Source organism: Carcharhinus amblyrhynchos, chromosome 3, assembly GCF_965287045.1.
Source record: "Carcharhinus amblyrhynchos chromosome 3, sCarAmb.v2.hapA, whole genome shotgun sequence".
NCBI classification, from domain to species: domain Eukaryota; kingdom Metazoa; phylum Chordata; class Chondrichthyes; order Carcharhiniformes; family Carcharhinidae; genus Carcharhinus; species Carcharhinus amblyrhynchos.
The window spans coordinates 120,587,293-120,709,188 of record NC_137326.1 but is presented as its reverse complement, the minus strand read 5'-3'; the positions used below and the strand labels follow the sequence as shown (position 1 = coordinate 120,709,188).

The window sequence follows — 121,896 nt, the reverse complement described above, 5'->3', positions numbered from 1 at the left end:
GAAGAATAACATTACTTTATCTCTCTTTTTCTTCTCCAAGTACAAAAGCCAAATGGTTATAAAATGTTGGTTATATTACAAACTCATTTTAAAGCTCTGAGATCCAAGTAGCTTCAATTGAAACAAAAAACATTTCTAAATCAGGAAACTTGGCAATGCCTCTGTAATTATCCTGCTCAGATGTGGTCAAAGAAGGAAACTCTCTGACTGTTGTGCTCTAGCTCCAGTTGAGTTTGGATCAGTTTCATTCAAACTGTTCTTTTTCCTGACCCACACTTGCAAGTTCCATCAATGAATACACATTGTGTTTATTGAATGCAAGTGTAATAATCAAAAAGTTAGAAGGATTCATAAGACACACATCATATACCATTAAAAGGATAATTAGAGGACTTTTCCTAACCACATGAAAGGTTGCTTTGAAAAAAATAAAATCTATTGGTTTCTAGAGATTGTAACCAGATCTAAAGCTTGTTATGATTCATATTTTCAAAACCGATTTCAAACTCGAATAAGGAGTAGCAGTAAGAAAAATCAAATCATTTAGAGCCAAGTCTTCTGTGTTGTTTTGATATGATGTATGGAGCTAATCGTGTATCATACAATTGTGGTGGTAAGTGTGTTTTTAAAATTAGCTGCTTTCCAACAATATAACAAGTCACACACCATTCCATTCACCTTGACCTGTTCTATAATGATGAATATACAATTCATTTGATTTGGGTATTGACATGAAGTCTCAAAAGTGGTTGATATTTTGAGCAGCTCCCATTTGTTCAAAGGAAGTAACTATCTAAGTTCAGTTTTTGTTTGTCCAATTCACAGTAACTATCATTCGTGGACAGCTTTCCTCTCTTCCATTACTTTTTTTAAGCACTAAATTGCTTGAAAACGTAAATTGTTGGAGATTATTTTTGAATTTCCTTGTAATGCTCCTCACTCCTTCCCCTCCACTATCAACAGAATGTCAATTTGATGCCCTGCCTCATCAATCATCCATCGAAAACAAAAGGAAAAAACAAATTCTTTATAATTCATACTAAATGCAATAGAGTTACACAGGTCACTGTAAACAACAGACTGCTATAGTTTGAATTTTCACAAAATGAAACATCTAACTGCACTCCTGGCTTTAACTATTTGGTATGTATTACTTTTGTTGGACTTACAATTGTAGGTGGTGTGGATTCATTTCCTGCGTCTTCTAGATTAACTATAAAATTGTCAAAATGTAAATGTTGCTATCTTAAAAATTGAAAGATATATTGCAGCATGTACAATGCTGCAACATCATTAAATTCCAAATAAAGACAAATAAAACCATACATTAGAAGAATAAATTTTATTTTTTTAACCATTGAAAACTTTCAATTCCTTTTCTCTCCAATTTAACTGAACAGTTCAGCAATGGACTACAAAATAACTATTGCACTTAAGTAATATAGTATGTCTCAAGACATTGTTGAGAGAATTAGCAAATGTGCTATACTAGGTTTCTCATTACTCTCCAGGCTGAAAAGATGCATTAGAAATTCCACCATCCTGTGCTTCCAGCAGATAGCTATGTGTTGGAGCATCAGTATACAGCCCTAACCATGTCCCTCACTCTTGGAGTGTGACTTCCCAGCTGTAGTGCAAGATTGTTTCTGGCATTCCCAACTGTGTTACCTTTGAGTACCAATGCCATTCCGGAAGCAGCTTCCCAATTGCATCCAATTGTTTAAGTGGAGCCCGAATTTTCACTTCTACCAGCTAGCTTGGCAATTCATTCCAAGTTTTAAAGCCATTCGAGATGCATTATTTTGGTACAGAAAGGTTTTCTTCCATCCCGCAGAGAAAACCAGAATGACTTAAAGCACATTTAATTGAACGCACAGGTTAGTTAAGACTATGATTTCATACTTGCCCTGCTGGTCAACATCCCACCAGTTTCAACATCACGGATGGAATTTTTGAAGAAATTTTTAAAAAAACTTGTCTGATGTTTGAATCAAGGTCATGCAATAATAAAGCAGATATCTGTATGCTTGTTTACAAAAAGAAAAATGGATTTTATATGAAGAAGGTGCAAAAACAGTGCAAACAGTAACACTGGGTAACTGATAAAGGCATAGCAGTCAGCAACACAGTAAGGAAGGAGTGTCTATCATCATTTGGCAAATCGATAAATTCTTTTCTGCCTCATTTCCTCTTCACTCAACCATCCTGGTCTCCCAAAGGTATCTGATCTTCTGTGATTACTATGGGTCCCTAAAGACACAAGATGAAAGCTGGTATTAGGACAGATTTACGCTCAAAACATGGAATATTTACTTTAAAAGCACCCAGAGCAGAAGGGATATCTACCATTGTACTAGCTTCCATTATTGGTGGTAGAGTCAGCAACTGATTATTTTGCTCAATTAAAATGCTAAAAATTTACTTTTTAAAGTGACAGTGCATTAGGGAAACAAGTTACATGCGCATAACCTATAATTATAGACACAAAACACAAATTTTGAAACGAGACATTATATTTGCTAATTATGAAAAAGTTTCACGTTCAAAATCCACAACTCCCAGTACGCAACTTTACACTTCAAAAATAAAGACAAATAATATGTTTTAATTTTGAGCAGCAAACAATCCTTCAACTCAGTGGTATCGAGAAAGAGACAATCCACCCATACAGATCTCAACCTTAAATCAGTAAACAGAAAGTCAATTTCCCACATAAAGCAGAAAGATGAACACCAGCAGTGAGAAATGAAGGGAAACAAGATCAGGACAATGGGATCACTTCAGATTGCTTAAAGTCTAGTTAGAATCATAGAATCCCTACAATGCAGAAGGAGGCCTTCCTGCCCATTGAGTTTGCACTAACCCTCTGACAGAACATTCTGTGCAGGCCCATCACCCTGCCCTATTCCTTTAACCCCACATATTTAGTCTGCTGATCCTACTAAGCTACACATCTTGGGACACTAAGGGGCAATTTAGCATAGCCAATCCACCTAACCTGTACATCTTTGGACAGTGGGAGGAAACTGGAGCACCCGGAGGAAACCCATGCAGGCACAGGGAGAACATGCAAACTCCACACAGTCACCCAAGGGTGGAATTGAACCCGGGTCCCTGGCGCTGTGAGGCAGCAGTGCTAACCACTGTACCACCGTGCCACGCTTGTAGACAGGAGACAAGTACAGGATTAAAAATATACAGAATGGTCCATTTAAATTAATTCTCCCAACTCCATAAGATCAGAAAGAATTTATAGTACAGAAAGCGGCAATTTGGAACATAATGGGCAGTAATTAATGCTTGTGATGGCAGGCCCATTCATTGGCTGATGATCTGATGGGAACCCCACTCTGGCCATTCTGTACTTCTCCTGACCCGAATTGGTGTTCAAGAGGCACTTACCCGGCTGGCAAGAAGGTCCTGGATATTTTCAGGGTGAATAGCCCATGCACAGAGACTGCTGGTCAAAATGTTTCAGGCCAAAGGAACTCCATCACACGAGTGGCCCATGTTGCCATGAGACTGATTTCCATTCTCTCCCAACCACCACTCACCTCCAGACTGAATTGTTTGTGGGTGGAGAGAGACAGGGGTCTCCACCCACCTGCCTAACTAAACAGTTCCTCTGCTGGACTGTGGTGGGGCAGGGGTGGGGGTATTAAATTTTGCCCCATGTGTACGCAGCCCCATAGATTCTGATGTGGATGAACAATCGCAGGCTGCACAGTGCAGGAAGTTAAATTGTAGTTGGTAATATCCTTGAAGCTGTTCGCACTTCACCACTTCTGCAGTGGAAATCCCATTTATATGTGCAAATTCTCACCCCTCATAAATGCTCCTTTATCTTCAAAGGTCAAAGCAAGAAATCACAGGTTTTCCATGCACGTTAGTATGCAACTAAGTGGTTGCAATCCACAGACAACATTGCCATAAGTTCAATCGGAAACAAACCATATTATTTCACATCATCTGTATCCATTGCCTTGCTATTGAACCAGATTTCTGGGAACAAGCCAACTGTATAGACATTAAAAAAAACGGAGCATTCTTCTCAAAAATTATGTTTAAAAGCAACATCTGTCAATTTTGTCCGATAGAAACCACTGACTAGTCATGTGGGCGGCACAGTGGTTAGCACTGCTGCTTCACAGCGCCAGAGGCCTGGGTTTAATTCCTGGCTTGGGTCACTGTCTGTGCAGAGTCTATATGTTCTCCCTGTGTCTGCATGGGTTTCCTCTGAGTGCTCCAGTTTCTTCCCACAATCTGAAAGACATGCTGGTTGGGTGCATTGGCCATGCTAAATTCTCCCTCAGTGTGCCTAAACAGGCAGAGTGTGGCGACTTGGGGATTTTCACACTTCATTGCAGTTAGTGTAAGCCTACTTGTGACACTAATAAATAAACTTTAACCACAATGAGATTATTTTATACACATGCATTAATTTTAGTGGAAAATGCCTCACTGTACTCACAAGACAGGTAAATATACTTCATATATATTCTTATTTAACATCTTCCACAATTCAGAAACCATAGAAGTGATGCATTCACAAATACACACACACACGGCTTTTAGTCTTAGCAGTTTACTAGTAAGTATACAAAGTTAAGATCACAAGTATGCGTAGACTGCACAAGTGAGTATTGTGATCATATGCTCAATGACTTGGGTCTTTGACTCATTTTTAATTTACTGATCAGATCTGTAATTAGCCAAACGTGGATTGCTAATTAACCATGTGTCCAGTGGATAATGTATTGGAGAACATGAGTCTATCACATGCACGCTCAAGGCCAAAAGGAATGGCTTTAAAAACACTGAAGAGCAAATCAAAGGCTTGCTTCTCCAATGAGTGCAGAGCTTGTAGAAACCATGTAGGCACCCAATCAAAAGCAGTGTGCATGCATGATCCAGTTACTCTTCAGTTCTTCCTATAATGCAGGAATCTATCTGAGTGCCTTGATTACACCAAATAATTCTACAAGGGATGAATTTCCAAAGCAGATTCACATAGTAAACTGATACCAATTCCACAGTTGCAATTCCAGTGAGTTACTACATATTAACTCAGAGTTTTGCACTACAGGCAATTTATTATATATCCAGAATAAGTACAACATGCCCCACTAAATGAAGAAATGACAAGATATTTATAAATCAGGATGGTCATTCAATCCATTTTATTAGACCAAAATAGAAAGACGCTCTAATCATACTATAAAATAGTTTCTCAAAACGATTCCTGGATTTCTGACTTTGCCTCTCTGTCTATTTGTTCTTTTTGCGTAAAGAACTTTTTGATCCCAGTCCTGAAAGTATCTCCTACTGGACTGAACTCGTGTCCTCTTCTTCTATTTTCAGTTTAATTTAAAGTAGCATTCTAAATTTCTTTTCCATTCCCTTCACTGTTCCAGCACAGACACATCACTGGCATCTACCAGACAACGTGAAAAACTGTCCAGGTACATTCTGTACACAAAAAGCAGGACAAATCCAACCTAGCTAATCACCGCCCATCAGTCTACTTTCAAACATCAATAAAGTGAAGGAAGGGCCACAGCTTGGTATGGCTCCTGTTCTGCCCAAGATCTCAGGAAAGGTTGTGAATGCAGCCCAATCTATCATGCAAACCAGCTCCCATCCATTTACTTTGGCTACACTTCCTGCTGCCTCTGCAAAGCAGCCAGCATAATTAAAGGACCCCACACATTCTCTCTTCCACCTTCTTTCATCAGGAAACATACCAACCAACTCAAAAACAGCTTCTTCCCTGCTGCCATCAGACTTCTGAATGGACCTACCTCGCACTAAGTTGATCTTTCTCTACACCTTAGCTATCACTACATTCCGCGTCCTCTCCTTTCTTTCTCTATGAATGGTATGTTTTGTCTGTATAGTGCGCAAGAAACAATACTTTTCACTTTATGCTAATTCATGTGACAATAATAAATCAAATCAAAGTGTGGAATCAGTGAAATCAATGGGAATCAGGAAGAAAACTTTCTGCTGGTTGGATTCATACCTAGCACAAAGGAAAATGGTTGTGGTTACTGGAGGTCAGTATTCTCAGCTCCACAACATCACTGCAGAAGTTCCTCAGGATTGTGTCCTCGGCCCAACAATCGTCAGCTGCTTCATCGGTGACCTTTCTCCCACCATACAAAGTTAAGATCACAAGTATGCATAGACTGCACAAGTGAGTATTGTGATCATATGCTCAATGACTTGGGTCTTTGACTCATTTTTAAAAATGGGGATGTTCACTGATGATTGCACAATGTTCAGCACTATTTTCAACTCCTCAGATACTGAAGCAGTCCATATCCAAATGCAACATGACCCAGACGATATTCAGCCTTCGGTTCACAAGTGGTAAGTAACATTCATGCCAATCTAGTATCAGGCAATGACCATCTCCAACAAGAGAATCTAACTATCATCCTTTGACATTCAATTGCATTACCATTGCTGAATCCCCCCACTATCAACATCCTAGGTGTTACCATTGATCAGAAACAGAACTGGACTAGCCATATATCGTGTGGCTACCAGAGCAGGTGGGAGGCTAGAAATCCTGTAGTGAGTAACTTACTTCCTGACTTCCCAAAGCCCGTCCACCATCTACAAAGGCACAAGTCAGGAGTGTGAAGGAATACTCTCCCCGTGCCTGGATGAGTGCAGCTCTGCAAACACTCAAAAAGCTCGGCCTCATCCAGGACAAAGCAGCCAGGTTGATCAGCAACCTTCCACAGTCAGTCTCTCCATGACTGAGGTACACTGCGTACCATCTACAAGATGCACTGTAGGAACTCACCAAGGCTCCTTAGACAGCATCTTGCAAAACCCATGGCCACTACCATCTAGAAGGACAAGGCAGCAGAAGCCTGGGAGCACCTCTACTGAGAAGATCCCCTCCAAATCATTCACCATCTTGACTTGAAAATATAATCGCCATTCCTTCACAGTCACAGGGTCAAAGTCCTGATACTCTATCCCTAACAGCACCGTCGGTGTACCTATACCACATGGACTGCAGCAGCGTAAAAAGGCAGCTCACCACCACCTTCTCAAAGGCAATAAGGGATGGGCAATGAATGCTGGCCCAGTCAGTAAAGCCCACACCCTTTGAATAAATAAACAGAACTACTTCATATATCATCACAAAGGCAGTGTCTCAGGCACTTCCTAACCAGGTCCAAAAGCACCTCCAGTCTTTCCTCGTGAATCAGAGTCCTGACATTACAGGTGAGCCTCAGTACCAAGTTTACAAAAAATGTGAACTGTGAAAATAACTGACAGCAGCTCCTCCCACAACACATTCCAACAATAAACTTCCTGCATAAGAATCAAAGCCTTCTGAATTTGGATCCCACATCGTTAAAGTAACTTCAGAGCCCAGGAAGCAACATTGCTACACAGATAAACGCAGCGTCCAATCTGGCTATGTTATTAAGCCATGCTTGAAACTTATTATGGCTTCTTGTCTTTCTTCCTTTACACAAATCTGTCTGACTGCAGCTCCAATTACATTCTCATCCCACAAAAGATCGCATTCATCCTAAGTGATTACTGCCACTGCCCTGAACTGAAATTTACACAGAGAAACATCCTCCATCTCTCCACCCTTTCTGCACACCTGCCGACAAGCAACTCGATTCCTGACATGCAGCTGGAGACTCAGACCCAAATGCTAACCACCTGCTCCCAGTGTCAGACAGCACCTAGCAGGGGGGAGGAGGATCTCGACTAAGCAACCCAAAAGCAATGATTTTCCTCCCTCTCTCACTTACCCCCCCCACTCCCCCGCCCCCCACTTAAGACTTGCCCAGTTTCTGCAATTTAACAGCAATACTACAATAAATGAAACAGCCTGCAGCAAACACGACTGTTGAAGTGGTTAAGATTTGGAGACCAATTTCCACATGACTCAAGTTTGTGGACAACCAGCATGGAGTAACCTAGCAACAGGAATGTGATGCCAACTAACTTTAAGAAAATTCAAATGGTCTGCTGATCTAGGCTGCAATTCAACAGTCTGGAATGATAGACTATCAATTCAGCTTCTACCTTTTTGAGTTTGAACATTTAGACGGGTGAAATGAGGGTCAGATTACCATCCATCCCACTTCCCTTGAAGTCACTATCTCTTTCTCAGAAATCACCAGACAGACAACCCTGTCAAAGATTCAATCCTCTCCATTTCCCAGAAAGACTGATCAGCCCTTCAAAACAAACAGGACAAACTGCAATACACCCTTACTCCCTCTAAATGCACCCATTTTGCTTGTCACAGACTGGATTCACCCTTCTCACACTCAATCAGCCACTATAGGGATGGTCATCAACCCAAGGTGTTTCATTAATTATTGAATCCCTACAGTGCAGAAGGAGGCTGCTTTGGCCCAATGAGTCTGCACCGACTCTCTGACAGAGTATCTTACCTAGGGCCTCTCTCCCTCCCTATCCCCATAACCCTGTACATTTACCACGGCTAATCCATTGAACCAGAACATCTCTAGACATGAAGGGGCAATTTAGCACCTAACCTGTACATCATTGGACTATGGGAGGAAACCGGAGCGCCCAGAGGAAACCCACGCAGACACAGGGAGAAAGTGCAAACTCCACACAGACAGTGACCCAAGGTCGGTTATGAACCTGGATCTCTAGCGCTGAGAGGCAGCAGTGCTGGCCACTCTGCCAATTTGCAGAAGATGGCCATTTGGCCCATTCTCTGGTACAGCATCTCACCCTGGCCCACTCTTTCCCTATCCTCATAGTCACCCACATTGATCCCGCTAATTCCCCTAACCTAGACACCTTTGGACATTAAGAAGCAATTTACCATGACTGATTCCCCTAATCTGTACATTTTTTTGACACTAAGGAACAATTTAGCATGGCCAATCCACTTAACCTGCACATCTTGGGACTGTGGAGGAAACCGGAGCACCTGGCGAAAACCCATGCAGACACGTGAAGAACGTGCAAACTCCACACAATCACCCCAGACTGGAATTGAACCCAGGTCCCTGGCACTGAGGTAGGAGCGCTAACCACTGTGCCACCTTGCCATCAGATAATCTGTATGTAAATCAATTCAGCTCTTTCTTGTGAATGGGAATCATAACAAACAATTTGACCATAAATTTGCATTTACAACAATTTAGTAACATTGAGAAAGTCTTTTTTATAAACAGAAATGTTGGATTAAAATAGTGTTAAGTTTTTCTCCATCTCGGCACCCCTCAATCCCTGGATTACAGTAAGGGAGCAGGCAGGTGATCTGTTCTCAGGCTTTTACTGTATCCCACAATAAAAAATGCGGGCAGATGAAGATGCCTTTTCCCTGGACTTTCTTTTCTCTTTCCTCCACAATCCAACTCCTGAAAGCAGTACTGCTCCATTTGGGGATAGGCCACAAAAGGGAACCATAAATATTAACCTGCAAACCCCTTGCTTAATTCTATCCCATCCACTATAACAAAGGCGATCCTGATTGTTAGCATTCTCCTACAGCCAAGCATCAACGCATTCTTGGGTTAGAGGAGCACAAACAACTGAAATAATCTGTATTGGAAGAGTTAAAATCCCTGTAACTATTGCACATTCCTAGGTTAGGATAATCTGGATTTCATCTGAATGGATATGGAATTCCTAAAGCATTGCGAGTGACTGAACAGTATGCATTGCAGAATCTCCAGTGGAGGCCCTGGGCTTTGTGTGCAGTGATTAGATCCAGATGTTTTCTAGCTTCTTAATTAATGGGAATATATTCCCATCTGCCAAGACGGAGAGAAAAAAAACCATTACCAAACACTGGTCACACTCAAATTATGTTCCTCTTCGCCGGAGAACTCACATAATACATGAAATTTAAAAATCTAAGAGAAAGTTAACATTGGATGCACTTCATGTCAAAGCACAAATATCTTCCATAAATAATAATAGTGGTCCTCCAACAGGTAGGAATATAACTTTCTTTTATTCATTCGTGGGACATGGGTGTCACTGGCAGGCCAGCATTTATTGCCCATCCCTAGTTCCACCCTTTAAGGTGGTGGTGAGCTGCCTTCTTGAATCTCTGCAGTCCATGTTCTGTCGGTTGACCCACAATGCCATTAGGGAGGGAATTCCAGAATATATTGTTATACTTTAAATAACGTTGCAGATTAGCAGCTATCAACAACCCTGTCCAGATTGTTCCAGGAACCTTGTCCCATTTCAGGACCCAATCAATTTTTCTTCTCCCAAATCACAAACCTATATCCCATTTTTATATTGCTTCCTGAATTAGAAATTCATCTGGCCGTCTTCTAAACACTTTGCGTCATTGGCTGTTGTTGTAGCTAAGCGTACAATCCAGCACTGTGCAGTGCAGCATCCTCCAAATACAATACAGCCTAACCCCACTGAACATATGAATCATAAAATGCATTATACAGCTCATTATGCTGAAGTCCAACCCACAGTTATGGCACTCACACACATTGCACCATCATTAAAAACTACTTCCCAGAGGAGCAGAACTTATTCAAGTGCAATACCATTTAAGATCATAAGGAATAACTGTAGAAGTAGACCATCTAGCCCCTCAAGCTGCTACACCATTCAGTAAGATCATGGTTAATCTTCTACCTTGACTCTTCTTTCTTGCCCAATCTCCATATCATACAGAAAGTTATCAAAAAGTCATTTACTGACCAACCTTCCCGGAGCACCCCATCATTCACAACTTTCTAGGGTAGAGTTCCAAAGATCAAGAACTCTTCAAATGAAGGACGCTCTCCACATCTCAGTCCTAAATGACTGATCCTCTTTATTGAGGCTGTGATTCGTAGTTCTCGGTTTTGCAGCCAGGGAAATAAGTCTCTCAACACTGTAAAACCCTCAAAAGATGTTAAATGTTTGTAAGAGAGCACCTCTCATTTTTCTGAACTCCATATTACTTAATTTCTCTTCATCAGTTGGCCCTCTCATCCCAGGAATAATTTTCGTGAATCTTTGTTACACTCTCTCTAAAGTAAGCACATCCTTCCCTATCCATGGAAACCAAAACTATACACATTCTAGGTATGGTCTCACTTAAGCTCTACTAACAGCAAGAAGATTGTGTTACTGTTATACTTCAAGCCCCATTGCGATAAAGGATAACTTACCATCTGTCTAATTGCTCTGGGTTCCTTCGTGTTAACTTTGTGATTCTTGTACAGGATATCCAAATCTAAATCCCTCGGCATACCAACATTTATTCATACTCCACCAGTCACCTTTCTGCCAATTTACAACCTGCCTATATCGCTTTACGGCCTTTTTGGACTTTCTCACAGCTTACTTTCTAGCTAGCTTCAGATCATCAGCAAATTTAGATACATGATACTCAATACCCTCATTTAAATTATTTTAAATGTAAGATTGTAAACAGCTGAGGTCCAAGTACTCCAGATTGGGCCTGCATTTATTAATGTTCAGAAGGATGACAGGAGATCTGATTGAAATGCTTGAGCAGACCGGAGAAACATGAGCCTGTAATGGGAGTCACAACCAGCATCCGGCTGATTGCAAATCTCCCAGGCAATGTTTTTGGACATTATTGCTGGAAATCTGCGTGAAGCTGATTACCATATTGAAGTCGTAATAGCAAGCCCAGGGTGATACTTGCTGGACTCACTAGCGTGCCTTCATCCCCCCCATCCCTCCACCGGTCCACCCGAGAGAGTTCACACCAGTGGGGATCAAAGCTAGTCCCCATCAAAGAAGACCAGGCGTGATCATCCTGCTGGTGGGGAAATCAGGGCTTCACATGGGGCTTGTGGTGGGGCGGGGGGATTGGGTTGGATAGGCCAGGCGAGCCAGCAGGAGAAGAGGACCTGTAAAGAAATCGGGAGGCCAGCAATGGTGATGGAGTGTTTAGGGAGGCCGTTGGGAATCCAGTGATGGGGTGGCCAGAGCACTTGCGCCAATCTTCCCACTGACAGATCAGCGCATGTGCAGTTGCCCGCTCAGCACACTAATTTCTGGCCTCTCCCACTTACAGGCATGAATCTCCCTGCTGTTTTTTTGGGCGGACTTAGTTTCATGAACCTCCGGCACTCTGTGGTCCACAAAGTGCCTCCCACCTGTTGGGCACTTCATTTTTTGAGGGAGAATTGCCCCCATAAAATTCTAAGAAGGCTGGACAGGCTAGCTGCAGGGGGGATGATTTCCCTGATTGGGCTAGAATCAGGGGCACAGTTTCAGGATATGGAGTGGGCCATTTACGAATGAGATGAGGAAAGAATTCTTTGTTCAAAAGGGTAGTGAACCTGTGGATTTCTCTAGCACAGAAAGCTGTGGAGCCAAGTCACTGAATATATTCAAGCGATAGAACAATTTTTAGATTTTAATGGCATCAAATGTTATGGGAAGAAAGCAGAAATATGGCATTGAGATTGAGGATCAGCCATGAATGGTGGTGCAGGCTCAAAGGGCTGAATGGCCTTCTCCTACTCCTAGTTCTATGTAATCCCTATGGCAGCCCTACTAGTCACACCCTGTCATCGTGAAAATGACCTATTTATTCCAATTCTCTACTTTCTGTCCATTAACCAATCCGCAATGCAAGATATTAGCTCCAATCCAATGAGCTCTAATCTTGTGCAACAACTTCTTATGTGGCAGCTACAGATGCCTTTACAAATACAAATATATTATTTTCATTGATTCTCCCGTATCTACCCTGGTAATTATATCCTCAAGTTTGCCAAATACGATTTCCCTTTTTTAAAGCAGTGCTGACTTGCCTAATTATATGACTTTCCAAGTGTCTTGTTACTATGTTCCTTACAATAGATTCCAGCATTTTCCCTACTATAGGGTAAATATTCAATAGTTCCTCGATTTCACTCTCCCTCCTTACCAGAATAGCAGGCTTATTTTTGCTACCTTCCAAGCCATGGGAAACATACCAGAACAAATTTTGGAAGGTCAACACCATTGCTGTCACCTCAGCATGATGCAGGCCATCTGGTCCAGGGGATTTGTTAGATTTCTGCACCATCATGTATGTGAGTAATTCTTCTTTACTAAAATTATTTACTTTAAGTCCCTCAGTCTGATGAGTCCCTTAGTTCCCTACAATTTCAAGCATGTTCTTTGTGCATTCTAAAATGAAGACAGGCACAAAATAGTTAGAATTTTAGTGGAGAGAGGTGGGCGGGTGATGAAAACATCACTGCCAGCCAGTTTCCCTTTGCTGTTCCCACCATTGGTCAAATTTCATCAGTCTAGGGATGGGTGGGACTGAGAACCCACCAGATCTGTTGCTAAATACAATTAAGGTCATCAGAGCTCACTGAGGAGTGAGTTGAGACTTTGCTGAGGACACACAGACTGCACATTAGGTCACAGCAGACTGGATGCTTTGGAGGCTCAATTCAGCATGAGCTAATTAAGGCCGCCCCAGAGAATTAGGCAGGCATGAAAGGAGAACAGCCCAGTGGGGGGGAGGGGGGTGTGGGGTCTAAGCACAAGGGGCTATCGGCCATGTGCAGGTTGTGGGGGAAAATGTTCTGCGTGCGCCTGGGGAATATGGGGTGGGGATGGCATCTCCCTCGTGCCATCATGGAGGCATAAAAGGTTGGTGTTGGGGGGTGGGGGGGGGGGGGGGGGGGGGGGTGGGGGGAGCAAGGCTTCCCTCCACAATTGGTGGCCACCTGAGCATAAAGAAGGCAGCAACCAGCAAGGGGATTGTGACTCACAGATTATTCAGTGGCAATGAGAGGCATCACATCCCCTCCAGGAAAGCAGAGCCCCATGCATCAGGGGAGCAGTAGAGGAGGAAGATAGATAGAAAGGCAACAAAGGCCTCTGCACAGGATTCGCCAGCAAAGACAAAGCCACCTGGACATGTCCAAAAAACAAAGTGCTACAGGAGCCTGTGACTGAACCAGACAGATGGTCAAAGATTTGCACCCTAGACAGAGAAGACATCACACCTCAGTTATTGAATCATAGAGTCATAGTCAGAGAAGATGTCACACTTCATAGCACTGTTCACCCTTCCTCGTCAGTAAACATCCAAGTCACTGTGGCCTAGCAATTCTTTGCTTCCGGCTCCTTCCAAGGGTCAGCCGTGGGCCTTGCCGGTGGTTCAATAACAGCTGCAGACACTGCACCTCATTAGGTCACTGATGCCCTTTTTCCCCAGAGCTGGGTAGTACATTTAATTCTGAACAGATGGTGTCCTGCAGGCAAAAATGACAATGACTTTTACTTCCATTGTTGGATTCCCCCAGGTGCAAGGCATCCTTGATTGTGCCAATGTGGCCATTAAGGCACCTAGTGTTGCCCAATTGATTCACCGGGAAACTTCCACTCCATCAACGTCCACCTGAACCATATTAGGAGTTTCCTGCGTGTGTGTATTTGCTCTTCTGGCAGCCCTCAGTCCTGGTGCATTTGGAGGTGGTGGAGGCAAGATGTTCACTTCTCCCGCCTGTAGCTGAAATGCATGTGATAGTCGTCTCCTCGTAGGAGCCAAGTGGGGCAGTCTAGAGGCTGCTGCACCAGCATCAATGCAGGAGCATCCTCCATCGATGGGCCCTGTTGTGCAGATGTTCCCTTAGTGAGGGGTCAAGGAGGCCATTGATGATGGTGCCCCCATAAAGAGTGGCACCTGGTACCTCATCCTCCTTGGTGACTGTCTCAGCACTTGGCTGGCACACAAGATTGCTCAAGGCAAATACGAATTGACGCGCAACTGACATCCTTCCAACCATCTCTACGCCATCAGCACCACTGGCCAGTCTGCATTATGATATGCATTCTATCAGTGCACATTTTCTACAGGTCCTCCAACCTGCTATATATGGCTCTCCTTGAAGGTGGCTATGTGAACCATGGTGGTTCACATGAGCTGAATGGGCTCCTTCATGCTCTGCTCATAACTGCACACCTGAGGTGGGGGGACCAGCCACAGCTACCTCTGCCACCTCTTGGACATTCAAGATGTGCTCACCATCCAGCGTCACTCTCTCTCTGTGTACGAGGACCCATCAAGGTGCCTGGCTGGGGCAGATACATGTGTAAAGTGTGACACTATTTGTGGAGGTCTGTTCTGGCAGGGTTTGGGCTGGTTATGGTAAAGTTAGTTTTTGAGCCTCAGTCAGGACTTGTGGGAGACAAAAACAAATCAAGAAAACTAGCCTTGGAGACCAGAACCCCCTGCAATGCTGAGACTTCTCAATTCAGCTGTGTCTTTGGCAGGCTGCAAGACAGGGTAAAGTGCAATACACCCAGTTCGTTTACAGATTCCAATTACTGTCCACCTTCTCCACCAGGGCTGCCTATCTCACCTTCTCCTGGTGGTCAGCAACGCTTACAATCTCCAGTGCTTTCTCTTCTATGGCAGTGACAATGTGAAGGATGGGGATTCCTCCGCTAAGTTGGTTCTTTTCAGAGGGAAAGACAAAAGATTCCAAAATATTGCTGACTTTACAGCCAGCGCTAAGGGCTCATATACAGAAGAAGTTGCATGTATTGGCAAGTCCTCAACAGCACTAGGGCCTCGGAGTGTTGCTGAGGGCCTGGGTACACACTCCTTCTATGTTTATGAGCAGCATGTGCCCTCAGGTACCTCAGTCAGAGTGACTACTGGAGACTGAATGCCCAAGAGACCTACACTGGCAATGCTCTCACCTTCCCAGAGTGAATAAGGTCGTTAAATCTCTTTCTGCACTGGACTCCTCTAGACCACATTTTGCCAGCTTACTGCCTTCGCCTCTTCTTGCACTGGACTCCTCTGGACCACACTCCACTTACTCACTGCCTCCACCTCCTCATTCCAGGTCTGCTTGTTCTGGGGCAGGTCAGGATCTCTTCCTCGCTCTGCAGATGTTGCCAGGCCTGCTGAGTTATTCCAGCATTTTCTTTGGTTATTACTATCCAGTTTGAGAGGGTAGCCTTTTCCCATCACCCTGCAGAAAGTGGATCTCCTTCTGTCTCGAGGAGGATCTCCTGGTCAGACCAGCGAGGGGCAGCCTGCACTGGGTTCCAACCCTCTTTATCCAGCAGCAGGTCTTTCGGTCTAATTTCTCACTCTACCTTGGCTAATTCACCCCTCACACCTGCATAATTGGATTTATTTAAATTTAAAACCCAATTTTCATCATCATTCTCAAACTCAACATGGAATTTCATCCCATTGTCTATGCTTCTACAGCACTTGGGCAAATGGGATCAAAGATTATGGGGAGAAAGCAGGATTAGGCTAATGAATTGACGATCAGCCATGAGCGTGATGAATGGCAGAGCAGGCTCAAAGGGCCGAATGGCCTCTTCCAGCTTCTATCTTCCATGTTTGTATTCTGATCCCTTCTTCAGAGAATCCTTTAATGCAAGATTGCTAATGAACCCTGTCTCGTGATACAAGATCTAAAATAGCTTGTTATTTCTAATGCAGTGCTTTCCAAGCTAATACAACATGTTCCGATTTAACAGTATTGCTGAATAGAACATTGTTTAACTCAGCGTACTGTTGTCAAAGGCAAAGCCATTGAACAGCCATTTGCAACTGCCTTAACCAAGCCTAAAGCAACCAGCAAACTGAAAGGAGCTGGATACCTAGGTGAGTATACACACACACACACACAACACACAAACACATCCAGACACACTACTTCTTTATACAGTTAATTCCCACACATTTATTTTTCCAGGTAGTAAAGACCATCACCTCGGCCAGAGACATGAAAGCAGATATGCTGCTCTTAAGCTAAAACAGCAGGTCATGATATACAAGTAGCAAAGGCTAGTCCCTTTTTTGTGACGAACCTGTCTGCCCGGCTTGCTCTACACATTCCAAGATCACAGTGGAAGTGAAACTGTGGAAACAGGCACGCAAAATCTGGCATCAGAAAGAGTCTTAATTTGCCAACAGGTGGCAGTATAGACAAACTTTAGGGGAGAGAGAGTTAAAATCTGAGACAATAAATGAGTCAACAAAACCTTCCTGCACAATAAGCAGATTTTGTTATTGTTCAAGAAATGCATTAAAAAACACTAGCGAGAAGCCAAGGCAATGTGCACGAGCAATCGCAGCATTGTCGAGCTGGATTAGCAAACGAGGCAAGGATTAACAGCCCACTGCCTACAGTCTCTTTGCTTGTTTGTTCATCAGAATGTTTTGTGGAATGAATAACCCGTGGAATTCCTAATAATCCTGAATGAATTGCAGAATTCAAACTTGCTGAAGTGCACTAAATTGTAAAAATAAAAAAAGTGGAACATAGGCACATTCTGGGATGATGACTAACTAAGAACAAATCTACTTTGAAAAATCTCTTTGAACAATATGTACTTGGCAAAAACACTTTTCTATTTTATTTAGGCGCATTTAACAGGAATCTCTTTTCCCTGTTACCTCTGTAAAGAAACTGAGAAAAAAAACCTGTATATCGCTGCTGTGTTTTATAGAGAAGCCAGGAGACTGATTATGCCACAATCAAACACTTTGAAGGGATAATGTCTGCTTTTAAATTATAGCTGTCCTCTCACCTTTTTCTTTCCAACTGTTGGATATAGTCGTCAGTTAGAGACATAAGGATAGGAACAGATGTAACAAGTAGGTGGAAGACAGTTAGTTCCTGTCAATATGGTTTTTGCTCATGTTCTTTTCCCCAACCCACATTGTGCAGTGAGAAGCTTGGAATACACATTATAGTATCATCCTCACAGTCACAGACAGAAAAAGACCAACACAGCACTTCATATTAAATAAATAATCCTTCAGGCTGTTAGCCACTTCTGTTTGATAGTCACTTCAGTTTAAAATGCAACTTCCCATTTAAGTTTTGTTTAAGTTTTAAGTTTATTTATTAAGTGTCACAAGTCAGCTTACATGAACACTGCAATGAGGTTACTGTAAAAATCCCCCAGTCGCCATGCTCTGGAGCCTGTTTGGGTACACAGAGAGAATTTAGCATGACCATTGCACCTAACCAGCACGTCTTTCGGACTTCAGGAGGAAACCGGTGCACCCAGAGGAAACCCATGCAGACACGGGGAGAATGTGCAAACTTCATACAGTCACCTGAGGCTAGAACTGAATCCGGGACTGTGGCGCTGTAGGCAGCGGTGCCCACCATTGTGTCATCATGCCGTTTCTCTACAACCAGCAGTGAAAAATACAACCTTGTTCCTTTGTTTGTGATGACATTTCGTTCCACCCCTCATTCCCTCCACTCTTGAAAAGAAAAGAGAAAACAGAATATTGACAAGTGACCGAATTGGAGTCAAGATGTTAAAATGGTTTGATAGCATAGGTACAAGACAAGATATTTCCTCTTGCAGGCAAGGCCAGAATTAGGAGTCATAAACACAAAACACTCAATGATAAATTCAATAGGAAATTCAACAGGGACAGTGGCTGGAATGTGAAACTCGCTACCGCAAGTTAAGGCAAACAACACAAATGCATTTAAAAAGGGGAAGGGAGATGTGATAGATCCAAAGGAGAACTGTGATAGCAAAGATCAACTTTGTCAGAATCAAGGATGTGTTAACATCAAAGAAACTGAACCTGAATCTTAGTAAAAGAATGCCAAGATGCTACATTTTGTCATGTAGGATATATATCTTGGAAACATGGGTCAAACAAAGGGACTATTGATAAGCTGAACTCGTTCAAGATATGGATATATAGAATATTCTGCATACCCTTCATAGACAAGGAATAATGAATGCTGAAAATGGATGGAGAAAAGAACATAAGAACATAAGAAATAGGAGCAGGAGTAGGCCATCTAGCCCTTCGAGCCTGCCCCGCCATTCAATAAGATCATGGCTGATCTGTCGCTGCTCAGTTCCACTTTCCCGCCCTCTCCCCATAACCCTTAATCCCCTCTCTTATCAAAAACCCATCAACCCGCTTCTTAAAAATATTTAGCGAGGCAGCCTCCACCACTTCAACGGGCAGAGAATTCCAGAGATTCACCACCCTTTGAGTGAAGAAGTTCCTCCTCAACTCCGTTCTAAACTGCCCCCCTTTTATCTTGAGGCTGTGCCCCCTAGTCCTACTGTCTTTTTTGAGCGGGAAGAGTCTCTCCACCTCTATCCTATCCATCCCATTCATCATCTTATACGTCTCAATGAGATCTCCCCTCATTCTTCTAAACTCTAACGAGTACAAGCCCAGTTTATTCAGCCTCTCCTCATAGCTCAACCCCCTCAACTCCGGTATCAGCCTAGTAAACCTACTCTGCACTCCCTCCAAGGCCAAAATATCTTTGCGCAGGTGCGGCGCCCAAAACTGCACACAGTACTCCAGCTGCGGCCTCACCAATGCCCTATACAGCTGCAGCAAGACCTCCCTACTTTTATATTCAATCCCCTTCGCTATGAAGGCCAGCATCCCATTCGCCTTCCTGACCATCTGCTGCACCTGCAAGCTGGGTTTTTGCGACTCATGCACAAGGACCCCGAGGTCCCTCTGCACCGTCGCCTGCTGCAGTTTTTCGCCCCGTAAGTAATAGTCCTTCCTACCATTCTTCCTACCAAAGTGGACCACCTCACACTTGCCAACATTAAATTCCATTTGCCATTTCCTGGCCCATTCGCCCAGCCTATCTAGATCCTTCTGCAGACTCTCCACACCCTCCGCACAATTTGCCGTTCCCCCAATCTTGGTGTCATCAGCAAATTTCGACACCCTACACTCGGTTCCCTCCTCCAGATCATCTATATAAATGGTAAAAAGCTGAGGCCCCAGCACCGACCCCTGGGGCACTCCACTAGTCACTAGTCCACTAGTTAATTCCATTGCAATTGGGAATGGGTCAGAAAACTCAACATAATCCTGAACATACAAGAACATGCCATCATAGAAGTTGAAATGATTGATGAACTTCTCAGATCAACTTCTGCCATTATTTTTCGAAAGCTTTCACGGCTGACTCTGTTGAAGGAATTGGTCATGTGAACAAACATGGTGTCAAGGTCCATTTTCCATTAGTGGCATTTTTCCTGGAGTTGACAAAATGTGAACACCATAGCAGTAGCTTCTCCCTCAACCTTTTCTGAAATTGCACTGACTCAGGCAGCAGATCCTGGCAATAAGCGGTTTAAGGATTTTAGCAATGGTTTTGCCAGGATGGGAGAGGAGTGAGAGTCCTCTATGATTACTGAAAGATTGGTGAATTCCTTTCCACTTGTATGCGTGGATAATGGGGATTTTGTATTCTTGCAGGTTGACTGGAAGTCTATACGGCTATAGTCCTACCTACTCTGCTCCATGCATGAGACATGATCTTTGTACCAGTGCTGTGTGCCAAGAAGCTCAGTGACTTTCAATTGATCCGCCTTCAGAAGCTTCTGGTGATGAGATGGCAAAACAAAATACCAGACTGAGGTGCTCACCAGAGTTAGCATGCCAAGCATGGCATCATATTAAGACAATCACAACAGGATTGTCTGGTTATGTAGCCATCTCACTTACCAAAGCATATCTGATATGGAGAGATGAGTCATGAATGCATTCTTACAGATGTCAAAGACAGAGTTACAGCACACTCTTACTGAGGCGTTACGGCACTGATGCCGAGTCCTGGAAGAAGTTCACCCAGGACTTCTGCAACTAAGTCCAACTAAAGAGGTGCAGCCTCCTCCAAAATCAAGAAAACACAAAAAAGAGAGGAAATCCCAAACTAGCAGCTCATCCAAAATGCAATTGTCTGCAACATTCTGTCCTAAATGTATCAGAACCTTCCAGACGCAGACTGCCTTAGCAATCAACCACATACTGACCGGGACCCTATCAAACAGCTCAGGTACGGACATGATCATTTTCACCTCCAAGGATGAATAACATATTTGGCACATGCAGTGCAAGTATTAAGTATTAAATGGTAATAATGGTTAGGATGCTTGCTTATTGTAATAGATCGTTCTGGGGTGATGCATTGCACTGTGCCATTATATTTTGATTCTAGTACTGATGCCAGAGAAAGGTCATCAAGCTACTAAATTGACAACTACCACTTGCTGCCGAAATTGAGCTGTTTCAGTGTCTGACAAACTAAAATCCAAATACGGCAGATCCACCTTAGTGGATTGGACAATGAGGAGACAGAGTACAGGAATGAGATAGAGAATCTGGTGAACTGGTGCAATGACAATAATGTCTCCCTCAATGTCAACAAAATGAAGGAGATAATCGGCTTCAGGAAGCGTAGTGGAGAACATACCCCTGTCTACATCAATGGGGACAAAGTAGAAAGGGTTGATGCCTTCAGGTTTTTAGGTGTCCAGATCACCAACTGTCCTGGTCCCCCAGTGCTGACACTATAGTTAAGAAAGCCTACCAATGCCACTACTTTCTTGTAAGACTAAGAAAATTTGGCATGTCAGCTACAACTCTCACCAACATTTATAGATGCACTATAGAAAGCATTCTTTCTGGTTATATCACAACATGGTATGGCTCCTGATCTGCACAAAACCACAAGAAACTACAAAGAGTTGTGAATGAAGCCCAGTCCATCAAGCAAACCAGCTTCCCACCCATTCACTCTGTCTACACTTCCTGCTGCCCCGGAAAAGCAGTCAGCATAATTAAGGATCCTACGCACCCTGGACATACTCTCTTCCACCTTCTTCCATCAGGAAAAAGATACAAAAGTAGAGGTCACATACCAACCGACTCAAGAACAACTTCTTCCCTGTTGCCATCAGACTTTTGAATGGACCTACCTCGCATTAAATTGATCTTTCTCTACCCTAACTTTGACTGTAACACTACATTCTACACTCTCTCCTTTCCTTCTCTATAAATGGTGTGCTTTGTCTGTACAGCATGCAAGAAACAATATTTTTCACTGTCTGCTAATACATGTGACAATAAATCAAATCAAAAATCCTTGTTGGCTTCATGGCGGAACAGTCACTGATGGAGGCTAGCAGGCAATGAGGAAAGCTAATGGCATGCTGACCTTCATAGCAAGAGGATTTGAATATAAGATTAAGGATGCCTTGCTGCAGTTATACAGGGCCTTGATGAGACCACACTGAGAGTATTGTATGCAGTTTTGGTCTCCTAGTCTGAAGAAGGGCATTCTTGCTATTGAGGGAGTCCAGCAAAGGTTCGCCAGACTGATTCCTGGACTGACATGAGAACAGACTGGATTGAATAGGTTTGTACTCACTGGAATTTAGAAGAATGGGAACAGATCTCATAGGAACATATAAAATTCTGATGGGACTGGACAGCTTAGATGTTGGAATAATGTTGACGATGTTGGGGAAGTGCAGGACCAGGCATCACTGTCTAAGAATAAGGGTAAGCCATTCAGGACAGAGATGAGGAAGAACTTTTCCACTTGACAGTTGTGAACGTGGAATTCTCTACAACAGAAAGCTGTTGGGGCCAGTTCGTTAGATATGTTCAAGAGGGAGCTGGATGTGGCCTTTGTGGCTAAAGGGATCAAGGGATATGGACAGAAAGTGGGAGTGGGATACTGAAAGTGCATGATCATATTGAATGGTGGTGCAGCTCAAAGGGCCGAATGGCCTATTCCTGCATTTATTTGCTTCTATCATTGTTTGAGATCCAACCAACTACGGTGGGGTCATCAGAAACTTGAAAATGGAGTTGGAGTGTATAAGGAGTATAGTAAGGGACTGAGGACACAGACTTGCAGGGCCCCGGTGTTGAGGACAATCATGGCAGAGATGTCGTTGCCTATCCTTACTGATTGCAGTCTGTGGGTAAAGAAGTCTAGGATCCAATCGCAGAGAGAGGAGCCAAGCCCTAGGCCACGGAATTGGAGTTTGGCAATGAGTTTCATAGGGATAATGGTGTTGAACCGCAGTCAATAAATAGGAGTCCGACGTTAAGTGTCTTGTTATTCAGGTGTTTCAGGGTTGAGTGCAGGGCCAGGGAGCTGGCGTATACTGTGGACCTGTAGTGGCAATAGGTGAACTGTAGTGGATCCAGGCAATCTGGAAGGTCAGAACTGATACATGCCATGACTAATCTTTCAAAGCACTTTGTAATGATGGATGTCAGAGTCACCGGGCAGCAGTCACTAACACACGCTGCCTGGCTTTTCTTTGATACAGGGATGATGGTCATCTTCTAGAAGCAGGTAGGGACCTCAGATTGGTGTAAGGAGAGGTTAAGGATGTCTGCAACTACCCCTGCCAGCTGATCTGTAAAGGATTTCAGTGTTCCTCCAGGTACCCAGCCAGGACAGTCACTTTGAGGGTTAACTTTCAAGAAGGCTGATTTGACGTCTTCGATGGTGACCTCAGATATCAGTTTGGTTGAGGCTTCTGGGGTAGAACTCGGCTTCTCACTGACCTCCTGTGCAAAATGAGGACAGAATGCGTTGAGCTCAAGGTGGAATATGCATTGTTGCCGGCGATTCTACACAACTTCACCTTGTTATGTCATGCAGACTTTGCAATAGTCGGTGGGTGTTTCTGTGCAATATGATAATCACAGGTAGTGTGTGAGATTTTGATTGCAGGGTAAAAGCTGGCCTGGACACTGGGGATAACTCCTCTGCTCTTCCTATGAAATAATTTCAACGGGATATTTTTCATTCATTTGACAGGACGGCTAGGGCCTCACTTTAATGTGTCATCTGAAAAACAGCACCACCAATAGTGTGGTATGCCCTCAGCTCTAGACAAAATGCCACATTTTGTGCTCAAGTCCTGGAGTGGGACTTCGACCCATTATCTTATTTATTCATTCACGGCACTGGGTATCACTAGTTAAGCAAGCATTTATTGTCCGTGTGAAGTTGGCGGTTGAAGTGAAGTGAGCTTCCTTCTTGAACTACTGCATTCCACATGATATAGGTACATCCACAGCTCTGTTAGGAAGGGAGTTCCAGGATTTTGACCCAGTGATAGTGAAGGGACAGCGATACATATCCAAATCTGGATCGAGAGCCGCTTGGAGTGGAACTTGCAGATGGTGGCATCCTCATGGATGTTGCCCTTGACCTTCTAGGTGGCAGAGGTTGAGGGTTTGGCAGGTTACTGTTGAAGATGCCTTGGTGAGTGGCTGCAGTACATCTTATAAATGGTACACACTGCTGCCACTGTGTATCAGTGGTGAAAGGAGTGAATTTAAAAGGTAGGAGGTACCAATTGAATACAGCTGAAAAATAGGGGGAAACGGAGTTTAAGTTAAATTTATTTATTAGTGTCACAAGTAGGCTTACATTAACACTGCAATGAAGTTACTGTGAAAATCCCTAGTCGTCACACTCCGGCACCTGCTCAGGTACACAGAGGGAGAATTTAGCATGGCCATTGCACCCAACCCGCACATCTTTCAGACTGTAAGAGGAAACCGGAGCACCCAGATGAAGCCCACGCAGACATGGAGAGAAGACTCTGCACAGACAGTGACCCAAGGCAGGAATGGAACCCGGATCCCTGACACTGAGATGCAGCAGTGCTAACATGAGCTCAGAAAGAAAGAAATATAGAAATTTATTTTTAAAAATTTACCACACGCAAGAGTTAGGCTCACCAGTTTTGATCACTTTATTTCTGGTCTGGTGAGGTCGAATGGCATTGCAGGAACATAAATCCTGCTATTAAAAGGGTCCTTATGTTGTTAGTACCAGCTCCAACATTCTGCACTGAGCTTAATTTACATTTGCTGCATAAAAGCAGAAATTTCTTGAAGTTAACAAGATAGTTGACAGCGAGCTGCTGTTTTCACAAGGATGGTGGCAGGATGCCACCAATCATCTGGCAATTTGCCAATATTTGCAACTCATGGGGGTATATCTTTCTATCACAAATTGCATGCACATTAAACTTCTGTTTTTCCCCCGAGGGAATTCTGGCCATTATTTCAAGGCAATTTCTAAAGTGGTTATCATAAAGACACTTTCCATTGATGTTTTGTTTCTTCACTCGTGGCATGTGGACTTCACTGGCTATGCCAGCATTTATTGCCCAACCCCAACTGCTCGAGGTGGTGGTGAGCTACCTTCTTGGAAACCTGCAGTCCATGCAGCGTAGGTACACCCACTGTGCTGCTAGGGAGTTCCAGGGTTTTGACCCAGCGACAGTGAAGGAGTGGCGATATATTTCCGAGTCAAGATGGTGAATGGCTTGGAAGGGAACTTCCAGGTGACGGTGTTCCTATGTGTCTGCTGCTTCTTCCCTTTAGATGGCAGATCTTGAGGGTTTGAAAGTGCTGTTTAAGGAGTCTTGTTGAGTTCCTGCCGTGCATCTTGCAGATGGTACACACTGCTGCCACTGTGCGTCACTGGTGGAGGGAATGAATATTTGTGAATGGAGTAACAATCAGGTGGGCTGCTTTGCCCTGGATGTTGTCATCAAGCAACCCTAACTCTAACCCCCAGGATGTTGAAAATTCAGTGATGGTGTTGCCATTGAAAGTCAAGGGGAGATGATTAGATTCTCTCTTGTTGGAGATGGTTATTGACTGGCACGAATGTTACTTGCCACTTGCCAATCCAGGCCTGGATATTGTCGAGGTCTTGCTGCATTTGACGTGATGCTACTCATGGCACTTGTACTTTATGCAATAGCCAAATTGTCATGAGGCTGCTCATATGACAGAACAGTAAATATTTAAAATTGTTCAAATTGACTGCTCCTTCAAATTCTCTACCATAGTGCCAGCCACTTCCATGTCATTGCATCAGTCTGTGCCGCAGTTATTCTCTGGAAACATTTGTAACTTTGCAGGTTTATGTTTCCATAATAGTCATTGGAATTGGGCCATTATAATTCTGGGAGACTACTTGAAATACAAGACATATATTTAGAAAATAAGGTGAGTGAAAATTCTGTGTAACTGTGCCATTCAACTGCAAGTTAGTAAAACCTACACCCAGTTTTATATCACAGAACCCCAAGTATGTCTATCTGTACACTCTACAGTGCAAAAGACAGTGTGAGCCCAGTGAAATGATAAAAAGCAAGAGAGACAGAGTGGTGCAGGGTAGTAGCTCTCCTTAAACTGCTGTAAATAGGTAATGCAAAAATATTAACATGGAAACGAGTATATTCCTGCTTTAAAAGATTGAGGGAGGTAGCACAGATATGGAGCACCTCAAACCTGTGGCAGTGATGTGGGAAAACAGCATAGAGAAGAAATGCATTTACTCTTTATCTGGCAGAACTTCCATTCCAAATACTTAGACACAAAACAAACAAATGTGTTTCTTATCCACGCTGTAGCTCCTGAGTGAAACACATCAAAAGGAATTCCAAGTGAAAGAAGCAACAGCAGGCCTTCAATAATTTAAAAAGGACGGTAATTCCACTCTATGTATTTTGGCTTCTCTTTGAGAAAATAGATAAATAAATAAACAAAAGGGAAGGACATTTGAAAGACTTTCAGCAGTAAATTGTGCTGACACATGTACCTGTCAAACTGCATTCACCAAAACAGAGGGGAAAATATTCAAGTGAAAATTCCCATGTTTTGTTGAAACCAAGGAGAGACAATTGCAATTCAGAGAGTTTACTATATCATAAAAACCTTACAGTGCATAAAGAGGCCATTTGGTCCATCGCATCTGCCCTGACAACAGCTCCATCTAGGCCCTATCCCTCATAGCCCTACATATCTATCCCTAAAGTAGCCTCTAACCTATACATCCTGGGATACTCAGGGGCAATTTAACATGGCTAATGCATCTATCCTGCACATCTTTGGACTGCGGGAGGAAACTGGAGCATCTGGAGGAAACCCACACAGACACAGGAAGAACATGCAAACTCCACACAGACAGCAACCCAAGTTGGGAATTGAACCCAGGTCTCTGGAGCTGTGAGGCAGCAGTGCTAACCATTGTGCCACCATGCTGCCCATATACAAGAGAATATAGTGTAACTTATCCACATTATTTCAAACTATTAACTGTTAGAATTACAGGTTCATAAATTTGCAAAATGCACATTATGAATTGCTTATAGTTGACAGCATAAACTCAAGTGCTTAAGACAAAGCTGTTAAAACAATAAAAAGCTAACAAAGATGAATTGAATTCGGGACATTAAGCAACTTCTTCAAACATTAAACTGGGAACCATACATAGAATCATACAGTGCAGAAAAGGCCTTTTGGCCCATCATTTAGAAGTATTTGGGAATCTCCTCTAAAGGGACACAAGGATGGCTGGTGGGAAAAAAAAGGGTTGGCATAAAGCACTGGAAAATGGAGGAAAGCACACTGCTTTACCTCTAACTTGTGCTGACTGAGACATGCTTGACGCTGGGGCTAAATATGAAAAAAGTGTGAAACAAGTGTTCTATTTGTCCCTCACATTGATAAGCAAGTGATTGCCAAGAAATGTAAAAAAGTGCGCGGATACACACTTCACTCTAATGGAACGATCAATAAACTGCAGCATCAAATAAAACCATCAGTTGTTTTAACTCTCTCTCCTTCCAGCCAATACCAGAATTTTTAAGCAAACACTCTGCCACCTCAGACTCAGAAGTACACAGATGGTACTTAATGGTATTGAATTGGCCCAATGCAAAGAGATCAAAGAAAATAGTGTCAATTATAATCAGATTATTTTATTTTTGATTAGTATCTGTTACTGAGATTCTACCAGTTAAATTTTATAATGTCAAAGCGAATATTTTTAAATTAGTGCCAGAGGATGTGCTTTAAACAAAATGCACTGAAGTCATAACTCTACAATTTTGTAAAATTGTGGAGAACCCAGAAAAAGCTACAGTAAAAAACAAATAAATTAAAAATAAAAAGCAAATACTGTCATATATTGCTATATACTTTTATGGATTTGGCCTGGTACACAACTTTCAGAGAATGAACTCAAAAGACTACTTCCATTTACATTGTTAATATAAGTGCTTCTGAAGTACTGAAGATGTACATGGTGCACTATATTTTATATATTTGTTAAAGTTGATAAGACTGTTTCAGTATTTATTTATTTCAGTTCTCCTGAAACAATGACTACAACAATCACCACAAGGTTCAGATATTGTATGCACAGATGTAGGAATCATCAAATTACCTGCAAATTATGGGCTGAATTCTTGCTCCAGGGTTGGAAGAGCAGAATTAGGAAAATTCCAACTTGGAAGGTAATGTAGTGGATAATCAGATTTTTGTTCTAGAAGGTTGGGGGTTGGGGGGTGGGGGGGGGGGGGGGAGGGAGTTTGCTGCTGCAAGTCAGGTCTGCTGTTCCTGAAACACAGTGCAGAGGCAGCCATGGGGCTCGTGCGTATCAAGGTAGGTTGTTTAAAAACCCATTTTGATGCTCTGGGACTTTACTCCAGTTGTAGAAAATACAACAAAACCAAAAACAGCCTTCTGGCCCTTAATCCCATACATCCCCCAGACCTCATCTATACCAAATCTGCCATTTCATGCCTCCCACCCTCTCTCCAACTCCTCAAACCAACATATCTTTTTCTAGCCCCATACCAATTTAGTGCCAACTCATGTCAATCCATGACACCACCATCTCCTCACTCACCAGCCTTTGTCCTTACACCCTACATGCCAATTCATCCAGATTCACAAAGAAAGACGCCAGTGGTCACGCAGAGGTGAAATAAAATAAAGTTTTCATGTCTGTTGACGAGTTTTGAAAAAACCTCATTCATAAAAAAAACTCATTCAATATATTTAAATAGCTTCAACTACTTAATCCCTTCTGAAAACAAACATTGTGGCTGCATTTCTCCCATCTAATTTTTTAGCGCAGTGGACCAGAAGAATCCTGCAGTGGCTGATTTGCAGCTACTGCACACACATTTGTGCCCCATTGTGCCTCCCAGCACCGGAATTTCAACAGTGCCTGCTGTGTGTCGGAAATCAGGGGGGAGACATACACACCATTAAAATAGTCATTTCCCCACAATTTACAGAAATTAGCAGGCCCGGGACTGAATTCTCCTGCTAGCCTCTCCCAGCCCGACAGAGTGTTTCACTCCAGTGGGGATTACGCTAGCTACTCACTTTTGGGGAACAAGGGGCCTGAACCCGGTGGAGTGAAGGGGGGATTATTGGGACCCCAGGGGGAGGAGTATTGCCCCATGGTCATGAGAATCTGGCAGTCCCAGTTTGTGCCCCCAGCACTGCACAAGGGACAAAGTGGCAATGCTCAGAGGCACTATGGCACTGCCCATCGGGCATCGTTAAACATGTTAGGCAATATGTCTAAAGAAGGCATCCCCAACAGACAAGCCCTTCACATACACAGGATCTGCTCAGATGCAATGAGGATCGCAACAGATACCTACAGATGCTGAAAGGCACCCTCATAAGAACAGGATATGACGTTCGATTCATCGATCGACAGTTCCGATTGCCACAGCACAACATTTCACACGAGAACATTATCCATCAGATACACAATACATTCTCTTGCGACTCAGCCAATGTTGTCTATCTGATAGACTGCAGGAAAAGATGTCCCAAGGCATGTACATTGGAGACACCATGCAGACACTACAACAACGAATGAATGAACACCGCCTGACAATCACCAGGCATGAGTGTTCTCTTCTGGTTGGGGAACACTTCAGCAATCACAGGCATTCAGCCTTTGATCTTGGGTAAGCGTTCTCCTAAGACGGCCTTCACGACACACGACAACGCAGAATCGCTGCATTATCTTGTAAATTGAGTTTGTGTCTTTATATGCCCTGTTTGTGAACACAAGTCCTCACTCACTTGATGAAGGAGCTTGAGACTCCAAAAGCTTGTGCTGCCAAATAAACCTGTTGGACTTTAACCCCGTGTTGTGAAACTTCTTACTGTGTTTACCCCAGTCCAATACTGGCAGCTCCACATCAGGCATCAGGCAGTGCTAAGGGGGTGGAATTGTGGGGGTCCCACTGCCATTCTGTCTAAGGATTGGTCGGGGAAGGAGGGAGGCCAGGGATTGGTATTGCAGGGGCTGCGGGGCTGGCCAGCGATCTCGGCACTGACAGATTGGCACATGTGTAGTAGCCCAATCAGTGTGCTGATTTCAGTTTCTCCAGCAGGAATAGGCCACACTCTCTGAAATTCAATGATATTCATGCTGGTGGCCTCTGCAGTGCAGAATGTGGGAGATTATCGTCTGAACTCCCATTGGAAAAAAAATAGCATGGGCTCCAGTTTTCAGGCGAATTCGACACTTAGAACTTTTTTGGGGAGAATTCTGTCCTGTATTCTCGCACCACATCAAGGACTTTGTAACTACTTGGGATGTGTCAAAATGTAAATTTACAGGTCCCCCATTGTGATCATGATAGGTTGTGGAAATCAGTCATGCAGCATGAACTCTTTGATGATAGCCCTCAGATACATATCAACAGGCAATAAAACTGCATGCAGCCACAGCAGGCTGTTCTCTTTTTTTAATTAATGGGATTTGTAATTTAAATGCCATGCCAGTTTGACAGTTCCAATGAGGTTATCAACTTTTATGCACTTTCATGCCTAATTGCAACAATCCTGAAGAGCACATGTCCTCTTAAAAAGGATACCATACCACTCAAAATGAAATGTGACTTGCACATCCCACTAATGGAAATGGTATCTGTTTGAAGGTAGCCTCTGTGAACCACAGGTATGCAAAGTACGACCCACCCCATTCCCCCACCAAAACAGTGGTACCAGGTTCGGAGTAGGACTCCTGGACTCAGGACTTTGGCACATTTTCTCTAAAGTAGTCATGATGTGGGTATGCCGGCGTTGGACTGGCGTAAATACAGTAAAAAGTCTGACAACACCAGGTTTTAGTCCAACCGATTTATTTGATAATAGACTCACAAGCTTTCGAGGTTTCCCTCTTCGTCAGGTGAATGGAGAGTTCTGGCCTCAGACAGAGCATATAAAGCACAGACAGTTTAGAGGTTACTGATTAGAATGCGAATCCTTACACCTAACCTGCTGTTCAAGACCTGAAGTGGCTGACAATGTGAGTGGAAGGAGCACTGATCACAGGTTACAGAGATGTGTATTGTCTCCAGACAGTACAGTGAGGTTTTGCAAACCCAGGCAAGTCACGGGGGTTACAGATAGTGCGACATGAACCCAAGATCCCTGTTGAGACCGTCCTCATGTGTGCGGAACTTGGCTATCAGTCTCTGTTCAGCGACTCTGCGCTGTCGTGTGTCGTGAAGGCCGCCTTGGAGAATGCTTACCCGAAGGTCAGAGGCTGAATGCCCGTGACCACTGAAGTGTTCGCCAACAGGAAGGGAACAGTCTTGCCTGGTGATTGTCGAGCGATGTTCATTCATCCGTTGTCGTAGCGTCTGCATGGTCTCCCCAATGTACCATCTTTGGGACATCCTTTCTTGCAACGTATCAGATAGACAATTCAGAGCAATGGGACAATGGGAGGCTATGCAGACGCTACGACAACGGATGAATGAACGTCGCTCGACAATCACCAGGCAAGACTGTTCCCTTCCTGTTGGCGAACACTTCAGTGGTCACGGGCATTCAGCCTCTGACCTTCGGGTAAGCATTCTCCAAGGCGGCCTTCACGACACACGACAGCGCAGAGTCGCTGAACAGAGACTGATAGCCAAGTTCCGCACACATGAGGACAGTCTCAACAGGGATCTTGGGTTCATGTCGCACTATCTGTAACCCCCGTGACTTGCCTGGGTTTGCAAAACCTCACTTACTGTACTGTCTGGAGACAATACACATCTCTGTAACCTGTGATCAGTGCTCCTTCCACTCACATTGTCAGCCACTTCAGGTCTTGAACAGCAGGTTAGGTGTAAGGAGTCGCATTCTAATCAGTAATCTCTAAACTGTCTGTGCTTTATATGCTCTGTCTGAGGCCAGAACTCTCCATTCACCTGACGAAGAGGGAAACCTCGAAAGCTTGTGAGTCTATTATCAAATAAATCGGTTGGACTAAAACCTGGTGTTGTCAGGCTTTTTACTACATTTTCTCTAAGCCAGGGATCCCTTTCACCCCTTGAAATTTTGGGCCGAAGTGTGCATAGTACACCATTGATCACAATGAGAAAAATATTGTTAAAAAAAGCCATCAAGTCTTGCCATCAATCACAAAGAGATTGGAACACTTCTTCCACAGGGCCTGAAGGAAAACTTTTCTCTAGTTGGCAGAATTAAAAGTCCAAGTGTTTCTGCCAATTTGTATTCCATGCTTCATGTACTGGACCCAAATGAATTACAACTTCCAAAAACTGCAGATCACATGCACAACATTACATTAAATTAAAGTCAATACATTGATTATTGATCTAGATATTTGAAAAAAAAGACAAAGGAACTTCTACTGGATCACACAACATACCATAGTCATTAAGACTTGCCCGAATTGCTTCTTCCAATTGTTCCTCCTCAGTCATTCCTCCCGTATATCGTGCCTCGTAGTGTGAGGCAGCATTACTATAATCATAGTAACCAGAATATCCTAGGGTTTAGAAAAACAACCTAATTAGACGATTAAATAGGTGTGTTGGGAAGAAAACAAACAATCAGGGCAATTATTGTCCACTGATCTAACATGAACTGTTTCTCCCTCCACAAAACTTTTAGCATTTCTGTTTTATTTTGGTTCTGTATGTGCTGTGAATTAAGCCCATTACTGTACTCTTACCTTTGAAACTGCATGCAACATCATATTCCAACAACATAACATCTACTCCCAGTGTGTACTCTTGAGGTACTCTAAGCTGGGATAAAACTGTTCTCTTTCTCCCCGTCACAGGTAACAAGAGACAGATAAAATAGCAAAATTTAAAAAGCATTTGGACAAGTACATGGATGGGAAAGGAATAGAGGGATATAGGCCAATTGCAGGTAATTGGGACTAACTAGGAAGGCACCATGGTCAGCATGGACCAGATAGGCCAAAGGGTCTGTTTCCATGCTGTATTGCTCTATGACTTTATAACAATGTCAATGTCAGGCTATAATGCACATTTGGCAAATGCCAACAGCCACTGACCTGCTTTTGAATAGCACAAGTAAATGATGCTTATAATGAATTTTTCCCCAAAGTGTAAAAGAAATCCTGAAACGTAACAAGTATTTTATTTGTAAATACATCTGAACAGTAGTTCTAGCTTGCACAATGGAACAGGGTGGTATCTTTTGCTCTATGAGGCACGGTAATAGAAGAATGTGGTTGCAATTCTTTATGTTCTCTATAGCATGCAATTTATTACAGATAAGATCAGTTGTTAGACTAGGCTAAATAATTTATATACAAAGAGATAGAGACAAACACAAGTCGAATCTTTAGAATACTCTACCCCAAAGGGTTGTGAAAGCCCCATCATTGGGTATATTCAAGGCTGAGCTAAGCAGATATTTGGTCTCTGAGTTTCATGGAATAGAGGGAGCAGGGAAGTGGATCTGAGGCAGAAGATCAGTCCTGATTTTACTAAACGGTGGATCAGGTTTAAAAGGTACTATAGCATTCTCTTGCTCCTGTTTCTTACATTAAGCTCATTGAAAAAATTTGGTCTGCTCATGGAAACTATCAGCAAGCCAATTACACATTTGAAAGATTTTGGGTAAAAGCTTCAAATAAAGATCAATGTAGTGCAATCAGCTAATTAGTTCTGAGTGATGAAAATCACAGAATTGTGACAGGACAGAAAGGGAGGAAATGTCAATGAATCAGTGATTAAGTTGTTAAGCGTAATTACATTGTTAAATTCAAATAATAAGCACTGCATTACCTATAAAAGAACACATGGGGATTTTGTGGCACAGTGGGAGCATCCCTGCTGCAGGTTCAGAAGCCTGGGTTGCAATCTAAAATCAGGGCTTATTGTTAGGACCTAGGCCAGAAACTCCAAAGTGTTTTATTAAGTTAGCCTAGAAGCCAAGTTTTATCATTTGATTTTGGCATTGGTGAGCATAAGGTGTTTTACCCCAGGTATGATTCAAGTGCCCACTAGGAGGCTTTTATCAAACAAAGTTTATTTGAGAACACAGTTAGAATATAATAAAAAGAATTACATAACTTTATCAAGTACAAGACTTCAACACACCACTATAATTCTTAATAGCAAGCTATCTCTGTTGTTCCAATTTAAAGCAATACCCCACAATCACACCTTCTTCAGAATTAGTTAGTACTAAAACAAGTACGCTCACATGATACTAGATTTTCAGCTTTTTAACACTTATGGATAGAAGCCCAAACAGCAGTTTTCAGAGAAGGATATATCCTCAAGGGAGCCAAACCCCATCTCCAGCAGCTTCCAGTCTTCAGATTTCAGAGACAGAAAAGGATACCTCTCTCTGTGCAGCTTTCAAAACAGCAACACTCTAACAACAGAATCTCCAACTTCAGACAGGGTTAAAAAAAACATTACTCTCTCTCAACTGCAAACAGCATCTAAAACAGCAACTAAGCTGGAATTCTCTGAAAGCCCATTATTTCCAGTCATTCACTCCTTCACCATCGATGCACAGTGACAGCATGAGAACACCATCACCTGCAAGATATCCTCCACAACATCCTGATTTGGAACTATATCACTGTCCCTACTCTGCCACTGGGTCAAAATCCTAGACCTCTACAGCACTGTAGGTGTGCCTCCACCACATGGACTGTGGCAGTTCAAGAAGGCGGTTCATCCCACATCAAGTGTAATTAGATAAGGACAACAAATGCTGACCTAGCCAACGATGTTCACATACCAGGAAAGATTTTTTTAAAATCTAGACTCTAGCCACATATGGAAGTAACAAGATGCTTTACTATCATACAGGTTAAAGTTCTTTTGCAGATCAGAGCATCACTGCACATATTTCTTTTACTTCATTGACTAATTCAGTTAGGTGTAGAGGCACAAATTTTACATTCATCCAAGGTAAGTGTGTTACATGGGCAGGGGAGTGTAAATGTTTTCTTTGGATATATGTAAGGTAATATATTTGAATCATCGACAGCCACAGGTGAGGTGCCTGAAAATTGGAGGATGGCAAATGTTTACCTTTGTTTCGGAAGGGATGCAGGGAAAATCCTGGGAACTTCGGGCCGGAGAGCCTAACATTCGTATTGGGCAAGTTGCTATAAGTTATTTTGAGAGATAGGGTCTACAGGCATTTAGAGAGGCAAGGACTGATTAGGGGCAGTCAGCATGGCTTTATGAATGGAAAAATCATATCTCACGAATTTGATTGAGTTTTTTTGAAGGGGTAACCAAGGAGGTCAATGAGGGCAGTGCAGTCAACATTGTCTACATGGACTTCAGCAAGGCCTTTGAGAAGGTACCACATGATAGATTGTTGCATAAGGTTAAATTGCACGGGATCCAGGATGAGATAGCCAACTGGATTCAAATATGGCTTGATGCTAGAACTCAGAGGACGGTTGTAGAGGGTTGTTTTTCAAACTGAAGCCTGTGACCAGCGGTGTGCCTCAAGGATCAGTAATGGGTCCACTGTTACTTGTTATTTATATTAATGATTTGGATGAGCGTTTAGGAGGCACAGTTAGTAAGTTTGCAGATGACACCAAGATTGGTGGCATAGGGGACAGTGAAGGTTATTTTGGATTGTGCCAGGATCTTGATCAATTGGGCCAATGGGCTGATGAATGGCAGATGGAATTTAATTTAGATAAATGTGAAGTGATACATTTTGGTAGATCGAACCAGGGCAGGACTTACTCAGTTAATGGTAAGGTGTTGGGGAGAGTTATAGAACAAAGAGATCTAAAGAGTACAGGTTCATAGCTTCTTGAAAGTGGAGTCACAGATAGATAGGGTGGTGAAGAAGGCATTTGGCATGCTTGATTTCATTGGTCAGAACACTGAGTACAGGAGCTGAGGCATCTTGTTGAAGTTGTACAAGATAATGGTAAGGTCACACTTGGAATACTGAGCGCAATTCTGGTCACCCTATTATAGAAAGGATATCGTTAAACTAGAAAGAGTGCAGAAAAGATTTACTATGATGTTACCGGTACTTGATGGTTTGACTTATAAGGAGAGGGTGGATAGACTGGAACTTTTTTCCCTGCAGCATAGGAAGATTAGGGGTGATCTTATAAAGGTTTATAAAATAATGAGAGACATAGATAAGGTAGATAGTCAACATCTTTTCCTAAAAGTAGAGGAGTCTAAAACTAGATGGCATAGTTTTAAGATGAGAGGGGAAAGATACAGAAGGGTCCAGAGAGGCAATTTTTTCACACAGAGAGAGTGATGAGAGTCTGAAACAAGCTGCCAGAGTTAGTAGTAGAGGCAGGTACAATTTTGTCTTTTAAAAAACATTTAGATGGTTACACGGGCAAGATGGATATAGAGGGATATGGGCCAAACGCGGGCAATTGGGACTAGCTTAGTGGTTTAAAAAAAAAGGGTGGCATGGACAAGTTGGGCCGAAGGGCATTTCCATGCTGTAAACCTCAATGACTCTAAGATGACCTCCCCACTGTGCCTTTATCTTATGACCCTGAGTATATTTCTGAAATAGGATAACACAAAAACAAAGGTCTTGAAAGTGGTGATGGCTCATCAACTTATACAGGCAGCGCTTTGAATTCCACGCTTTCAGAAATCAGTCAATGCCAAGGCATTAACATTTTGGAAGAACTCCTACATTTTTCTCAAAGCCTAGGCATGCCCATTGCTGGAACTGCTTTACCAAACAATGGGCAGGTTAGCAAAATGACTTTGACAGTTTGTCAAATGAAGTGCTTACAAAGGCACATATTTCAGTACTGGTAGACTTTAAGCTTTATCCTTGTGTTCAGACGCTGCACATATCTTTAAGCCTGGCCTATGCCAAACTGGAAGATTAGGGCAATCTCCAATTGGCCACAGCTGATTTCTAAAGAAAAGTGAATGCCAAAGTTGTCGTGTTCTTCTAAGGCACAACTGGCAGCCTCATTGGATCTATGAGCTTTGGGCCTATCAATATCACAATCGGGCTTTGTATCAGAAGGAATAAATTAGTGTACTAGAGATGTTTTGGGTATCAAGAGACAATGCTGAGAAAGTGAAGCATGGAGATGCAGCAAGAGTAAAATCAGGTCTTTTTTTTAACATTTGATTAGATTGAGAGTAAGCAGGAAGATTCTGAATGCCATCACAAGCAAAAATTGTAGAAAATATATCAATAGAAACCAAACCAAAACATGACATGAAGAAAGAACTGAAACCTTGATTGAAATTGCAGCTGTTAAAAACCCAAAATGTTTATTCCTGATGTTAAAAGTTCCCTGTGAGGGGTGCCTGACCATGTTCATAGACCCTGCACAGAATTAACCAGATGGCAGACTGTGACTGCAACATATGTTTACATTGGTGAATCCCATTACTTTGAAATAGGAAATGATAAAAGTTTGACGCATTGTGTAACAAAAATGAAACAATAAATGAGGCGGACAGCAAATGGGTGAAGATGCAAGAGTTTTAGGGATGCGTATAAACAAGGAGCAGGAATAGTCATTCAGCCCCTCAAGCCTGCCCTGCCATTTAATCATGGGTAATCTAATAGTACCATCAAATCAGCATCCCACATACCTCATTAATCTATCACCTGCTTTGCTCACCAAGAATCTATCCACCTCTGCTTTTAAAAATATTCAAAGACTCTGCTGACACCACATGTCCTGGAAGAGAATTCCAAAAAACTCAGCCTCAAGTGAAAGAGTTTCACCTCAACTTGGTTTTGAATGATTGACCCCTTATTTTTAAACAGCTATCCCTAGAAATAGAGATTCTCCCACAAGGGAGAAACATCCTCTCCACACCCACCCAGTCTAGGCCACGCATGAATACAAGCCTAGTCTGCCCAACCATTCCTCATAAGACAACCAGCCAATTCCAAGTTTGGTAAACCCTCCCTGAATTGCTTCCAATGCATTTATATCTTCCTTAAATAAGGTGACCAATACTGTACACTATACTCTAGATGTGGTTGCACTGCTGCCCTGTACAATTGAGACATAACCTCTCCCTTTTGTACTCATTCCCCCTCATAATAAATGATTACATTCTATAAGCTTTCCTAATTTCTTGCTTTTTTAGAATTCATTTATAGGTTGTGGAGGTGGCTGACTAGGCCAGCATTTATTGCCCATCCCTTGTTGCCCTTGACAAGGTGGTGCTGAGTTGCCTTCTAGCACACTGCAGTACTCAAGGTACAAGTACACCAACAGTGCTGTTAGAAAGGGAATTCCAGGATTTTGACCCAATGACAGTGAAGGAACCATAGTATGTTTCCAAGTCAAGATGGTGAATGACTTGGAGAGGAACTATCAAGTGGTGGTAGTCCCAGGTATCTGTTCCCTTTGTCAGTTTAGATAATACCTGTCGTGGGTTTGGAAGGTGCTGCCTAAGAAGCCTTGGAGGTTTCCCGCAATGGATCTTGTAGATGGTACACACATCTGCCACTGTTCATTGGCAGTGGAGGGCGTGAATGTTAATGGAAGAGATACCAATCAAATAGGCTGCTTTGTCCTGGATGGTGTCAACCTTCTTGAGTGTTGTTGGAGTTGTACTCATCCGGGCAAGTGGACAGTAATCCATCACACTCCTGACTTATAGCTTGTAGATGGTGGGCAGGCTTTGGGGAGTCAGGAGGTGAGTTAATTACTGCAGGATTCCTAGGCTTTCACCTGTTTTTGTAGCCACAGTATTTACACAGCGAGTTCTGTTCAGTTTCAGGTAAATGCTAACCCCAGGGTGTTGATAGTGGAGGAATTCAGTGATGGTAATGCCATTGAACATCAGGGGGTGATGGTTAGATTCATTCTTTTTGGAGATGGCCACTGCCTGGCACTTGTGTAACACTAATGTTACTGGCATGAGCTTTTTGGGATTCATGTACTAGGGTTCCCACATCCCTCTGCACTACAGAGCCCTGCAATTTCTAACCATTTAGATAATATGCTTCTTTTTTATTATTCCTGACAAAATGGACAATCTCCTATTTTCCCACATAATACCCCATTTGCCAGATGTGTGCCCACTTAACCTATTAGATATTTTTGTAGCCTTTTTATGTCCTCTTCACAACTAATTTTTCTACTATCTTTATGTCATCTGCAAATTTAGCAAGCATCCCTTCATTCAAATAAATTTATGTGAATTGAGGTCCCAGCACTGATCTCTGTGGCACACCACTCGTTACATCTTGTGAACCTGAAAAGATGCATATCTACCTATACTTCCTATTAGCCAGCCAATCTTCTATCCATGCCAATATGTTACCCCCTATAACATGAGCTTTTATTTTATGCAGTAACTTGTGATGTGGCACTTTATCAAATGCCTTCTGAAAATCAGTACAGTACATCCACTGGTTCCCCTTTATCCACTGCACCTGTTATTTGCTCAAATGAACTCCAATAAAATGGCTAAACAGGATTTCCTTTCAACAAAACCACGTTGACTTTGCCTGATTATCCTGAACATATCAAAGTGCACTGCTATAACTTCTTTAATACGAGCTTCTAAACTTTCCCTACGACAGATGCTAGGCTAACTTGGTCTATAGTTTCCCTCTTTCAGTCTCCATCCCATTTTGAATAATGGAGTTACATTTGCTATCTTCCAATCCAATGAGGCCTTCTCAGAATCTGGAAGTTTTGGAAAATTAATCAAAACTTTCAGGCAGTTTCTATATAGGGCATCCAATAGCAACTAAACATACAAGCCAGGGTGACAAATTGAAAATCTATTCCATGCAGCCCAAGCTTACTCAACCTCAGAAACATGCAGGAGTAACAATGTGATGGTCACTTGTAACAATGAAATTAGCGTGCACCCATGTTATTTCCTTTGGTATTAAGGCAGTTATAATCTTACTTTTCCTTCTGCTTCTAGTTTCCTTTTATTCTAATACATTTTAATCGTCGTTTCCAGCTTTATTTAATACATAGCTGCATACACAATGTCACTGATAGCAGCAACGCGAGACTAAAAAACTGTGTGGCAGTGAGACTATCCCAGAATTCACAGAACAAGTGAAAATCAGGATTCACTGGCATAACACAGGATAGTTAATAATGATGAGGTAGAAAATAAGGCTGTGATATTGGATGAAACACACTCAATGCTAGAAATAAATCGGTTCCCACCCATCCAGCAAGCACCAACATGACGCACATTACAGAGAGGAAAAAGAACAGACAAGACAAAAAAAAAGAGACATCTGAAAAAAAATAAAAACAAAAGGAATTTGAGATTGTTTTTCCCAAAAACATGCTTAAGAGATTTAACAAGTTGAAATGGAGTGTTTGTCACTTTGATCTCACAGAGCCAGTATCAAGCACTTTCACATCACTGAGACCTTTTCTCCTTTAAGGGCAGCACAGTGGTTAGCACTGCTGCCTCATAGCGCCCGGGACCCAGGTTTGATTCCTGACTTGGGTCACTGTCTGTGCGGAGTTTGCACGTTCTCCTGGTCTCTGTGTGGGTTTCCACCCACACTCCAAAGATGTGTGGGTTAGGTGGCTTGGCCATACTAAATTGCCCCTTAATGTCAGGGGGATTGGTAGGGTAAATATATGGGGTTATGGGGATAGGGCTGGGGTGGGATTGTGGTAGGTGCCGACTTGATGGGCTGAATGGCCTCCTGTAGGGTTTCTATGATTTCACCTCAGATTAGGGAATGGAATGAGAATTAGATGAGGAAAACAAAATTTAAAACTAACCTTGGTTATTGAATCTGGTTTGTCGGCTAGAATAATTACTTGATGAAACACCTTCTGTCAAATAAGAACAAGATATCACATAATTAATCCAAAGTGCTTAGGGCTTTAAGTCATATCAGTAAATTGAGAATCACACCAACAACAAAACTGGTCATCCAAATAGCCATCCAACATTAGTTGGTCAAAATTTACATTATGTTAATTATTATTAGTGTGGCTTATCCTATTATATGTAATTATTCTTTCCCCTCCAGTAGTGTTTAGACTCATTGTCCAATGGAATATAAATAATTATAAACACACTTCAATTCATTAGGTTTCTGACAGGGTAAATTTTCTTGGACGTAGTTTATACTCAGTGAGTACTAAAGCCACAAACTCAGCTTTTACTTGTGTTACTTTAAAATACCCCATATGGTGGTATAAAAGTTGACATTTGAAACCTCAAAAAAACTCCTCCAAAGACACGGGACAACTTACTCACTAAGTATAAAAGTGAAATGCCAGCTTGTGCGGTCACTATCTTTATTCTGCACAGTTCAGGATCTGTTCTGTGTGGGGATGCGAATTAGACTCCTGCACATCTTTTGCGCCATAGCCCATAAACATCTGCTGAGTCCCCTGCATTCACTTCTAAGGTACTGCTAAATAAAACATCCATTTGAGAGGTGAAAGATTGAGGCTGACTATTAATGTCAGCATATTATGTTGTGGCAGAAAAGGTGGCCTGAGTTATATGTTGCAACCTATGGTAAGGAATTAACCCGCAAGACGCACAAATAGGCCTTTGCAGTCTTGAAACATCCCACCAAAAACGCCAAGGAAATTAGCAGAAGTGCTTTTGTTGGCTCCATCAAAAGACTGCTCAAATGGAAAGTTTTTCATTATTACTAGGTTCAGTACAGGATTGGGTAAAGAAAGTAGATTTCTGCTTTAAATCCACACAAGATCACCAGAAACGGTCATTAATTCTGATGCTGATTCATGGCACAAATTGAGGATTCTAGGATAGCCTAATTGGGGCAGATCATCTACCCACATCTCCAAAACCTTCAATGTGGGAGAGTCGGGTTAGAGTCTTTGGAATTCTCCAATTTGAAACCTCGTGTTGCTACTGCGGAGGTATATCCTACTCCCCGAACACTTTGCAGGAGTACAGCAAACATGGGAGATGCAGGCCTGGATTTCTGCACAAGTGAAGGTCATATTTTTAATGAAAAAATATCTATAAAGAAACCGTGCCAGTACTTCCCAAACCACCCCCATGTTGTCCGCTGAAGTCAACTGCTCGGCTTACCCGAGATTAGGAGTCTGTAACCTACAGGTCTGGAGTTGTATGTGGCTCACTAAGGGATTCGTGTAGGATTCCTGCCTTTCAATCAAACCCATTTGTATGGAAATCAAATGCACTTGCGAGAATGTATCATTAATAAACTTTTTTTGTAAAACCTTTAAAATATTAAAATATTTCTTTGTCCAGTTTTCCATTATTATTGATATTTGGTGAACAGCTTTGAGGTTAAAAGGAGATGCTTTTGACGACATTTATAAAACGGCTCCTGGCATTTTCAATGTTACCAACCTCTGCCCTAGATAAACATCCTCCAAACATCAAAGGCACTTTTCTTCTGACTCCATGTCTTGAGCCTTCAACCTCATTAAATGGGATGTTAAATCTGTGGTAAGACTGAAACTAAAGATAAAGCTCTTCACAACAGATCATTTCCTTGTCAAAAGATTTTTTTATTCCAACACTACATGGTTGAGGTATTTCTATGCAAACTACTGCCTACCAAGAAAATACTTGAAACCATGCAAAACCTTTTGGAGATATCTCACACGTTTGTCAGCACATACTTACTAAATGATGATTCATGGACATATCAAAACTGGAATACCAATGAGGGAAAGCATGCCCTTTGAAGAAGAAAATGCTACAGTAATGTTTGAAGAATTCAAAAAGACACTTGTACTCATACCTCACAGGCCTTCGAGGCTCATACTCTTAGATTACTCAGTGCCAATATTACTGTACCAAGCATTTAGGATAAAAACTGCCAGATCACATAGAAGGACTGAGTGTTTTCTTCCCAGCTAAACTAAGAGTGAAAATTCCCATTTTATCATTGTTGCTCTTTAAAGCGATTGTCAATGCATTTAACTATGATGTCCTCCCAAAATGGGTGGACTCTGAACAGTGGCTCCCAAAGTGCACCCCTGTAACAATGGGCAGAATTATTGCACTTGGAGACTAAATGCCATGTCATGGGTGGGATCATGGAATGCTTCCTACTGTGGCAGCCAGCAGGAAAACACACCAAATCTTCCAGGCCCGATCTCATTAATCATGCACCAGGTGTTTCACATTCTATTCAGTGTTAAGGCAGGTCTGGATGGTGCCTAGTCCGCCACTGTATCCAGGTCCCACATTGAAAAAGAGTCCAACATCACTGACCTGCTATTGAACAAAAAAAAAGGACCTCCCGAAAATGATAATGGATTTCCAGGAGCACTCGAGGCCAGAAGACAGATCTCCAGGAACATTCTGAGGCTGGAAGTTGAACCCCCCATCTGTAACGTCAACTTAAAAATGCTCCCCAGACTCACTGCTGTGGTGTTGCAGAGTTGCGGGTAGCCTCCATCCAGAACTCTGGAGGCAGCCCTAGGCATTGTTCAGATGAGACCCAGCATCTTTATGCAACGTTATTCCAAATGTGTTTCACACCAGTGTGTTTTCCCAAAGCATGGCGGAAAATCTGACATGGGGGTGTCAGGCCTTCATTTGCATCCCATTAACATAACAGGAGGTTCATGCCAGGCTTTGGCAGGTTTTCCAACCCACCAAGGAGGGCACCAGCTGAAGATCAAGCTGTAAATTCACACTGGTGTGAAACAATCATTCTCCTCCGTATCCACCATTGAACCTGCTGGTAGATGCTTGGGAGAATTCTGCCCAGTCTCTCTGGTGGGTGAAAGAGAGGGTAAAACACAAGGGGAAAACAGAAGGAAGACAATAAAGGCAAGCCACAGGTTTGTACAAAGAAATGGTAGTATGGGTTGGTCCCACACATTAAGCAACAAAACATTCATCCCTGAAGCCCTGACTACCATGGTTTTCAGCGATGGAACTGCATTTACTTCATAGTAGAGCAGGTAACAGTTTCATTGGAGCAGCTCGTCCAAGGCACACTGAATTTAGACTTCTGCAGTGAGAAGTGCCAGTAAAATGTTGTATTGCCTGCTCAATATTTCCAGCACTCTCTTCTTTTATCAATCACTTTTGGATTTAATTCTTGGAATCAGTTTGACTTAATCAAAATTTTTTGTATGATTAATAACAGAAATTAGGCTGGATTTGCGCAGGTTGATAAAATATTCCCAGGAGTATCGAATTGGTGGGAACTAAACTTGTGTGTGTATTGGAGTTATTCTAAAGAAAACAGTAACCTGCAGATGTCAAGTAGCTACGTAGAGTCAGACAGCTGTTAATACTGATTTGGCCAATAACTGTTTGCATTGGATGGAATCTGTGAATTGATTGCCTGTTAATAGTATACTTACCCAATCTCTAATCACATTAAAGTAGTTCAGTTGGAACACACTAAAATTTTAGTGGAGTCACACTTATCCTTTATATCTCTGGTTTGTCTGGTCTTAAATTGCTACTTTATGTAATTACCTGTTTTCTTAAAAGTACTGAAACACATCCTTACATGCAGCACTTTCACATTATGAGTATTATAATTTCGACAGGCGTCCACGATTCCTCATCCATTCTGCAAAGGAGTTCTTCAACCAAAAAAGTTGAAGAACCACAGGTATATGGTATTTCTTTACATGGAGATAAAAGATCAAAACCAGTGCTGACAATGAATGGAGATATCTTACAAAATAGGCAATCTGCATTGTCACAAATTAGTTCCCTCAATTTCAGATTTTTTCAGCAAGGCCTTGTGAAGAAGTAGAGGCTAACTGAATGCTGTTCAAAACTAAGGGCTGAATATTGCGTATGTTCCTACTGGGTAAGTATCCAGCAACTGGCATATTTAAATAAATATGCAATGATCAATTATGCTCAGTATCAAGTCTATTGATATTGATAGTACACTGCCTATGCCATAAAACATCTGACACAGACAGGAGCAGGCAGCCTGATTTTTTTCAATTAAAATGTTTGGGGGCGGGTGGATGTTGGTCTTCAGGTGCTGCCCCTTCCAATGGCACAGCACCTCTGCTGAGGTCAAAACCTCCTTCCTTCTCTGCTTCCTCCTTTAAACCCATTCACTAACCACCCCTCTCCCTACTCTGCAGTCTTGGAAGTGGCCACCGGTGCCTTCCCAGCACTGCGAGGACTGATGGAATTGCCAGCCAGTCCAGAGGGCAGGATCTCCTTCCCCATGTGAGGGGCGAAAGCCCTACTTGAGGCTGCTCTTAATCTGCCCCACAGGGCTTTTTGGCTGGGGGGGTGGGTTGGCATGGACTATGTTGGTTCCACCATGGCGATGTTTCTCGGTGCGCGAGTCTCCTCCCCATTTTATTCCATCATATATCTCAAAGAAAAAGAAATTTGGACATTCCTCACAACAGGATACATGAATCTCAAAGTTTGGTGTCAGCATTTTTAATTCATAAACCGAGGTGTTTTGTCCTTTTACGAAAAGAAAGACATGTACCAGCATGGAGAAAAAAGTTCCGGAATCAATTTCAAATAGTTCACAAAGGTTACTACAAGTTAAAATTAACTGTTGTTTATGCAGAAAAGAACAAAGAGAACTTTATTTCTTGGAAAATGTATTATCAAATAGAGAAAAATAATTCAGAACCTTCATGAAGGCTGTATCAGAGATGACCATAAGGCTCTTGTAAAACCTTACACAAAGTGAGAATTTTAAGAACTATTTCTCATACGTGTTGTGCTAGAAAATGGCAATAGTTTTAAACTATATTTACATGTGTTAGGAATAAGAAATGGCTTTAGGTTTAAGCTCAATTTATATTTCTGCAGTTAAGTGTCAAGGAAAATAGAGTTAGTTTCACTTTAAAAGATGCCTGCATTTTTAGTGAGGTTTGACAGCTCTAAAGCAAGCACAGGGATGCTGCCCAGTAACAGAGAGGCCACAGGGGAACAGAAAGCAGTTTTGGATCCACTGAAAGAATGTAACCCAGAAGTTAGCAGCTTCTCAAAATCTGCAGGAACGGGCATGAAAGAACACTATAAGAGCAGGCCTCAAACTAAAGAATACAAAGATCCCAAGTGAGGAAAATAGTGAGAAAGACAGAAGGATGTTCCAAAAACACCTTTCAACCAAAGGAATAAGGAACAGGAATGTGGAACAGGTCCTGTTCAGTGAAATTAAGAATGGGGAGCAGAAGATGACTCCAAAATGATAAAACAGCAGGAAACAGATGTAAAAGGAAATGGGCTTGCAAAAAGCCAAAGATCCAAGGTGACAAAAGGTTGGTTTCACATTACTGCAGGCCTGTAAAGCAATGGCATTCTGATGGCACAGTTGAGTATCTGAGAGATTGCATGGAAGGCGAAGCTTGAATACACATGATGATCTAGGAAGAAGAAAACCAAAAGGAGTTGAAACCCTGGAGCTGGATCTTCGGTGAAAGCATCTGGAAGAAAGTGTCGTTTGGGAGAAAATTCCAAGGCGTGTTCTTCGAGAGCAAAGATGGGAAACGGTCATGTGAAAAACAGAGTTCCACTGAGACACGTTGCTCACAGCATGATGTGCATCTGGAAGAAATTAATGAGAAATCCACAAAGTTGTTTTCGGGTGGCATCTGCCACTTGGATGCAGAGTGTGCAGTGTCAGACTATGGACCGCCTATTGGTTTACATGGACTGTGTGTGCTTAATGAGAACATTAGAATACAAGATAGATTTTGTGATCAAGAATAAGACAAAACCTTGTCCTATTTTCCTTGTTTTCAGCTGTGACCAAGGGTCACTGACTCGAAACACTGGCTCTCTCTCTCTCCATAGATGTTGTCAGATGAGATTTTTATAACATCTTCTGTTTTTGTATCTGTAAATGTACAGTTGAGTGAAGGAGTAGTGCATTATTGTTCATCTTTTCTTGTTTAATAAAAATGTTATTCTTTTGTTAGTTCATCAACTGCCTCCTGTAACACTGTCAAAGTATTGACCCTCCACACTTCCAAAAAAAAAGGATCTAATCAAGCTGAGAGCTGACCTCTCCAGTAGCAACATTAGCTGGGACTGTAACAGTTAGAAATTAGAGACATCCACTAGATATTTGTGTGGCATTTAATTTGGAATAGGTAGAGAATTAAGATTAGTGTTATAAAATTTGGTTTACTGGAAGTTGCTTAAGTTCTGTTTTACTAGGAATAAGGAATGAGATGAGAAGCAGTCCTTAATACGTTGTAAAAACACAATCAGCCAAGAATAGAATTATGTGTGACCCTTGAAGATGGAATGTAACAGGGCTGGGGTTTCTTTCCATGGTTAGAACAAAGAACTTTGACATGCCTTGGGGCATCTTACACTAAAGGAAGCCCTTCCTGACAAGACCTCATTGTCCCATAAGGAATCCTGGGTTCTGCCTTGAAAACAAAAAGGTAAAAAGGAAATTTTGGAAGATCTTCCCTGCAGGTGGTGAAAGGGAGAGCTCTTAAGAACAGATCTACACTGACTTCAGTCTAGCACTTTTGGTAGTCATAAAGAGATAAGAGGCTGAAGAGAGAAGTGAAGTTTATAAAGTTTATTTATTTATTAGTCACAAGTAAGGCTTACATTAACATTGCAATGAAGTTACTATGAAATTCCCCTGGTCACCACACTCTGGCACCTGTTCAGGTCAAATCAGCGAACCAGCACATCTTTCAGACTGTGGGAGGAAACTGGAGCACCCAGAGGAAAGCCACACAGACACGGGGAGAACATGCAAACTCCACACAGACAGTGATCCAAGCCGGGAATGAAACCTGGGTCCCTGGTGCTGTGAGGCAGCAGTGCTAACTTTTGTGCCACCATGCTGCCCTGTATGGAAAAGGAAAAGCTATTTGCATAAGTCAGCAGTCCTGTCCAACTTGGACAATTGTGTTACGAGTCCCGTTCATTTGTTTTTGCTATACAAGTACTGTATTATGTTCCTCTTAAACTCTAATTAAACACTACACACCCACTATATTGGTTGCAATCGATCCTGTATTTTAAAGATTAAAAGATAACACATGAACCCACTCTCCACTACCAAACAATGGATCTATCCCGTTTTCTGTAGAAGATAAGTAAATACAGAAAATCTGGATTGTTTTCTGTGAACAACGAACATAGAAAAATTTCAGAGCATGTCAATAGTTAGCTTGGCAGCACTTCAAACAAGCCAGTAACAGCTGACAGACATACACAGGTGCCGCCAAAAACACTCCGTGAGCAACCTGCCTATCTTACTGACCATGGAAAAAAGAAAATATTGCCGCCAAGAGAGAGTACAGAAGTCAGAATAGAATGGCGTTCAAATTTGACACTCCTAGCCAACACTCACGCTCGAGCATTTCACTCACCGGCTCATTTTAAAGACATAACATACAACTTGGTGGGGTGGTGGTTAGAAAACACGCAAGGAGACAACATAACCTGATACGTTTTGCAATTATTTATATTTAGTAAAAGTTCTTATTGTCCACGCAAAGAAAGAAAAATTACCTGAAATGTACACCAATTCTGTTTACCTAATATTGCTTAGTAAATAGTTTCAAACTAAAAGATGAATCTATGGTGACTAGTGGAGTGCCCCAGGGGTCAGTGCTGGGGCCTCAGCTTTTTACCATTTATATAGATGATCTGGAGGAGGGAACCGAGTGTAGGGTGTCGAAATTTGCTGATGACACCAAGATTGGGGGAACGGCAAATTGTGCGGAGGGTGTGGAGAGTCTGCAGAAGGATCTAGATAGGCTGGGCGAATGGGCCAGGAAATGGCAAATGGAATTTAATGTTGGCAAGTGTGAGGTGGTCCACTTTGGTAGGAATAATGGTAGGAAGGACTATTACTTACGTGGCGAAAAACTGCAGCGGGCGACGGTGCAGAGGGACCTCGGGGTCCTTGTGCATGAGTCGCAAAAACCCAGCTTGCAGGTGCAGCAGGTGGTCAGGAAGGCGAATGGGATGCTGGCCTTCATAGCGAGGGGGATTGAATATAAAAGTAGGGAGGTCTTGCTGCAGCTGTATAGGGCATTGGTGAGGCCACAGCTGGAGTACTGTGTGCAGTTTTGGGCGCCGCACCTGCGCAAAGATATTTTGGCCTTGGAGGGAGTGCAGAGGAAGTTTACTAGGCTGATACCGAAGTTGAGGGGGTTGAGCTATGAGGAGAGGCTGAATAAACTAGGCTTGTACTCGTTAGAGTTTAGAAGAATGAGGGGAGATCTCATTGAGACATACAAGATGATGAATGGGATGGATAGGATAGAGGTGGAGAGACTCTTCCCGCTCAAAAAAGACAGTAGGACTAGGGGGCACAGCCTCAAGATAAAGGGGGGGCAGTTTAGAACGGAGTTGAGGAGGAACTTCTTCACTCAAAGGGTGGTGAATCTCTGGAATTCTCTGCCCGTTGAAGTGGTGGAGGCTGCCTCACTAAATATTTTTAAGACGCGGGTTGATGGGTTTTTGATAAGAGAGGGGATTAAGGGTTATGGGGAGAGGGCGGGAAAGTGGAACTGAGCCACGACAGATCAGCCATGATCTTATTGAATGGCGGGGCAGGCTCGAAGGGCTAGATGGCCTACTCCTGCTCCTATTTCTTATGTTCTATTTCAGAAAAAAAATTTGCAAACAGCTTTGGTTACAATATTTATGAAACAAAATTTCTCCCTCATGTTTTTGTCTCATTCTCTAGCTGTCTGTCGGTAGCAGTCTGGGATTGTTAGTACAGTGCCATGTGGCCAGTTGAAAAGTGGAATATGCACTTCCGATGTCTAAATGATGAAAGGGTAGGGGGCCAACAGGGAATTGTATTTTGTGACTAACTAAAGCAACGAAGATGGTTGCACCAACCTGCACACATTTCCATCCAATTCTTCAAGGGTCCCTTGGTGTACAGTAACCCAACAAGAATGCCCGAAAGATGGCCAACAAATGATGAGCTAGAAAAAAAAATAACTCTGAGCAAATGCATGCTTAAAGTGACATTGAATGAACAGTATCTGCATAACAGTTATTCAGATAATTTCAATTAAGACCTAGATAGGTCAGCTTTTTCAAAAAATGTTAATGTTAAAATGCATAGAAAGGCACTGCCAAAAATTCCAATTTATCAAAAAGCAACCAAAGTGATTACATTCTCTCCTACAGGAATTCCTTGAATGAAATGTTACTACAAAGGCCTTTCTGAAATGAACTATAAAACAGCTGCAAAATCTCATCCTCACCAAATATACCACTTAGGAACAAAAGATATTTCATTGAATTATTGGTTTGTATATCTCTATGAAACAGGTCATGTCATTAACACAGACTACAACTAAACCACTGCATTGCCCTCCAATTATTTACCTTTTCATTAAGACAAATGTCATCTCTGCTCAAAATGCTGGAACCTTTTAAACCATGTAATTTGTAAGATTGCGAATATAGCTGGACACAAATGCAAAAATAACTGTAGGCCAAACATTCATCAGGTTCAGCAAGGGATTATTGAATGAAAACATGGCTTGTTTGTTAAATTCAGAACATAACATTATATGTTTGTAGCTCAGGTTTGGCTCCAATAACTACTGGCTCTCTTGTTGGGATTCAGACATAAATAAAATTACTTGAGCAAGGTATGAGAGCAATCAACACCAATGCAGCCATACCTAGCAAGAATCAATGGTTTGGAAAGAACAGGTAGGAAGAGAAGAGAAAAGAGAGACATTGGCTGGGATTTTCCACTCTGGGCCAAGTCCCTTGACAAGGGCAGATTAGTGCATTTAGCTCTGCGGAGCACAGTGGGGAATCACTTGATGTGATTATTATTAATTCTGCAACCAGGAGTTTCATGACCTTGTTAGCTGAGGGGCAGCCTCACCGTCATATCCCTGACAATTACTGCTTTTTTCCCCACTCTGAACTGTGGCCCAGGAAGAGACCTGAACACCCCCAAGCAGCATCAGCACCCAGAATCAGTGATTCATTCCTGGAAGTACCTGTTGAATGCAGTGAGGATGGATGGAACATCCTCTATCCCAGGGATGAAAGGAGGAGGCCCACCCAACTCCCTAACCCTCAGGGAGGCAGGTGCCAGGGTGGTGAGTGCCAACAATACACTGGAAGAGAGCCCTGCAATACAGGATATGGATGAATAACTTCATCCACAATGAAACAAGTCTCACAACACCAGGTTAAAGTCCAACAGGTTTATTTGGTAGCAAAAAGCACTAGCTTTCTGAACACTGCCCTTCATCAGGTACTTGGGAGTTTTGTTCACAAACAGGGCATATAAAGACACAAACTCAATTTACAGAATAATGATTGGAATGCGAATCTTTACAGCTAATCAAGTCTTAAAGCTACAGACAATGTGAGTGGAGAGAGTGTTAAGTACAGGTTGAAAAGATGTGTATTGTCTCCAGCGGGACAGTTAGTGAGATTTTGCAAGCTCAGGCAAGTTGTGGGGGTTACAGATAATGTGATATGAACCCAAGATCCCGGTTGAGGCCGTCCTCATGTGTGCGGAACTTGGCTATCAGTCTCTGCTCAGTGACTTTGTGTTGTCATGTGTCATGAAGGCTGCCATGGAGAATGCTCACCCAAAAGATCAGAGGTCGAATGCCCATGACCGCTGAAGTATTCCCCAACAGGGAGAGAACACTCTTGCCTGGTGATTGTCGAATGGTGTTCACTCATCTGTTGTTGTAGCGTCTGCATGGTCTCTCCAACGTACCATGTCTCAGGACATCCTTTCCTGCAGTGTATCAGGTAGACAATGTTGGCCGAGTTGCAAGAGCATGTACCGTGTGCCTGGTGGATGGTGTTCTCGTGTGAGATGATGGCATCTGTGTCGATGATCCAGCATGTCTTGCAGATGTTGCTGTGGCAGGGTTGTGTGGTGTTGTGGTCAGTGTTCTGCTGAAGGCTGGGTAGTTTGCTGCAGACAATGTCTGTTTGAGGTTGTGCGGTTGTTTAAATGCAAGAAGTGGGTGTGTGGGGATGGCCTTGGCGAGATGTTCATCTTCATCAATGACATGTTGAAGGCTCCGGAGAAGATGTCATAGCTTCTCCGCTCTGGGGAAGTACTAGACAACGAAGGGTACTCCGTCCGCTGTGTCCCGTGTTTATCTTCTGAGGAGGTCGGTGCGGTTTTTCGTTATGATGCGTCGGAACTGTTGACTGATGAGTCGAGTACCATATTATCCACACTGCCAGAGTAATTGAACCCTCTACTGCTCAAACTTACCAGTGGGAACTGCGACATGGGCCTGAATGGCCAGGACACTATCTGTGCCTAATATGTATAAAGGGCTCCTCATGTGATGTGTTGATGCCTCCTAGTCATACCACAGTGTATGTATGCTGCAGGTAGAGAGGTGACTGCAAGTCATTGACTGTACCAAATATTACTCTGTGTGTGTGTGTGTGTGTTGGGGCGGGGGGGGGGGGGGGGGGGGTGCGGCGGAGGGCAGCCTGGAGTAGGGGCACCAGCAGGCACAGCTGATGCTTTGCTTCCTTCTACCTTACCCTATCTGTCCGGGTTTATTGTTCTGCTGGGCACTACCAAAGAACCCTAGTAAACAAGCTGCAGTGTTTCTTTCACATGGCATATTGTAGCCAGTGGATTGATGCTGTCGACTGGCAGCATGTCAATGTCACTTCCATCACAAATGTTCTCAAAACATCCTCTTTCCTTGTGCAGGGCAACAAGTGCAAGAGAGGAGAGGGGGACAGGAGGAATCATGGCTCAACTCTGACAGCACGTACCATACAAAGCGCAGGCTAGAAGAGTTGGCAGGGGAGGATTGGGACTGAGCGTGTGGAGATGACGAGTTAGACACCCGTTTTCCATCCAGTAAAAAACAACACTTAAAGTTTCTGCTTAGAAACCCAAACAGCCCAGACACATTCCTGCAGCAGGAGGAAGCAGGGATAGCCAAACTCACTGGCATTCGGAGCACTGCTGAGGAAGAGGCCCCTGCAAAGTCCGAATCAGATCACAAGTTGCTGTGACTAGTCTTTAACAGGATCTATGACACACATTAAGAGGCAGGGCAGCATCAGACAGAGATATTGGGGCACTCAACAGACTGGCATGTGAGGTGGAGGGATCAGTCTGCCTGCTGTCTGGGGAAGTAGCACCAACACGTGCATCACTGAGATCTCCGTGGGGAGGTGGTGGATGCAGTTTCCGCTGGAGATGCACATAGACCTGCATTCTATCACAGTATCCATGGACAAAGTTTTTCAATGGTTATAAGAGATAGGAACTGGACACTTTGATCTCCATCTAGGTGCTTCTTCTCCAGGAGTCAGGAAGGGGCACTCGTACCCAAAGGATAGAGGAGCAGCCAACAGACCTCCACTCTTGCAGGTGTACAACCCTTGAAAATTCCCTTTCTCTGTGACTGCATCAGCTTCGGCCCATGACAGCAGAAAGCACAGCTGCACCAGAGCAGGAAACCCAAGTAGCCCTTCGTCACAGCTCATGGATGCCGATAAGAATAAGAGGGAAGGCTGCCTCCCCCACTGCTGCTAATGTCAGGGTAAAACCTAGACATAGTGGCAGGCAAAGAAAAGTTAAGAAGTTCTGATTTCACAGGTGGTTGCACAGGTGCACTTTCATTGTTCAATGATAATACACTTTAGTTAATAGATTGCACTTCCACGATGTTTGATGTTGTTTCATTGTAATTCTTAGTTGTTAAGCCTGTGCCCACCACCATTGCTCACCTTTCTGGGTCTATGTCCCCCAGAATCAAGCAGAGGGGCAAAGATCTTTGAGCCCTCAGGAGCTATGTGCAAGAAGTCTCCCACATATACTGGCCCTTTGCCCTTCACGTGCTCATTGGTTCAAACACCTTCACATTGTAAAGATTACATGTTGGGGCTCCCTTCAGTTGTCCAGTTGAGCTGAATTGCAGCTTCATCCATGCAATGACTCAGCCAGCATCCCAATTTCTCCCCCTCCAGGTTCTGAGCAGCCAGGCTGAGTACGCTTCAAGACTCCTCAAACAACTCTTATTCTTCTTCCCTAATCATTGATGGTCCTGGTGTCACCATGAACTTTCCCACAGTCACCCTTGAACACACCTCCCCCAAGCCACTCTGTCCCGTACATGTGCCCTCCCTTACATGTCTGTTAGGATCCAGTAGCAGCAGAAAACAGGATTCCACTGTGCAGTGTCAGACAGGTCAGCATCAATTTAATGTAATGTAATGAAATTTTTAAAAACATCCAGGTGAAAGCAGCATTTGTGTATCTTCTGCTCCCCAAGGTCGTCAACCGTTATTTTCCCTCAGATCTCTTTTGCTTTTAACGTTTAATGAATTCTGTACGAGCCCTTTTTCCTATTCCAGTATTAAATGAATCCTGAAAAAAAATACTATTTGTTGTACCCTGGAATTATAATTACACCAACAAGTTAGGACTTCACTATAATTGAGAAAAATTGACATTAAAAAGTCAGCAATCTGATTTTTTAAAAATAATTCAATAACTGTTTGTTTTCAGATAAGAACTGGAATAATCCTTCTGGGAGTTATTGCAACATCTATTAAAAGTAATTTACTGTGTCACAGATTGTGTACTTACCCTGGAGCAATCAAATGAATTGCTACCAACTCAGCCCAACACGCATACTGTTTCTGCACTGGGAATCCAAACACATAGCTGAGGCCTCCAGGGTTGTCATAATTATTCACAACTTTCAGGGCAAACAAAACACCTGACACAGAAAGTGAAAGAGAGTGAACATACACCAAATCAGACACAATACTTCCTTTCGTGTCCACATATTGTGTGGTTACTCCATGGATTCTGCAAGTACATCAGTCATTTTAAACAAACAGTTACCCAAACTCCAGATCCTACTCCACATACAATTTTCAAGAAGTCTGGCCAGGCCTAGTATTGCTCTGTCTGCATCTTGCCGCAGGTACATGAGAGCAGCCCAAGAATGACTCATTTTCTGATTGCACCGTCTCCTGGTTGATGGCCCCCACTTAGTGCCTCTGGGCAGCCAAGTTCGAATGGAGGAAGAATTGCATGGTGATTTTGTAGGCACAAGCTCTCAAACCTGAATCATCTTGTTTCCATTACACTGACGCACCCTACTGTGTAAAACAAAGCTGTTTCTTACAGGAACTTCAAAGCAGCACCTCTCTCCCTTTCCAAATCCCATAAATGATCGAGTGGCAATTTAAGCATCAATTGCCTTTCCCTGCGGGAGGTGGATCGTTTCTATCAGATACATCTCCCAATAACATAATGAAAGACAGGGAACTATTGTGCGGAGGTTCAAGATTCTAATTCATCTCCTGTCATTTTAGTGCAAGTGATTTTGTGCAACAGTTGTGCTACAGCAGATGTAAATCTTTTACAGAAACAAAATCTTGGAAAATTTCCTTACATGAGGGACTGAGATTCAAAATACTGAATATTCTCCTGTCAGAACAGAGTTGGAATCTGGAGCAGCCTGAAGAGGATGAAAGTCTTTTTTCTGTGTTGGCTGTAAAAGTCTTATCTGGAATCAGTACAGCCAGTATCAACAAATTCCCTAATGAATGCAGAACCACAGTAGAAAACTGTAAATGATTAGATGAATTGGCAAACCTACTCAGAGGGACTGGGGTGGCTGGTATGGGAAGCTGAAAAATTCACAAGAGGAATAAGCCATTCAGCAAGCCTATTCCACCATTCAATAGATCATGGTTGATCTGTGACCCAACCCTTTACCCATTTTAATTGTCCCCATATCTCACAAGAAAACACTGAAAACAGTTCAAGGAAGCGCCCAGAATTCTACTGCACTTTGTGCAATGAAGTCCTGATTTGACTCCTCAGTTTCCAAGTTGTAATTTTGATTGTGTCCCCTTGCTCAGAATCCTTCGTAATGAATAATAAGACCATAAGACATAGGAGCAGAATTAAGCCACTTAGCCCATCGCGTCTTCTCTGCCATTCAATCATGGCTGATCTTTTTCCCATCCCCATTCTCCTGCCTTTTCCCCATAATCCCTGATCCCCTTATTAATCAAGAACCTATCCATCTCTATCTTAAAGACATTCAATGACCTGCCTTCACAGCCTTCTGCAGCAAAGAGGCCACCACTCTCTGGAGCAATATCCCCTATTTGCCATCATAATGATTTCCTCACAAGATATTCCCCTAGTGTCAACACTGGCGAGTAGTTTTAACTTGTTAGGGTCGCACGATGGCACAGTGGTTAGCACTGCTGCCTCACAGCGGCAGGGACTCAGGTTCAATTCTAGCCTCGAGTAACTGTCTGCATGGAGTTTGCACTTTCTCCCCGTGTCTGCATGGGTTTCCTCCGAGTGCTCTGGTTTCCTCCCACAGTTCAAAGATGTGTAGGTTAGGTTGATTGGCCATGCTAAATTGACCCTAGTGTCAGGGGGATTATCAGGATAAACGTATGGGGTTATGGGAAGAGGGCCTGGGTTAGGTTGCGGTTGGTACAGTTTTGATGGGCCAAATAGCCTCCTTCTGTACTGTAGGGATTCTAAATTACTAAATGTAACAAATGCAGTTAAGTTAAATTGAGAATTTGGCATTTCTATTTCAAAAGGAGTAGGATAGGTTTGACTCTGTATAAAATAGGTCAGTGGCAAAAACATTGCTACACTCATCCTGGCGAGTGTAGAATTCAGCAAGAAGTGAACTTCCTTACCTGAGAAACCAACTGCACATTGGTATTTATAAGAGTGGTCCTTCATCAGTTCTGCAAGCAATATCTCCACCACTAAGTAGACGACTCCAGTCAGTGCAGAGAACACAGTCAAAATGTAGACAAACCACTTGGTGCCTAGCCTGCGCTCCAATTTGATCCCTTTGTATAGCATAGACACCATATTGAAGTACAAGTGCCAGTCATCAGCGTGGTGAAATGTTGAATAAAAAAGACGCGACCAATCTCGTTCATTCCAGGTTTTATCCACACTGGTGCAAACATCCATCAACGGCTTAACTGGTTTCAAGAACAAATAGATATTCAGCCCCATCGTTATCAGCGTAGCCGGTGGAATATTATCAAATCCCACTTGAACTAACTGGCTTAGCAGTAGAAGTAGCCCCAAATTTAAACCTCGCTGTCGGGATTGCATGACTACTACTGTCAGTGGGTAAACAGTATGAACAGTGATGACAGTTCTTGGAGGTTAGTTAATACTGAATTCAGCAATGATGTTAGCTGCAGAATTGTCACTTCCACCTGAAATTACAACAACAGTTGGGGGTTATGTAACATACATTTTCATTTTTGCTTTTTGATAAAAAATTAATGAATGCAAGAAATTTCATTTTAACAGCATGTTGGTAAAAAGCAAATACTACACTGTTCAATCGTTATGGTGTCATCACCTACCCAGCTCACCCTTACTACCTTTTAAATGGCAACATTTTCTTTGCTCTTGGCTAATTAAGTTTATCTTTGTATAACATTAAATTACTTTTTTAATCAAAATAAATATTCACTTAAATTGTGTAGCGAGTTCATTGTTTCAAATAAAAGAAAATAAATTGCACAAGATTTTATATAGTAAGGAGCAGTTACAATTGGGCAGTTTCAAAGAGTTGGAAGGAATGGCTGGAGACTTTTAAGAAACAAGTAGAATGAACTAATCAGATATGCAGGCAATGCTGGCATCATAACACTGCTGTGTTTTCAACGGGGGAGGTGGTTCACCATTGGACAGCAACGGGATCTTCCAATCCCACTGACGTCAAAGCTCCTTCGCGTTGTTTGCTGGCCACGTCATCAGGGAACCCACTGAAGGGAGGGCGGGGGTCAGTGGGAAGGGCTGGAACATTCAGCCCACTGTGCAATTAAACTGTTCACATCATGACTATTGCCTGGCAACTTAAAATATATGCACTCAACTGTCTGTCAAGGTAACGACTGTCCTCTTCGTCAGATGTCAGTAAAAAAAATTACCTTTAACTTTGAGAGTTAGAAGGAATGGTCTACCTACAGTAACTGTAAAAGAAGACAAGGCATAGTGTTAACGTTACTGGATTGGTAATCCAGAAGCCCAGGCTAATATTCTGGGGAAAAGGGTTCAGAATTCACCATGACAGTTGGTAGAATTTAAATTCAACTAATACTCTGGATTTGGAAAGCTCACTCAGTAATGGTGACCAGAGAACTCTTGCCACCAAAAACAAACAATTTAGTCCCACTATGTCTTTATAAAGCCAACATGTGATTACAGACCCACAGTAATGTGCTTGACTCTGAATGGTCTTCTGAAATGGTGCGGCAAGCCACTCGGTTCAAGGGCAATTAGGGATGGACAAAACAGTGCTGGTCTTGCCAGTGACGCCCACATCTCATGAAAGAATCCATTTTAAATAAATGAATAGGTTCACCACTGTCCAGGCACTTACTACCCACTTTTAGTGAAACTAGAAGAAGGACTCCTTCAGTCATTCTGCAACAGAAAATTGGTCAGAATGCTACACATACGAGACCAAAGCTTCAAATCTAGTGGGTCCTATATTTATTTTTTAAATTAGCTGATGCAGAAAAATAACAGCGTTCAAGGTATTTCTTTATATTAAAAGCTAGAAATAGGATTGGTCACACCACTGAACTCGTACAAGATATTAGTTTTCGGAGTATGGAAGGCAAAGCAACCTTTTAGTGACCATGTTAGGACGATATAAGCCATCTTATTAATAAGAAGATTATAGAAATAAATTAAATAGCCCCAGAGATATATGTGTGCAACAGGAGAAAAGTAGAAGTTTATACAACATCTGAAGCAAATATTAAGTAATAAGTGCAGCATATTTCATATGAAAAATGAACACCAATTCTCAACAGGCTTAAGAGCACGTCAATTCTTCCACTCTTAACATATTTACTGTGGATTCCAGCCATATTCAGTCAGCAATGACAAAGCATGGGCTGCTTAGCTCTTGTGCTTTATGCATTTATTTTTCATTGTGGTTCTTAATACCAATTCAAGGCACTCTGCACATTTTTATAGGTAATTGAAGAAACGAAACTTTAGGGTAAAAAAAAATCAGTCACCAAGGAAACTGCAGCTCTGAAGATTGAGAGTAGAAATAGCCTTTGATGCAAAATCATTTAAAACTAAACTAATTCAAGCACTTAAAAGATCAAAAATCCCTGATGAAGGCTACAATCACCAAGGACATGGAGAATTTGATGTTTCCACCCATTCTGTCATCATGAACCTTTATACAAAAGAGAGAAGCAGAATGGAAGTCTCATCTTGCTCCTTTCTTTTTTTAAAGAGAGATCTAAAATAACACTCTTACGTTGAGCCAGGGAAGTATGTACAAATCTTAAAATATAACATTGATACATGTTTGGCTGGATTTTCATTCTGTGAAGCAGACGTGCTGGTAATTTTATGCCACAGGTCAGCATATCCATCTGCCATCATGCTCCCACCTCAAACCCATTTCCAGTGAGGCTGCTTCTGTGGAATGGGGTGCTAGTGCTCACAACTTCAAACATTCCTGTGGGGCCTCCCAGCTGTGGAACCTCTCTGCTGTCCTTAATTGGTTGGGGCTCTTGGATGCAGCCTGTTCATAGGCTGCTTCCTCCAAAATCTCCCTCAAGGCCCTGCTGTGGCATTTCTGGGTTCCTGAACATATTTCAGCCTGACAGCAGAATTGTGACCCAGGAGCAACAATTCTTCCCATTGTCTCTTCCTGTACAGGAAGATTAAAAATCCAGACACACACCAAAAACTCTTAGTGGAAATGCTGAGAAATTTCTTTCAGAATGGTCAGTGCAGCTTTGCTTCTGTGTGATGAGCAACCAAGATGATCTGCCATTAATTCAGATATTCTATTGCACATTAGGTATCTAGACAACCACAAAGGGGTACTCTAGATAATTATAAAAATAAGAAAGAAAATTGCACTTCAGGGTAATACAAGGGGTAAAGTGTCTGAGCCCTAGTTGGTGTGGACAACAAAACAGTTGTGATGCAAGGCAATCCTAGTGCTTTGTGCTTAACTACTGATGCCGCAACTGTTGTTGGCTAATGATCTAAAATTACATTATCAGGAACTAGCTAATTGCTTAACCTCTCTGCTAGTGGATGCAACAGCCCTTCTGAAATAAATAGATTAACATCTGTGTAAATAGTAGGAACTAGAATTTCAGATTTCCTTAAGCATTGTACACCACTATCCCCTAATGTAATTTCAGGACAAGTGTTTTAAATGCATACTTTTTCTGAAAAAAAAGTCTAAAATGCGTTCTTTCCCCAATTACTGCCAGGGTACTTTATTCGGTTATTGATTAGTCTCTGAGCTGTGTGCTTATATGCTAGCCTGTAAATCATTCCAAGTTATTCAATATCCCATTCTGAAGTTAATGCCTTTGAGATCTGTAACACCAAAGTATTGCAAAAACATAATCCTGCTTCCATGCTGCCCTATGTTCAGATAGTCACAAACAAGACAGAGTAGAATTGCTCCAATGATTCAGACAAAGCTCTGAGATAATGCAACAATAACTTCTTCAGGATTCCAGCCATGAACTGACAGAAGTTCTTTTGTTAAAAAGCCATTAGTAAAGGATTGGATTATGACAAGAATACATTTGGATATTGTTACAGTAAAGGATAAACAGATGTTTTAAAATGAGGAATGTTAGATCATTATTTGAACAAAGCTCCCTTTTGAGGAAAAAAAACATGACAGGCAACCTGTTTGCAGTTCATGGAATGCAATTCCTCCTTAAAATGGATGTTTTGAGAAGCTGTCTGAAGTTATCCCTGTTTTGGTCAGCATGCCTTGATTAAATAACAGACCAAAGACACTGGGTGAATTGTTCATTTTCTGCAAAAGACTTCCCAAGCCCTGCTGCCACCCCCAAATGTACAAATGTTAAGAATACCCTTCAGGCAAACTAGCTGTGTTGACTGAGCCTGCCACGTGCCTACATATTTGTTAACCGACTCAAAAATAAATTGAAGTTGTAGGGGAAAAAAAGAGTTCCATGAATAATTGTACTCGTTTTGAGTGCTGTGCACAAGTGATTTGTGTTAGCATTTAAACCATTTCAGAAATGTGCTTTGTGCACGTTCACCCCAGTCTTGGATATCTGAAATAGTCGCCCAGTGTGTCTACTTTTGCCTGCAAGATATTGTACATTTTCCAAGATAATCGTTTCTCTTCCGCAGGTTGGTTTTAGATAAGCTGCTTGAAACTTTTGTTTCCAGATGTTGTGAGAATTAACTTGCACAGGTTTTACAATTTAAAAAAAACTGGAATATCATTCTAACATTTTGAAATGGAATTTCTTTAAAATGTTGGGCCCAAAATTCTTGAAGATTCTGGGTCCAGGGCAGAACGTTTGCTGCACAGTGACCTTGCTCCAAATCAAAGGAACCTGATGTCCACGATACAGTGTTAGTGAGCCTCCACCCAGCTTCCATATTAGCAAAAAATGGGACATTTCAGGGCGTTCTCTTAACATTACATTCCAAAACAGAGAATGCCTAAAAAGGCTTGACTAGAATATTCATCAGTCTTCTCGGCCATAAATAAGAATGATGGTCAGAAGGTTAAAGTATAAATGACTAAAGCAGCAGAATCCTAGGAAGAGATGTAAGGCAACGCCCATGAAGGAGACAAGAGGCAGAACCTGCCACATAACATGTCACAATCAAATGTGGCGTCGAGACTCAAGATCAAATGCCTCACAATAGCAACTAGTCATGTGAATTCCTGTAAACAAGTGATATTACTGAAGATCAGTCTCATTGTAACCCAGTCACTATGAAATATAAATATACATAAGCTATCTAAAACTACTGCAAAGAAAAATCAGAAGCCGTAACATCATAGAAAATTAACACGTACTTTCTAACAGTGTCAAACGGGCAAGAATAATCCATTCCAATTTGTTTGGTTAGCCAGGTTTCTGATCACAGAAATGCCCATCACCAAGTTTAGAATAGTTCCCAAACTAGACTACTGAAAAATTCACACTAGTGTAGTAAGCGCTTGGTGAATATGAAGTACATTCTCTTCATAATAGCCCACATGCCCACCCAGAGCTGACCCCCGCAAATTTGTTGCCCAAACCAATTCTGGAGAGCTTAGTTGCATATCAGCAAACATCAAGGACAAAGTAAATTCACCCATCACTGAAAGATAGAGGACATGGATAAGGTGTTGGTTTGCCAATGCAACTTTTGTTAGTCTCCTTCTGAGTGGTAGGGACTGCAGATTTAGAAGGTGCTGTTGAAGGAGCTGCAATATACCTTGAATATGGTACACACTGCTGCATTTGTGCACCAGTGGTGACTGGGGAGCTGATCTGTGCTGGATATTGTCATGCTTCGAGCGTTGGTGAAGCTAGTCACCCTGGCAACTAGGGAGTATTCCATCACAGTCCTGAGCTTTGCCTTAACAATGTTAAAAAGTTTTAAATATGAAAAGTAATTTATCTCCGATTCAAGGCGGAGATAGGGAGTTTCTTCTCTCATAACACAGAAAACACAAGAAATAGTAGCAGGAGTAAGTCATCAGACCTTTCAAGACTGCCCTGTCATTCAATACGATCATAGCTGATCTATACCGGCCTCAACACACTTCCCCATGGATCAAGGGATAGAGGGCCATAAAATATTTATCCATCTCCACTTTAAATACTTCTAATGGTCCAGTCTCCAACACCCTTTGGGGCAGAGAATTCCAAAGATTCACCAACCTCTGTGAGAAGCAATTTCCACACACCTCAGTTTTAAATGACTGGTCCTTTATCTTGTAACTACGTCCCCTTGTTCGAGACTTTCAAGTGAAAGCACTAGTGAAAACATTGCACCGTCTACTCTGTCAAGCCCCCTCAGGATCTTATATGTTTGAATAAGGTACACATCTTATATGTTCTTATATAAGGATCTCATATGTTTGAATAAGGACCACAGTACACCTGGTACTGTGAGGCAATAGTGCTAACCACTGTGCCACCGTGCTGCTATGTGTTTTTAAAAGGCTCTGAGCCCTGGAACATGGGATGTGTTTTCATCCCTGACTGATAGACCACTGGGAAAGCAATACACACAATCTCCATAACTTGCCAATAATTCTGAATCTATATATTTAAAATATATGCAACATATATGTACTTCTCCAGTTTCAGCACCATACTGCCTTTACAATGCGAAAACTACGCAAACTTGTTTGTGCAACATATTGCAACTGATCGGAGAAGAAAGAATTGTTTTAAAGCAGTTGAACCAATGATTCAATACTCACATTTCTGGGGGGGAAATCCCACCATGGATATTTTTATTGCAAGAAAAGGACAGCTATACCTTATAATGGTCTGACTTACAATTCTATTCTTCTTGTTTTCAAATCCCTTAACAGCCTCCCCTCAACTTATCTCTGTAATCTTCTCTCAGCCCTACTACTCCCCCACCCCCCTAGATCTTGGCATTCTTCTCATTTTGATCTTTTGCATATCTGGAACTGTTTTCACTCCACTGTTGGAAGCTGTACCTTCCACTGCCCAAAACTTAAACTTTGGTTATTCTCTCTATACGTCTCCTTTAATATTCCTTAAAATTTACTTCCAGCTTTTGGTCACTGTCTGAACAATATTGTGTCTCATGTGACATTTTGTTTGTTAACACTCTAGCGAAGCCACTTTGGGACATTCTGCCTCATTAAAAAGGTGCTATATAAATTAATGTTGTTGTTACTCAGAATCTACCCATTTTTTCTGCAGAATTTATGCTCCCCGTCTAATGAAAGTATGGCTTTGAATTTTTTTACATCATGATTAAAGAGCACACCGGCACCCTCCCACTTTGGGAGGAATGCCTCAGCTGTTTTCATTCCATTCTTCCCGCATAGTTACTCTCACTTTTACTGTTCAAATCTTTTGCCATTTCCTTTTCATTCATTAAATTTATTCCCAAGGTTAAGTAGTAGTAAAGAGGAAAGTTGATGCAACAACAAAAAAAATGCACACTTCCTGAACTTTTGCTTTTCTTCAAAATTGTTTATGCTGTCGGCATTTCAGATACTTAATGCTCATCTGCCGATTAACAGTACAGCTTATTTGCTGAGCTCTTCCCCAATGCCACTTTTAAACACAAGGTAGTGGGATTGTTGCATTAATTAAGTAACCACGGCCCTATATTCTCTGATGTTGAGCAGAATGAGAGTCATTCTCAATGAAATGTGCGTGATTCTGAAAGAGTTCGAAAGGGTAGATAGTCACTGAGATATTGGCTGGGGAAATCAAGAATTCAGGAGCACAGTCTCAGTATGAGAGGTTAAACATTTAGGACTGAGATGAGGAGCAAGTTCTCCACTTCTTTGGAATTCTCTACCCCACGTGGTTGTGGATGAACTATCGCTGAATATATTCAAGGCTAGATATAGTGGAGTTTGGCCTCTCAGGGAATCAAGAGCTATGGGCAGTAGGCAGGAAATTACAGTGGTGGCAAAGATCACCCACAATCCTACTGAACGGCAGGGCAGCATCAATAGGCTGTACGGGCTACCCCTGCACCTATTCTTTATGCTTCAAAACCACAGAATTGTTAATGGTGCTGGAGGTGGCCATTTGGCCAATAAGCCTTCATCAGCTCTCCAAATGAGTGTTATGACTCAATGCCATTCTCCAGCCTTTTTCCCATATCACTGCATATTGTTTCTATTTAAATAATCATCTAATGCCTTTTTGAACACCCCAATCATAAATTCCAGGCAGTGCATTCCAGGCCCAAATCACTCATTATAAGAAAAACGTTCTCACATCGCATTTTCTTCTTCTGCAAATCATTTTAAACGTGCTGTTTCGTTCACGATCCTTTTACGAGCAGGTACAGTTTTGCCCCATCAACTCTGTCCAGCTCCCTCATGACTTTGAGATCTCAATCAAGTCTCCACTTAGCCTTCTCTTCAAGAACAGTCCCAATCTACTCTCATACTGAAGCTTCTCATCCCTGTAACCATTCTTGTGAATGGCAGTCTTCCAATGCATTCACGTCCTTCCTGTAGTGCGGTGCCCAGAACTGTACACAATGTTCCAGCTGAGGGCTAACTATTGTCTTGTATAATTTCAGCATAACCTCCTTGCTCTTGTTCTCTACGACCTTTTAATAAAGTCCAGAATACTGTGATGTATTAACTACTGTCACCACCTGTCCTGCCATCTTCAACGATCAACGCACACATAGACCTGGATCTTTTCACTCCTGCACCTCCTTATTTCATATTGTCTCTCCATGTTCTTCCCACCAAAATGCATCACCCACACTTCTCCACAATGAACATAATTCGCCACCTAACCGCCCACTCCATCAACTTGTCTACATCATTTTGAAATTCTACACGGAGCCCTCATCATAGTTTACAATACTTCCAAGTTTTGTATCATCCACAAACTTTGAAATTGTCTCCTACATACCAAGATCTAGATCATGACTATATATCAGGAAAAACAAGGCCCCATTATTGACCCCTGGAATCATTATTACAAACCTTCCTCTAGGGTGAAAATTATCCATTGACCATTACCCTTGCCTTCCTATTATTCAGCCAATTTTATGTTAATAGCAATCTCTAAGCACTGGGGTAGATCCTGAGAGAACAGTTGGAACTGCAGCACATTAAAACAAAAATTTTATGCCACAAGTTTTAATGAGGAAATTTGAGAAGCTACAGACAAACATCCAAAGGTGTGCAATTGGCCATGCTAAATTGCCCCTCAGATGAAGATGAAATACTGCAGATGCTGGAATCTGAAACAAAACATAAAATGCCTGAAAATCTCTGACAGCATAGATCATAGAGTCCAACAGTGCATAAAGAGGCCATTTAACCCATTGAGTCTGCACCAACCACAATCCCACCCAGGCCCTACCCCACAACCCTATGCATTTACCCTAGCTAGTCTCCCTGACACTAAGGGGCAATTTACCACAGCCAATCCACCTAACCAAACATCTTTAGGCTGTGGGAGGAAACCAGAGCATCCAGAAGAAACCCACACAGACATGGGGAGAACGTGCAAACTCCTCATAGACAGTGACCCAAGGCCAGAATTGAACCTGGGTCCCTGATGCTGTGAGGCAGCAGCACTGACTACTGTGTCGCCCACAGCATTTGTGGGGATAAAGTAATTGGGTCACCCAGACTCAAAATATTAACACTCCTCTCTTGCCACAGGTGCTGTTAGACCTGCTGAAATTTTCCAGCATTTTCTAAATAGCTGCTTAGTGTCCCAAGATGTATAGGTTGGCGGGATAAATATATGAACGGTTACAGGATAGGGCCTGGGTAGGATGCGCTGAAGGTTGGGGTGCAGACTCAATGAGCTGAATGGCCTCCTTCTGCACTGTAGGGATTCTATGAAACCAGTTTGCATCCAGTGGGAATGGGGCAGCACGGTGGTTAACACTAGTGCTTTCACAGCACCAGAGGCCTAGGTCCGATTCCTGGCTTGGGTCACTGTCTATGCGTAGTCTGTACATTCTCCCCACGTCTGCTTGGGTTCCCTCCAGGTGCTCCAGTTTCCTTCAATACTCCAAAAGGCGTGCTGGTTAGGGGCACTGTCTGTGCCAAATTCTCCCTCAGTGTACCTGAACAGGAGCCGGACTGTTGGGACTGGGGGATTTTCGCAGTAACTTCATTGCAGCGTTAATGTAAGCCTACTTATCAGTAACAAATTAATTTTGATGAAGGGCGCCCACGACTTTTTCCCTTTTTCAATGTTTGGTGAAGATGCGTCGAAGTTAAGTCGCGATTTGAAACCGAAACCAGGGGCGGTTCAGTGGACAGCTCGCAAATGCCATTCGCACCGTGAGTGGGTGTGATTGCAGCGAGCGGGTGTGATTACGGCGGGAGGATATAATTGCGGCGAGCGCGTGTGATTGTGACCAGCTGTCTCCCACCTGCCCACCGGCGCACTCGGCCGTTACCGTTTCAAAATACCATACTCACTGTGACGTCAGAAGAAGCCCAACCGTCAGGAGACCTGTGCCTGCTTAATGATCATCCCCCTCTCGCCCTGCGACCGAGACGAAAGGTTCCGCCTGGGACTGAGCTCGAGCTGACGCGCGGGGGGTGCCTTTATTTCCCATCCCCGTCCTGTCAGATGGAGACACGTCAGGAACAAGGACCAACGGATAAACAAACCTCTGGAGGTGCGTGGAGACGTTGCATCAGATGGAGTCACTGAGGGGCTGGGCGTGGGCTGAAATGGTTTCAAGCTCCAATTCAGCAATTGCATCATTTATATATCGAGTGCAAGGGGTAAAGCAAGAGCAGGGAGAATGCTCAGTAGGTCAGGCAGCACCGGTAGCAGAGAGAAAACAGTATTAACGTTTGTCTTTATCGATACGAGAGAGAAGAATGTGTTCGATATTACCCCGTGTCTGCGTGGCTTTCCTCCCACAGTCCAAAGATATGCAGAGTTTGTTAGTGTCACAAGTAGGCTTACGTTAACACTGCAATGAAATTGCTGTGAGAATCCCCTAGTCGCCACACTCTGGTGCCTGTTTGGGTACACTGAGAGAATTTAGCACGGCCAGTGCACCCAACCAGCACATCTTTCAGACTGTGGGAGAAAATGCGAGCACCCAGAGGAAATGTGGGGAGAACGTACAGATTCCGTGCAGACAGTGACCCAAGCTGGGAATTGAAACCAAGTCCCTGACGTTGTGAGGCAAAAGTGCTAGCCACTGTGCCACCCTCAGAAATGGGTGGCATGGTGGCACGGTGTTTTGCATTGCTGTTTCACAGCGTCAGGGATGCAGGTTTATTTCTGGCCTTGGGTGACTGTGGAATTTGCATGTTCTCCCCATGTTCGTATGGGTTTCCTCCTACAGATGTGCAGGTTAGGTTGATTGACCATGCTAAATTGTCAAGGTATCAGTGACATAAATATGTGGGGTTAAGGGGTTAGGCCCTGGGTGGGATTGTTGTTGGTGCAGATTCAATGGGCCAAATGGCCCCTTTCTGCACTGTAGGGGTTCTATGATTAAACTATAGCTGAGAATGATTGTAACAAGATGCGGCAATGTTAACAATAAAAGACACGGCCCAGTTGGGAGGAGAGGTGGTTGGGGGGGGGTGGGTGGATGTTGGTTATTTCATGAGGCAATAAATGCATGGATTTTTTTTAAAAGGTTTATGATAGTGGAGAAACACCATCTTCAAAATATTTTTAAGATGTGGGTTGATGGGTTTTTGATAAGCGAGGGGATTAAGGGTTATGGGGAGAGGGCGGGAATGTGGAACTGAGCCACGACAGATCAGCCACGATCTTATTGAATGGCGGGGCAGGCTGGAAGGGCTAGATGGCCTACTCCTGCTCCTATTTCTTATGTTCTTATGTAAAAGTTGTTGAACACAATGTTGAAACATCAGCAGGGAAATGAAAAGCAATAAAGGTGAACATGGGAAGGATGTAATTGCACTAGGAAAGGTGCAGAGCACATTCGGCAGACAAGCACTTGAAACACCATAGCATACAAGGATATGAACCAAGTGCTGGAAAAGGGGATTAAAATAAGTACGTGCTTGAGGGCCAGCACAGACACGATGGGCCAAAGGGCCTCTTTCTGTGCTGTAAAACTCTGATGCTATGACTCTGTGTTGCCTGGGCTGGATTGTTTCAGCTGTGAAGAGAGGCTTATTAGACAGTGTTTGTTTTACTTAGAGCAGAGAACACTGAGGGAGGCCAGATTGAGATGTACAACATTTTGAGGGACATAGATGGAGTAGATAGGAAGAAACCTTTCCCTTTAGTTGAGTGGTCAATAATCAAGGGGCATAGATTTAAGGTAAGGGGTAGGGAATTTGAGGAAAAACATTTTCACCCAGAGGGTTGTGTCAAATCTGGAACTCACTGCAGGCAGGAACCCTCATAAGGGCCTCTTCCTGTGCTGTAAAATGCTATGGCTCTGGCTAAAAAGTGTAAGAGTAGCATTTTCTCAATAAAAATTTTAATTTAATACAATTGCCCCAAGGTTCTGCTTCACAGAAATGTGACTGCAGAATGGGTGGTGGGGGGAGGGAGTTGATGTTGGAATTAGGAGCCATGTCATATAAGGTTGGAATTGCCATAAAATGCTGTGGAGTAAGAGGTTGATTTTAAGGAGGGTGTATCCGGTGGAGTGCCATAGGGATCAGTGCTGGATCCACAGTTATTTACTATATAAATGACTTGGATGAGGGGAGTGAATGTACTATTGCCAAGTTTGTGGTTGACACAAAAATAGGTGGGAAGGCAAGTGATGAGGATGACATAAAAATGTGAAGTTATGCACTTTGCTGGGAAGAATAAAGAAGCTGAATATTATCCAAATTGAGAAAGACTGCAGCACAGGGATTTGGGGGTCCCTGTTTATAACTCATTAAACATTAGCATGCAAGTTCAGCAGTTGATAGGGAAGACAAATGGAAGACTCCAAACCAATCCTGGAGGGTTGGCAACCCAATTTGGAGGGAAGTGATGACTTGGTGGTGGAAAGTGGTTATTTAGGTTGCATGCAAATGATACCTCGGATGGTCTGATGCCCTGAATTGTAAAAAGGCAACATTGGGAAAGGAGCTAGTGGTCTTAGGTCTGTTCCAAGGAACTCTTGGTCAGTGTCCCACTCCCCACAGCCTTCAGCTCATCTAAAATTCTCCCTGTAAATTATTCCATAGCAATCCTATACATGAATCATAAAAAACTGAAGAAATAGGAGCAAAAGAAGGCCAAATGGTCCATCTAGTCTATTCTACCTTTCAGTATGATCATGGCCAATCTTTCCTTCTATATACAAATAGCATAACATGAGTTGCTCTTGCAAAGGAACAGAATGAACACGCTAGGTCAAACCCTTCTTAGGGCTTGGGTGGGACTCTGATCAGTGAGAACTCAGTGGGCCAAATGGCACTGTGGGGATTCTATGAAATTCTTCTATGAAATGGGCTCCTGTAACCAGTCTATGACTCACTCGCCCTGAAATCAGAAAATCGCACCTGAGGTCAATAGACCTATCCATGGTCTGCCCCTCGCTCGCTCCGACTCCTGTGCTGGGCGAGGTGGTAAAGAACAAAAGAGATCTTTGACGGAATCTTCCCATCTCATCTGCCACGGAAATTGTAGCATGTACACAGGCCACGCAAATGTCCGTTGATCTCGGGCAGGATTTTCCAGCTTTGGAAAACCTTCCCCTTGCCTTTCACAAGATTCCTTGGTGCTTTACAACTAATGAGGTAGTTCTTAAAGTTTAGTTACAGGTTCTACTATTATCTGGTTTTCATCACTGAGTAATCATAATAAAAACATTAAGAACATAAGAACGTAAGAAATAGGAGCAGGAGTAGGCCATCCAGCCCTTCGAGCCTGCCCCGCCATTCAATAAGATCATGGCTGATCTGTCGTGGCTCAGTTCCACTTTCCTGCCCTCTCCCCATAACCCTTAATCCCCTCTCTTATCAAGAACCCATCAACCCGCTTCTTAAAAATATTTAGCGAGGCAGCCTCCACCACTTCAACGGGCAGAGAATTCCAGAGATTCACCACCCTTTGAGTGAAGAAGTTCCTCCTCAACTCCGTTCTAAACCGCCTCCCCTTTATCTTGAGGCTGTGCCCCCTAGTCCTACTGTCTTTTTTGAGCGGGAAGAGTCTCTCCACCTCTATCCTATCCATCCATTGATACTAATATAGAGCAATTAACATAACATCCAAAGGTGCTTTACATGAACATATTAAAGCAAAAGACACCAAGCCACATGCTTGGCAGACAGCCAAAAGCTTGTTCAAAGGGAAGATTTTTAGAAGAATCTTGAAGGAAAGAAGAAAAGCAGAGAGATTTAGGGAGGGAATTCCAAGGCTTAGGACCCATGCAGCTGAAGGCATGGATCCCACTGGTGTAATATAAGATCATAAGACAGAGCAAGAGTGGAGTATTGAGCCCCTTGAACTTGCTTCACCATTCAATACAATCATGTCTGATCTACATCAGCTACATTTTCTCGCTTGATCGCCTTATCTCTTAATTCCCCAAGAGACCAAAAATCTATCCATCTCGTTATTGACATATTTAAGGACGAAGATCCTACAACCTTCTGAGCCGGGTGATACCAAAGACCAATAACCCTCCATTTAATACAATTGGCTGGATGGGTGGTCCAGTGATGCAGAATGATGCCAACAGCACAGGTTCAATTCCTGTACAGGTTGAGGATATTCATGAAGATCTTGCCTTCTCAACCTTGCCGTCGCCTGAAGTGTGGTGATTCTTAGGTTAAGTCACGACGACCATCTTCGTGACCAGCCTATGGTCATCTGGGACGATGGCAACTTTACCTTTTATGTGCATAATATGCTTAAGACATCCATTTTCCTCTCAATTACCTTATATTTGTCAATATTAAAAGTTATTTGTAACTACTCCACATGTAATTAAATTTGAATTGATTCAATTTCTCCTGAGCTAAACATCAGCCTCAACAGCTTTGACTTTAACTATCCTTTCTTTTGATTTGATGTGCAAATACCCTTCTGAATGAAGACCAGAGCTCTTCTGTATTTTTTCAAAGTTCAAAAATGGTATCGTGATTACATAATATGAAGACGATTACAGCTCCATGATTCTGGTCAGTCAAGAGGTGGGAAAATGGAGAAATTATCACATATCTCTCCTTGTTTGTCACGAGTTTCTTGACTTCCCAAAACAAGATGTATTTTGAAATAGAGCGTTTTAATCCCTTGAGTGTTGTGATGTTTAGGAATAGACATGAAACAGTCTATCTGGTAACCTTAAATCAAAAGAAAGGATTAACATTTATTTGCACAATACTTAAAATGTGATTGTAACAAACACCCATTCATTCACACAGACATACACACTCACAAGAAAAGATTATTGCAAAAAAGGGTAATATACATGATTTTTTTAAGAGTTCAAAAGTCATTGTCTTTTAAGATGGTTTATTTATAGCAAATGCCACTAGCTTTCGGAACTGGCTGTGCCTTCGTTGGGTGGATGGGAGTGCTGCGAGACTTCTCACTGTGTTTACCACAGTCCAATGCCGGCATCTCCACATTTTAAGATAGCCGTCAGAAGTGTTGCAGGCCTGAAAATTCTCCCTTCGTTCACCTGAAGAAAAGATGGAAGTTGTCCAGGCTTGTCCTTCCTTCCTTAATCTATTAGCATCTTTCAGCCCCTCTCTTAACTTCCATTCTTCCCAGACCAGATGGGTTACTCAGATCAGAATGAATGTATGAAAAGCACAAGAAAATACCACTTAATCCATCACCTTTTCCAGATTTGGTACAGTAACATATTATTAACTTCTCGTTCACTCTAAGTGTCAAAATAAAATGTAAAAATCTGTGGCATATTTAGGACAAATTGTGGGAATTCATTTCTGATCCCTTAAGGCAATCAAGCAAGTTTAAAGAGACAGCGCTAATTCCTGTGATCCAAGAATGTTGGATATCCCATAGCTTACCGTGATGAACTTGTGCATCTCCCTTTTGAAGGATTGCAGGAAATTCATTCTCGCCACATGTTTCCTGCAAAGAAATACTTCAAAATACTTCACCTGCACTTTTCTACTCATCCCCAAGTTACTCCATCCCTATCACGAATAGTCTATCCGACTGGACAGAATATATTTCCTTCATCATTTACCTTCAATTGTATTTCTTTTAAGCCTCTATTTCCCTAACAAAAATAGTTTCAAAACCTCAAACCTTTACAAATAAGTGAAAGCATGAAGGTAATCATCTTGAATGTGGTATAATACTGAAGAGTTTATCTGAAAAGTAAAACTATCTGAATATGTATATTACTCAAAATGATCCTTACAACTCTTTTTATCTCACCACATTATCTTTATTGCCTATACCCAGAGGCAGTCAGGTATGAAAACAACGTTCAAGCATTAGCAGTTACTGGCTTCTACATATCTAACCTGTTCTTTAGTCTGTGAGCTATTCCTTACCATGTGATAGAAATCTAAATAGGTGAAATTATTCTGCTGTCTTACTTTTGCACAGACCATTAAACTACTTTCAGAATCACACAGTTGAGATATTGATTGTCATTGCCTGGAGATTGCTTACAGTTAATTAATACTCATTAATTATAAATTGTCAGTTTCCCTATTTGAATGAGGAATTGTGTTTTGCCCTCAGGACTAATCATTCATATCATTGTGGTCTGTATTTGTATATATCAACCTTCATTAAAGAGGAGAAATGCAATGATATAAACACTTGATGAATAAGCTGTTGTAATCACTTTAATGTGACAGAGGTATGAGCTAAAAAGATTAGTAAGAACTGAACTTTCCCAGGTCTTCTAATATTTAGACACATTTTTCACATAGGTGTTGCCTGTTAATGTTGAAGGCTAGATATTAAAACATGACTGAGAAATAAATAAAGGGATTTGAAGAATACGTTTTTCAGAAGTAATAAATAGTACTGACCAAAATAGAAATGTTATTTTCATGCCCTATGAAAGTAAGGAATAATAGTGTTCCTTTCCCAGTGTTTAAATCTGCTCTTACTGAAAGAAAGGAGGAAGATTGGGTAGAATTGTGAGTCTTACAGTTTTTATATTATTATTATTATTGTTCACAAAAGGCAAAAGCTGGAAAAGTCAAGTGTATGAAAACAAACAAACAGACATCTTTTAAGTAGTGACATAAGATACCTAAGCTCCAGTGCACTACAGACTGCCAACTCACTGAGTTGCACTTCCTTGGCTGGGAGATCTTTGCTCTCTGTCAATGGAGGGTCAAAGCAGAGACTAGACAGCAGTGCAAGTGAAGAAATCAAAGAGGGAGTCAACCTCAGATTTTGCATTGCATTTGATAGAAGCCAGCTACATAGCAACATTGCCGAAGACTGAAAGCAGATATCTTCACCTTCAGGAATGGACAGTTTATTGATCGAAATCTTGTGGTCAATAGCCATGCCACCGACTGCATTTAAACATTCATTCTTGCCTTTTTTGTAGGCTGCAGTGGACACTTGCACCCCTGGGTGTAGTGTGGATCCATCAGCAAGATGAATGGCAAGGCCTCACGCCAAGGAGCAATTCTCAGTGTTCGCTGCTATTGGTACAGCAAGATCTAGGTTGTTGTATTTTGTCTTATTTTTTACCCAGACTCTTTACAGCATCTGGATAGAAATAATAGTAATCATATAAAGTATGTTTCTTTGACTTTCTGAAACTAGGTATTAACCCAGTATTGGGCTGACTCGAAGTCAAGATATAAGTCATCCAAGGAGTTAGCAATTTATTAAGCAGTTAAGTAATTGTTAGTTGAGGCTCCCAAAATATATTTTACTTTTAATGCTTGTAATGCAAAATAGAAAATGTTTGCCTGCCATTCCTTCGACTTTTCCGACATTTTATTTTGTTTATAATCTTTACCGTCTAAAAATTTTAAAAACGTGTAGGTTTGGTGGATCAGCCATGGTAAATGTGTGGGGTTACAAGGATAGAATCATAGAATCATAAAACCTAACAGTGCAGAAAGAGGCCCTTCGGCCCATCAAGTCTGCACCAACCATAATCCCACCCAGGCCCTACCCCCATATCTCTACACATTTACCTGCTAATCCCTCTAACCTACACATCCTAGGACACTAAGGGACAATTTTAGCATGGCCAATCAACCTAACCCACACATCTTTGGACTGTGGGAGGAAACCAGAGCACCTGGAGGAAACCCACACAGACACGAGGAGAATGTGCAAACTCCACACAGACTGTGACCCGAGCCGGAAATCGAACCCAGGTTTCTGGAGCTGTGAAGCAGCACTGCTAACCACAGTGCTACCGTGCTGCCCAAAATCAAAGTGGAGAATGTGGTGGGGTGGTGGTGGATAGAACGGGGTGGGGCCTGAGTAAGATGCTCTTTTGGAGAGTTGGTGCAGACTCAGTGGGCCAAATGGCCCCCTTTCACACTGTTGGGATTCTATGGGAATTGTTTTAATTAGGCCTGTACATGACAGTTTCAAAAATCCACATTTGAAGATCTCACTTGTAATTCTTGCTCCCACTTGTACGGTCTCAGCAATAGTCCTCCTTGCAGGTTTCAGTCTTGCCTCCTGAGCTGCCTTTCTCCTGGATTTCCAAGCACACTAAAACTTCACCTTTCAAGCTTGATTTCAGATCTGCAGGTATATCAAGCAGCACACCACTGTTTCAAAAGGGTACCTTTGCCCTTACAGCCCCCAGCATGGAGTCACCAACTTTTGGCTGTCTTTTCAGATTTTTAGAGTTTCTCTCAAGCCTGCTTCAGGTTCAGATAGAAAATTTGCCACGATCTAGTCCGAATGGCAGAACGGGCTTGAGAGACTGATTGACCTACATCTGCCCTCATTTCCTATCTTCCTGAGAGTACATCACCTGGTATTGAGATTTATAAATTGAAAATTACATGTCTTGTTTATTCTTCTATTCAAGCGTAAAATCTTAAACTTGTACTCAATAAACACTGATATTTCTCCCTTTCAACATCTGGTTTTGTATAATCCCCAAGTTTCTTTTATTAAAATCAATTTCTTTCCCAGGTTTTACGTCTCCAAATCAAATAAGTGATTCATACATGAAAGCAAGTAAAATTACCTGAAGTCATAATGACTTACTGCATTTTTTCAGTATAGTGCCTTCCACACACCAATCATCCTTCAAACTGACTTGCAGCGTGTGGAGCTTCTTTGCTAAGATTGTTAAAACTGTTGTCAATTGCATCATATAAGTCTACTGCTCTCCAACCTTCCACTTCAAAGAGAACCCAGGGCAGGTTCAAAAATCGTAGCGTGTATATATTATGCAAATATTCTACATCACTTTATTTCTGTGAAAATATTGGGTTGACTCTTGGAGGACAGTGTTCTGTGTTTTTTGTTTGTTTAAACACAGCCTAATTATAACATGTGATGTGAACAGTAGACTTCATATAAAGAATGAAGATGTTACAAAGGTAAGCAGTACTATTGCAGGACCATCCCTAACAATATGCATGATTGCCAATCTGTAATTTGCAGCGGAAATAAATTACACTTTTCATGTAAATAAATATCCCCAGAGACTTCACATTGAGGACTAAAACACCAAACCTGCATTCAGTAATTAGGAGGTGACCAAGAAGGGAGATTTAGATGGCAGTATCTACATCATTACATTCTTTGAATGAATAATCCACAACCAGAAATGCAGCAAAAGGTAAAGATGCATAGAAAAACATATATTCAGGAGGGGATTTAGGGCTGGAGGGGATTAAAGTGATAGAGTGTAGCATGAACACGGAGGAGATTTTTTTTGTGATGAGGGCTAGTAGGGTAAATAAGTGGGATTACGGGGGAAAGGGCCTGTGTGGGGCTCTGATCGGTGCAGATTTGATGGGCCAAATGGCCTCTTTCTGCACTGTAGAGACTCTATGATTCTAAATTGGGCATGAGAAACTATTGGTAAACTGCAGTGACGGCTGATGAATAAGTGGAACGTATTGCAGGATAGGCGAGATGCAGCAGAACTTCTCCACAACGTGAACTTTATGGAGTGTAGAGTGCCAGAAAGGAAAGCCTTAGAACAGGAGCCACGGCTAAACCAGACACAGATGTTGAACTGCGGGTCTATAAGCACAAAAGAAGATGCAAACGACTCGTGAAAGAGTATCATCGACTGTGGAGAAATGAATTGAAATCTCAGGATCCAAAGCAGGTCTACCACCGCAACTGACAGAAGAGGGTAGGGCAACCAGAGCTCCACGGAACCCAGGAAACACTGGATATAAAGAAAATGAATGAGCTGACATAGAGGTGGGGCGTTGTGAATCATGAGACCAGCATTAGGGAGCAGATCGCAATCAAGGAGTTGCTGTGCCAGAGAATGGAACAGGAGAAATCAAGAAAGTCTATTTGAAATCATAAGCTTAAATTTAAGTTATCATTCAACATTTGAAAGGAATAATGAGTATTGGTAAAAGTTATTTGACTACAGAGTATGTCACAGTAAAGTAGGATTAATCTGATTAAAGATGAAAGTAAATAGTCACATGTCACTGACTTTTCCAATCCAGGGGTCACTGACATACAAACAGGTACTCTGATTTCACCCCTCTCTATAGCCCGTTTAATGCACCCCGAGTTGTGCTCTGGTAAACTAACTCAACACAAACCTGTGCTTGAGCCTGGGTTGTTTACATCTGAATGCGTTGTTAACATATCGTGTAGTGCCTTTGGCGCATAACAAAAAATTTTTGAGAGCAAAATAGCCACGTAAGCTTACAGAAATCCATATCTGAATTTCGAACTGTCTTTCAAGACACGTAAAGATGAATATTTGGATTCCTTTTATCGGTTTTGTGCAGATCAGCTACATAGTTATTTCTGACGTTCAACACTTGCGGCCGGACACCAGAATGGACCAGTACCTGCCGTCTTCGGCAAAAACATGGGAGCCTGTGTTAGATTTACTGAGTTAGTTCTGGATCAGTCAGTCCTGGCCCAGCTGAGTGAACGAATCCAAAGTTTGAAAACTATCAGCACTCAGCCTTGATCAGAGATTTGTTTGCCATGTAAGTTTCCATCCAAAATTCTAATTAAAATTCTCAGACATAATTAGTGCCAGACTTGAGAGTCTTCAAACATGCTCATCAGTAAACAGCTCTCGCATGCTAATAAACAGACGCCACAGACCTTGGAATCTAGTTATTGCATGGGAGTCATTTGATTTGTTACTATCACTTAAATAAATGAAACAGATGCAGTTTGATAATACTGACAACAGAATTTTGTGTTTTTCTCGATGACAAGTAATCATTCATTACATTTCTCAATTTGGTATCAAGGGAGTTTTATTTCCCTTTCTCCTGCATTTAAAACAAAACATAAACTGGGATTTCATTCCCTATTTTTCAGGATGCAAGTCTGAAAATCAGCCTAACAATACATATTTTGCCTTGACTGTTTTATTGTGACTTATCCCTTTGTGTTATAAACTATAAATTAACCAGACATCAATATGATATGTAAATATGGGAGTAATGATTTCATGTGTGACAAGTGTGCTTTTGTGCACAGTGATAAGTGTACAGTGCTTTTATATCTACATTACATAGTGTTGTTTCACTATTTTCAAAAGAATCCCAATTCCATGTGCCCCATGTCTACTTACTGCTGAATTGTTCACTACTACATTTCATTCCTTTAACAACTAGTGGTTTCTCTGCACAATATTGTCAATTAATGGATTATGCAGTTTCTAAACTAACTAATATTAATTACAGCAATACTCGAGACACCACTTTTGATATTTTCTGTACAACCCTAATTTTGCATATAACTAAATCTGTGATTACAAGGCCCTAAAACTCAAAATAATTAGGACATTCACTCAAAAATGCTCATAAAATTGGCTGCCGTCGGTGGTGGTAGAGGCAAACTTGTTGGGGTCTTTTAAAAGACTTCTTGGCGCAACTTGTGGGCTGAAGGGCCTGTTTCTGCTGTAGTGTTCTATGTTCTATAAAGCAGAGCTTTCAGCAGTGCAATACTGAAAAATAAATTCATCTCTTTACACCTAATGTTTGAGAGATGGTTTTTATATTAGCCTGGAAATTACTGTTCATCAGTGTGAATATTTAACACATTTATATTAAAACAGAAGTGCTTCTGTAAAATAGCTTGTGCCTTTGTTCTAATAGTAAAAATTAAAAATGATATAACTACATTAAGTCTTTCTTTATAACATTACTTACAGTACAATGAAGTTAGACTTCCTTGTTTACTTTGGACATGAACCTTAACCCCAGATCTGTTTGAATGTAAAGGCTTTGAGTTTCTTTATATAATATCTGCACATCCTTTCCTTCAAAGCCTTTTTTACCAAACTGCTGCTTATCTGCTCCCATGCCCAGCTATCATCTCACATACGAGAGTAGGTACAACAAATAAAAGTAGAGAACAGTAGGAATATTCAGAAGTTCTGATGAAATATCATCAACTTGAAACCTCAATTCTGCTTCCATCTCCAAAGAAACTGCCTGACTCATTGAGTATTTCCAGCTTTTCCTCTTTTTAGATTTCCAGTATCTGCATAGTTTGCTGGAGTAAGTATTTAGTTTCTTAATAGTCCACTTTATGTTTGAAAAGTATATTTTCAATAAATTTTGAATGGTGATGGCATCTTCAGAATACTGGCTGAGAGGAATTACAGAACTAGGAAAACTGTCCTCTCTATAGTTGTGTGTGCCATTTGCAGTTAATTGATCTTTGTTGTAATTTCCATTTTTTAAGTCTTACTGCTACATTAAAATAGTTTTAAGTGTTTTTTTTTGTTTTTATTCTAATTCAATCAAATCAAGTCCAATTCAGAGTCTCAACAAGTTGAGACATTCCTGATCCAAGCTGACAAGACAGGGCTCTCACCTCTTCTTGGGCTTGATCTACATGATCCAAGGTGATTGGAGTAGGCATAGCTCCCCCTCCAAGGCTTGATCTCATTTGCATCTTAGCCAAAAGGCCAAGATATCGCTTTTAAAAATTGCTTCAAATGAAGCTAAAATGTAACCTAATGACTTCAACCAAGCACAGCCTGTTGATACTACACTTGATCTTAGCCAAAAGGCTGACAAGCAATTTAAGTGCTATTTCCTATTTTTTTTTAAACTTTATTCCAATCCAATCAAGTCAAATTAAACCCAATTCAGAGTCCCAACACGTTGGGACATTCCCGATCCAAGCTGACAAGACAGGGTTCTCACCTCCTGTCTTGGGCTTGATCTACATGATCCACGCTGACTGGAGTAGGTGTAGCTCCTCCTCCAGGGCTTGATCTTATTTGCATCTTAGCCAAATGGCCGAGATGCCGCTTTAAAAAATTGTTTCAAATGAAGCTGAAATGCAACCTAATGACTTCAACCAAGTGCAGCATGTCGATACTACACTTGATCTTAGCCAAAAGGCCGAGAAGCGATAGTGCTATTTCCTACTGGTGTTCAAGTCAACATAGCTTGCCTGCACACTGAACTTACAAACTGCCATTTGACTTCACCACAGTACAGCAGCACTGTATTGTGCACATTACCCTTCCATTGCAATGAATCCCCTGTGACATAAAATCATTGTACCTTGATCTTTAAAATTTTATAGAATTACACTACAAGGAGTAGGAGCAACAGGAGGCCATTTGGCCCATTTAATCAGATCTGCCATTCAATGAAATCATGCCTGATGGATTATATTATTAGCTTCTTTTCATTGATCATTAGAACAGTTTGGAATTAAGGTTCATTTAAAAAAAAAAGTACATGCCTTTTTGATAGACTGAAGGCCCAGATCTGATGGAAATGATATTAATTGGAGCTCTTGTCTGTTCACCATTTAGATTTTTCCTGCAATGATCAATGTGCCAAATGGCCTATTTCCTCTCCCATATCTTATGCTCTTACGATCAGGTGGAACAGGAAAACTTGTTCCGAGTTAAGGAACAAGGCCATTCAACTCAAAACACCTTGTGGAAACCCTTTTGTCCAAGGAATCAAGGTAAGACTAGGGTCGTATCTGTGAGAGGGAAGGGCAAGATTCTTTGTGATTGATTTGACAGCTTTATAACCAAAAGCTGCTTGATGTGAGTTTACATTGTTCAGTTCACCAGTCATTGTTTAAACCTTCATCGAAGATGGATTCCATGATTTGTCTGTGGTAAACTACCACATAAAGGATTGTGTTTTGAAGATTCAGTTTTATATTGGTTGTTGCATGGGAGAAGATTTCCTGTTTTGCACTTGCCACATTTATCAAGCTAAATGGTAAGTACTTGGGTAATTTGGATAAGTACTTGAAAGGAAAAGTTTTGCAGGACTGTGAGGGAAAAAACAGAGAAATAAGGTTAATTGGCTAATTGAACATAGTGGCTGAATAAAGTTCTTCTGTGTTGTATCATTCTATAGTTCTAAATTATTAAGCAAGTTGGTAACCCATGTATGACTCACATTAAATGTATACAATGAATACGTGTATCATAATTGTATTGAAGCATCTCAGAGTGCAACATGATCTATGTAGATTATTTAAATATCATTTAATGTAATAATCATTTTGAAATGTTTGTAATGTTCTTTTTATTGTATTTAAGCACCTCAGGATGATGGTTATTCTGTAATGTTCATTCAGATATTCTATAAATAACGTATATTTTTGCAAAAAGTTTGCTCTGGATCATTGGGAGTGATGGCTGATTTGCATGAGTGGTTTGTGAAACTTAACCTGATGAAAATATCAACTATTAAACTAAAAATATTGAACTTTGGTTACAGTATTCATCATTAAGTGTACAGCACAGAAGCAGGCCACTCGGCCAAAATGCGTGTTGTCAGTTTATTTTGTTCCTTCGTCAGATGCGAGCATTGTTGGCAAGACCAGCATTTGTCATCCTTCCCCACTTGCCCTTGAGAATATGATGATGATGAACTGCAATCTGATGTAAATGCATCCACAATACTGTTTGGAAGGAACTTCCAGGTGTGACCAAGTGGCAATGAAGGAAGGGTATATAGTTCCAAATTAGGATGGTATGTAGCCTGGAGGAAGACTTGCTGGTGATGGTATTCCCATGCACCTACTGCTGTTGTACTTCTCATACAGAGGGAGAAGTCAGTGTTTTGGAAGGTGCTGTTGAAAGATGCTTGGCAAGCTGCTGAACTGCATCTTGTAGTTGGTACACATGTTTTGCACTGGTAGTGGAAGGAGTAAATGTTTAGGGTACTGGCTAGTGTGCTGATCAAACTCTGGATGGTATTGAGTTTCTTGACTGTTATTGGAGCTGCACTCACCCTGGCAGTCTAGCACATTCCATCATACCTCTGACTTGTGCTTGTTAAGGATGGACAGGGTCTGGGAAATCAGGATGTGGGTTACTCATCACAGATCCCCAGGCCTCTGATCTGCTGTTGTAACCATAGTATTTATTTGGCTAGTCCAGTTTAATTCTGGTCATTTGTAACTTCTAAGATGTTCGTGATAGGAGATTCAGTGGTAATGCTGTTGAACATCAGAGGAAAATGGTTAAGTTTTCTCATTGGAGATAGTCATTGCCTGACAGCTATGTGGCATGAATATTACTTGCTAGTTATCAGCCCAAGCTTGAATATGTGCAAGCTTTGCTGCATGTGAGAATGGACTGCTTCAGTCTCTGAGAAGTCATAAATGCTACCGAACACTGTACAATCATCAGCAAATGTCCCCACTCTTGTCCTTACGATGGAGGAAAAGTTATTGATATAGCATCTGAAGATGGTTGGGCCTATGATACTATCCTAAGAAGCTCCTGCTAGTGATGCCCAGGGGCCTCCATCTTCTTTGCTAGACATGAGTCCAACCAATGAGCACTTTCCCACTGATGCCATTTTTGCTGACGTACCTTGATGCCACAGGTGGTCAGTTTTCTTTACTTTTTGAATGTGATGTGAGTGTTGCGGACAAGGTCAACATTTGTTACTCTTTATTAATTTCAGAAGACAGTGAAGTGTCAGATACCTTGGTGTGAAATGTAGATCAAACCATATTAGGACAGCACATTTCATCCCCAAAAGGTCATTAGTGATTTAGGTAAATTGTGGCAATCAGAAATAGTTTCTTAGTCACCATTACTGAATTATTATAATTAACTGAATTTAAATCCCACCAGCTGCAATGGTGGAATTTGAACCTATGTTATCAGAACATTAGGCTAGGCTTCTAGATTACTTTTCTAGTGACATTACCACTACACAATTAACATAAGAACATAAGAAATAGGAGCAAGAGTAGGCCATCTAGCCCTTCGAGCCTGCCCCGCCATTCAATAAGATCATGGCTGATCTGTCGTGGCTCAGTTCCACTTTCCCGCCCTTTCCCCATAACCCTTAATCCCCTTGCCTATCAAAAACCTATCAACCCGCGTCTTAAATATATTTAGCGAGGCAGCCTCCACCACTTCAATGGGCAGAGAATTCCAGAGATTCACCACCCTTTGAGTGAAGAAGTTCCTCCTCAACTCCGTTCTAAACCGCCCCCCCTTTATCTTGAGGCTGTGCCCTCTAGTCCTACTGTCCTTTCTGAGTGGGAGGAGCCTCTCCACCTCTATCCTATCCATCCCATTCATCATCTTATATGTCTCAATGAGATCTCCCCTCATTCTTCTAAACTCTAACGAGTACAAGCCTAGTTTATTCAGCCTGTCCTCATAGTTCAACCCTCTCAACTCCGGAATCAGCCTAGTAAACCTCCTCTGCACTCCCTCCAAGGCCAAAATATCCTTGCATAAGTGCGGCGACCAAAACTGCACACAGTACTCCAGCTGCGGCCTCACCAGTGCCCTGTACAGTTGCAGCAAGACCTCCCTACTTTTATATCCAATCCCCCTCACTATGAAGGCCAGCATCCCATTTGCCTTCCTGACCACCTGCTGCACCTGCAGGCTGGGATTTTGCGACTCATGCACAAGGACCCCGAGGTCCCTCTGCACCGTCGCATGCTGCAGTTTTTCGCCATGTAAGTAATAGTCCTTCCTACCATTATTCCTACCAAAGTGGACAACTTCACACTTGCCAACATTAAATTCCATTTGCCAGTACCTGGCCCATTCGCCCAGCCTATCTAGATCCTTCTGCAGACTTTCCACGCCCTCCGCACAATTTGCCATTCCACCAATCTTTGTGTCATCAGCAAATTTCAACACCATACACTCGGTTCCCTCCTCCAGATCATCTATATAAATGGTAAATAGCTGAGGCCCCAGCACCGACCCCTGGGGCACTCCACTAGTCACCAACCGCCAATCCGAATAGCACCCATTAACCCCCACTCTCTGCCTCCTATTTGACAGCCAATCCCCTATCCACGCAAACACCCTACCCCCAACTCCATGCCCCCTGACCTTCTGTAATAACCTCTTGTGTGGCACCTTATCAAACGCCTTCTGCAAATCAAGAAACACCACATCCGCCGGCTCTCCTCTATCCACCGCCCTAAACACATCCTCATAGAACTCCAATAAATTCGTCAGACACGACTTCCCCTTATCAAAACCATGCTGCGTCTGCTCCTTATTGTCTCCCCCTTTATTGCGTTGATGTCAAGAGCAGGCATCTCTCCTCTGCGATTCAGCTCTTCTCACCATGTTGGGATTAGGGCTATAATGAGGTCAAGAGCTGAGTGCCCTAGTGGAACCCAAACTGAGCATCAGTGAGCAGGTTATCACTGGGTAAGTGCCACTTCAGTGCCTGCCCCTTTACATCTAGACCCTTTGCTGTTCCAAACCTTTCAGCCCAGCTGTCTTCACCATAATTAAATTAGACACCCACACAGCCATATGTGCAAACAACAGCATTTTATTCACACATTGGATTATGTCTCTGGTATATGCCATGGGACATCTCTCTATGTTAAAGTTGCTATAGAAATGCCAGTTATAATTCAACAGCAGTAAGTGGAAGTGGGATGGATTGAGGTGGGGATTGTAGCCCATTTATTTTTAGTAATGAATTGTAAATAAAACATCTTTGCCTGTCCTTGCCCATGAATTTCAGGCAGTAATCAAATGATTTTTGCATCACTGACAAGTGTACAATAATGTTTTAATGCGCAAGGGAGATTTCTAACATGAATTATGCAATTGCAATGTGATTTATCTCATGACAGAGCTCTGTTGGTAAACTCCATAATCAAAGAATGTCAGTGGGTTTCTAACAACAGCGATGTGCCCTTGAGGCATTGGGCGATTAATCAATTTGTAATTGGTGGAGAGTTTCCAGTGCTAAGGATTTAATTTAACTGACAATTAAAAACGTACATTAGATCTTGTTTTTCACTATATGTCACCACAGCTAAAACCCTGTCTTCAATGCAGACAGGCTGACTGACTTAACTGCCCACATTACAGCTCAACTTTCTCATTTCGAGAACATGACAGACACTATTGCATCTGTTATTTTTCCTAATAGAGAGTGGGAAGAATAGCAACACAATCTATATTTTTCAAGTCATCAAGACAATTGGTTAAGTTGATATGTTTTATTTTTCTTATTAGAAAAGGAAGAAAATTAAAAGAGATGATTGCAAGCTTGGGAAACTTCAGGTTAGATGTAAGAATTGGAATTTTTTATTCATGGAATAATAGAAAGGCATTTTTTTGTCTCTGCATTGATATGGTGCAACCACAACATGACTAGCCTAATGCTTTCCAGCTTCCTGACAGGCTAACCTCCCAATTTTCCCAGCTTTAAAGCCTTACGAGTATTGAATTTTCAGCAATAGCCTTTTGTGCTTGGCAAGGAGGAGCTACTGGTAAGAAAGCTCCTTTATTGGCACCCATTTTAAAAAAACTGCAGTTAAACTTTAAAGGATTGTGGCAAAAATTGGCCACATGTGAGATAGGGTGGTGATGGTGGGGTGATTGTGGTGCTCATGTGGTTAGGCTGGGGGAGGGATGTGTTAAAGAGTGCCACAACCTTTACAAAAGCTTCAAGTATTTTGGAAGTATATTTACATCTTTTCACATGCAGCGTTAGACAAACAGCACAGTCTGTAAAATAAATGAAGAGATAAAAAATAAATGAGTGGCAAGTGATGGGTCGATGAGGCATTCAAACCTCCTATTTGATGGTTGGCAATGTGGCTATATTGCTACAAGAGATGTGTGTGAGGCATGCACTGCCTAACATTTTAGAACATTCTCTCCAGAGGACAACTGTTCACCGTGTCAACCAGGACATGATATTCAAGGTCCAAGTTGTGTAGAGGACCCATAGGACCTGAGAATAGAAATGTAGGGAGAACCTTAAGGAAGCTGAGAAGGTAAGTCAACACTACAATATAATTTACCAGGTAAATCCTTTAAATTTGTGCTTGACTCTGCCCATTGATTCAATCTTTAGATCTTTAAACAACTGATTTTAAACACTTCAGCCCAGAGTAGCATCATTTTTTGTTATTTATTCGTGGGACATGGGCATCACTGGCTGGCCAGCATTTATGCCCATCCCTAGGTGCCTTTGGAGAACAGTTGAGAGTCAACCACATTGCTGTAGCTTTGGAGTTACATGTAGGCCAGACCAGGTAAGGATGGCAGATTTCCTTCCCTGAAGGACATAGTGAACCTCATATTACAAAGGGTTTTACTTTGACCATTGCAGCTTTCCATCCATTGCAGTGCTTGCTGCAGCTTATTTGAAGTAGTTCTGTGGCATAAATGGCCCACTGGAGAATCGGAGCATGCAGCGGTCTAATTTACCGACATGACAGTTGCAGCGAATGCTAGGCCAGAAAGTTCCATTTATGGCTTTCATTTTCTTGGCATACGTTGAGGATGGGTTTACTGATCACAACCATTCATTATTTTTGGACATTTTGATGAAATGCCCTGCCTTCAGCTATGCCCCATTGATTAGATACCCTCTTTCTAGACTATGAAGCTTAAGTGTCTCCATCTTTGGCTCAATCGTCACCTGCTCCACACATGGGATCAGTCATCTTCTTTTCTTCATCCTTCCCAACAAAGGGATATCTCTTTTGTCGTGGGGCGATCCAAACTGAAAACACTGGGGCAAATTTTATGAATTCATGCTCTTGGTGCAATGCTTCATTCAGCACAGGTACACAATTGTAATTTGGGCAGGAGATCAGAAGACTGCATAGGAAATTCCACCTGTGCTGGACAGAAAATCCTGCGGGCCCTGTTGATCACCCCACCTGAATTTAAGTCCGTGCTTCTGGCAATTTCACCCCGTTGACAAAAATCCAGCTTGTATTTGATGTTTGGTATGACCAATGGATGATAAAACCCATTACATAACTTTTGCACTCCCATTCTATATATCCTAGTATTGTACTTTTTAATTATAAATGACTTGTTTACAATTACTCCAGGCCTTTTATTAGCTGTTGCACGTGACTTTTGTTTTTAACCACAAGTTCAATAGTTTAAGCAAAACAGTTGTTCATATCTATTTTATGATTCCTTTCATCAGGGGTGTAACGGCCTTTGTGAGACACAAGAGTTTGATCTCTTGTGTGTAACATACATATATGTTATATACGTGTGTGTAGCACCAGGAAGCTGGATATGATCCTTGGCTTGGGTCACTGCCTGTGTGGAATCTACACATTCTCCCCATGTCTGCATGGGTTCCCTCTGGATGCTCTGGTTTTCTCTCACAGTCTGAAAGATGTGCTGGTTAGGTACATTGGCCATGCTAAATTCTCCCTCGGTGTACCCAAACAGGCACTGGAGTGTGGCGATTAGGAGATTTTCACAGTAAATTCATTGCAGTGTTAATGTAAGCCTACTGTTGACTAATAAATAAGTAAACTGATTGCTTGCCCAATCAGTGAGTTTCATATATATATTTGAGAAATGACACTCTGGATTCTGACTCTTAGAGTCAGTTTGTAAATAAAGGCAACCTGTTGAAGGAACTCTGATCACTGAGGAGTTAATCTCGGGGGGAGTTCCTATATTGACATTGTATTGCTGGCAATTTTTTGGACTCTGGTTTATATTAGCGTTGGTTGGGGTAGCTTTGCTATTGTCATCATTTAAGTCACAGTCAGCAGGACAAAATTTCACAATATCCTGAGAAGTACTTATTTAGAGTCTATCAGGGATGCGGTCAGGAAAGGTCAATTACTGGCATTAAATTCTGAGGCAAAATGTGCTGACCTTAATCATTGCCTCAATAGACTTTTAAAATACAGCAACTCAGCATAATATAATTGAATTCACCTTTCAGATTTAGCTCCTTAAATCTGACACAGAACCTTACCTGCATGTCAATGACTTTAACACCTAATTAATCATACAAACTTTGATCAGTGTGTCATTGCATAACCTCCTGATTCTGAATAAAAAACTGTTGGTCAATGTTTTCTGTCTTTATTCATTATTTAATAATCATTTAGAAATCATCTGGACAATGAGAGCTGTGTGACCTATAAAGAAACGACAATTAATTCTTTCTTTCTAATCTCACTTTATTTTTGTTGTTGTAGTCAATCATTGTAAAGATTTTGACAGCAGGATTTGAAAGCCTAGGAGACAAAAAAATGGGCCACTTAGCATTATGAGAGATTTTGGGATCCAAAATTGCATTTTCAGGATGTATACTTGTTAATGATTCACACCAATGCTGTATTGTTGAGTGGACTAGTGTGCACATAGTGTCCACTGACTGATGCCAAGCAGGTAGATCATGATGTCAATCACCTTGCAATACTTTTTTATTCATTTGTGGGACATGGGCGTCATTGGCTGGCTAGCATTTATTGTCCATCCCGAGTTGCCCTTGAACTGAGTGACTTACTAGGCCGTTTTAGAGGGCAGTTGAGAGTCAACCACTTTGCTGTAGCTCTGTAGTCAAATGTAGTCCAGACCAGATAAGGACGGCAGATTTCCTTCCGTAAAGTACATTAGTGAATCAGATGGGTTTTTCTGACAATTGACTGGCTTCATTGCCATCATAGATTCTTAATTCCAAATATTTTTATTGAATTCAAATTCCACCATCTGCTGTGGTATGATTTGAACCCAGGTCCCCAGAACAATATCTGAGTTTCTGGATTAATAGTCTAGTGATAATCTCTAGACCATCGCCTCTCCTTATCTGACATCAGTGGTGCCATTTTGGAGTTCAACACACCAGCTGATGCCTCTCTTATCCTCACACAGTTAAACACGTGTTCAACAGCAGAAAGTTACCCCCAACAGTGTAGTTTTAAGCAGTCATCAATGTCATGCAGTTTAGTTTCTGGTTGATTTATCCTGTTTTTTGCTGCAATTCTACATAGTATGGCACTTCCTACAGCCATTTCAATTTGCAGAGGACTAAAGGGAGTAGTGCAGAAGTTGCTGACTTCAAGGTTTTTTTTCACAAAGTAGTTGCTCCAAAATAGGGGTGCATGAGGAGTCATTTCCCATGCACTGCATGGAGAATGAAAAGAGGGCAATGCAGAGCAGGCTGCTGTAAGAGGGAGGAGAAGGAGAACATAAGAACATAAGAAATAGGAGCAGGAGTAGGCCATCTAGCCCTTCGAGCCTGCCCTGCCATTCAATAAGATCATGGCTGATCTGTTGTGGCTCAGTTCCACTTTCCCGCCCTCTCCCCATAACCCTTAATCCCCTCTCTTATCAAAAACCCATCAACCCGCTTCTTAAAAATATTTAGCGAGGCAGCCTCCACCACTTCAACGGGCAGAGAATTCCAGAGATTCACCACCCTTTGAGTGAAGAAGTTCCTCCTCAACTCCGTTCTAAACCGCCTCCCCTTTATCTTGAGGCTGTGCCCCCTAGTCCTACTGTCTTTTTTGAGCGGGAAGAGTCTCTCCACCTCTATCCTATCCATCCCATTCATCATCTTATACGTCTCAATGAGATCTCCCCTCATTCTTCTAAACTCTAGCGAGTACAAGCCTAGTTTATTCAGCCTCTCCTCATAGCTCAACCCCCTCAACTCCGGTATCAGCCTAGTAAACCTCCTCTGCACTCCCTCCAGGGCCAAAATATCCTTGCACAGGTGCGGCGCCCAAAACTGCACACAGTACTCCAGCTGCGGCCTCACCAATGCCCTATACAGCTGCAGCAAGACCTCCCTACTTTTATATTCAATCCCCCTCGCTATGAAGGCCAGCATCCCATTCGCCTTCCTGACCACCTGCTGCACCTGCAAGCTGGGTTTTTGCGACTCATGCACAAGGACCCCGAGGTCCCTCTGCACCGTCGCCTGCTGCAGTTTTTCGCCACGTAAGTAATAGTCCTTCCTACCATTCTTCCTACCAAAGTGGACCACCTCACACTTGCCAACATTAAATTCCATTTGCCATTTCCTGGCCCATTCGCCCAGCCTATCTAGATCCTTCTGCAGACTCTCCACACCCTCCGCACAATTTGCCTTTCCCCCAATCTTGGTGTCATCAGCAAATTTCGACACCCTGCACTCGGTTCCCTCCTCCAGATCATCTATATAAATGGTAAATAGCTGAGGCCCCAGCACCGACCCCTGGGGCACCCCACTAGTCACCAACCGCCAATCCGAATAGCACACATTGACCCCCACTCTCTGCCTCCTATTTGACAACCAATCCTCTATCCACGCTAACACCCTACCCCCAACTCCATGTCCCCTGACCTTCTGCAATAACCTCTTGTGAGGTACTTTGTCAAACGCCTTCTGAAAATCCAGAAAGACCACATCCACCGGCTCTCCTCTATCCACTGCCCTAGACACATCCTCATAGAACTCCAGTAAATTTGTCAGACACGACTTCCCTTTAATGAAACCGTGTTGCGTCTGCTCTATCAAGCAATTCCATTCAAGATGCCTCGCAATTTCCTCCTTAATGACGGATTCTAACATTTTACCTACCACAGACGTTAAACTAACCAGCCTATAATTCCCCGCCTTTTGCCTGGCACCCTTCTTAAACAACGGCGTAACATTAGCCGTTTTCCAATCTTCCGGCACTTCCCCGGAAAAAGATTTTCAGCAGGAGGCAGGATCTGCGCAGGATGTTCAGGGAACAATTTTCCTACTTGAACCTCAGCAAAGAACAATCCCTGAACTATGGTAAAGATGACTTGACTGGAATCTTGACTATAACCTTAAAGCAGTATAAGGACCACATTGAACTGTGCTTATCAGAGCAGTGCTGTGAAGATGAACTTGGCAATGAACTTTTATGTGTCTGGTCTGTTGCAAACTGATCCTTGTGCGCCTCTGTCAGACTTTGTGCTCCTATAGTGCTACCCCAGTGACTGCAGAATGATGGTGAAAGGCTGCTAACATTCAGCAGGGGAAGCTGCAGATGGCTTTCAGTAGCTTTGGGACTTGAATGCCTGGCATCGATCAGACTGCATCATGGTAGCAGTCTGAGCTTGCATGCAGAGGTCTGAGTTTCCATTGCAGCATTCTTCTGCTTGTGCTGCAATGGAAGTTGAGATCTCAGCCAACAGGTGCTGTAGCATGACTGGGTCCACAAGTCTGTGAATGGAATTAGTCACCTCATCCATATTGGAAAGAATGAGCTCCAAGCTGTTTGCAAAACCTCTGCGTTTGTGCTGGATACCTTTGCTTTGAATGGAGGCTTTTCTGACAGGATTTCCAATGCACTGAATATTGTGTTGTGTATATTGCTATTCTTCTGTAAACTGTTCCATCAATGTGCTCATCTGAGTCTTCTGTGGTAATACATGTACAACCTCAGCCTAAACTAGAGGGGCACCAATATTCTGGGCAGGAGCTTTGTTAGTGCCTTTTGGGAGGTTTAAGCTAGTGTGGCAGGCAGGTGGGAACTGGAACAGCAGGTCAATAAGTGTAGAGACTGAGGAAAAAAGTGAGACATAGAAACTAGAAGCAGGAGAAGGCCATTCAGCCCTTCAAACCTGCTTTGTCATTCATTTTGATTATGGTTGATCATCGAATTCAATATCCTTATCCCCCCCTTTGTCCCATGTCTCTTGATCCCTGAGCTATATTTAATTTTTTCTTGAAATCAGACAATGTTTTAGCCTGAGACTGAGATAAACATAGCACAGGGTAACAGCAGGCAGAGGGGAGCCGCAGGGCTCAGAGGGACTGTAAGTGTGGAGAGTGTGTTTGCTTCAAAGCAAGAAGTATAACAGGTAAGACAGATAAACTGAGAAACTGGATTAATGCATGAAATTATGATGTAATTGCAATTATGGAGACGTGGTTAAAATAGGGATAGGACTGGCAGCTTGACATTCTGGGATATGCTAGTTTTAGATGGGACAGAAGGGGAAACAAAATGGTTGAGGGAGCTGCACAGCTGATTAGGGAGCAGGTTACAGCTGTGTTGAGGGAGGACACATTGAAGGGATCTTGTAGTGAGGCATTATGGGCGGAGCTCAGGAATAAGAACGGTGAGGTCACAATGTTGGGAGTGTACTACAGATCTCCCAACAGTCTGCAGGAGGCAGAGGAGCAATTGTGAAGTCAGATACTGAAAAGGTCTGAAAAAAAAAGGAGGGTAGTTGTGATGGGTGACTTTAACTTCCCCCATATTGACTGGAAATCCCTTACAGCTAAGGGCTTGGATGGAGAGCAATTCGTTAGATGTGTCCGGGGGGGATTTTTGATACACTATTTTGAGAATCCAACCATGGAAGGGGCCATTCTAGACTTGGTATTGGGGAATGAGCCAGGCCAGGTGATTGATGTTTCAGTGGGGGAGCATTTTGGGTTTCCATAATTCCATAAGACTTTGGGTAGTCATGGATAAGGACAAGAGTGGCCCTCAGGAGAGGGTGCTTAATTGGGCAAAGGTCAATTACATCAAAATTAGACAGGAACTGGGGAATATGGATTGGGAACGGCTATTTGAGGGCAAATCAACATCTGGCATGGAGAAGCTTTTAAAGGCCAGTTGATTGAGGTGCAGGACAGGCATGTCCCAGTGAAAATAAAGGATAGAAATGGATGATTCGGAACCATGGGTGACAAGGGAAATTGTAAGTGTAGTCAAAAGAAGAAAGGAATCATACAATAGGTCTAGGCATCTAAAAACTGATGAAGCCCTTGAGGAGTACAGTGAAAGTAGGAAGGAACTTAAACATGGAATTAAGAAGGCTAAAAGGGGCCATGAATACAGACCAAGTAAGGGTAGAAAGTTTTTTTAATTAGGGCATCATGATCAGCATGGAATTGGAGGGCTAAAGAACCTGTTCCTGTGCTGTACTTTTCTTTTTTCTTTGCCTTGTTGACCTCTTCTGTTATCCTTTCTCCATGCCCTGCCTGTAGCACACTCATACTCAAGTGTCTCACTGCATGCAGATCCTGCTTTGAATCTATCCTTTGAGATAAGAACAGTGTCAATATCTGCCATAGCTTTGAGTGTGGTGGTGCTATCTCTTCATCATTATTCTCTTCTTGATGTTTCTCTACTGCCTGGCCAGGTTGCAACTCTTGGGTATCTGAAAGGAAAAAAAAAGCACAATGATATAGTTATAGGGAGAGGGAAACTAAGAGTGCATTCTTACACAACCTGCAGTTTTTGAACAAGAACCGACTGCTAAATGAAGGGAACTGAGATGTGAGAAGATTTAAAAATAAGGAGACTGTCACGTTTGATGGTTTCAGGTTCACCACTAACTGTGGCCTTAGTAGTGGTTGTCCCAATAAGGTCCACAACTGTCTCCTGCATGAGGATTTGTTTCAACTGGTTGTGCATGATCCTACCCTGCTGGAGAGAGGGTTAGGCTTTGATGGACGTGGCTGACAGGGTTGAATAACTGACAGTGTTTGCAAGCTGTGAGATGTGGGTGAGAGTTTTGTAGCAGTGTTGCGTCTGTATGAAAGTTACAGATATGAATGTTGGTTAAGAATCCTGATTGATAGAGATTGTAACTAGGTGAGAGATGGACCGGTCTGAGGCTGGTGCTATAAATGGTATCATATTGCATTTGAAGATCCATTCACTAATGTTGACTACTCATGTAAAGTCATTGAATTTCCTCTGGCACTAAATCCAGGCCATCAAGGCTTGATTACTGGCATTTAGTTCCATGGATATCTGCTTCCTGTACTTTGTGACTTTATCTTGAAGGTCTCTAGCCATCCTATGGTTGTAAGATATATCTCCTACTTCTCAACTCCAATGCTAAGACCTGAAGTGGAGCCTGCTTTTTCTCATTATGTGCCACTCTTCATTCTTTCACAGGTCAGATTCACTTCCTGAACAACCCTCAGCATCTTCTTTAGACACAGTGCACCTCCCTATTAAGAAGAACAGGCTACCTTTAAGTTGTGCAATAAAATTAACCCACTCCTAACATGTGGAGCCATTGATCAGCATAGTTAGTGCTAACTGCGTACAGCAATCCTTCAAATGAGTGGGCAGTGTAAAGTTGGCATGCTGCCTTCTTTGTACTAAACTTGCGCAAGTTAATTGCAGATCACGATTCCCATGCCCATTTTCAGGGGTCCAACTTAGCCTGTGGTATTTCTGTTGCACGTGCATGACAATGGGCAGATTATTTTCCAATTACTATTTTTCATTTGGAAGTAGCACTAATGATTTTACATGACTTTTCGTCATATATTTTTGTTTTCATTTTCTGTCCTTTCCTGAATGCATTGAATCATTTTGAAGTATGGGTAAACAGGCTGGAATGAGAAAAATAAATTATTGTAATCTTTAAATGCTATGACAATTAGTTGTTCTTTGCACGCTCATATGCACAAAGTAGCTGCCCTCTCTGGACTGAAGGTCCTCTGACTCTTCGTCTTGCTTTTCTTTGCCTAACTCATCTCTTATTTCCTTCTCCTCAACCCTATTTCTGCCATTCATTCTCCACCCATCCAAAGTATGAAAGCAAAAGTTGATATTGGCTAGAGTTATGGTTAGCACAATGGAAGATGATTGTGATTGTTGGATGTCCATTATGTCAGCCCTAGCACATCTCTGCAGATGTCCCCGTTCCCAACCATTTTCACCTACTTCATCAGAAACCTTCCTTCAATGTCAGAGTAGGGATGTTCACCAATGATTACAAAGTACTCAGTTCTATTTGCAATTCCTTAATTAATGAAACGTACATGGACCTGGACAGCATTGAATTTGGGTTGATAAATAAAGAATGCTTGCTCTATGCAAGTGCCTTAGAATCATAGAATCCTACAGTGCAGAAGGAGACCATTCAGCCCATCGAGCCTGCCCAGACAACGGTCCTATCCCTTCAGCCCCACGCATTTACCCTGCTGATCCCTCTGATACTAAGGGGCAATTTACCATGGTCAATCAACCTAACCTGCACATCTTTGGACTGTGGGAGGAAACCCCTGCAGACACAGGGAGAATGTGCAGACTCTGCACAGAATCAAACCTGGGTCCCTGGCGCTGTGAGGCAACAGTGCTAGCCACTGTGTCATATGGTAATGACCATCTCCAACAACAGAATCTAGTTACCACCCACTGATATCAATGAATCCCCACGATCAATATGCTGAACTCACCATTAATCCTAAACTTATCTGGACCAGTTATACAAATACTATGACTGCAAGGGCAGATCAGCAGCTGGGTATTCTGTGGTGAGTGACTTAGCTCCTGACTCTCAAAACCTTTTTGCTATCCACAAACACAAGTCAGGAATGTGATGGAATACTCTTCTGTCTTGGTCGGTGCAGCTCCAACAATACTGAAGAAGCTCAGCATCATCCAAGACAAAGCAGCCCATCTGATCAGATCCCCATCCATCATCTTATATCAATGTATCAGGAATTGCATCCTTTGGCATCACATTGTTAAGCCAATTGCATTGTTGAAGACAGGTGATGAGTATTGGCTTGGAAGAGTATAAACGGACACACTGGAACTTGAGTGTGGGGGAGAAGAAAGGTTGGTATTCCACTGAACTGTTTTGAGAATAAACTTGCTTAAGAAAAAAGACAAACTTCAGACTTTTTTTATTATATATTATTATTGGAATTAATACATAGGTATTGACTGGTGGCAGTGTGTACTATATACAAGATGCACTGTAGCAACTTGTCGAATCTTCCTTGATAACACCTCCTAAATCCACAACCTCTACCACTTAGAAAGACAAAAACAGTAGGTGCATGGGAACATCAAGTTTCCTCAAAGTCCACACTATCCTGCCTTGGAAATATATTGTCGTGCCTTCATTTCTGGGTCAAACAGATGGGATTCCCTACCTAACAAAACTGAGGGAATACCTTCATGAGGGACCCTCCACCAACATCTTCTCAAGAGCAGTTAGTGATGGACAATAAATGGTGGCCTTGTCATCAATGGCCATGTCCTAGAGATGAATAAAAAGATGACCCTTCCGTCTGCAACTTCACGCTGGATGAAAATGTTGGCCAAAGCCCGTCTTGCCAATAGTCATGCTTCCTTCCTTACCAAGGTTACTCTTACCAGCTTCAAGTTCTGCTGCATCTTCTGCTCAAACATGCCTTGTAAGAGTGATCAGATTGACATCCCTACAACCAACTTTAAGTATTACAACAAAGTCCTTGCTTATTTTTGGCAGTATTTTCCCAGTACCATTTAGTTCTGAACTTAAAAAAAATGTGATATTTAAAATAGATAGTAATCCAACATCCATTTTACACCCAAAAATTGACTATTATCAATCAAAAAGCTTACGCCCATGACTCCTGCTTATCAATAGATGTCAAATGTAGGGACTGCATGACTGTCCAAGCTGGGATCAGCCAATGTAGCCTGGAATTTTGAAACCTGTGATCTTCCTAATGTGTATCAGTCAGTTACCAGTGCATTTTTATCAAGGAGTATTCATTGAGTAGTATTCGTGCAGTTATGGTTTTAAGCACATATATGATTTCCTGATCCAATATGCCAGCTCAGATGCATTACTGTCACCAAGGAAACAGGAATTTGGCAGCAGGATCCTGTATCAGTTGCTTTCAGGGCTGCAGTTTCCCATTTCTCTATCCTTCGTGTTCTAAATTATATGGTTCCTATTTTGTGCACAATATTCATATTTGATGCAAAGTATCTTAAATGAGTTTCACTCAGAATTCCAGTGGGATATGGACCAGGTTTGCCCTTTAGTTCTAATGTCCCATAGGTGCAGGAGAAGCTGCATGGTCCAGAATGCTTAATAGAGCTTTGGCTAGGTTTACTTGTAATATTTGCCTTTTAAGGCAATGCTCTTGGTGAGATGGTTTTCATATTTCTGATTTTTTTTAATGAAAATATTTATGTATTTCACTTTTGATCTCCTCAATCTTAGCCTCTCCTTTCCTATTCTCGATACAATCTTTGAAATGGCATCCAAATATTTAAAGCTCACTTTCACCCTTTACAAAGACAGAACAGATTTGTCATTTCCTCATTCTCCTATCCCGCTGCCCCACACATGTTCACATACATTTGTCACATCTGCAGAGTAAAGGATTAACATCAAAAGCACATTATGTATTGATGCTGTAACATCACATGACTGAATAACGGAGATCTGGAGGGAGCAGATGTTCCAACATCATGCAGCGTTCCCAAGATGTAGACATAGCTGTAAATAAAGAGTGATGCTTTTAACAAACCACAGTCTCGAGGAACTTACGTTGGGAGAATGGACAAGCCCCAAAGAACCCCATCTGGACCCTGAATACATGATGGAGTGTCTCTTTTTAATTGGTACAGTAGCCCTTCAAGGAGGCATTTTAGCATAAGCTGTTTGGTAGTACAGAATTTGAGTATTGCTGAGAAAAGACATTTTGTCTTTTTCAAAGCTTTGTCAAAGCTTTTGTCTTGCATTCATCAGGACAATTGCAAGAACACCAATGTTAGGAGAAACAACAGCTTTATACTGTATGAGAAGAGAATGCTGATTGGTTGGCAAGTGGACTTGCATTGATGGAAGTGTTCCATGGAGAATGCATGAGTTAATGGTAACATAATTAACTGCCAAGCATTGTTCGAAAAGTTAAAACAGGCAACTCGACTCTGGTCAAGGTATTGCCTTGAGGAATGAACCAGTAAATGGCTATCACTTCAAAAGTGCAATCAGTTTTTCTCACAATCAGGGTATCAGTCCTGTATTGTTTAATGTTTTAATCAGTAGCTAACTTAGTTTCTACTCTTCATAGAAATGTTTTGTTTTTGATTCTGAAATCTGTTTTTCATTTTGTATTACCTTTGGTCCAGGGATTTTTTTTTGTTTTATATTCAAAAGGATCCTGTGATTTCTGCTTCCATCTGTTGATCCTATGGTCTTGCTGTTATTTCTCACTGTACATCCTTACTTTCTCACAAAGAACAGCAATCTGGTGAATGCACAGGGGTAACTACTTTTTCCTGAAGCATCAGGATTAAAAATGACAGCGTGCTTGTTAACACAAAGTAAATATTTCTCACAATACAAACTCCCACCTCATTTACACGAGGGCTCCACATTCAGCGTTAAGGAATGTGACAATTCTGACATAGAATATTCCTCACTTCCTAAATGAACTTGCATGACGTTCAGTTTCAAGTCACATGTGCCAGTCTTTCTTGGCCAGACTGAAGTTGTTTAACATATGGAACTCTTGGGTTTTTATTCATTTAACAGTTTCTAAAATATATTTATGTGCTGAAGGGGCACTGATTCCGGATAAACTGTCTCACACAATCCTGTCATCTCCAATTTTAACTGGCTTCACTGGCTCCAAGATGGGGAGCACAGGTCACAAAATCTTGAGTATCCAATTTTGTGAGGTGCGAATAAAGAGACATTTCTTCATAGAATCCCTACAAGGCAGAAGGAGGCCATTCAGTCCATCGAGACTGCACCAACAACAATCTGACCCAGGCCCTTCCCCCGTAACCCCACATATTTACATTGTTAGTCCCCCAGACACTAAGGGGTAATTTATCATGGTCAATCAACGTAACCCACACATCTTTAGAGTGTGGGAGGAAACTGGAGCAGCCAGAGGAAACCCAGTCTGACACAGGGAGAACATGCACACTCCACTCAGACTCTTTTCTGAATCAAATCTCTTATTTTGTAAATGATATAAGTTGTGTCTCATACTGAATTTGAAGTTTGAAAAAACCTCTATCCCAACAGATGCTCTCCAATTTACTGAGCAAATGATTACCAAACCAGTCTGGCCTTCGAGGAAAGTTTTTTTTCTTTCATTTGAAGAGTTTTTAAGGTCTCAGGACGGCATTTTCCAGCCCACTATGTCAATGTGCCAGTGTACCATTAAGTGCATGCTGTGACAATTACATTGTTAAGCTGAACGCCTTATTAAAGACAGGTAATAGTTATTGGCTGAACCTCCAAAAGAGTGTATTTGGACACAGCTGGAACAGTTGCAGTGGGGATTCTACATGGTGTTTGTACCTTTGCCGAGTTGGATGCACAATAAACTTGCTGAAACCAAAAGACAAGCTGCTGCATTAATTTTCCATCATATACTGACAGTTAATATTAACACACTACACAGGCAGGTCTCATGGCAGGTGGGACAGGAAAATTTGGAGAACTGTTAAAATTCAGCAGCTCTTCCAATAGTTTTCATTCGACCTGCGATGATGCCCCAGGTGGCAGGGGCCGAGTTTTTTGTGATATTGAGAATTTCTCTTCTTCTGTATTAAGAATGTTGCATTGCTTCCCCTTTACAAAGCTATCTTTTTACTGAAAAGCTATATTTGCAGCAATTAAATTTATTTGCACCTGCTCCTCTCAGCTCCACACTCAGAGGGTGGTATACTTTATAAGCTTTCCTGGAAACTTTATGGTGGACATGTTACTGTTAGATCTCCTAGGATCCTGGTTTTCCTGAATGTGGCCAATAACAGCTGCCTCAGGGCAAATCAGCCTTACTGTGGGTGCCACAAACTGGCATTAGATCAGCATTGGATTTAATTGGAAAAAAACTAAGACCTTGCTTCTGTCCAGAACTTGCTGTTATTCTTTTCTTCTTTCCTGATCTCTAACCTCTGGGAAATCCTAGAGCTACATCGTTTTTCAAGCTTGCCTTCTAATTCCAGAACATCAAGTGGACAGTTTCTGCTCTGGAGTACACTGGCTATAGCATAAGACATAAACACTGTCTCTATATTGCTCATCTTCTGTGACATATGACTACTTATTATATGTATTAGGATACAATAAAAAATATTGTTTCTTGTGCGCTATACGGATAAAACATACCATTTGTAGAGTACATAGGGGAGAAGGAAAGGATAGGGTGCAGAATATAGTATTAGAGTTACCGATAGAGTGAAGAGAATGATCAGCTTAAGGTTTATTTATTAGTGTCACAAGTAGGCTTATGTTAAGATTGCAGTGATGTTACTGTGAAAATACCCTAGTCACCACACTCCAGCGTCTGTTTGTATACACTGAGGGAGAATTCAGCATATCCAATGCACTTAAAGAGCACATCTTTCAGACTGTGGGAGGAAACTGGAGCACCCAGAGGGAACCCATGCAGACACAGGGAGAATGTGTGGATGCCACACAGACAATGACCAAAGCCGGAAATCGAACCCAGATCCCTGCTGCTGAGCGACAGCAGTGCTAACCACTGTACGTGGAGATAGCATTATGCATAGGTTAAAGAGATGTATATTGTCTCCAGACAGGACAGTAAGTGAGATCTTCAACATCTTCCAACATCTTCATGCACAGGCTCGAACAAGACTTCTTTACTGCACAGGACCTTCAACCGATGCTATACACTAGGTACATCAATGACATTTTCTTCCTTTCGACTTATGGTGAACAATCACGGAAACAACTATATGATAACATCAACAAGTTCCATCCCACCATCAGACTCACCATGGGCTACTCTCCGGAATCGGCTGCATTCTTGGACATGTGCACGCAAAAACACAAGAAATAGGAGCAGGAGCAGGCCATCCAGCCCCTTGAGCCTGCCCTGCCATTCAATAAGATCATGGCTGATCTGAAGTGGATCAGTTCCACTTTCCCACTTTCTCCCCATAACCCTTAATTCCCTTGTCTGTCAAAAACCTATCTACTCGTGACTTAAATATATTTAGTGAGGTAACCTCCACCACTTCAACGGGCAGAGAAATTCCAGAGATTCACAACCCTTTCAGTGAAGAAGTTCCTCCTCAACTCCGTTCAAAACTGCTCCCCCCCCCCCTTATCTTGAGGCTGTGCCCTCTAGTCTTGCTATCCTTTCTAAGCGGGAAGAATCTCTCTACCCCTACCCTATCCATCCCTTTCATTATCTTATACGTCTCTACAAGTTCCCCCCTCATCCTTCTAAACTCCAACGAGTACAGACCCAGTCTATTTAGTCTCTCTTCATAGTCCAACCCCCTCATCTCCAGTATCAGCTTAGCGAACCTCCTCTGCACTCCCTCCAAGGCCAAAATATCCTTGCGCAAGTGCGGCAACCAAAACTGCACACAGTACTCCAGCTGTGGCCTCACCAGTACCCTGTACAGTTGCAGCAAGACCGCCCTGCTTTTATATTCTATCCCCCTTGCTATAAAGGCCAGCATATTATTCGCCTTCTTGATCACTTGCTGCACCTGCAGACTGGCTTTTTGCGACTCATGCACAAGGACCCCCAGGTCCCTCTGCACCATAGCATGCTGCAGCTTTTCGCCCTTTAAATAGTAATCCCTCCTACTATTATTTCTGCCAAAGTGGATAAACTCACACTTGCTAACATTATACTCCATCTGCCAGGTCCTCACCCACTCGCTCAGCCTATCCAGATCCCTCTGCAGACTTTCCACACCCTCCACGCAATTTGCTTTACCACTCATCTTTGTGCCATCAGCAAATTTCGTCAACCTACACTCAGCCCCCTCCTCCAGATCATCTATATAAATGGTAAATAGCTGAGGCCCCAGCACTGATCCCTGTGGCACTCCATTAGTCACCAACCGCCAATCAGAATAATACCCATTGATACCAACTCTCTGCTTCCAATTAGACAACCAATCCTCTATCCGTGCTAACACCTTACCCCCAACTCCGTGCCCCCTAACCTTCTGTAGCAACCTTTTACAGCCATTAAAGACATCTCCATTAAAGACAGTCACCTCAGCACCTCACTATATCACAAGCCCACGGATGACCTCACGATGCTCCACTTCTCCAGCTTCCATCCTAAACACATTAAAGAAGTCCTGAATCCCTATCGACTCGCACTTGAAAGCCTCCCACATGCCAGATGTTAATTTGCCCTCAAACATCTGCCCCCAATCTACATTCTTCCGTTCCTGTCTAATATTGTTGTAATCAGCCTTCCTCCAAGTCACCACCTTAACTTGAGAACTACTCGTAACTTTATCCATCAGTACCTTAAAGCTTACTGAATTGTGATCACTGTTCACGCACTGCTCCCCTACTGAAACATTGACCACCTGGCCGGGCTTATTCCCCAATACCAGGTGCAGTATGACCCCTTCCCTAGTTGGATTATCTATATACTGTTTCAAGAAGCCGTCCTGGATATTCCTTACAAACTCTGCCCCATCCATGCTTCTTGCACTAAGTGAGTCCCACTCAATATAGGAGAAGTTAAAATCTCCCACCAAAACAACCCTGTTACTTTTACACCTTGCCAAAATCTGCCTACATATCTGCTCCTCTATCTCCTGCTGGCAGTTGGGTGGCCTATAGTAAACCCCCAACGTTGTGACTACGCGTTTCGTATTCCTGAGCTCTACCCATATTGCCTCGCTGTATGAGCCTTCCAAGGTGTCCTCCCGAAGTACAGTTGTGATATTCTCCTTAACCAGTAGTGCAACTCCCCCACCCCTCTTACTCCTGCTTGGAGTTATTCTTGAATAAATTATTTTTAAATTAATTTTGACTAGTCTCCCCCTCTCTCATCATCCATCTTGGTGAGTCACTAAAAAGCCAACACATAATTCTGGGATACAGAACTGTAAAGGGGCTGAGCACTTTGAAACTGCTCACTCAAGGCAGTCTATTGGTCAGGAACAAACAGTGGTCCCTCTCTCTCTTGTGAAGCTGTCCCAGTGTGGCACTTCTGTGTTGTATTTTACTACCTACAAGAAAGAGAGACACATGATAGCAGCCAGGGTAACCCGTGTGGCATAAGAATGAGCTCACTGGTCAGGAATAAACAGCAAGTCTTTCTCTCTCTTTTATCCAAAGCTGTCCAAGCATGACCCTTCTGTGAGTTGAACACCGGGCAGGAGAGAGACACCCACAGTTATCACTGGTATCCGAGAAGAACCTCTGCAGCAGTTGACTGACATGATGGCATAGTGATTAGCACTGCTGCCTCACAATGCCAGGGACCCAGATTTGATTCCTGGCTTGGGTCAATGTGTTTGTGGAGTTAGGATGTTCTCCCTGAGTCTGCGTGGATTTCTTCTGGGTGCTCCAGTTCCCTCGCACAGTCCAAAAGATGTGCTGGTTAGGTGCTTTGGCCCTGCTAAATTCTCCCTCAGTACATCCGAACAGGCGCCGGGGTGTAGCGACTAGGGATTTTCACAGTAACTTCATTGCAATGTTTATGTAAGCCTACTTGTGACACGAATAAATAAACTTAAACAACTTTATTTCAGTGAGTACCCTGTGGAATAAGTGAACATCTCATGACCCTTCTGCTCACCCTAGCTTGGAAACAGTACATCACAGTGTTCAGCACATACCCTCGACTCAGCAGATGATGCCGAAGGGGAATTCCACTTCAGCCTTGATCACTTGTTGTCCCGTTTCCCAAAGAGTAGCAAGTTAATTCCCCTCAGTGATTTAAATGCCAGAGTTGGGAAGGACTTGAACCTCTGGAAAGGTGTGACTGGCAAAGAAGATATAAGGAAAGATAACACTGATGGACTTTGAAATGCCTGCAACATGGCAGAGAGACAAATACAAGACTTCATGGCAACATTCTCGTTTCAGATGTGTACTTGAGTACACCATCATCCAAGAAAGGGGCTATAAGGATGTTGACATCACCCATGTCATGACTGGAGTTGAGAACTGCTGGACTTGCCACCATCTAATCTGGGCTGGGAATGACTAGTGTTGAGGGGTGGGGAGGGGTATTGGTGGTGTTGGGGTGGAAGGGAAACAAGGATCATTATTTGGTTCCAGCAGTGTTTTCTTCACAAGAACCATAATCACAGATGAACTAATGTTTTCTGACAATGTTTTTAAAAATGGAAAAGCGCATAGTAAAGACTTGAAGTGGAAGACTTTTAGACTCAGTTCATCCTTGTAAACACGTTTTAAACTACAGATCAGCAATCCCCAGTAGTTAATTATTTACTACTGAGCCACTGAGTCATCCTTTTGAATTTACTCTGATTATTAAACCAAGAAATAGGAATCTGCAAAAGGTTTTCACAACTTCAATTATAATTGGCTGGTGCTAGAAAAGATACAAAAAGTCTCAACTGGATAAATCACATAGGCACAAATCCTAAGGAAGGATGCAAAAATTCCTGCTGCATGTGCCCCAAGACTGGAAATTCCTGCCCAAACTCAACAGACCTTTAAACGGCCCACCAACTTTTCTCTCTTGCCCACAATAATTTCCGCAGTGGGCAGGGAATCTTTAGTTGTAGTTCTGAACTCGCCATTTTTGTATGAAGTGTAATAATATCAGTCAAATGTGCATCAGTGTTGAAAACAATTCCTGTGCCCACTGCCATGTCTTTTCTCATGGTGTGTCATGCTTTGAGCAATGCCTTGCCACTTGTTTTGATGTCTTGGCACATTTTGTGCAGCAAAACTCAAGTCTGAATGAGGAGTCGTGGACTGAAAAAAGATGTGCAGAAGGAAGAATGCAGAGAGCTCTCAGCTTAGGCCTTGTATAGTTCATATATACATATTTGTGTATATAAATTACATAACACTCAGAACCTTTTTGTGCAATCTACTGAACTACACACAACAGGGATGATTTTATGAGAAAAATTCTAAGTGTCTAATGAATGTGAACACAGGAGAGTTTCAGATCTGGGCGAGTCTTTACTCTAAATCTTATGGATTTAGACAAGTAAAAAATGGGCTACATTGTTTACAGTCACTTGATGGAGTGGGGGGCTGAAATCACCAGCCAGTCTGCTGCAGAAGTGAGAGAGCTATTGCGCATGTGCAGATATCTGTAGCTGCACATGCTCAATTGCAACAACAGAGGCCTAACAGGTCTAAAAGAGAGTGAGACTTGTCAGGCCTCTGCAGTTGTAGCTGGCCTCAACAAGCCACCCACACTCCCAGCTCTTGTGGGGGCTCAGGGTCAATACCATACCACCTGGAAATATTATGCCCTTCCTCACCCCCACCGATTGCCTGCAGAGTTGCAGTAGGCCCCCCTCCCTACCTGACCAGACTGCACAGGCCTAGCCCTGCTCCTTCAGGCCATGCCCCTTCAGGCCCCCACCTCCAGGCTCTGAAGGACAGGTCATATGACTAATTTGGTGGAATTATTTGAGAACATTACATGCACAGTGGACAATGGGAACATGTGAATGTGGTGTATCTGGATTTCCAGAAGGCATTTGACCAGGTGCCGCACCAAAGGCTGCTGCATAAAATAAAGGTGTATGGTGTCATGGCTAACGTATTAGCATGCATAGAGAACTGGTTAACTAACAGAAAGCAAAATGTGGGGGTAAATAGGTATTTTTTGGCTGACAATCAACGACTAGTGATGTGCCTTAGGGATCACTGATGGGACCGCAATTGTTTACGATTTATATAGATGATTTGGAGTTGGGGACCAAGTATAGTGTGTCAAAATTCGCAGATGACACTAAGATGGCTGGAAGAGCAAAGTGTGCAGAGGATGTTGAAAGTCTGCAAAGGGAGAAAGGTAGTCTAAGTGAGTGGGCAATGTTCTGGCAGATGGAGTACATTGTTGGTAAATGTGAGGTCATTCATTTTGGTAGGAATAACAGCAAAAGGACTATTATTTAAATGGTAAAAAAAATTGCAACGTGCTGTTGTGCTGGATTTTCTTTGCATGAATCACAAAGTACTGGTTTGCAGATGCAGCAGGTAATTAAGAAGGCAAATGGAATTTTGTCCTTCATTGCTAGAGGGATGGAGTTTAAAACAACGAGGTTATGTTGCAGCTACATAACGTGCTAGTGAGGCCACACCTGGAGTACTGCGTACAGTTTTGGTCTCCTTACTTGAGAAAGGATATACTGGCACTGGAGGGGGTGCAGAGGAGATTCACTAGGTTGATTGTGGAATTGAGACGGTTGGCTTATGAGGAGAGATTGAGTAAACTGGGGCTTTACTATTGGAATTCAGAAGAATGAAGGGAGATCTTATAGAAACATACAAGATTTTGAAGGGAATAGAAAAGAAAGAAGCAGGGAAGTTGTTTCCACTGGCAGGTGGAACCAGAACTAGGGGGCATGGCCTTAAAATAAGGGAGAGCAGATTTAGGACTGAGTTGAGGAGGAACTTCTTCACACAAAGGGTTGTAATTGTGTGGAATTCCCTGCCGAGTGAAGCTGTTGAGGCTCTCTCATTGAATGCTTTTAAGGCAAGGGTAGATACATTTTTGAACAATAAAGGAATTAAGGGTTATGGTGAGCAGGTGGGTAAGAGGAGCTGAAAAGATCAGCTATGATCTTATTGAATGGGGAGCAGGCTCGAGGGACCAGATGGCCTACTCCTGTTCCTAGTTCTTATGTTCTTATAAGCAAAATTCAGGAATAGTTACTACACTTGGTACCTATATCTCTTTTGGGAATTGCTTCTGGTTTAGAATGGTAAGAACTGACTGATCAAACAGGTATTCCCCAGGTAATGGCTTGTTTGGAGTGAACACCACTTCCTGCCCTGTGAACTTAGACCAGCTCTGTTCAGCTTAACTCAACTCACTCACCTCCGCTTATAGGGTGAAACCTGTCACTAATATACTGCTTTTTCTTTTGATCTTTGTTTTCTGAATTGCTTGTCTTAGAGGCGCTTCGTAATGACACATCTTATATGAGCTTATGTGTTTGACATGTAAATGTAAAATTCATCCTCATCTTCTCTTTTGAACTTTTACCATCTGTGCTTTAATTCCAGAAATTCTACGCCATATTGTATTCCACTTTGCTTAGGTAAATATCTGTTTATAATTTTGTGAGGCTAAACTGTATATCAAAGACCTCAGTCAATCTGTCTAACCAATTCCTGTTTATTAGATTCCTTCAGTTCCATTTTATCACAACTTCTTGATACCTGGAAAATTGAGGGAAAAAAAACAGCATTCTGACCCAACAAGAAGCAGCAGAAGCACCAAAAAGCAGAAGGAGATCGCCAGAGAAATGCTCCAAAGTAGGACTTCACATTGTAGCAGAGGACCACATTGAATCCCATGGAAATCCATTGTCAATATCCGGAGAAAGCAGGGTTAGAAGACTGAGACAAAAACTCAAGTTCTTAATCAGAAAAATTTCAAAAAGCTTTTAAGTCAGCAACAGTCAAAATTGCCATTTTAAAACGCATCACAAACCTGCCCAAGAGCCAAGATGGTGCCTGACCCAGTGGCGGATTTACAGTGAGTGGGGCCTTGTGCTCAGTTTCATTTTTGGGCCCATCCCCAGGACCTGAAGGCCGAAGAAAAGAAAGTCCACAAATTGATTGGTGCTTCTTCACTTGTAAAAACATGCCTGTTTGAATAATTGCCTTGTTGAAAGGATTACCTCTTCTCTGAATTCACAATGGTAAATATTGAGAGACCGGTACTGCCAGAACAAGTAACACATTGCGGTGACCGCAAGTCAAGAAATAATATTTTGTAATTAAGAAATACTTCATCCATTGTTTCACACTGCTTAGAACAGAGAAGCTCACATTCTGGGATTGAGTGGCCAGGAGGAGAATTCAAAGTAATAATGCAGCTTACTTTGAAGAGACAACATTCCCACTGCTCGTTTATGCAGAGCACATCAAACTTCTCTACAAATACACACAGTGCCCATTTTCATCAGAATATAAAGAAGACTTCAATTTTGCCAACTGTGTTAAAACACCATCATAAAATGCACAATTGTCACATAATTTGACAATAAAACTCTTTTCTCCTGCAGGCAAACTTATATGAGAACACGTATTGTGGCTTAAAGAACAGAAAGACACTTGTTATACTTGAATGTAACTTTTTAAAATTTATATAATCTGCGCATGAACCGTCTGTTCATTTTCACAGTTACAAAACTAATCAGAAGAAACAGCAATGTGTGATGCGGCTAAGCAACTAACAAATGTTGCCTTTTAAACCTGTAAATTGATTTTGATTTGATTTATTATTGTCATGTGTATTAATGTATAGTGAAAAGTTTTGTTTCTTGCACGCTCTACAGACAAAGCATACTGTTCTTAGAGAAGGAGAGAGTGCAGAATGTAGTGTTACAGTCATAGCTAGGGTATAGAGAAAGATTGACTTAGTGCGAGGTAGGTCCATTTAAAAGTCTGATGGAAGAAGCAGTTCTTGAGTCGGTTGGTATGTGACCTCAGACTTGTATTTTTTTCCCAACGGAAGAAGGTGGAAGAGAGTACGTATTATTTTAAATTCCTTAAAACATAAGAGATATCAGCTGTCCTGACAAAAATTGATATAAAAGCTATATATGGCTTTAATGTTTGAAAATGCTTTCTATTGGTGAGGAGCTTGGCAACGTCAATCAATATCACACAACTGGAGACCTATCAAACACAATGTTTCTTGGAATTTTCAGACCAGCATAGTTAAGCTTTCTGGACTTTTCTGCCCCATCCTCGCCCCCTCCTGCGACATGTTTTCCTATGGAAGACGCAGCTCACCATTGGCCATTGGCAGGACCTTCTAATCCCATCGAAGCTTACTGTATTTATTATGACTTGCTCACACCTGATTGGTGAATCCCACTGCAGGAGGTCACCTTTGATGGGTCTGAAAGATCCTGCCAGCAGGAAGGACCAGAAAATCCTGCCCACAGTTGTCGCGTTCATTTGGAAATGAGAAAATTGGCATTCTTGAGGCTATTTCCAGGGATACTATTGAGGTTGGCACATGTCTCACCGTTCAGTGAGGAGGAAAAGATTCATTCAAATAGAGAATAATTATGGCATGGGGACCAGGAAAGAAAGCGTCAATAGAGTGCACAGAAAACTGCAGCAAAGCAGCTCTCATTGAAAATGCATCAGAACAATTGCTTGAAAGCAGAACTAACAACCAAAACTGATAAAATTCTTGAACTTTGATCGAGTCTGAACAACATGAAAGATGAAAGATGAGAGATACAGTTTCAGAGAGCAAATCTAGACTTTGACAGCAGATAAGAAAAATTCCATGAAACAGATTGAAGGTCTAATTAATGAATTGAAAGTCTCAGAGGAGCAGTTAGTAACCATGGAAGAAAGATCCCAAAAAGAACTGAATGCTCAGGCAAAGTTGTTAAACTTGCAAAGGAGTTTCACAGATAACTGAAACAAAGACAACCAAACTAACAAGACCAGTTGCTGAAATGAAGGAAAAGAGTCATAAACTTGAAAAACAACTGGAAAACGAGTTTTGGCCGGGTTTGACAAAGGGTCATCTGGACTCAACATCAGCTTTTTTCTCTCTTTACAGATGCTGCCAGACCTGCCGAGATTTTCCAGCATTTTCTCTTTTGGAAAATGAGAGTCATCAAAGTTTTGGCTAAAGTTGTGAAACAAGTGGGAATAGAGTGTAAACTCCTATGTACATCACGGTAAATCATACGTAGGAAGAAAAAGTTGACAAAGAGGGTTCAATTCCAAAAAATGAAAAAGGAGAATGCCCGAATGACCACATCCAAAACAATGTCCTATTCATCAAGGTTTACTCACTGCAATAAAATCTAACATTTCTCCTAACCGTTGTAAAGACAAAGTCTGGAAGAATTCTAAAGCCACCAGACTTACTGAATGTGCAAACACAGAGAATTGAGAAAGGAGAAGGGGATAGCAGACATAATGTAAGTATGTTGGGTAACCATGATTGCATTGTAAAGACATTGGAGAAAGACTTGGGGGGCCAGGTGTGTAGAATAAGGGGCACGTAGAGAAAGCATTAGTGTGCAACTGGGTACAGTATGGCCCACATTGTTTCCGGGGCCTGATGACCCACATCCTAGGGTATTAAAGAAAATGGCAGCAGAGGTAATGGACCCATTTGCATATAAAGTATTCAAAAAATCCCTGGATGCGGGAAAGGTTCCAGTGGATTGGAAAAATGCTAATATTACACCCTTATTGAAAAAGGGAGGGAGGCAGAAAGCAGAAACTACACACCAGTTAATTTAACATATGTTCTTGGGAAATTGTTAGTAATCATGATTTGGAAGTAATAACAGGACGTCTGGCAAGTCAAATGGCAATCCATCAGAATGAGCATAGTTTTATGAAGGGTAAATCATGTTTGACTAATTTGCTAAAGTTCTTTGAAGACGTAACAAGCCAAGTGAATAATGGGGATCCTGTAGATGTAGTATATCAGGAATGCATTTGATAAGGAGCCACACCGAAGATTAACGCACAAGGTAAGGTCACATGGGATTAGGGGTAATTTATTAGCTTGGATAGAAGAATGGCTAACTGACAGAGGACAGAGAATTGGGATAAATAGGCCTTTATCTGGTTGGCAAGATGCAACCAGTTCAGTGCCACAGGGCTCGATCCTTGGGCCCCAACTATTTACAATCTATATTAATGACTTGGATACAGGGATGACACTAAAAAAGGTGTGACAGTAAGTTGCAATGAGGAAATATGAGATTTTTGTTTATTACAATAAAAGTATTAAAACTTGATATTTTGTCATGCAATTTCATCATTGGCAATTCAAGTCTCTTTCTAAAGTTATAAGCCTAGAAATAAGACCATAAGACATAGGAGTGGAATTAAGCCACTCGGACCATCGAGTCTGCTCCACCATTCAATTGTGGCTGATTTTTCTCATCCCCATTCTCCTGCCTTTTCCCCATAACCCCTGATCCCCTTATTAATCAGGAATCTATCTATCTCTGTCTTAAAGACACTCAATGACCTGGTCTCCACAGTGTTCTGCGCCAAAGAATTCCACCGATTCACCACTCTCTGGCTGAAGAAATTCCTCCTTATCTCTGTTTTAAAGGATCATCCCTTTAGTCTGAAGTTGTGTCCTCTGGCTCTACTTTTTCCTACTAGTGGAAACATCCTCTCCACATCCACTCTATCCAGGCCTCATAGTATTCTGTAAGTTTCAATAAGTGCCCACCCCGCCCCAAATATCCTTCTAAACTCCAATGAGTACAAATCCAGAGTCCTCAACTGCTCATACGACAAGCTTTCATTCCAGGGATCATTCTTGTGACCTTCCTCTGGACTCTTTCCAAGGCCAGCACATCATTCCTTAGATATGGGGTCCAAAACTACCAAAAATACTCAAATGGGTCTAACCAGAGCCTTATACAGCCTCAGAAATACATCCATGCTCTTCTATTCTAGCCCTCTCAAAAAGAGTGCTAACTTTGCATTTGCCTTTCTAACTGCTGACTGAATTTGCACATTAATCTTAAGAGAATCTTAAACAATGACTCCCAAGTCCCTTTGTGCTTCTGGTTTCCTAAGCATTTCCTCATTTAGAAAATAGACTATGCCTCTATTCCTCCTCCCAAAATGCATAACCTCACACTTTTCCACATTGTGTTTCATCTGCCACTTCTTTGCCCACTCTCCTGGCCTGTCAAGTCCTTCTGCAACCCCCCTGCTTCCTTAATTCTTCCTGTCTTTCTACATATCTTTGTATCATCTGCAAACTTAGCAAGTTTGATTATAATGCATTGGTGCAGATGTTAAGTGAAAGAAGCACAGACTACCAGCAAGTAGTGTCTACCTGTGATGGGGATTATCAGATATTTCCAATCTAGTGAATTACAAAAGCTGTTGAAAGTGCTGGAAGTGTTCACAGTTGACTGGAGGACTAAAAAGAATGATTGGAGCTTTGTCCATGTGACAGACTGCTTCAAATCTGGACAGTATTTAACAAATTGAACTCAGTGTGACACAAAATTATCTACTGCTTTCAGCAGTCAACATCCTGCCATGCATTCATGAAATTCTACACTAAAACATACCAGAGTGAGCTAAGGGTATTTCTGAAGAAGAATCTAATATAACTGTTGGCCATTCTGTCTTCCAGAAGACCATTTCTCGTCTTCTGGGGAGCCAATGATAATAATCTAGTATTATCACTAGATTATTAATCCAGAGAGTCAGCTCATGTTCTGGGACCCAGGTTCGAAATGTGCCTCAGCAGCTGGTGGAATTTGAATTTAAGAGAAGAAATGTGGAGTTAATGATCCATTGATGACCATTAAATCATTGCCAATTGTTGGAAAAACCCATTTGATTCATTATTGTCCTTTAGGGAAAGAAATCTGTCATCTTTACCTGGTCTAGGCTACTCCAGAGCCTCAGCAATGTGGTTGACTCTCAGCTGCCCTCTAAGGGAACTAGGGATGAGCAATAAATGCTGGCCAGTCAGCGATGCACATGTCCCATGAATGAATAAAAAACAATCTACCTTGAGAACTGGAGCCTCTGTGTGCAATAATTAAGACAAGGCATATTCATCTCTGATTGGAGATGCATGAATATAATGCTTGGCAGTTATGATCTACCTCACTTTTGATTATTATTCCTCCAACTACTTTAGATAAGAGGATTCTGATTGGAAAGTCATCAGTGTTGGGGGAAAACACAGAAGCTCAATAGAACCTTTGCCCACAAGAAAAAGAGAAATTTTCCGATCAGGACAGCCTAAAAGTTATTACTTGAGTTTTGATAAGCTCCCGTTAAATTTCCTTTGAACACAGTTTAGCACATAATAATCTGCCTATTTATTTGAGTGTGATTTGGAAGTGATACAAACCCAGCATAAAAGATGGGGGTGGTGGGGTGGGTGGGGGGTAGAAAAAGATGTGGGAGGCGTGATAATGTCACTCCTCTTCATTTGAATCTCAAAATGAAATTGCTGTCTATTTCTGGCAGGAGCTTCCTCTGCCCAGAGATGTACCATATGTGCAAAATGGGCAGAGGCCCAGCTTCCCATTCATAATGCCTGTGAGTTAGCACACAAAGCATTCACATGATGAAAATTGACCTCACTGAGTGTGAAGGAGGCAAGCCTTGCAATTGACAGAGCACACTGAAGCATTGCACTGGGACCACAGACCCTAACTATGATCAAGCTTTTAATATCTGGCTACCAAACCAACAAACCCACAAATAGTTCCAGCAGGAAGCTAGGCAGAGACGTCCCTCCCCTTTGAAGGTATTTTGAGAATCCATCTGTTCTCCTATGGTCTTCAAGGACCACTTTGAACTTAGGACATTCCCTGCAGGGCTCATGCTTTAATTCCAGAGCTGCCAAATCCAAACTTGCAAACAATCACCACATTGAAGAATGCTCTTTGAACTAATAATTACCCACCCCAAGAGAACGGAAGGCCAGCATGTCAGTCAACTACCATGGTGGCAGTCGGCTGAGCAGGACAACAAAGGACCATACAAATAATTGAGAACTAAATGACGGATCATCAAACTAATTCGCTTTAAAATTAAATACTGTACAAAGCAGCTGTAAGTGATCAGGGACCATCTAGCTGCACCACTGGAATAAATTTCCATAAAACAATAGTATTGCTATTTAGATCAACACGCATAGAGTCTAAAAGCCCTCAGTCATTTTTTTTCAGCCGTAAACACCTTCATTGTAATTGTGAATTCACTTTCCTGACATGGCACTTCATCCACTGAAGGCCAATATCTGGAGTTTGGACACATGCTTCTGTTAAAATCAATGGGCAAAAATTCATGGAGAGTAAACAGCTCCAGCATTCCTAATGTGTGTCCCAGTGGGCAAAACCCCATGCCAAGAATGGCAATTTGTGAAATTAGCTCTCTCTAGTTAGGGATCTAAAGTAACTAAGGGAGACAGCATTCAGGATATCAGCCAAGCGTCTCCATCCTGTCCTGTGTCCCACTGGGCAGAATTTTCCGTTCTTGACGCAGACTGTGGCAGCGAGCGAGAAAAGCAGCGTTGAAGCCACCAGCCCCGATGGTAGCTTTCTTCAGCCAAACACCCCACCCTTCACAGCCCCCAATAATCCCCACCCAGCATCCACACCACCCCGCCAGCCCACCCCCTCCCCCACCAAGTAGCAACCCCCACACAGACCTCTTCTGCCCCCATGCAACACAACCACCTCCCCCGCTCCCCCTCTCCCCCGGCATAGAGGCCTGATAATCAGATGCTAATATACTCTATGTCATTGGTGGGAGGGAGGTGCGAACTGTTGCAATGGGAAATCCTGCTGATGTAAAACATAATTTGGGTCTCTTGTTACATGTTGCGCTCCTGACACCATTCATGCTCAAGGCAAATAGGAGTGCAAAACCTGTCCTGCAAAACAGAACAAAAGATATTAAAAGCTGGGGAATAAGTAGATGCAATCATTGTTACAAACTGGTGCAGAGGTGGAGATGAATATTTTGCTTTCTGAAGGTGATTTTGAGGTAGCATATTTTTCTCCCCTCCTTTATTCCTGTCAGCGACACACTTAATTCTAAATGAAAAATTCCACTCTCCTTTTTAGAGTTTCATGTCTTCTGAGTTAGAAAATTGTTATTATGGTATTGGGAGATTAATTAAGGGTTATAAAGTAAACTGCTTAATATTGAAGAGCGACAGTCCCCATTCAGCCTGTGTCCATAAACATTTGAAATGACACTGGGAAGGATCAGCAGCTGCTCGCTAAGTAAAATTGCTACAAATAAGCCTTTACAGGGTGAGAAAATGCAGGTTTATTGCCCAGGTTCTGGAAAACCCTTCTCAAGAAGCCAGAAAGTCGAGGGACAGATGGCTGAACTTTCCACTTCCCATCTGGAAGCATCTGGTGCAGCTGGCCTGGGAGGAAGTGGCTGGAAACAAACACGTGTCACAGAACAAGATGTGTTTCTAACCCTGAACTTAATACATCATGTTGTCTCTGCTCTGAGTTCACTGCCCTCTTAAATCCTCTTAATTTCTCCCTCCATGTAAACTCCCCAGCGCAGATTCACAGCTATTCTTGGTCTTGCCATCTCACATGACCCCAATACTTCCATTGTATTACAGGTAAGACCATTTCCAATCACTTCCTTGAATCACACTTCACACATCCGCCCTCATGGCCCCAACTATATCTTCTTTTATGACCAACTCCAGAAAACCCTGAACCATGAATCGCTTACAACATAGAAATAGAAGCATAGAAACAATAATGAAACATAGAAGATAGGAACAGGAGGAGGCCACTTGGCCCTTTGAGCCTGCTCCGCGATTCATTATGATCATGGGCTGACCTGCTTTTTCCCCATAACCTTTGATCCCATTTACCCCATGTGCTATATCTGGCCACCTCTTGAATGCATTCAATGTTTTGGCATCAACCACTTCCTGTAGTAATGGATTTCACAGGCTCACCACTTTTTGGGTGAAGAAATTTCTCCTCACCTCCATCCTAAATGGCCTACCCTGAATCCTCAGATTGTGTTCTGGACTCCCCCACCATCGGGAACATCCTCCCTGCATCTATCCTGTCTAGACCTGTTACAGTTTTGTAAGTTTCTATGAGATCCCCCTCATTCGTCTGAACTCCAGTGAAAACAATCCTAACCTCGTCAATCTGTCCTCATACATCAGCCCCACCAGCCCCAGAACCAGCCTGGTAAATCTTCTTTGCACTCCCTTGAGAGCAAGAACATCCTTCTTCAGAAAAGGGGACCAAAACTGCACACAATACTCTTGGTGTGGCCTCACCAAGACCCTGTGTAATTGCAACAACACATCCCTGCTCCTGTACTTGAAACCTCTCACAATGAAGGCCAACATGCCATTTGCCTTCTTTACTGCCTGCTGCACCTGCATACTCACCTTCTGTGACTGGTGCACACTCCCCTCTCACAGTTTACAGCCATTCAGGTAGTAATCTGCCTTCTTATTTTTGCTTCCAAAGTGAATAACCTCACACTTACCAAATTATCTTGAAGGACTAGGCTATTCAGTCCTTCGAGCCTGCTTTGCCATTCATCTTGATCATGGCTGATCATCAACTTCAATATCCTGATTCCCCCCTTCCCCCCATATCCCTTTAGCCCCAAGAGCTATATGTAATTTCTTCTTGAAATTAGACAACATTTTGGCCCCAACTACATTCTGTAGTAATGAATTCCCCACATTCACCATCCTCTGGGTGAAAAAATTTCTTCTCACCTCAGTTCTAAAAGGTTTACCCCTTATCCTCAAACTATCACCCCTAGTTCTGGACTCCCCTGCCATTGGGAACATTTTTTCTGAATCTACCTTGTCTAACCCTGTTAAAATTTTATAAGTTTCTATGAGATCTGCTCTCTCTTCTAAACTCCAGTGAATGTAACCCTAACCGACTTAGTCCCTCCTCATATGACAGACCTGCCATCCCAGGATTCAGCCTGGTAAACCTTCCCTCCATAGCAAGGATATCCTTCCTCACATAAGGACATTCAGGTGCGGCCTCACCAATGCCTTATAGAATTGCAGCAAAACATTCCTATTCCTATACTCAAATCCTCTCGCTATGAAGGCCAACATCCCATTTGCTATCTTTACTGCCGGCTGTACCTGTCTGCTGTGCAACTGCACTTGCAAAGTCTCAGCAATCTAATCTTTGGTTCCCGTTCAGCAACAACATTTTTACAGCTGCTGCTTGCTCAGCTGCATCCTCAACTTCTCCTTTGATCATGGAAATGGTTTTAACAGCATGGAAAGAGGCCATTCGGCCCAGTGTGACCATGCTATAATTACCCTAGTCCCAAGCAAAGCCATTAGTCTTCTCACTCTAGCTATTTCCCCTTCTACAGCCCTCATCTCTACTCCCTTAAGTCCAAATGCTACAGACATGAATGGATATGATTTACTGCCAGATCTGTCTGGATCACATAAAGCAATAATGTCCTCATCTGGTAAAATTGTTCACTATTCTAGGGTCATCCTGGAATGCAACAATAACTGCTGGTTTATTTTCTCAACTCTGGAGCATTTCTTACACATCATTCCTCTGTCTGCTTTCACCTCATTGCCAGCAATATGCACAAAGAGTTCATGAACTTTGTTACTGAGATTGAGGCCATTTGATTTGATTTGATTTGATTTATTATTGTCTCATGTATTAGTATACAGTGAAAAGTATTGTTTCCTACACACTATAGAGACAAAGCATTCCATTCATAGAGAAGGAAATGAGAGTGCAGAATGTGGCGTTACAGTCATAGCCGGGGTGTAGAGAAAGATCAATTTAATGCAAGGTTGGTCCATTCAAAAGTCTGATGGCAGCTGGGAAGAAGCTGTTCTTGAGTCAATTGGTACATGTCCTCAGACTTTTGTATCTTTTTCTCAATGGAAGAAGATGGAAGAGAGCATGTCCAGGGTGGTGTGGGGTCCTTGATTATGCTTTATCGAGGAAACAAGAAGTGTAGACGGAGCCAATGGATAGGAAGCTGGTTTGCGTGATGAACTGGGTTTCGTTCACGACCCTTTGTAGTTTCTTGCAGTCTTCATATGACCAGCTGCTTCTGCCACTTTTGGTAGTCCTGTCTTCCCCCAGTCCAGCAGCCAAATTTCCTTGAAAGATCTTCCTCACCCAATCCCTGGCCTTGTGTTTTTCTCTAATTTATCTACTTTCTCCCCTCATGCCCTCTCTACAATCATCTTATCCATGACACCCATAGTTTCTTCAAAGCTATTCCACTAATCAGTTGGCTACCAACTTTCCTTCCTGGTACTTAAGTTAGCAAATATTGCTAGTGATTTTATTTCTTCAGATCCTGCCCATCTCTTTTTCAAAGGTGCTGTCATCATAAGTCACAAGCACAAAGGAGCAGGACAGCATTCAAATCAATCTGAAGTTGTGCAAACAACAATGGATGAAATAAAGATATAAAATAGAATAGAACTCTATTGTCCATGCAAAAGTGGAAATTTATTTTTGGCTTCACCTCCAGTATAACATGTAATCATGCAGTCATTAGTTTTAAAACACTGAATATTTCACGTATATCTCTTAACTGCATTGTTAAATAGGTTAACAAGCTGCGCCTGCTGTCTACCAATGATTTTACCTGCAGTGTTGACAAGTTATACCAGCTTACTTTTGCATTCCACACTTGGGTTACCGTACCACGCTGCCATATTGAAGGTTAGGATGCTCTCCACCTTTTGTATAACTTCTCTAAAACATATTGGGTGGAATTTTCCTGTTCTGGCCACCACAGGAATTGTAGCGGGCAGAGTAAAGACCATGCAACGGTCCTTTGACTTCAGGCGGGATTTTCCAACCTTGGAGCGAGCACGGCCAGAAAATCCCACCCATTGACTCCAAATGCTCTTAGTTTTCTAGTTAAAAACAAATGCTGACTGGCCTTTTAAAAAGTATAGTAGGCATTCTTTGCAAAATTTAGCTTCTGGGCTATGTGTTTCCAGACACTTGAAACACTCTACAGCCTTTACTGGTCGGTGATCAAGATATAGAAGTTCACACATATGCTGGCCATAGCTATTTAAAAGTAGCTCTTTGATTTTATCTACATTGATGTGCAGAGCACTCAATTGGCACTATTTCTGAAGGATGACAGCATGTTCAGAGGCTGTGGGGGTGATGAGACGGTCGCACACCTCCTTGTGAAATGTGCCTTTGCAAAGAAGGTCTAGAGTGAGATGCAGTGGTATTTGTCGAGGTTCGTCCCAAGCAGCTCGGTGACACAGGACTCTGAGCTCTACGGGCTGTTTCCGGGGACGCAGACCAAGACAAATATCAACTGCTGCTGGAAGGTCATCAACTCGGTGAAGGATGCACTTTGGTCCGCCCAAAACTTGCTGATCTTAAGAACATAAGAACATAAGAAATAGGAGCAGGAGTAGGCCATCTAGCCCTTCGAGCCTGCCCCGCCATTCAATAAGATCATGGCTGATCTGTTGTGGCTCAGTTCCACTTTCCCGCCCTCTCCCCATAACCCTTAATCCCCTCTCTTATCAAGAACCCATCAACCCGCTTCTTAAAAATATTTAGCGAGGCAGCCTCCACCACTTCAACGGGCAGAGAATTCCAGAGATTCACCACCCTTTGAGTGAAGAAGTTCCTCCTCAACTCCGTTCTAAACCGCCTCCCCTTTATCTTGAGGCTGTGCCCCCTAGTCCTACTGTCTTTTTTGAGCGGGAAGAGTCTCTCCACCTCTATCCTATCCATCCCATTCATCATCTTATACGTCTCAATGAGATCTCCCCTCATTCTTCTAAACTCTAACGAGTACAAGCCTAGTTTATTCAGCCTCTCCTCATAGTTCAATCCCCTCAACTCCGGTATCAGCCTAGTAAACCTCCTCTGCACTCCTTCCAGGGCCAAAATATCCTTGCGCAGGTGCGGCGCCCAAAACTGCACACAGTACTCCAGCTGCGGCCTCACCAATGCCCTATACAGCTGCAGCAAGACCTCCCTACTTTTATATTCAATCCCCCTCGCTATGAAGGCCAGCATCCCATTCGCCTTCCTGACCACCTGCTGCACCTGCAAGCTGGGTTTTTGCGACTCATGCACAAGGACCCCGAGGTCCCTCTGCACCGTCGCCTGCTGCAGTTTTTCGCCACGTAAGTAATAGTCCTTCCTACCATTCTTCCTACCAAAGTGGACCACCTCACACTTGCCAACATTAAATTCCATTTGCCATTTCCTGGCCCATTCGCCCAGCCTATCTAGATCCTTCTGCAGACTCTCCACACCCTCCGCACAATTTGCCTTTCCCCCAATCTTGGTGTCATCAGCAAATTTCGACACCCTGCACTCGGTTCCCTCCTCCAGATCATCTATATAAATGGTAAATAGCTGAGGCCCCAGCACCGACCCCTGGGGCACCCCACTAGTCACCAACCGCCAATCCGAATAGCACCCATTGACCCCCACTCTCTGCCTCCTATTTGACAACCAATCCTCTATCCACGCTAACACCCTACCCCCAACTCCATGTCCCCTGACCTTCTGCAATAACCTCTTGTGAGGTACCTTGTCAAACGCCTTCTGAAAATCCAGAAAGACCACATCCACCGGCTCTCCTCTATCCACTGCCCTAGACACATCCTCATAGAACTCCAGTAAATTTGTCAGACACGACTTCCCTTTAATGAAACCGTGTTGCGTCCGCCCTATCAAGCAATTCCCTTCAAGATGCCTCGCAATTTCCTGCTTAATGACGGATTCTAACATTTTACCTACCACAGACGTTAAACTAACCGGCCTATAATTCCCCGCCTTTTGCCTGGCACCCTTCTTAAACAACGGCGTAACATTAGCCGTTTTCCAATCTTCCGGCACTTCCCCGGAATCCAGCGACGTCTGGAAAATAACCACCAAGGCATCCACTATCACCTCCGCCATTTCTTTCAGAACCCTCGGATGCATTCCATCCGGTCCTGGGGACTTGTCCACAATCAGCCCCTCCAGTCTGTCGAGCACCGCCTCTCTAGTAACAGTAATGTCATTAAGACCCTCCAGTCCTACCACCTTTCCATCGCTAACACCCGGCAAATTATTCACGTCCTCCTCCGTGAAGACAGAAACAAAAAAGTTATTCAAGACCTTAGCCATATCCCCATCCCCTACCACTAGCTCCCCTTTCTCATCCTCTAAAGGACCAACGTTCACCCTAGCCAGCCTCTTCCTTTTTATATATTTATAAAAACTCTTGCTATCCTTTTTTATATTAAGTGCTAGCCCAGCCTCATAGCTTCTCCTACCCTCCTTTATCAACTTCTTTGTCAATCTTTGTTGACATTTAAACCTTTCCCAATCCTCTTCTCGCCCACTACTCTTAGCTACTCTAAATTCCTCCGCTTTTAATTTAACACTTTCCTTCACCTCCTTCGTTATCCACGGCTTATTACCTCTCTTCCTACTGTCCTTTTTAACCATCGGAATAAATTTCTGCTGAGCACCAAGAAAGATCTCCTTAAAGATCCTCCACTGCTCCTCAGCAGACCTACCTTCCAACGCACTCCCCCAGTCCACATTCGCCAATTCTTCTCTCATCCTACCATACTCCCCTCTATTCAAACAAAGGACACGTGTCCGGGAACCCACTTTCTCCTCCTCCATCTGCACCAGAAACTCCACCATACAATGATCACTCTCTCCAAGAGGATCCTTCACCGCAAGGTCCCTAATTCTACCCGCCTCATTACATAGCACCAGATCCAAGATAGCTCGCTCCCTCGTCGGCTCCAACACACACTGTTCAAGGAAATTATCCCGGCAGCATTCCAGGAACTCCTCCTCGAGCCCACCTCGTCCAACATGGGTCGACCAATCAATATGCAGATTGAAATCTCCCATAACTACTGCCGTCCCATTCCTGCACGCCGCACTTATTTGCGTGTTAACAGCCCGCCCCACCTCCAGATCATTATTCGGGGGCCTATAGACGACACCCACCAGCGTCTTCCTCCCTTTGCTGTTCCTAATCTCCACCCACAACGATTCCACTTTCTGCTCTTTGGCTCCGATATCATCCCTTGCTACCACCTTGATACTATCCTTAATCAGCAGAGCTACGCCACCCCCTCTTTCCTCCTGCCTATCCTTCCTAAACACTTGATAGCCCTGTACATTCATCTCCCAGTCCCTGTCACCTTGCAGCCACGTCTCTGTAATGGCCACCAGATCGTATCCATTTGTGTTGATCTGCGCCACCAGCTCATCCACTTTATTCCGAATGCTTCGTGCATTCAGATAAAGCGCTTTCATCCCAGCCTTCACCTGGACCCTATTTGCCGTAACGCCACCAATTGGGACATCCTCGGCCTCTTCCCTTACCTGTACCCTATCCTTAACTTTAGACCTCGTAGCGTCACCTACCCTCGCACCCTCCCCCCCCCTAATTAGTTTAAAGCCCTGTCTACAGTCCTCTTTACTCGATTCGCCAACACTCTGGTCCCAGCACGATTCAGACCAACCCCATCCCGCCCGAACAAGTCCCACCTACCCCAATACTGGTGCCAATGCCCCATAAATTCGAACCCATTCCTCCCACACCAATCCCTGAGCCACCCATTCACTTCCTTTATCCTGTCAACCCTACGCCCGTCTGCAAGAACTGTCCTCGACCGAGTGTTGCAGACTGGCACATTCCAAGGTCCAGGACTACGTGCTGAGGGATGCGCTGAAGCTTGGGGCTGCCACTGCAAAGGCACAATGGGGAAAGGCCACACTATAAGGCCTTTTAACGGAGGCAGAAGGACGGCCCAGGAACTGCAGAATACCCTCGACCTGCGTAACTGTGTGCCAATCTGAGCAATAACGGCACTCAGTAATTTATTGAGGCATGTATATAGCTTTAAGTATTGTACTGTATTGACTGTAATTTGTATAAAAATGTAAAAATGTTTTGATTCTGCACTGTTTGCAATTCAAAGCCATGTATATTTGCAACAGTTTATTTGAAATTTTTTATGAATAAAGTATATTTTTGGAAAAAAAAATTTCCTTCAGTTGTCATTTTATCTTTTAAAAATAGTCCCACCAAGGTCTTATTATCTGCATACTTAAAGA

General features: G+C 42.4%; 1 protein-coding gene and 1 non-coding gene across 4 annotated transcripts; both read right to left on the bottom strand.

Annotated features, from left to right (window-relative positions):
* Nucleotides 1-1,346: 1,346 nt before the first annotated feature.
* rhbdd1 (rhomboid domain containing 1) lies at nt 1,347-66,861 on the bottom strand. Of its 3 annotated transcripts, XM_080185883.1 has the most exons (8): nt 66,762-66,861; nt 56,479-57,018; nt 54,383-54,515; nt 49,654-49,742; nt 40,629-40,682; nt 32,292-32,411; nt 18,172-18,223; nt 2,153-2,250 (listed from the first exon to the last, which is right to left on the bottom strand). In XM_080185883.1, exons 2-7 carry the CDS (start codon nt 56,909-56,911, stop codon nt 18,210-18,212), a joined length of 843 nt encoding a protein of 280 aa, XP_080042009.1. In that variant the 5' UTR covers nt 56,912-57,018; nt 66,762-66,861; the 3' UTR covers nt 2,153-2,250; nt 18,172-18,209. The 3 variants fall into 3 exon arrangements, with proteins under 3 accessions (XP_080042007.1, XP_080042008.1, XP_080042009.1); XM_080185881.1 differs by lacking the exon at nt 18,172-18,223 and having other exon boundaries at nt 1,347-2,250; nt 66,762-66,860; XM_080185882.1 differs by lacking the exons at nt 18,172-18,223; nt 40,629-40,682 and having other exon boundaries at nt 1,347-2,250.
* Nucleotides 66,862-79,568: 12,707 nt separating this feature from the next.
* LOC145341670 (U2 spliceosomal RNA) lies at nt 79,569-79,760 on the bottom strand. The gene has a single exon (XR_013886429.1). It is a non-coding gene; the product is annotated as a U2 spliceosomal RNA (small nuclear RNA).
* Between the last annotated feature and the right edge of the window lie 42,136 nt (nt 79,761-121,896).

Bases quoted from the DNA above. Each gene is read 5' to 3' on its own strand.
- rhbdd1 (XM_080185881.1), bottom strand. From the start codon at position 56,911: ATGCAATCCCGACAGCGAGGTTTAAATTTGGGGCTACTTCTACTGCTA. The intron at 49,743-54,382 runs GTAAGTACACAA...TTTTTTTTCTAG, and splicing joins ATTCATTTGATTGCTCCAGG to CTCATCATTTGTTGGCCATC. The intron at 2,251-32,291 runs GTATGTTGTGTG...TTGTGTCTTTAG, and splicing joins GGCAAGTCTTAATGACTATG to GGACCCATAGTAATCACAGA.